We start from the raw sequence: 128627 nt of genomic DNA, 5'->3' as shown, positions 1-128627 counted from the left end.
GAGAGAGAGAGCGAGAGAGAGAGAGAGAGAGAGAGAGAGAGAGAGTGTATTAATTCTATAATGGATTCTGTCCTGCATCGCTTGCCACAAAGCCTGATTAAATACATACCACACCATACATTAGTCACTGACAGGAAATTATGTAATTTTGTGTGTGTGTGTGTGTGTGTGTGTGTGTGTGTGTGTGTGTGTGTGTGTGTGTGTGTGTGTGTGTGTGTGTGTGTGTGTGTGTGTGTGATGTATAGACTCACCGGTGCATCGTTTCTGCAAGGACAGGATCTCCAGGTGTAGGCCATGCAGTAGGGTGAGATGTTCCTGTCTGAGAAACACTGTACTCCTCTCAACACTCTTCATCTGCATGTCCAAGGTGGAGCCTGTAGGTTCCATGATGACACACCTGTCCTGCACCCTGCACAGAGAGCGGGGTCAGAGGGTGTTAAGTAAGCAATAAGGCACTAGGAGGTGTGGTATATGGCCAATATACCACAGCTAAGGTCTGTTCTTACGCACGTTGCGAGCCCTGAATGCTGATTGGCTGACATCCGTGGTATATCAGACTGTATACCACGGGTATGACAAACCATTTATTTTTACTGTTCTAATTACGTTGGTAACCTGTTTATAATAGCAGTAAGGCACCTCGGGGGTTTGTGGTATATGGCCAATATACCATGACTAAGGGCTGTATCCAGGCACTCTGCGTTGCGCATAAGAACAGCACTTAGCCGTGGTATATTGGCCATATATATATACCACTTAGAGCCTTATTATACCTGCATGTGTATAAGTGTCACTTTTCTGCTACTAATGATGAACAATAATAAAAGGATTACAAGTGTGTGTGTGTGTGTGTGTGTGTGTGTGTGTGTGTGTGTGTGTGTGTGTGTGTGTGTGTGTGTGTGTGTGTGTGTGTGTGTGTGTGTGTGTGTGTGTGTAATGATGCATTTGCAGTATCTTTCCCCCTTCTTTTTTGAACTTGACTGTAGGTTAATTATTTAATGTTACTTTACAATGCAGTTTAGAATACCACCTGGCATACATTTTCATGAAGCATTACAAGAGAAACACCGAAGTCTTCATATATTCTAAGATAAATAAAAACCCACATTGATTGATGATGGTGATGTCAGGCAAGATAACGTGTGTATGAGTTCACCATTGAGGTCATGCAGTAAAAGGTTCATTGATCACCCAATAGAGAGATGGGAGAAACCAACGCAATATGCTTGGTAGGTTACAGTATGTTGACAATCCTAATACCAGTATAATTCCATTTTACAGTAGATTACATGCCTACAATACACTCAATAGATGTGGAAATGTTATGAAAATGATCCATGCTTACCGTGCTATTTTAGATAATTTTGAACGGAGTCCCACAGAATTACTATTTGAAATTCATAAGATCTATAAACAAGTCCTTCGATCCATACATGATTGTTTTCCAGGAATGTTCCAAAACCATTTATGCTATTCGTCCAATAATTGAGCTCAATTCAACATTATCTGCGGGCGACAACGTTGTATCAAGAACGAAAGACGACGAATCTATCAATGATAGCCTGTATGCAGAAAAAAATGCAGATCAGCGACGCATCGCACAACGGTCCTGGGAGGCTACAACAGGATAAATATCCATTCCTTACTGCCGCACCATCTCGCTACGTCAGTCAAAGTTATTGCAAAAAAATACTCATAACAAGGTCACCATAAGCAAGTAGATTGTAGCCTACATCTGTGTAACGTATTGAAACGGAGCGCGATACATTTCGACAGGCGCAGCATCCCTCTCCTCCCTCGTCCGTTGGGTTGCGCTGGTTGAGCTGGTACTGTAGGCTACTGTCGTATGAGGAAAACAAGACATCGTGACCGGAACACGCGAGATGATCGTACGACTAGAGTGCAGCTTATTGTAAGAAGTGGCCGTACCCAATATCGACGTTTTGCCAGGATCGATATAGCAGTAGTCCGAAGGCAGAAACAGGACAGGAGAGCCTTTATTATGCATATTAAAATGACTGTACTTTTGGTCAGACAAATGTTGGGGTGGCACCAAAGCCTGTTTATTCCAGCCAGGCCTCTTATGATATCAAATGGGCTACTTTGAGAAAATGCACGGCAAATAACTGACTCAATTTCAGGACAATGGATAGGGTCATTGCTCTTGACACGTGTCCCCTGAGACAACCTGACATAGGCTAATGCCAGTCATTTCAGACCTACCTGATGGGGGTGGCAATGTCTTGCTAGGCTTGAAGGATAGGCCTAGCTGTTAAGACTATAGGGAAATGATCTACGATTCTAAATTGTTTCACAACATTTGGCATAATAATGAGGCTTAATTGGCCATGAATTAAGTCTGCCAATCATTGAGAGTCAACCTGGTCTCAGAGCATTTAGTATTATTCTTTACGTTAATCCGAGACCCTACATTTAGTATGACATGTTACATTTGGTATGGTATGTATTAATTTGTGAATGTCCATCACCCATTTCGTATGATGTGTTACAAATTACAATTCGTATTATATGTTACGAATTTGCAAAACATACAATATGTTAGGAATTTGCTAAATGTATGATATCTTTACGAATTCTAGCTAGGTGGCTAAGGTTAGCTAGCTGGCAAACGTTAGCTATGCTAGGGTTAAGGTTAGGGTTAAGTTTAGGGTTAGCTAAAAGGGTTAAGGTTAGGGTTAGGGGAGGGTTAGCTAAGATGCTAAGTAGTTGCAAAGTAGCTAAAAAGTAATAAGTAGTTAAAAAGTTGCTAAAGTTGTCCGAGATGAGATTCAAACCTTTGGGTTGCTTGATGTTCGTGTTAAATGCCCATCCCGACCAACCACCATACTTTTGTTTTTGCCTTAAGTAACCATCTGTCTTATGTAACCATATCTAACATATCATACTAATTTGGGTGTCCCGGATTTACCTTTACTATGTTACGTCTAGTCTATGAGACCAGGCTGTGATATTGAGTTACTGGTGCCTCAAAGATGTTGGCAAACAACTGCACCCTGTAACGTCTGCTTCCAACTCACACCCTCAAACATGTAGATCCCCTGAACGCAGCTCACTTTCCAGCCTGCTTTCCAGCTCACATTCTCAAACACATAGATCCCCTGAACGCAGCTCACTCTCCAGATCCCAATCACCTGAATTCTGATCACCTGTTCACACACCTGTATGTCATTATCCCATACTATTTAGTTCAGTTCTTTGCACCCCATCACTGTGAGGTGTTGTTTGTTTTGTGACACACAGCTTTCTGAGCGCTGGGTTTCCCATGAATGATAGTTTGTGCATGCCTAGCTAACGACGCCTGTACTTTAGCCTATCGGATTTCCTGTTATCTACCTATTGCCTGATCTCCCTGACTACGTTACTAGCCTTTTCCCTGCCTGTACTGTTGCCCTTTTGGACCCCCTGTGTATGACCTTCTGCCTGCCCCTGGACCCAGCTACCTGCCTCCTCCTGTGGTCCTTTACAATAAACACCTACTGCGCCCTGTGCTTGAAACCAGCTCTCTGTCTCCACTTGTGTTCATTACTCACCCACTGATGGAATGAATACACAAAATAATTTCCAATGTTAGGTTTTTTATTTTCACATTAAAATACTAAATATCTGTTACTGTAAAGAAATATACATTGGAATCTTATTAATTACAGAACCCCAATTCATTTAAAAAAACAGAATAAAAAAATCTAAATGATCATCCTATACACAGTTTAGACATGATTGTATGACACATGATCTACTCAGGGGGAAAGGCAGATAGGCTTAAACATACACAGGTAACTGCGAAAATAAGGGAAACACTTAAGTAAATGAAAGGGAAAGGTCAGTTGTACAACTGAATGCATTCAACTGAAATGTGTCTTCCGCATCTAACCCAACCCCACTGAATCAGAGAGGGATCAAATGTACACTGCTCAAAAAAATAAAGTGAACACTTAAACAACACATCCTAGATCTGAATGAAAGAAATAATCTTATTAAGTACTTTTTTCTTTACATAGTTGAATGTGATGACAACAAAAATCACACAAAAATAATCAATGGAAATCCAATTTATCAACCCATGGAAGTCTGGATTTGGAGTCACACTCAAAATTAAAGTGGAAAACCACACTACAGGCTGATCCAACTTTAATGTAATGTCCTTAAAACAAGTCAAAATGAGGCTCAGTAGTGTGTGTGGCCTCCACGTGCCTGTATGACCTCCCTACAACGCCTGGGCATGCTCCTGATGAGGTGACGGATGGTCTCCTGAGGGATCTCCTCCCAGACCTGGACTAAAGCATCCGCCAACTCCTGGACAGTCTGTGGTGCAACGTGGCGTTGGTGGATGGAGCGAGACATGATGTCCCAGATGTGCTCAATTGGATTCAGGTCTGGGTATGAGCGAGCCAGTCCATAGCATCAATGCCTTCCTCTTGCAGGAACTGCTGACACACTCCAGCCACATGAGGTCTAGCATTGTCTTGCATTAGGAGGAACCCAGGGCCAACCGCACCAGCATATGGTCTCACAAGGGGTCTGAGGATCTCATCTCGGTACCTAATGGCAGTCAGGCTACCTCTGGCGAGCACATGGAGGGCTGTGCGGCCCCCCAAAGAAATGCCACCCCACACCATGACTGACCCACGCCAAACCGGTCATGCTGGAGGATGTTGCAGGCAGCAGAACGTTCTCCACGGCGTCTCCAGACTCTGTCACGTCTGTCACGTGCTCAGTGTGAACCTGCTTTCATCTGTGAAGAGCACAGGGCGCCAGTGGCGAATTTGCCAATCTTGGTGTTCTCTGGCAAATGCCAAACGTCCTGCACGGTGTTGGGCTATAAGCACAACCCCCACTTGTGGACGTCGGGCCCTCATACCACCCTCATGGAGTCTGTTTCAAGATTATTGGGACATCTGTGGACTGTGGTGCTGGGTAGAAGTTGCCCCTAACGACTGGCCCAAGGTCAGATATTTTACCATCCTCATAATGGTTAAGGCTAGGGTTTGGTGTTGGGTAATCAAGGCCTGTATTCATAAAGCGTTTCAAAGTAGGAGCGCTGATCGGCAATCAGGTCCCCCCAGTCTATTCATTATTATGTAAAGGCAAAACTGATCCTAGATCAGCACTCCTACTCTGAGTTGCTTTGTACAGGCCTCCCAGGAGGTTGGTGGCACTTTAATTGTGGAGGACGGCTTGTGGTAACGGCTGGAGTGGAATAGGTGGAATGGTATCAAATACATCAAACACACGATCTCCGTGTGTTTGGTGCCATTCCATTTGCTCTGTTCCAGCCATTGTTATGAGCCATCCTCTCCTGTGCGGGGTCACCCCTGTGCGGGGTCACTTGGGGTCACTTAGAAATGTCCTTGTCTTTGAAAGAAAATACATTTTTTTGTCCATTAAATTAATCAGAATTACAGTGTAGACATTTTTAATGTTGTAAATTACTATTGTAGCTGGAAACGGCAGATTTTTTATGGAATATCTACATAGGCGTACAGAGGCACATTATCAGCAACCATCACTCCTGTGTTCCAATGGCACGTTGTGTTAGCCAATCCAAGTTTTTCATTTAAAAGGCTAATTGATCATTAGAAAACCCTTTTGCAATTATGTTAGCACAGCTGAAAACTGTTGTTCTGATTAAAGAAGCAATAAAACTGTCCTTCTTTCGACTAGTTGAGTAACTGGAGCATCAGCATTTGTAGGTTCGATTACAGGCTCAAAATGGCTAGAAACAAATAACTTTCTTCCGAAACTCGTCAATCTATTCTTGTTCTGAGAAATGAAGGCTATTCCATGTGAGAAATTGCCAAGAAACTGAAGATCTGGTACAACGCTGTGTACTGCTCTCTTCACAGAACAGCACAAACTGGCTCTAACCAGAATAGAAAGAGGAGTGGGGGGCCCCGGTGCACAACTGAGGAAGAGGACAAGTACATTAGAGTGTCTACTTTGAGAAACAGACGCCTCACAAGTCCTCAACTGGCAGCTTCATTAAATAGTACAAGCAAAACACCAGTCTCAACGTCAACAGTGAAGAGGTGACTCTGGGATGCTGGCCTTCCAGGCAGAGTTGCAAAGAAAAAGCCATATCTCAGACTGGCCAATAAAAAGAAAATATTAAGATGGGCAAAAGAACAGAGACACTGGACAGAGGAACTCTGCCTAGAAGGCCAGCATCCCGGAGTCGCCTCTTCACTGTTGACGTTGAGACTGGTGTTTTGCGGGTACTATTTAATGAAGCTGCCAGACCAGAGGTGGCAGAACGGAGTGCTTGGGTTGGGGTGTAGGGTTTGAGCGTAGCCTGAAGGTGGGGAGGGGCAGTTTCTCTTGCTGCTCCGTAGGCAAGTACCATGGTCTTGTAGTTGAGGGATATGGGAGTTCTGATTGGTTCCAAGTTTGGCAAATTTGCCTGAGCAGAGTGTTGAAATATACTTATGAGAAAATGTGCAAGAACTGAAGGTGCCAACAAATTCTTTGGTCATCATAAGAATGTTTTACTCTCATATATATATAAAAAAAAATCAGCTCCTCTCTCGACGGGGATCGACCAACTTCACGTTTTTTGGCTTCACCCCACCACTTATGCAACACTGTAAGGATTGTCGCATCCTTTATTACCAAAGTTACAAAAGGCTACAACAATATACAGACACTTACCAACCATCTAGACCACAATGGTACTTTACAATTATAATGGCAAATAGCAATAACAGTATGTCATTTCTGGTATCATATCATTACAAAACAGCACACAATATAAAGCTCACAAGTTAATGCAAGTACTTCAGATATCACCATCACAACTGAAGGTTAAGCTGCTAGAAAATAAACAGATACAGTACATACATACACGTGTCGAGCTAGTGAAGTTTATTCAAGAGTCTTTTCGCAATGAAGGCAACTTTTGAATGGAAACAAATGACTGTTTTTATAGACAAATCTTCAGCCCTTCATTGACTCTCTGTTGTTAGGGAGGTCTATTCAAGCAGCTGAAGCAAGCTTGTTAATTATTCTTTGTTAATTAGCTTCATATCAAACATCATTAGTGTCTTTTCATTGTTGATAGTGGTACAGTATAGCAGTGTGTTGCCATTGGTAGGGTCATCTAATTTTGCTATTCTCATCATAGTATTCCATCAAGAATTGGTCAAATAGAATTACTGCATGGCTGAAACCAAAACTTGCACCCACATCAGCCCTTGCAGGGTAAGACTGCCCACCCCTGCAATAGTGGATGTATTTAGTCAGAGAGCAAAATAAGCAAAAGGCAAAAAATAATAAACCCTCATGGGTTTCAAAAGACCCTCATGGATGTTCAAGACTCAGGGAAATAGGAAGAACCCCTCACTAGTTATAGAAACACCACAATGCCCAACAGCTTATACACCATATACTGTAGATACCACTAGCAATCCATATATCTCCAATATAACCAACAATTGTTCTGAAGGTAGATACAATATTATTCAAAGGGATAACTGTGTTCATTAACCATCTTTATAATTTTATTCATCCTTGACAATTAATTCACAACTTTTTTAGAGTACAAATAAATTACAAATATAGAAAAATTTAATAAAATAAAAACTGGAACAAAACATAGAAATACATCTTGTTATAAAATCTTCAGCGCAATAATACCAAAGTGCTGGAGTGGTGCCACACTTTTTCGCCATCCCTAACAAACACAGCTGATTAAACTCATTTCATTCTAAACTGAAGATCCTGATTAGGTGATTATTTTTTTGTATATATATATTTTGCCTTTTTCTCCCCAATTTCATGGTATCCAATTGGTAGAGTCTTGTCCCATCACTGCAACTCCCGTATGGACTCGGGAGAGGCGTGCATCCTCCGAAACAGAACCCAACCAAGCCACACTGCTTCTTGACACAATTCCCGCTTAACCCAGAAGCCAGCCACATGAATGTGTCGGAGGAAACACCGTACACCTGGCGACTGTGTCAGCATGCATGCGCCCGGCGCAGGAGTCGCTAGAGCGCAACGGGATAAGGACATCCCTGCCAGCCAAACCCTCCCCTAACCCAGACGACGCTGGGTCAATTGTGCGCCGCCCCATGGGTCTCCCGGTAGCAGCCGGCTGCAACAGAGCCTGGACTCAAACCAGGATCGCTAGTGGCACAGCTAGCACTGTGATGCAGTGCCTTAGACCACTGCGCCACTCGGGAGGCCCATGATTAGGTGATTACTGGAGTCAGGTGTGTTAGCTGGGGCAAAAGTGTGACATCAATCAGGACTGGAGCTCTAGGTAGAAGTTACCCTTTAAGGCACAAATCCAGGATTAGTTCACCTGTCCCATATCCTTCCTTAGAGACTGTAAGGAACCCAACCCCTGACCTAGATTATGAATCTAAGGAGTGTGCTGCCTCCTTCAGGCCAAATCTGTAATGACACTTCAATGATCACCACCCCATGTGAGTCATCAGAAGCCAGCCTAATGGCCCGTGGGGCTGGATGTCATTAGTGATGTCATTAGCTGGTGGGCGTGGGAAGAGCTTTCTCTCTTGGTTGTCAAGGTGACTGTGTGGACCTAGAATTGACAGGTACACTCTTGACTTAAAGAGCAATCTCCAAATGGACTAACATAGCAGCTGTTGCCTCTCTGTGTGTGAGAGAGAGAGAGAGAGAGAGAGAGAGAGAGAGAGAGAGAGAGAGAGAGAGAGAGAGAGAGAGAGAGAGAGAGAGAGAGAGAGAAACAAACCCAACCTGGCCTCAATCTGAAGTCAACCTTGTTGTTTGGTTAGCAACCAAACAGTTTTGATCAATACCAACATGCCACTTCTATTCTTAATTTGGATGATTTATTTTTCTTCTGGTTGAAACATTGAAGACTTCAACAACCGAACAACTAGTCAAGTACATCAACCTTCAAATAAAAAGGCCAATTTCATTTTTACCGGTTTGCAATTGGCAACAAGACAGCTGAACCCTTACAACAGAGATGTCAAAGCTCATGTTAGGAACAGATGCAGCTGCTACAGACTTTCGAGGTAGCAAGTGTTTAGTTTATATAAGAATTGGCCAATAAACGTTCTTAGTGCTAGTGTTACTCAGCATGTTTACAACATGTTCAAGAAGACACAGGTTTTGGATTCAATGATTCCCTGTAGTATGTATATTTTTATATATTCTTTTCTTTGTCAGTGCTATGGGATTTGCACCTCAACCTGTAAGACATTTCATATGTATAATTTCAAATGTCTTGACTTTTTCCGCATTTTGTTAGGTTACAGCCTTATTCTAAAATTGATGAAATAATTTTTTCCCCTCATTAATCTACACACAATACCTCATAATGATAAAGCAAAAACAGGTTTTTAGAAATGTATTCAAAAAAAAAAACTGAAATAGACACTTTGCTATCTCGAAATTGAGCTCAGGTGCATCCTGTTTCCATTGATCATCCTTGAGATGTTTCTACAACTTTGATGAATTAAATTGATTGGACATGATTTGTAAAGGCACACACCTGTCTATATAAAGGCCCACAGTTGACAGTGCATGTCAGAGCAAAAACCAAGCCATGAGGTCCAAGGAATTGTTCGTAGAGCTCCGAGACAGGATTGTGTCGAGGCACAGATCTAGAGGAGAGTACCAAAAATGTCTTCAGCATTGCAGGTCCCCAAAAACACAGTGGCCTCCATTATTCTTAAATGGAAGAAGTTTGGAACCACCAAGACTCTTCCTAGAGCTGGCCGCCCAGCCAAACTGAGCAATAGGGGGAGAAGGGTCTTGGTCAGGGAGGTGACCAAGAATCCGAAGGTCACTCTGACAGGCTCCATAGTTCCTCAGAGGAGATGGGAGAGCCTTCTAGAAGGTCAACCATCTCTGCAGCACTCCACCAATCAGGCCTTTATGGTAGAGTGGCCAGATGGAAGCCACTCCTCAGTAAAAGACACATGACAGCCCGCTTGGAGTTTGCCAAAAGGCACCTAAAGGACTCTCAGACCATGGAAAACAAGATTCTCTGGTCTGATGAAACAAAGATTTAACACTTTGGCCTGAACGCCAAGCATCACGTCTGGAGGAAACCTGGCACCATCCCTACGGTGAAGCATGGTGGTGGCAGCATCATGCTGTGGGGATGTTTTTCAGCGGCAGGTACTGGGAGACTAGTCAGGATCGAGGGAAAGATGAATGGAGCAAAGTACAGAGAGATCCTTGATGAAAACCTGACAAAGATGAAAACAGGACAAAGACCCTAAGCCCACAGCCAAGAGTGGCTTCGGGACAAGTCACTGAATGTCCTTGAGTGGCCCAGCTAAAGCCCGGACTAGAACCCAATCGAACATCTCTGGAGGTACCTGAAAATAGCTGTGCACCAACGCTCTCCATCCAACCTGACAGAGCTTGAAAGGATCTGCAGAGAAGAATGGGAGAAACTCCCCAAATATAGGTGTGCCAAGCTTGCAGCGTCATACCCAAGAAGACTCGAGGCTGTAATTGCTGCCAAAGGTGTTTCAACAAAGTACTGAGTAAAGGGTCTGAATACTTATGTGAATGTGATATTTAAATTAATTTGCAAAAATGACTAAACCTGTTTTGCCTTTGTCATATGGGGTATTGTGTGTAGATTGATGAGGAGAAATGTAATCCATTTTAGAATATGGTTGTAACGTATCAAAATGTGGCGAAAGTCAAGGGGTCTGTATACTTTCCAAATGCACTGTAAAACGTCAAATGTAATGAATAGTAGAATTGTATATTTTATACATGTATTTTTGGCTTTCATTCAATGGACTTTGTGTGTGTGAATTGTAAATGCCTGTACCCTAAAACAGGAGAGAGATTATCCCACACTACGTCTCCTTCTTTCCCTCTCCTTGCCCTCTACTCTCTTTAACCTCTGTGGGCATGGGTCCACTACTCTTGAGGAAGTCAGACCTCAGCAGGCGGTAGAACAGAACTATATTCATGGCGGTCATGATGGCAAGCCCTACACTCCCCGCTGTGTAGCTGAACAGGGGGATGTTGTCCCGGTTCAGGACCAGCCAGCGGGTCATCCAGGCCAGGGTGTTGATCCGGAACACCACGTAGGTACCTGGAATGATATGCGGGTTGTTACTTTCAGCACAACGTCTTAGCGCCAAGAACATATATCCTATTAAATGATATGTATTTCTATACTGAACAAAAATATAAACGCAACATTCAACAATTTCAAAGATTTTACTGAGTTACAGTTAATTTGTGGTATTCAGTCAATTTAAATAAATGCATTAGGGCCTAATCTATGGATTCCCCATGACTGTTGGTCACAGATAAAAAAAAAAAAAGGGCCTCACAATGGGCCTCGATCTCGTCATGGTATCTCTGTGCATTGAAATTGCCATCAATAAAATGCAATTGTGTTTGTTGTCCGTAGCTTATGCCTGCCCATACCATAACCCCATCGCCACCATGGGGCACGCTGCCCCACCATGGGGCACGACCACATGACGCCATACACGTGCTCTGCGGTTGTGAGGCCGGTTGGTCGTACTGCCAAATGATCTAAAACAACGTTGGAGGCGGCTTATGGTAGAGAAACAAACATTCAATTCTCTGGCAACAGCTCTGGTGAACATTCCTGTAGTCAGCATGCCAATTGCATGCTCCCTCAAAACTTGAGATATCTGTGGCATTGTGTTGTGTGACAAAACTGTACATATTAGATTGGTCTTTTAATGTCCTCAGCACAAAGGGCACCTGTGTAATGATCATTATGTTAAATCAGCTTCGTTATATGCCACATTAGTCAGGTAGATTATCTTGGCAAAGGAGAAATGCTAACTAATAGGGATGTAAACAAATTTGTACACAAAATTTCATACATTTCATATACATGTTGCGTTTATATTTTTGTTCAGTGTATATGTAATTCTGTATGTAATTATGTGGTGCTAACATTTGTATAATCTACTCACAACAGTGCTTACGACCGTTGAAATGTCATGTAAACAAACCCCTTCATGGCAACTCATGATGTGAAGTTATAGATAATGACTAGCTGTTCATTAACAATATGCTTCATCATTGAAACCTTATGAACATGACAGTACCTAGGTTGACCATGCTGTTGATGCGGTAGAGGTCGCCCGCTGCTAGGCAGGCCATGCGTAAGATCTGGCGCAGGTGGAGGAACACAGAGTTGATCTCAACCAGGAGGGCCACCACAGCAAAGCCAACGTAGCGACCGGTCAGGACGGCGATGCCGAAACAGCTGATCACCTTGGAGGAAGAAGAGGGAGAGAGAGAACGAGAGAAAGTTAGTCACTTAGTGGCAGTGATGTATTCAGGTTCTTAAATCGAGAGTTTGACTCAAGTCCTAAGTCCCAGCTTTCGAGTCCAAGTCAACTCACGAGTCCTAACATAACAAAAAAACAACTAACTCCTCTACCCAGAAATCACATGGTTTACCATCATCCCATGAGGTAGTGGTGGGATGACTGGGATCTCATGACTTAGGTCATGTCTACCATATTAACAACGGTGCAAAACGCACCACATCCCACGAGGTAGTGGTGGGATGACTGGGATCTCATGACTTAGGTCATGTCTACCATATTAACAACGGTGCAAAACGCACCCCATCCTGTGACCATCTCTGTCTGACTCACAACACTACAGTCTTTGTTTTTATGATAAATATTGTATTATTTCCAGGAAAATGTCATAGTTAGATTCTCATAACAAGCCCTTGTTTGTTTTTCCTTTATTTGATACATGCCTCTGAACGTCAAACACTATATAATTACATTGAGGAAGGTCATCATGCTTATCAAACATCTGCAAGGTCATGGTTGTGAAATTAAAGTCAGTGAGGTTACAGCATATCAGATAGTCAAAGATTTTTTATAACTAAACCAAGATAGACTGTCGTTTTCAACGTGAACAATTGAGTCATAGTGGGCAGAACAAGCAAGGAGGTGGGCAGAGCCAAGCACGAGCTAGCGAGATCTTATTAGCCCATTCTAGTATACATTTCCATATTTCCGTTAGGGAACGCCTACTCTGTGAAGTGCGTGTGTGAAATAACTCAATTCGCCTTTGCACTCCTTCTAAACAACTACATTTTTTACAACTTTGGCAAAGATTAAAGTCTATAAAATGTAGTCCGCTCTGTTCTTAACAGATTATAGTTTTAGGAACAGAAAACTGAATTGAGATTAAATGTTTCATCGATGAGAACATTTGCAGAAGGTCGGCCAAAATCCATCTTGTTCCATCTTCTCCCACTGCCGGCCACTGGGCTTCCTCTCACACCATATTTGGTAGTGAGTAGAAACGCCAAGCAGATGCTTCACATATACATCCTGTGAAATATCTGTCTCGTTGTTCTATCTGTGAGAGAATCTTTGGTAACAGGGGGTGATGTTGTAGTAGCGTACCAGAACCAATAGGTGGCACCCAGTGCCAGTCTACAATAGAGACACTATGAATGTATACATACATACTGCTCTGTTATACAACAACTTCAGGGAAATATTTTGAAAAATATTTTATTAGACTGCAGCTGTATTTTATTGTGTGTCAGAGTTTGATCAGTAAATCTCACTTCCAACTTAGTTACTGTAGCAGACTGGAGGGCAGATTTATGTTTTCCTAAAATATCCCATTCCGAAAGAACAACACCCTAGTAGTACAATGACCTCACCCTGTCCACACTGTTACTAACCCTAACCTTCTCCACACTGTTACTAACCCTAACCTTCTCCACACTGTTACTAACCCTAAACTTCTCCACACTGTTACTAACCCTAACCTTCTCCACACTGTTACTAACCCTAACCTTCTCCACACTGTTACTAACCCTAACCTTCTCCACACTGTTACTAACCCTAACCTTCTCCACACTGTTACTGACCCTAAACTTCTCCACACTGTTACTAACCCTAACCTTCTCCACACTGTCACTACTCTCCATTCAAACCACTGGATTACTCAGTCTGTCTCCCAAATGGCACCCTATTCCCAATATAGTGCACTACATGCGTGTGCACAAAAGTAGCAAACTACATAGGGAATAGGGTACCAATTGAAACGCAGACTTAGCCCCCCAGAACTAACTGTAGACCATGTTACATAGCAGTTACTGGCACACCAATGCAGCAATTTAAAGCACAAAGGTTCAAACATCCTCAATGGCTTGGTTGTGAGACTGAGCTTAACAATTAGGCAGGACCCAATGGGAGGCTTTAAGTGTGTGTGTGGCCCCAAGGGTAAGGCTGAAGTCAACGGAGGAGGTGCAGTCCCTAAACTGACATTTACATTTTAGTCCTTTAGCAGACGCTCTTATCCAGAGCGACTTACAGTAAGTAGTAAGACAAATGGTAATGTGATATACAGCACCACACACACACTGGGGTCTAGTCTAAAGGTCAGCACACGGCTAGTGGCTACCCCCTCAACAGGAATAAAAAGACAGAATGAGACGCTTACATGTAGCAACTCAAATCCAAGCATGTCTGAATAATAACACCTATTAAGCCAGACTACCAGTAGGCCAGCACTGACATGAGATACAGTATTATGTCCTCTTCCCCTTGTTTTCTAATATAGAGGCCCTAATCACATGTTGCTCTTAGTCAATAAGGTGTGTGTGACTCTCTCCCCAGAGAGAAGCCCCAGGTAAACACCCCAGTCTCTTATATATACACACTCACACTAAACCTCAAGCTGTCTTATCGTTCCTCCTGGTCACACACACACAGACATCTCCTCAGGGACACTCAAAACAGGAACCGTGGAGGTCAGATAATAGCCTTATGCAATGCCCTGATAAGAGACCTCATGGCCAGGATTCTGTTTACCTACTGTAGTTATCTATCACCTAGCAGCTCTCTCTGTAACGTCTCGTATGGTCTCTCAACGTTGATCCTTGGCATTCATTGTGTAGGCTGGTTCTCACTTCAGCTGAACATCAAGACAGACACTTGCTGTATGTATTAAGAACAACTGCTTGGTTAATTAGAACACACATTTTTGAATAACCTATTTCATAAATACTGTTAGATATTCAGTCACTATTTTGGTTACCTATCTGTGATACTTCAAATAGTAGAATTTGACCATGGATTACTGGATTACTGGTTGAAATAAAAAGCCTGCATACGGTTAGAGCATTGCGCAAGTAATTGAAAGGTTGCTAGATTGAATCCCTGAGCTGACAAGGTAAATATCTGTTGTTCTGCCCTGAAAAAGGCAGTTAACCCCACTGTTCCTAGGCCGTCATTGTAAATAAAAATGTGTTCTTAACTGACTTGCCTAGTTAAAAATAATTATTCCTGGGACAATAGACTTATCAGACTCATTGGAGATCCTAGTATGTGTGTTTATGCCTGCTTGTATGACCATGGCTTCCTTTATGATGTTTGAGGAGTGTTGTTAGTGAGCGGGATCTTCAGTAGAGCCACTGATTGTAGTTTCCTCCCTGTTCTTGGGAAGGTAGGGGGTAATCAGAGCCATGTATATAATAACTGACTATAATCATTGATATAAGTGGGTGAGAAGGCACTCACTCAATAACCCCTTACACAATCTCCACACTATACCACCTTACACAAGCTACACACTATCACCTTACACAAGCTACACACACCCTACTACTATAAAACACGTGAGATGAACTGTACATCTCTTATACAGCAGTCAGCCATTTAATACAGCAGCTGGTGGTTACAAAACCTTTATGCCTTACTATGACCCAGCGAATCAGTCAGGCCATCATCTGGAGATGGTAGTCCCAAAGCACAGAGTATATCCCAACTGACCCATCTGAACTCATCCTGAGAGAGACAGGGGGTCATCACTAGGCCCGAGCTCAGGCATGTGGCTCTTTGTGGGGTATAATTAGGACCAGAGATCATAGCCTGGGTCCTGGCTGGGTCTTGTCAGTCAACCAAATTAAATCAAATCAAACCATGAGAGGGGATGAATCCCCAAACCGTGCCCGACCGTGAGCCCCACTGGCTGGGGTTGAAGCTACTGTAATCCCCTTTCCCTTGGTCAACACAGATAAGACAGCCCCTTGGACCATTAGAATGATTCAGCATTAGCAGGCTATCCCCTGCTAAGCCAAGGTAAGGCTGGACGTCTAGCTGCTGGTAGCTTATTAACAGTGCCACAGACAGACACATAGTGGATACACACAGGGCCAGGGTGATGAGACTGCTGGCAGGGGACCCAGTCTGTGGGCACGGTGAGGTTAACCTTGTCCCTACTGTATGTGCTGCTGTGTCGTGTTCAGTAGGGTACAACGTAGCAATACGTTTTGAAACGGAAAGCAAAAATCAGCAGTAGAACCCTTGTTTCAAAAGAGTTTTCTCGTTTTGTGTATATTGAACAGGTTGGGGATAAAGGAGAAAGGGTGAAAACAGTATGTGTGAGTGTGTGTGTATTGTCTCAACCACAGTAAAGAATGGCAGATAAGGGACAGAAAGAGCCAAGATGGCCGATGTTGTTCAGGAAGAGCCAAGGTGACACACAGCAGTGGCAGACCTACGAAGGTGGAGGATAAAAACAAAAGTGGCATAGATACTCAATTTGTGGAATAACATAGAATGGACTTTGGTGTAGAAAAGCCTTTAGATGCAACTTCCTCCTACTAAGATTTGTAGGGTCATGGCCAAGATGGCAGACAAAGATAAGGCAGCAGAGAAACCAAAATGTCAGCCAGGTGTGAATGGAACAACAGAGTAGGTCCATCTTCAGAGCACCTACCTCTCTCTGAGCGGTAGAGACACACCTGGAACCAAACCTGTTCCCCTGGTTACAGATGACATGAAACCTCAGGACAAAAAAAGGCTTCCGGAGTGAATGTTGGCAGCCTGAGCAGCCTGTTCTGCAGGATAATCAGAATAATGAAATGAAGACACGCCCCACACACACACACACACACACACACACACACACACACACACACACACACACACACACACACACACACACACACACACACACACACACACACACACACACACACACACACCGCTACCATCTAGAAGGTGGAGTACAGGAGCATCAAAGCATGGACTGAGAGACTGATAAACAGCTTCCATCTCCAGGCCATCAGACTGTTAAACAGTCATCACTAGCCAGCATCTGCCCAGTACCATGCCCTACACCTTTGACATGGTCACTAGCCGGCTACCACCAGGTAATCTACACTGCACCGTAGAGACTGCTGCCCTTCATAAAAACATAACAAAAAATGGAATCACGATGGGCACTTTAATAATGTTTACATAACTTTTTACCCACTTTATATGTATATACTGTACTCTAGTCATGGCCAATCCTATATAACTACTGCTGTACATACCCTTTCTATTCATACACTGTCCATACGGTCTATATAAGGGGTCGGCAACAGGGGGACCAAAACCGGCTGCGAGTGACTGTAGTTGTATTTAGTAAATCTGTTTCCAATTATTCCCACAAATAAAAATGTAAGGTATGAGAATGTAAGGTATGAAAAGATTGTTTGAAAAATAATACATCTCTTTTTGGGGCTTAGTTGTGTTAAATTTTTTTGGGCTAAATTTACTGACTAATAATGCCACGCTCCATAGCGACCATCACACTCAAACATTTACACTGATAGCAACGGGTCAATACTGGACTCGAGTAGACAGATGGAGCCATTTCCCCTTCCCTTAGTGTAAGGGAAGTAAAAATGGGCTTGGCAAGTCTATGGTAAGGAACTAATGGGAAAGCCTATGGAAAACGTCCTGTCTTGTATAAAGCAGGGCCAGGGTGTGGTTCAGGAGAGGAAGTTTTATGTACAGTATGGGAGTGTAGCGAGGGGTCAAAGTCTACACGTAAAAGATATGTGTATGAACCATCATGTTCACACATACACACAAGCTTGCATAAACATAAACACACACATCCACGTTACATAAAATAACACGCATCCGCAGTAGAAGATACTATGATGACGCTTCTAGGGCTGATCAGGGTCAATGTCACAAGACTAAAGTTTAACAGACGACCATAGAGTTAGGAAAACCCAAAACATTATGTGTATGGTGTGTATCCATGGTTAGTAATGGTAAAAGAAAAACAAAGTTTGTCATGGAATATGTTTAGAGGTTGCTGTGACATTATTCATAATCAAGTCACTAGTCCTCACTAGTGGTTGCCAGGCAATAGGTGTGGAAGTGTGAATTGGTTTTGGTGTGTTTTTGCAGTGACTCACCTCACTATTTCTCACCTAACTGTTTCTTCTAGATGTTGATTAGTACAGAAGCTACTTCAAAAACAATGTACCTACACTATTCAGTTACCCCTTGACTGTATATGTACACTACCAGCTGTGAAACAATACACTTATCCTATGGATACTTGTGCATTACGTTTTGAGCAAATGAAAATGTTTCCATAACTACCCAGCATACGAACAAGTGTAAGTGAGCTAAATATAGGAATTCCCTTTAACACATGTTGGAATCTGGGATTATCTTTTGAGTACATCCTCTCCTCCCAAGACTACACACATTCCATAGTTGCTGGAAAACCACAGACGTACATGCTTTGGAATTCCCAGGTATCCTTCTAGCTGGCAGCTAAGTCAGGGAGGGATCTCTCTCTCTGTGGGACACACACACAAAACAAATAGAGACCGTTCCTCCTCAAGTCAGTAAAGACCAACTCCCTCATTCTCCTCCCCCTGAGCCTGTCTCTACGGTTTCTTTACGCGGCAGCTTCCTTGAAGAGCCGCATTCCTGGTTGCCATGTCAACGTCTAACAACAGTCGCTCTGTTTAAGCACATCTGGATTTTCTGCCCAACCTCTTTGGAACTGAAGGTGTTGTCATGACAATGAGGGGACCGTGGGGACAATGTGGGGTCTTTCTGACAATGTGGACACTTCATAACAATGTAGGGATGTCATGACTTCGCAGGGACTTTTTCTCTAGGGGACGTTGTTGGCATTCTTATTGTCAGGCCCTAGGCACAAAGAATATGTTTCTGTCCAATACCAGCGTACAACAAAATGTTTACAGTTCACTGTTGAGTTATTAGAATTCCTAGAAAATGTATTTACTTGCATTTTTTTGAACTTTACTCATCTGCCCTGTATGTTTTATGGTTGACTGGTTTATAGTTTAATGACTGGTTCAATCTATGTATGAATATTGGATGAGAGGGGTCTTAGATAGGCTGGTATCATTGGGTGAGTGGTTTACTGTATAGAACGACACTGAGGAATGGAAAGCTAAATGATGAAAGGGGCGGAAGCTGTCTTGAGTGGGTGGATTCGTGGGGGATGGGGTGGTGTTTTGACTGTGTGGGTGTAGGGGATATGGGGGCGGACAGCTGGGCTGAGTGTGTGTGAGAGGGGGTTCATGTGGAGACCAGATGTCTCCTGTCTGGAAACACACCAGGTGCTCTTTGGAGTGTTTCCCTGCTCCAAAGAGATGTGGCCGCAAAACACACCACGACTCTCCTGCCAAGAATCTACAGACACGTTCTCTCCCTCACCCCGCTTTCCTATCCTTCACACTCAATCTCACTCTGAATCACATTATCCTTCTCTATTGTACTACACAGTAGGTGGGTGTGGGCTTGGGAGAATGGCAGCCCAACTCAAAACTGGTGTTCTCACTATGGCTATTATAAGTTCTAATAACATTCATGCCATGACAGGGCTAAAACACCACATGAGGTAATAGCTCATAGCTCTAGGTTTAGGCGACATGTTGAAAGAGATGAATATTGCGCAAAAATAAACAGCAAGCAGTACTCCTTCTGGCTCCTCAACCCACAGAATATAACCCTGGCCAAAATGGAGTGTCTGTGTGGAGCACATGAAGTTCTTTGGAATATTTATTTTGCAAATACATTCAGCAGCCTACTATACAAATGAAATTGCTCCTGCTGGCATTGCTTCAAGTCCAGGGACATTTTTAGTGGTTTGTGAAAAGCAAACCACAATTTAACAAACAAAACAAACCACATATTACGGAAATGTATGTTAAGGAATTTACTTCCGAAGCAAATTCGATATTAAAACTCAACATGCTGTTTTGCTTTTAGAGTACACATAAGAGAGAGCAGAGGGTTGAGAATGACGAAGCAGAACGCAGGGCATGTACCACAGCTTTGGCGGCTGTTGTACTGCGGCCATATTAGACTGCGAGTCAGTGGAATCTGACAGAACGAGGGGACATGGAGAAAGACTGGTCTGCAGGAGCAGGACTATCAGGATCTGTAGAGAAGAAGCTTGGGGGAGAGAAAACAAGAGGACAGGAGAGGAAAGGAGGAGAAGAGAAGCTGGCAGGCATGACATTCCATAAGCGTCACACCACACCATAGTGACACAGCCACAGCCACCAGTGACGTCCATTATACGGCCATGCAGAAGTTCTTGTAGAACACTGAGTCTCCAAGTTAGGCCTAAGTCATGGATCCAATCGCATGACATTCTCACAGGGAGCAAGTGGAAGCATCAAGCTTCTCCAATACTGCCTGCTTATAGCAATCATCACCGTAGTAAACTGAACAGAGTTACATTCATATATTTAGGCTGGTGTTTTATGACCCTTCAAGTGAGAATGCAGAAGGGGCTTCTCCTAGACTAAGCATGGAGATGGGGTGAGAGAACCTGAGGGAGGATCAAGGAGGGTAGACTGGGTTCCCAATATGGCAGCAGTAGTAGACAGGGCAGATACAGGATGTAGGGGAACGGATAAGATAGTAGATCTCAATGATGGAACACAGCAGTCCAAGTATCAGTTAGAGGGTAGCGCATGACACTCGTTTCCCTACCAGCACTAAGCACTACTAATAAGCAAACTCAATTATGCGTAACGAGACAGGGATGAGGGAAATGGCAAACACACTGTGGAAACCTTCAAAAACATCTGACAGTCAGAGAACGTTTGAACTGAGAGCGTAGCTATAGAGAGTTCATTTATAAAAGCAACTAGAGTCAAATGACATCTTCCCTGCTGATCTACATATCTTAAATGAACTGTATTAGATGCAATGCCATTTTCAAAATGTTTTTTTCATTAACTTCTGCAGCAGTTCTCTAGCATCTACTCACCCGTGTTCATAGCGACCTTAATATTTCCAAATATCATTGCCAACTGGGGCAGCACACGGGGAGGAGAAGGGAGTGTTTTATGGTAAATTATTCCTTGTTTTTCCATGAACCAAGTCGAAGGCAGTGGCAGCTCCAAAAATGTTGCTGAAACTACAGCAGAAAAACCCCTTGAAACAAAAAGCATCCCTGACAACTTCTACAGTTTTGTAAACGCAAATCTGGTGTTTGTCAGAATGTCTGTCCATTTCGTTTTGATTCCAGACACTTATAAAGCCCTTATATCTTCTGTTATGAATCTTCATTATGCTCATACATATTTTACAGTATCTTCTCAGTCAGATCTGAGTGGGGCGGTGCTGTGTTGATACAGGTGCCCTATTTCTGGCACAGACAGTTTCCCAAAGGAAGGAAGGGGTCAGTGGTTGTTTGGCTATACTAGGGGACTCTGTGTTGCTCTGTGTCAAACTGCCAGTGGTGTACCCATATGTCATTGTAAGAGAACTCCCGCCTTTCTTACCCAGCAAGCTCCACTTAAGTGGAAAAAATCCCCAAGTTTCCATGGAATGTTTGACAGCTTATCCACCCCCAGTTATTAAGACTGGGTCATGTTCACTAGACATGAAATGGTGGAAAACGGGCTGAAACTGGGAGGTAGCCTTCTATCTGAACTTGTCCAATAAGAAACCCTAGTTTATGTTTTCCATTGCACATCGTTTTGACCCATTTTGCTACGATATGCCCTGATGAATACGAACCCTGGTCGACGACTACTGGAACTACTACTACAGCTTTGCCTTATTAACTCTTTAGCGTTGGTCCTTAGCTTGAGTCTTTACTGTTGTTAAGTCTGCAGTTCAGAGAAACCCCTCTACAGGATTACAAAGTGAGTGACTGTAACCAACATTACTTTCAGAGGATGAGGATGGGGTACGCCAAACTAAGGCGGTGTTTGCCGCAAACCGTAGAAATTGTCAACAAGACATTAGCAAAGACCAACAAAATGATCCATTGAGGTCTCAGATTCAGAAAGAGAGTTTCTCTCCCTTTACTTCGACCCAAAATCACAAAACAATGTTCTTATTTATCAATACTGCCAGGCCCAGAATCCAGCAGTAAACACCAGGGGAAGGAGGAAAAGAGAGAGTGAGAGCGAGGAGAGAAGGAGAGAGAGAATAAAGAAAGACTGATAGGGAGATAAATAAAAAGAGAGGATGGGAGCGGGAAAAAGAAAGGGATCACAACACAGAGAAAAAGGGGGATGTGAGAGAAGGAGAGGAAAAGTGGAAGTCATAGTTCCTCCCAGGCCACAGCCATGGACGGTCTGTCAACACTCATCCAGACTTCCTCCTTCTCCTGTCCTGAATGGAGCTTCCAGCAAATAAAAGGAGCAAAGAGCAACAACAACAAAACCTCAGAATGGGGGACTGACTGGCTGTCTGGCTGGCTGCTGGCCCTGGGAGAGGAGAGGATGAGAACCATAGGGTGACATCAGGGGAGCTGGGAGTCCAGGAAGGGATTGAGCCAAAATACACTGGTTCACTAACCTTCCAGGGCCAGAAGCAGGTGGAGCTGCCTGACAAGCTGAGCTGAATCCAGTCAGTCAGCCAGTCAGTCAGTTTAGATATGGAGCTGCCTGGCAGGGTGAGTCCAGTCAGTCAGTCAGTTTAGATATGCAGGACTTGCCCTGGACAGTGTTGATACATTGACGACGAACAGCCAGCTGTGAGTCATACATACACATGAGAGGCTGAGTGTGAATACTGTACTGCTCACCAGCATGTGTGCGAGGGATACTGAGACACACACTTATAGAGGCTCACACATGTAAACAGGCATGTGCCCACATACATGAAGTATATAAGTAAGAAATCTATGAGACAGGCAGACAGAGACCAACACCACAAAATCCTTGAAAGGCAGGTGCAAACCTACACAAATCATCTTCTATCCACTCATCTAAAAATGTACATCAACATCCCAAACAGGTCCTCAAACAAAAAGGTCTTCAAAAGCTCAGCATTGCCATGGAAATGGGTCAGGCAGAAGACCATTGGCGCATGTCATGGTCAGTTTAGCATTTTACACCTCAATGGTTAAGGTTAGGATGGGGGGAGGGAATAACTGATCCTAGATCTGTTGCCAATAGGCAACTTTATTCCCTGAGGTAAAGCCTCGAGCAGCATTCTACAAAGATGAGACATCAATTCTCAAGGGAATGAGAACAAGACCATCAGGTCTTTCTCAAGTACACTGGTAAACAATGAACACTTTTCTCAAAGGACAATGATGAACAATGAGCATTTCTCTTCACCAGGTGCTCTCATTTGAGGCCTATTACGTAGTACTGGAGCTGTCTAGCTTTGATGGGAAAGAGAACGATAATGAGGGGTAGTTCCTAGCTACTGTGACCGATGGGGTTAGAACAGATTTTCTGAGGGACAGAAGAGCACATTAGCCTGCTAAGCTAAAGTCTAGGCATTGACTTAGGGAGCCAATGCAACTCATCAGGTCTCTGGCAAATTTACTCATCATGCGAGCGTGGTTGCCCAAAGACCTCTGCTCCACTGGCGTGCCTGGGGGTTGACATCCTCAAGGGGATGTCTGACAGGTTAGGAGCCTGATGAGGAATGCTAGCTGGACAAGGTTAACAGTCAGGTTCTGATACGTCTTCATTTCTTGTTCTTCTTTCAATTTTTGATTATGTGATTATTGTTATTGTATTGCTATATATTGCTGCATTGTCGGAGCTAGAGAGATAACCATTTTTCTGCACCTGTGATGCCATCTGCAAAACTGTGCAAGCAACCAATAAAATGTGATTTGATCTATGCTGTATGCTAACAGGGGCCAATGACTGTGGTGGTTTTATGTGTAAAATGTGTGTGCACTGTTTCAGTATTCTCTGGTGGGTGTGTTAGCTAGATAATAAGGTTGAGACAGGAGATTCTAGGCTGGGTTTCACCTAACTGCTGATACAGGGTCAGATATTTACCATCCCCCTAATGATCAAGGTTATGGTGAGTGAGGTAAGGTAACCTGATCCTAGATCTGTGGTTGTACACAACGGGTACCTCAAACCTCCTAGATGCTACCAGGAGGACCACTTACCACTGTGTGATGGAATAGGAGCTCCCATGACAGGATCATCTTCTGGTTGACCACCATATCAAGGAAGTCATAGATGAAGTAACCTGTTGAACAAAACATAGAAAACGCATATTCTAGCTTAGAACCAAAACAAAGGAATGGAGATCGATAGAACAAAGGATTTTTCAGTGGAGGACCATTTGGCATTTCATGTATATTTAGTGGGGACACCTCTTGCCAGTCGCTTCCATGACGAAACCAAGGATGGTAACCAAGATGTCAGTTAGAGAACGCTATTTATATCAGTCCTCTGCTATGGGTGTAACCATGGAGACGGCTTTTCAGAATGGTGTAAAAATAATGAAGAGTTAAAGATAGTCGGGCGCATGTGTGTAGGAGAGGAGGTCCTCCTCTAGGGCAGACTAGAATTAACCCCAGTCTGTGTTCCTACTACATATTCCACTTGACATTCAATACCAAAAAGCTTCTGTAAATATAGTGATGAGATGTGCACCTTGAGAGCATCCTCAGTTGCTGCAGTATATGACAAACACACGCTGAAGAAACAACTGATGTTTACTTAACCAAATCGTCCAAATTGAATCCCAAAAATAATTCTCACTGTGCATTGGGAATCGATTTTGACTGAATAGGAGCCATAATATTAGATTTTTTAAATGTGTAATCCATTCATCTTTTATCATTCCTAGTGTATAAAGAAAAGCCATTTTACAACCAGTGAAGACAAGCAACCTAGGTCAAGCGTTCACATTATCGAACCATGGTAGCATGTGACCAACACTCTGTCGGTTGGCCTTCCAACAGGCTCTCTTATCATTATGACACTGACAGTGTTTCATAAGGATTCATTGGTTCTGTCTCTCTCTGCCCCTCTCTCCCTCTGTGAGTCTCTCTCTTTCCCCCTTTCTCCCTCTCTCTCCCCCTGCCCCTGTCCTTCTGCCCCAGTCTCTCACCTGTCTAACACCACACGTGGCTGAAAAAGTTCTGAGTAGTCTTTAAATACGACAGCAGCATAGCTCTATATGTTGTCACAATGGGGACTGGAGCCAAACTCTTCCGTTCTGTGGGTTTTGGGCAGTGACAGTCCAACGACATGGCGATCAAACACAACTTGTCTTTATACTGGCTGACAGCCAAACCATGGAATGTTTGGTTCTTGAGATGGTAACTAATAATACAGAAGTCTACTGAAATAGTTATTATCAGAAAATCTTTGTGACTGATCACGGATTCTCAAAACAAAAATATTTTTGAATGAAAAGAACGACACACCCAATAGGAGAGGGGCACTTCATGAGTGTCATGTTCGGTGTCTAACACCGCGTTTACCTTTGGTCAGCCTGGGAGGGTACCTAATGTAACTGTTCTGCATTCCAAAACGTCAACACCTTTGCCTTGGCCTGACATCATCAACTTGGCCCACAAACCGAGTCCCAGGCTAGTGTTTGTTTGGTCAATCAGAGCAAAAAAACAAACATTGTCAATATGGCCTCCGAACATATAGTGGATTTCACTATGTGGCCAAACTGCCATGTTGAAATTGCCTATAGTGAAAATACTTTATCTTTCCGGCTTTGCATTGTGGCCTGATAGAGACAAGCATACTATAGGCTCAGTGTCACGGTCACGCCACATTGTTGTAGGCAGGGCCCAGAGGATGCACCATCCTTACCTTCCTCACCCTGACTCCCTTCTCTGTTACAGATGGCATTTGACCCGGGCAGGCTGCTGTGGCATAAATCAACAGCCTTCTTCTCAGGCGCTACGGCCCATTCTAGGGTCACGTGATCTACGGGGGTAGGTCCGGAGCGGTGCCTGGGACGAAGCAACATAATGCCCCACCATTGATTCTAGAACTCTGGCAAAACACTGGCAGGCAGCATTAAGGGGTGGGTGGGATTCTCTAGGAGAATGCTAACAATCCTTGGAATTCTAAGGGAGCCCTTGTTGGAGCCCTTGTTAGCCAGGCACATATCCAATAAATTAGCAGTATATAGCATGGCATGCAGTCATTTAAATGAGCTCATGCCATTGGGGAAACAATACACTAGCCAATTAGAGTCAAAGTCAAAATAGAGGAAGTTGTATTTAAAGGAGCTGTACTGCTGGGGTTTACTCTAAGCTTGGCGTAAAGATTTTGTCCATCTAGCCGAGACTCCTAAAAATGTGAAAGCTATGGTCTGGTTTGACTTGTGCTGCAGGCTTAATTCTCATTCTACAGAGCAATTTTAGCTGTCAGACACGTGAAGCGTGTTGGGGAGATTGGGGGAGAGATCAGTGGAAGGGTATAGGCTGCCTGACACACACACAGTATTGTTCGAAATCACCTGAGAGATAGACATGGTCAGGTGGCAAGTCAGTCCAGTGTGTCCATCCACACAATTTCATAGTTGCCTTATAATGGTCCTCACAGAGCATTGTGACAGTTAACCATACAAATAATAGAAAATGGCCATATGAATGCATCAGTAACCACAAGCAACAGTTACAAAACAATTTAGCCACAATTAAGGGAGTCCAGCTCCTCAGTGAATTGGTGTGGCATAACATGTCAGGATCAATCCATGACCATCTATAGAGGATATACATGTCGTTGAAGGTGGTGTGTGTTCCACATCGCAGTGCCACTGTTGTTGATGGTCTAATCTGTTGATCCAGCCAGCTTCAGTAAGCCTAGTGTGTCATAGTGCTGATATCGGATCAGGTCTCCCCTGTCTATATAATATTATTCATTATGATCTAAATTAAGGCAAAACTGATACGAGACCAGCACCCCTACTTTGAGACTATGAATACAGGGCCTGGTGTTGCAGGTTAGAATATAGGCAAAACCTTTTCTGCTTTTTTCCCCTCATTGTGTCACATTACAAACATGAGTTTGTAGAGTCTGGCTCCCACACTGCTTCAAATCAAATCGTAATAGTCACATGCACTGAATACAACAGGTGAAGGTAGAGCTTACAGTGAAATGCTTACATACAAGCCCCTAACCAACAATGCAGTTTAAAAAATATACGAATAACAATAAGAAATAAAAGTAACAAATTATCAAAGAGCAGCAGCAGAATAACAATAGCAAGAGTATATACGGGGGTACCGGTACAGAGTCAATGTGCAGGGACACCGGTTAGTCAAGGTAATTGAGGTAATATGTACAACTAGGTTGAGTTATTAAAGTGTCACGTTCATGTGTATAGACGGACCAAGGCGCAGCGTGAGTAGCATTCCACATCATTTATTACAAAACAACAAAGAATAAACGAATCGTGACGACAATGCAGTGCTAACAGGCAACTAAACATAAACAATATCCCATAACCCACAGGTGGAAAAAAACGCTACTTAAGTATGATCCCCAATTAGAGACAACGATAGCCTCTAATTGGGAATCACACCAAAACACCAACATAGAAAAAACAAACTAGAAGCCCACATAGAAAATATAAACTTGACTAAACCCCTAGTCACGCCCTGACCTACTTTACCATAGAAAATAAATGTAAATGTAAATGTAAAATAAAGGCTTTCTATGGTCAGGACGTGACATAAAGTGACTATGCATAGATAATAACAGATAGTAGCAGAGGTGTAAAAGAGGGGGTGGGGGTGCAAATAGTCCTGGTAGCCACTTGACTAGATGTTCAGGAGTCTTATGGCTTGGGGGTAGAAGCTGTTTAGAAGCCTCTTGGATCTAGACTTGGCGCTCCGGTACCGCTTCACCAGCCCTTCCAAAAGTATCAGTATAATTTGTTTTATCATTATTATTGTATATCATTGTTATTATTGTAGACCTATTTATCAATCTAAACCAGTTCTTCAAAGCTGCAATATGTAACTTTTTGGGCGACCCAACCAAATTCGCATATAAATGTGAGAGTTATAGATCTCATTGAAAGCAAGCCTAAAACACGGTAGATCTGCTATATGGGCGCTATTTCTATGCTTCCAATTCTTACATTTAGTTTTTGCTTCTTTTACTTTCGGTTTTGTACACCAGCTTCAAAACAGCTTAAAATACAATATTTTTGTTTATGAGAAATATATTTCACAGTGGTTCAGATGGGACATTGATTCTCTACACTATACTTGCTTGTTTTATCACATAAACTGAAATTAGGCAAACTATTAGAATTTTAGCAACCAGGAAATGCCGGATTTTTGCATAGTGCATCTTTAAATATGCAAAGTGTGTTTTGTTTTATTCTGTTGAGACATTTGTTGGCTAAATTAAGTTCAATCTGTCTTTAATTGTGTGCTCCGTATTTAGTTTAATAAGATATGTTATAAGTAGGCCTGTTGTAAAATAAATATAATTAGACTATTGCTGTTATTTCTTGGGTAGGGTAGGCACTAGCCTTTCTTGGTAATTGCTGCAATATAGCATGTTCATAACTTTTCTGAAGGTTTAAACCAGTTCACAAGTGTTCTGTTTGATTCTGTTGAGCCATTTTCTTTGGACACATTCATTTCCAACTGCAATGTTGTTTGCCAAGATCTGACAGGCAACAGGTAGCCTAGTGGTTAAGAGCATTGGGCCAGTAACTGAAAGGTCAATGGTTCAAATCCCCTAAATGACTTGATGAAAAATCTGCCAGTGTGCCCTTGAGCAAGACACTTAATCCTAATTGCTCTGGATAAGAGCGTCTACTAAAATGTATTAATATCCTGATTATATTTTCCCTATAAACAACGGCTTTACTTTTTATATTACCTTGATAAAGTTCAGAAACTTGTGAAGGTTTTGTGTGGCTATTAGCCTATTATACTGCAGTCCTATGATATGAAGGCAGTGCGCACTGGCGCTCCAACTGACTCTGACATTTGAATTTGAGGTGAGGAAGAATGTTTTATACCTACAAGAGTTACTCCTGTAATCTAACAATATAATGCTTATCTTTATAGAACATATTCTGATCGAAAAATAATGAATTATCCTCCTTCTGTACACCTATATATGTATAGCAGACGCAGTAGCGTATCTGACAAGGATAAAGACCTGCATGTTGGTCATAGCATGCCGCCGGCATAACTCTCTCTCTTTAGGGCGAAGTTTCTCTTCATTTTTATTTATTTTTTAAATATTAATACCACAGTAGACACCTAAGCCTATAGGCCTATGCATCCCTTACGCTGATGCATTTAGTGCTCAATTCTCTGACAGCTGAACCGTGAGGGGGACAATTGATGCTTTAGGAAAGTAAAAACCCACAACGAAACACAAGGAATAGTGTTTTTGTAAGTTGTTATAGGCGGTTTTTAAAGACATGTAAATGTGGCTTATTTGGCTAATGTCCCTCATTGAGAACTCCTGAGTGGCGCAGCGGTCAAAGGCACTGCATCTCAGTGCAAGAGGCGTCACTGCAGTACCTGGTTTGAATTCAGGCAGCATCACATCCGGCCGTGATTGGGAGTCCCATAGAGCGGCGCACAATTGGCCCAGCGTCGTCTGGGTTTGGCCCGGGGTAGGCCATCATTGTAATTAAGAATTTATTCTTAACTGACTTGCTTAGTTAAATAAAAAAAATAAAACATTGATTGTGCTGGCTGCGTGGGTGGGCATCCGAATAGGTTATGAACCCAGTGCATATGGATGACCGGTACATTTCTCAAATGTTCGATACATTAAAATCTTCCTAGTCACTTGTCCGGCGCCGAATCTTCATAACAGAAACCCTGATATATAGTATAGGGTACAGTAGGGTACAAAATAAACTTTCCAGTAACTGACTCAATTATGAAGATGAAGGATAGGCTACTCACCGGTGATGGCTGATGTGCTTGTGCCAATATCTCAAGATAAGCTACTTTGAAAAGCAGTGCTGTTCGCTCAGAATCGCTCAAAAGTTGAGAAATAAACTTCTACAGACAGATTAGTATTCTCTTTTCACCAGTAGGCATTTGCTTTCCAAACGGTAGGGCTACGTTTTTCTCGTGATTGTATTTTGAAATTTGTGAAATGCTTACTGACAGCCGTAACCAACCACAGAAATATAATTAATAGATGGATGGCAGCTCTCATTCAAGTCAGGACTGACAGCAATTGCTAGTGTAGCCATGAGTTTAACAGTCAAAGTCCCAAAATCCTTCTATGGATTATATCTATTTGTATTTATTATGGTTCCCCATTAGCTGCTATAAAAATAAATAGAGTTGCACACTCTATAAATAAACTCCCCATTAGCTGCTGCCAGCTACTCTTCCTGGGGTCCAGACACATTAAGGCACATCACACAATTAACAAAAACTTTTCTTAATAAAAGTACATCATATAACATCATTAACGCACTACATATTTACAACAAAATGTATAATACCACCATATAACAATATAAAAATATACATGTGTGTATAGTGTGAGTGCCTGCGTGTGTTTGTCTCAATCAGTCGGCGTTGGCCACACCCGAACAAGCTGTTATATATTTGGCGGGTGTATTGGTGAAATTGCAGCCTTCCCAACTGTACGTGCCTGTCATAAAACTTAATCTACTGCTATTTTTTTTGAAGTTATTGACCCCCTGTAGCTAAATTAAGCTCTCTGGTGTAGTATTTTGAATAATTTGATTCATGTCTGTTTAGACAAGAGTAATATCATTTTGGAGGAAATTATTTGTTATAACCTAATTTTGGCAAAATTATTTTAAATTATCAGGGGGAGCTGCAGCACCTCCAGCACCCCTACTTCCTGTGGCTACGTGTGGACAGTTCACACAGCCCTTCCCTTTACCTCTGCCCATCCACACACACTCACCGATTGATACAGAAACCAACGCATGCGAGAACACAGAATGGGTTCCTATCAAATCTTCGGCCATCTGTGGGTGTACGAAAAAGCTGTAGGGGAAGAATAGACAAATTCATTTGAGATAATAAGCAGGATATTTTATTCAAAACAATTACTTTTTTATTATTATTGGGAGAGAAATTGACAGAATTAGAACAGTGAAAATATGTGTAGGCTAGATAAAAGTAGAATCTGAAGCATTTTATATGACCATAGATTCATTGATTTAACATTTCACAATTCAGTCCAGAACAAAACATTGTCCACATTATTCCGTTACCTTATCCGACAAAAATCAACATATAAAAATGTATTATAAAACCTATTATATCAGTTACTAGTCTGTAACGTATAAGCTTTTAGTAGGCTAATTGAAAACAATGTATCTTTACATTTTATGCATCATGGCAGTGGAAAACGACTCACCACAGTACAGCCCATATCCCAGTTATCAGACTGTGTGTGAAAGATGTGCATACATTTCTCCATTTCCAGGCGTTTCTGCAAGCAGACTCAGGTATAGGGAGTTTACTGACACCACAGTTGACAAGTTTAAAAAATCCAATAGAGCCACCCGCCGTCAAAAGCACTGAATTCAACTCCATGGCCACGACCAACTCCTGTCTGTGTCTTTCTCCACTTGAAGAATTCAACGTCTGAAAATTCGCGCGCTGTAGTTGTTCAAGACCTGACGCGCTCGCTCTCTCTGCTCGCGACTGATATTTAGCTGTCAAAGCGGGCGCAGCTACACTCATTGAAGTATGCGTCATGAATTTATCACCCCGCCTCTGTTCATTCATAAAGCGTTATGGGAATAGTTTTTTCATGAAATGTACCAGACAAAATAGACGCACGTTGATTTTTGTGTTGAAAAGGGCGACTTCTTGTGGTCATGGTAGATATTAGGCCACACAATTGATTTTGTAACTCCTGTATACTGTATGTGATTAGTGGTCATTGCATACATGACCGCTAATTAGGCTACTACTCAGAATATGACATATGTATTTTGTGTAGTAGTTATAATTGCTCCCTCATCCATATTGACTCCTTATTTTCCTAATCTATTAGGCATATCCTCCATAAATTACATTTATTTGGAATTTACATGTATGGTTGTGCATGGACTGATAGGCATAAAATCCAGTAGACTACAATATTCAGTGGGCTATGACAGGGTTTCCCAAACTCAGTCCTTGGGCCCATACTGGTTGCAACCAACTCAGTTGGTTATTTGAATCAGCTGTGTAGTGCTAGGGCAAAAACCAAAACGTGCACCCACGTGTTTGGGAAACCCTGCCCTAGTAGGCTATGTTCTTGTAACATCATGCTGACCGACAAGCCCGTCACAGGCATCAGTTACCATGTGTTGTACTTAAGCAATAAGCCCCGAGGAGGTGTGGGGTATGACTGTATGGATTATATAGCTATGTTATTTTATTGCAACCCGCCTACACCCTTGGATAAGATGAGTTCAGCTTGGTTTGGTTCTTGGTGCTGCTGTGGGTAGAAAAGGTCTCCGACGTCTCTGGACCATCTGCTTGGTGACAGACTGGGATGCACGCGCTACCGACTCTTTGGTTAAAGCTTCTACAGGTCAGGATCAGGTCACTGGGATGGTGTGTCTGGAGTCTGACCTGCAAGATGGACATTAAGATCTTATCACACACCCATCACACAATCAGATAGATTATTAATATTATAGCACTTTTGCTGCAACTGTAAGATACAAAATATATTATTCCATTGTAGGCCTGTGACTCATGTACACTAGCACACGGTAAATTGCTGCGTGCTGCTTAGGCGCTCAGAGTGGCTCGCTTTTGGGCGTGCTGGCAGCATATGGCAGCATATAGCAGCATCTTCGACTGTGCGTCAAAAATTCAGGATATCAAGTTTGTATGTAGGTCTGGTTATAAATGGATAATTAGTTTAATCCATTCTCCATTTCATGAATTTATTCACAGGTATACAGTAATATGCTCTATAACGCTCTGGTGACAAAGAAACTTTGCTACCTTGTTTCCATTCATCCACATGGCTGGGAGAACCTATTCAAGTAAGTAAATACGTTTAGAAAATGTAAAAATAAGTAAAAAGGATGTACACTCTCAAAAGATATAAAACACATACTCATTCAAGGGTTTTTCTTTATTTTTACAAATTTCTACATTGTAGAATAATAGGGAATACATCAAAACTATGAAATAACACATATGAAATCATGTAGTAACCAAAAAGTGTTAAACAAATCCAAATATATTTTATATTTGAGATTCTTCAAATAGCCACCCATTTGCCTTGATGTTAGCTTTGCACACTCGTGGCATTCTCTCAACCAGCTTCATGAGGTAGTCACCTGGAATGCATTTCAATTAACAGGTGTGCCTTCTTAAAAGTTCATTTGTTGAATTTCTTTCCTTAATGCATTTGAGCCAATCATTTGTGATGTGACAAGGTAGGGGGGTATACAGAAGATAGCCCTATTTGGTAAAAGACCAAGTCCATATTATGGCAGAAAAAGCTCAAATAAGCAAAGAGAAACAACAGTCCATCATTACTTTAAGACATTAAGGTCAGTCAATACGGAACATTTCAAAAACGTTGAAAGTTTCTTCAAGTGCAGTCGCAAAAACCATCAAGCGCTATGATGAAACTGGCTCTCATGAGGACCTCCACACGAATGGAACACCCAGAGTTACCTCTGCTGCAGAGGATAAGTTCATTAGAGTTACCAGCCTCAGAAATTGCAGCCCAAATAAATGCTTCACAGAGTTCAAGTAACAGAAACATCTCAACATCAACTGTTCAGAGGAGACTGTGTGAATCAGGCCTTCATGGTCAAATTGCTGCAAAGAAACCACTTCTAAAGGACACCAATAGCTATAGGCCTACAGCGTTTGTCACCATATTTTCCATGACAATCACATTCTAATTTGAATTGGTGACCATTTGAATTCTAAATGTCAAACTACTGAATCTGTATGCCTATCTATTGCTCTGTCCCATGCTAGCATATTAGCATGATAGCTGTTGTTTTACCCACGTCTCCCTCTATTCCTGCCTCCCTAAAGGCGTGGCCTCTGAGCTGTCCTGGCTCTGAGCTGGAGGGAGTGCAGAGCTACAAGGACGAGAAGGAGATCCACCAATTCTGGGTGGGAAAGAAAGCTGTGGTCATTGGTTAACCATAAAGACCATACCGTACACTGAGAAGTCCTATTTAAAAAAAATGAAATGTGTAAATAGTTTATAGTTTATATACTATAGGTTTGTGACTTGGTTGGTTACAGTAAGGTAAGGTTTTTGAATTTGATAAGTAAGACTTTCATTTGATTTGTGTGCCCCAAAACCAAGTTTTCCCTCCATTTTTAAGTCATAAATATGGAAGTGGCATCCTACTTGGCAGACAAAGCTGCCAGTGTGGCGATGGTTGGTAACTGCTCATATCCCTTTGAGAGGTGCCTGGGCCCAGAGATTGGGAAGATGACAATGCAGGCCTGAGACATTGGTTATCATATGTAATGTACTCTACCTGATACAACACCCACTACTAGGCTACAAACGTTTATGAATATGTAAATCCCAAGTTTTGATAGTACAAATATCAACATGAGTGTGTGTTTCTCTTCTGTCGAAGATGTTGGAGGAGAGCAAAATCAAGTTCTACACGAACGACAGAGTGGTGGAGATCAGAGGGGAGAATGGTAAGGTAAAGTAAACCAATATTCACCCAGCAGCAAACATCATCACAACCTCCTCACTTAGGGAGTGCTATATCACTGTAATATACGTAATCAACATTCTCCCAAGACCCATAGTGATGATTACGATGGAAAATAGTTGTTTGTGTAGGTGAAAGAGGTTGTTCTGAACAGCGGTGCAGTCGTGGAAATGGATTTGGTGATAGCAGGGATTGGTAGGTAATCTGATACTTCTACATATCCTCAAATATACATAAATGATCTATTAGTTTCCATCAGCTCACACTTTCCCTGTTAAATCTCTCTACATGGTCTCTGTGGAACTTTCCTATCCTATTTCCATTATTTGATTGAATTAACCAGACCTAGGTTCAAATAGTATTCAGTGTCAGGCAAGCTCAATCAACCAGAGCTTAAATATTTTAAAGAAAATAAACACTATTTGAACCCAGGTCTGATAAATGGGGTTTCACAACGTCTCAAATGTACACCACACTGTTGTAGTTATTGAGGTAACTGTCATGATCTCTCCTTAGATGTCATCCCTAACTCTGACTTCCTGAAGGAAAGCCAGGTGGAGGTGGATTCTAGAAAGGCTGTCATCATTGATAGGTAACTATGGAGATGGTTATCATTAACAAACTATAGTTATGTTAATCTGATAACTGTGGTACTATTGGTTTACACTCCCCAACACATTGCTGCTTCCATACAGTTCATGAGGACCAACATTCCATATGTTTTTGGAGACATGGAGACAGGACGTCCTTCCCTCTCACCATACGGAAAGACCAGAGGATGAACATCGGACATTGGCAGCTGGCATCAGCTCACAGTAAAATCTAATTTTATTTGTCACATGCTTCATAGACAAAAGGTGTAGACTAACAGTGAAATGCTTACTTACAGGTCCTTTTCCAACAGTGCAGAGTTAAAGATAAGATAAAATAAAAAAATTAAATAGTGACATGAGGAATAAATGCCCAGTGAATAATGAATAGAAATAAAGAGTCAAAATGACATGGATATATATAGGGAGGACAAAATAACATGGCTATATACAGGCAGTACCAGTACCTAGTCGATGTGCAGGGGTACGTAATTGAGTTAGCTATGTACTGTACATACAGTGCTTTCAGAAAGTATTCAGACCCCTTGACTTTTTCCACATTTTGTTACATTACAGCCTTATTCTAAAATTGAATAAATATTTTTTTCCCCTCATCAATCTACACACAATACCCCATGATGACAAAGCAAAAACTGTTTATTTTTATTTTTTTGCTCATAAAAAAACAACAACACTGAAATATGTATTCAGACCCTTTACTCAGTACTTTGTTGAAGCACCTTTGGCAGCGATTACAGCATTGATTCTCCTTGGGTATGATGCTACAAGCTTGGCACACCTGTATTTGGGGAGTTTCTCCCATTCTTCTCTGCAGATCCTCTCAAGCTCTGTCAGGCTGTCTGCACAGCCATTTTCAGGTCTCTCCAGAGATGTTCAATCAGGTTTATGTCCGGGCTCTGGCTGTGCCACTCAAGGACATTCAGAGACTTGTCCCGAAGCCATTCCTGCGTTGTCTTGGTTGTGTGCTGAGGGTCGTTGTCATGTTGGAAGGTGAACCTTCGACACATTCTGAGGTCCTGAGCGCTCTGGAGCAGGTTTTCATCAAGGATCTCTCTGTACTTTGCTCCGTTCATATTTCTCTCAATCCTGACTATTCTCCCAGTCCCTGCCGCTGAAAAACATCCCCACAGCATGATGCTGCCACCATCATGCTTCCCCATAGGGATGGTGCCAGGTGTCCTCCAGATGTGACGCTTGGCATCCAGGCCAAAGAGTTCAATCTTGGTTTCATCAGACCAGAGACTCTTGTTTCTCATGTTGTCACAGTATCCACAGAAGGTGGCGCCCCTCCTCGGTCGGGCGGCGCTCGGCGGTCGTCGTCGCCGGCATACTAGCTGCCACCGATCTATGTTTCTGTGTCTTTTGGTTTTGTCTGTCTGATCCGCACCTGTTTCTTGTCTGTCATTAGTTAGGTTATTTAGTGTGTCTTTTCAGTTCAGGATTTCGTGCGGGATTGTTTTATGTCAACTCTGGACAGTTGTTAGTGAGTGCTGCTCTCTTTGTTATATATATTTACCGGGCTGCGCCCCGTGCGTCTTTTGTTTGGGAACGTGTTTTCCCTAGTTGAGTTTATGTGCGCCCTGTGCCTTTCGGCTTCTTGTGTTCCCGGATTTCCTATTAAAAACCACTATCACTCCGCACCTCTGTCTCCTGCACCTGACTCTGCCTCTCTACTGATCCTGGTAATCGTGACACATGTTCTGAGAGTCTTTAGATGCCTTTTGGCAATCTCCAAGCTGGCTGTCGTGCCTTTTACTGAGGAGTAGCTTCCGTCTGGCCACTCTACCATAAAAGCCTGATTGGTGGAGTGCTGCAGAGATGGTTGTCCTTCTGGAAGGTTCTCCCATCTTCACAGAGGAACTCTGGAGCTCTCTCAGAGTAACCATCCTCCCTGACCAAAGCCCTTCTCCCCCCATTTGCTCAGTTTGGCAGGGTGGCCAGCCCTAGGAAGAGTCCTGGTGGTTCCAAACTTCATCCATTTAAGAATGATGGAGGCCGCTGTGTTCTTGGGGACCTTCCCACCTTGGTTGCTCCCTCAGCCAGTGATAGGTCTAGAGTTGCTTGAGAAGGTAAGAGCTGTTGAGGAAGGAGTAGATTCAGTTGTAAGTTAACATTTAAGAACAGAATACTATGCTTTCTTGAATATATCCACAGATGGATCTAAGGACCCTAAAACAGGGAGGACAGGTGCAGCTTTTCGTGTTCCCGAGTTTAAGGTGGCAGTGACAAAAAGAGCAACGGATAATTTATCTGTTTACACAATGGAGTTGATGGTGTTAAGTTCTAAAAAAAATAGAGTAAAAACTAACAGACAACTATGAAAAGCTCAAAACAATTTTATTCACCCACAGAAGCACTGTCGTTTAAACCTTCCTCCTATGCTGAGTCTCCTGCTTACACATCTAGACAGCCAATACATCTCTGTTGCTAGACAAGACTTTAGTATTGTCTGTTCTTTCTCACTTCATCTGACCTGACCTCGGCCCAAATTCCTCACACCTCCCTAACTCATGGCCGTCCTGTTGACTTGTACCAGACCGTGGCCCTTCTCCCTTCCACATAATACATGATGTATAACAACAACATGCATTCCCCTCTCTCCCTCAGTACCATGAACAAGGATATTTCATGTTTCAGGTTTAGAAGTCAGAACCCATCAATGGCCATGCTCTTGGCTGCAGGGTGGCTGGAAGACGTGAGGCCAGACAGAGTAGTCATCTGCTCTGACTCCCGTGCAGCGCTGATGAGCTTAAATTAATTTGTGTTTCGGAGCAGACTGGATGTATTGTTTGAGGTTTTGCAGAGCATGTATAGGGTGGGACAGCTGCGGATATTTGTGATGTTCCTCTGCATACCAGCTCATGTGGGAGTAGAGGTGAATGAGGAGGTGGATGTTATCGCCAAGCAGACTCTTAAACATCCTAATGTTGAGATGGAATTGTCAATCAGTAAAACAGAAGCTAAGGGGTTGATAAAAACAGTGGTTAAAGACAAATCGCAAGAGTTGTGGAAAAGGATGTGAAAGTGAAGACAAAAAAAAGGGAAAGGGAAAGGGGGATACCTAGTCAGTTGAACAACTGAATGTATTCAACTGAAATGTTACTTCCACATTTAACCCAACCCCTCTGAATCAGAGAGGTGCGGGGGGGCTGCCTTAATCGACATCCTCGTCATCTGCGCCCGGTATAAGATTCAGGAAAAGGTGGGGGCAGGGAGGGTCCTCAGGCAGAGGGAGAAGGGAGGAAAGTGTAATTACAATTCTGAGATTGGGACACACAAGGCTCAATAGTACATTGAAATTGGTGGGGAAACATCTGACTGTGAGGTGCGATCAGTGTCAGGAGGAGATAGAGACAGTGAAACACGTTCTATTTCAGTGCCAGAAATATGGGAGGGAGAGAGAGCGATTGTTATTAGATTTGAGGTGTAATGGGGTTGGGGAAATCTTCAGGGGATGTAGCATTTAATTATGTATTTCGTTTCCTTAGGAAGACGATAATATTGGGTAGGATGTAGACCTTCCCTGTCTCTGGTCCACGCTCCAATCCAGTTAGTGACGGTAATACACCTTAATGTCGGTTGCCAAACGCCACTTAAAATCCACAGAAGAAGAAGAAGGAGAAGGAAGTGACCTGCCTCGGCTTTTTGCGGTAGTTTGCTAGCTGTGCATGATGATGGAGGAGGAAGAATTGGAATTTGCGGAGGATTTAGAGGCTATTTTGCACCTTACTCCAGAGGTGCAGTTGGCCATCGAGCAGGTAATCGTGCTAAGAAGGATACGTTTCTTATCTACAATGAAAATGGTAGTCTGTATTCAGGCATGAGCTAGATAGCTTACCTAACGTTAGCTGTGTTGTTATCTTAGTTAGCTACTAACGTTAGCTATTTTTAATACATGTCAACAGTCATCATATTCTCAGTGTGAAGTTTTGTATTTCTAGCTAACTTAGTTAGCAGACTAGCTAGCTTTGTACAACAACACCACCCTACCCTTAGTAAAAGCCAGACAGGTTGCCACCACCTTGCCTGTCATCGAAACTCTGACACTTACTGTACCTAGCTAACGTTAGCTAGTTACAGTGTAACGTTAGATAATTCTCTGAAAATGTCATTAGTGAAATGCATGAAATCAGTCTTCTTTACGAAATGCATGGTTGTTGATTCTAATTAATTAGGAAAACTGTTTGTTAGGCTAGCTACATAGATAGTAACGTTAGCTAGCTATTAACCACTATATAGGCTAGCTGTTAAGCAATGAAGAACCAACAACGTATTCATTGAGTCATATTTTTATGCCTTAGGTTTTCCCCAGTCAAGACCCATTGGACAGAGCAGATTTTAATGCAGTGGAATACATCAATACATTGTTTCCCACTGAGCAGGTAAGACTAGAGTACATCACTTCACAGAAACTAAAGTTATTTTATGTTACACCAAGGCTCTAGTCTTGGATACTTCTTCTGTGTTCCTAAGCTATATGATTTCATACTTATGTTGTTACAAGATGATAAAAAGTTATAGTCTAGCACCTGGCTGACACCAAACTTGAAGTCTTCCTGACTTCAGTTTGGAAGGGACTCCCTAAAAACACTGCACTTAAATACAGTTACGACTAGAGGTCGACCGATTAATCGGAATGGCCGATTAATTAGGGCCGATTTCAAGTTTTCATAACAATCGGTAATCGGTATTTTTGGCCGCCGATTTGCCAAATTCTTTTTTTTAAATATTTGATTGATTTATTTATTTAAATATTTGTTTTATATTTTATTTTATTCTTTTTTTAATGTTTATTTTTATTTATTTTTTAAACCTTTATTTAACTAGGCAAGTCAGTTAAAGAACACATTCTTATTTTCAATGACGGCCTAGGAACGGTGGGTTAACTGCCTTGTTTCAGGGGCAGAATGACAGATTTTTATCTTATCAGCTTGGGGATGCAACCTTACGTTAACTAGCCCAATGCTCTAACCACCTGCTTTACGTTGCCAAGGTAAGTTGCTAGCTAGCATTAAACTTATCTTATAGAAAACAATCAATCAATCATAAACACTAGTTAACTACACATGGTTGATGATATTACTAGTTTATCTAGCCTGTCCTGCTTTGCATATAATCGATGTGGTGCGCATTCGTGAAAAAGGACTGTCTTTGCTCCGACGTGTACCTAACCATAAACGTCTTTCTTAAAATCAATACACAAGTATATATTTTGAAACCTGCATATTTAGTTAATATTGCCTGCTAACATGAATTTCTTTTAACTAGGGAAAATGTGTCACTTCTCTGGCAAACAGAGTCAGGGTATATGCAGCAGTTTGGGCCGCCTGGCTTGTTGCGAACTGTGAAGACTATTTCTTCCTAACAAAGACAGCAGACTTCGCCAAACAGGGATGATTTAACAAAAGCGCATTTGCGAAAAAAGGACAATCGTTGCAACGACTGTACCTAACCATAAACATCAATGCCTTTCTTAAAATCAATACACAGAAGTATATATTTTTAAACCTGCATATTTAGCTAAAATAAATCCAGGTTAGCAGGCAATATTAACCAGGTGAAATTGTGTCAGTTCTCTTGCGTTCGTTGCACGCAGAATCAGGGTATACAGAATCTGGCTCGTTGCGAACTAATTTGCCAGAATTTTACGGAACTATGAAATAACATTGTAGGTTGTGCAATGTAACAGGAATATTTAGACTTATGGATGCCACCCGTTAGATCAAATACGGAACGGTTCCGTATGTCACTGAAAGAATAATGTTTTCGAGATGATAGTTTCTGGATTTGACCATATTAATGACCTAAGGTTTATTATATTATAGTTAAGTCTATGATTTGATATTTGATAGAGCAGTCTGACTGAGTGGTGGTAGGCAGCAGCAGGCTCGTAATAGTCAAAGGTATATGGTTTAGAGAGAAATAGTCGACGCGTCATAATTCCTGTAATAACTTGCGGCTGAACTTGAAAGGGGTTCCTTCGTTATTTTACCGTTCATGTCTTCCATAGAGAATGTCTTGATCTACTTCAAATAAGGTCTGTGTTTTGTGCTTAAACCGCCTCGGCGTTTTGATACCCGTGTAAATCTCACTAGGTAACGTTTGTCAACATATTTTCATAAATCCACTCTACAAAAAAAATGATCTTCGCTTATATTGATCAGAGTTATATCCTATGGATATCTACACAGTTATAAAATTGGCAAGGTGGTGTAAGCCTAAACCAAACACAAACCTTATTTTAAGTTAATCTAAAAATATCCTATGGAATAAATGAAGGAACCGCTTTTCAGATTTTGCTAGAAGGTGTCATGGGAATTATGACTCGCACTTTGGTAGTCAATTCTTACTATGCCCATTATTAAAATAGGATTTCCTGCATATAGAAATTACAGTTTTTGTTTTCAGCATTCATCACAGGTAACTTAAACTCTATTTTTATTATTCAAACAGTTGAGAGTATTTGTCTCCTAAGCAGACTCTTCAGTATCGTTGTCACTTCAGAGCTATGTGTGTGTATATATATATATATATATATAAAAATCACAATAATCGGCCGATTAATCGGTATCGGCTTTTTTTTTGGGGCCCTCCAATAATCGGTATCGGCGTTGAAAAATCATCAGTCGACCTCTAGTTACGACCGGAAGTTACTTTTCTTAGCAGGTTAGGCAAGCATTTTCCCTAACCCATTTCCTAACCTTTTTTTTTTTTTTTTTTTTTTTATAAATGTATTTTTTATTTAAATGTTTACCCCTTTTTCATGGTTTCCAATTGGTAGTTACACTCATCGCTGCAACTCCCGTACGGACTCGAAAGAGGTGAAGGTCGAGAGCTGTGTGTCCTTCGAAACACAACCCAAGCCGCACTGCTTCTTGACACAATGCCCACTTAACCCAGAAGCCAGCCGCACCAATGTGTCGGAGGAAACACCGTACACCTGGCGCCGCCACAGGAGTTGCTGGTACGCGATGGGTCAAGGACATCCCTGCCAGCCAAACCCTCCCCTAACCCAGACGACGCTGGGCCAATTGTGCGCCGCTCCATGGGTCTCCCGGTCGCGGCCAGCTGTGACAGAGCCTGGACTCGAACCCAGAATCTCTAGTGGCACAGCTAGCACTGCGATGCAGTGCCTTAGACCACTGCGCCACTAGGGAGGCCCCTTTTCCTAACCTTAACCTGCTGCGTAAGTTCTCCTAACCTGCTATGAAAAAGTCACTTATGGTCATAGTTGTATCGAAGTGGCGTGTTTATAGGGAATCTCGCCTGGAAAGGCTCCTTGATGTTGTAGGCACGCTCTGTCGATATATTGATTAAGGGGATTCGATTAAGCTGCCCTGTGTTGAACCAGGCTATGGCCTACCACGTGACCGTGCAAAGCGGCTGAGCGAGGCGCGCCCTGCTCGTATCAAACAGACCTTTGTTTTGCTAGGCCATACACATTTTATTAAATGTTTACAGATTACATTTTTTGAAAAGTGAGGCAAACAAGTGAACATTTGTCATGTTGTCAACAAGGCAGCATGATGCATTGTTTCCATACTACATACGTTCACATTTTCAAACTATTTTTCATTGTTTAGGCAGATAAAGTATTTTTAGCAGAACCAATCAAAGCTCAAGTCAATTTTTGTGTGAATATAGCACCAACCAACTGACTTCTGTGAACAGACCAGAGTCACAGCTCTCCCTCGCTGTGTACTACGTGAGTCTCGTCAGCCAGGGAAAAAAAGTAAGGCCATACAAATATAAAAATCTGAAATATTGCACAATCATAGCAAAAATATTGTCCTCAAGCTGCCAGTAAAGAGATGCACAACTCCCTCTCGGATTATGGCTGAACTTTCTCTTTTAGCCTCCCCACGATGATAAAATCTCTTGATTAGGTGTCGAAATAAAGATCCTATAGTATTTTAAAAAGTGTCTACTTATTTTTCTTTTGTCGCATGCTCACCATCATCTTTCAAAAAATGAAATTCATTAAACATTTTGAAATGTATATGGCCTAGCAAAACAAAATTCTGATTGACTTAGTCAAAAGTAATAATCATTTAGACTTACCCAGTAGGTGGCGCTGCCTGCATACCTTTGTAACATTAGAAAAGGATCCTTCATCATCCAAATCAGTCCATGCAACTTGGTTTTATGTGGGGGAGTAGATTTTGGTCAATTCATAATCATGATACCCCTGTTTCCTCACAGTCACTGGCAAATATAGATGATGTGGTCAACAAGATCCGTCTGAAGATTCGGTGAGTGACCTCATTGTGTTGTTGAAGTTTTTTTAAAGATGAGTTTGACATAATATTATTGATTTTGTGTGTGTGTTTCAGGCGTCTGGATGACAACATCAGGACGGTGGTGAGAGGCCAGACCAACGTGGGCCAGGATGGCAGACAGGTGAGTGAGAGGACCGTCTGGGATTACTCTTCAGTGTGTTGTTATTGGTTAATTTTCCTAGAAACTGCCCCTGACTGTGAGTAAATACCTTCGTTGTTATTAATGAGCTAATTAAGGACTAAGCTGTGTGCATGTGTAAGCTCATTTTTGGAAGGGGGGGGTAATGTGTGTGTGTGTAGCAGGCAGTGTTTTGTTATGCTTGGCTTTAAGCACTGGGCTCAGTGACAGCATGCTTTGACACAACCTGTCTCTCTCAGGTCAGGGCGTGACACTATAAGAACATCCAATAGTCAAAGGTATATGAAATACAAATCATATAGAGAGAAATAGTCCTAGAATTCCTATAATAACTACAACCTTAAACTTCTTACCTGGGAATATTGAAGACTCATGTTAAAAGGAACCACCAGCTTTCATATGTTCTCATGTTCTGAGCAAGGAACTTAAACGTTAGCTTTTTTACATGGCACATATTGCACTTTTACTTTCTTCTCTTGCTTTGTTTTTGCATTATTTAAACCAAATTGAACATGTTTCATTATTTATTTGAGGCTAAATTGATAGTATTTATGTATTATATTAAGTTAAAATAAGTGTTCATTCAGTATTGTTGTAATTGTCATTGTTACAAATAAATACATGTAAAAAAATCATCGCCTTTTGGCCCGCCAATAATCAGTATCGGTATCGGCGTTGAAAAATCATAATCGGTCGACCTCTACTATACAAACACATCACCCCTCCAACAGACTGGTTGAGATTATGTTTTGCAACCTTTTCCCCAGGATTAGTCCTCCTAACCCAGACAAATATGTTGGTGCTCCTTTTTCTGTTTCTCTGTCCTCACTAATACCATGGAAAAGGACAGGATGAGTCAGAACCATCTCATTCCCTACTGTTAGAACTACTGCTGTCTTAAAGGAAAAGATTACCATTCATTATTCAGGGTTACATTTGGACCTGTGGTTTGGTGTCCTGCCATTTCTCCTCTGAGAAGGTCAGGAAAAACCCTTGATTTAACGCAGACCCTCGCTCTGTCAGGGAACTGTGGTTTTGAGTCGTGACACCTGATGGGAGAGCTGTTTCTGTGTGTGTGTTGCATGTGTTGCGTGTTTCTGGGATGGTGGTCCCGTCCTTCTCTGTTTCCACTGGATTATCAGAAGTGTTCTGGACAGAATCCACTAACCCATGAGGTTGGTAGGCACGGCAAGCATGACACTGTACTGTACCGTTGGGTTTCTGGTCTTGTGGGCTCGTAGCTGAGGCCCACTGAACCATCCACATCTCCCAAAGAGCTGAGGGGAAATTCTGCAGACAGAAATGTGGAGAGTTGTTCATTGCAGCCAGAGATGGAGACTGAGAGAAGAGGAGAGCTGGATTTGATTTAGCTTGCGAGTGTGTCCGACGGTGCCAAATCCACCTACTTAATTGAGCGCTCCTAATGACAAAGAAAGGGAACAGAAAAAGAACTGAAGTGGAGAAGGACTGTTAAGATTTCCCTTGTATTTAGTCTGTAGGGGTGGCAGACTGGTAGTGATCAGCACGGTGGGGATGGAGGTGTCTGCTTCAGACGTCCAATCCCCAGGCAAGGGGTTGATGGAATCAGAATGCCAGGGATATTGGGTGTATGTATGTTGGTGTAGGTGCATATCAGTCTTAGAACTAGGAGGGGACTCTTTGATGTTGTTGATTGATGGAATGAATTACATGCACACACACACATTCCATTCAGTCTCCTTTTCCTTCTCTAAGCAGTTCTGACTGGTTTGTTGTTGTTCGCCAGCTCTTCTACGAAGCAGCTGTCAAAAGCAGCTACAAGTGGTTTGTCTGTCCAGCCTATCGTCATGGTAACATGGACCAGAAGGCCAAACATGTCTCACTCTGGTTCACTGCAGTTTAAACTGCCTGAATCCCAAGTCAACTCTAGTTGTTTTATTCCTCGCCATTCTCTTTAGTCTTCACAATCTCAGAGTGAACAATTTACAAGTGATTTATAACTTGCTCTCAGACATATTGTTGTTCTCCTGATTATGATACTTTGCAGCCATAACTAAAAGCGGAAGTTATTTCTGCCCTGAGGAAATTGATGAATTGTTCTCAACAAGCGTATTGTGGGTGCATGGAGTCAGTATGGGAGAGTGAGTGGCGGAGGCTCGGTTTTGGGGGAGGGTGGGGCGTTATGGGAGTGGGGAAAGGGAGATGCCTAGTCAGTTGTCCAACTGAATGTATTCAACTGAAATATGTCTTCCGCATTTAACCCAACCCCTCTGAAATCAGAGAGGTGCGGGGGGCTGCCTTAATCGACTTTTTTTAAATCTTCTATTTAACTAGGAAAGTCAGTTAAGAACAAATTCTTATTTACAATGACGGCCTATCCCAGCCAAAACCTGACGACGCTGGGCCAATTGTGCGCCACCCAATCATGGCCGGATGTGATGCAGCCTCGATTCTAACCAGGGACAGCAGTGACGCCTCTTGCACTTAGATGCAGTGCCTTAGACCACTGCGCCACTCGGGAGCCCCATCCTGAGTGGTGCTCAGGGACATCCACGTCTTCGCCGCCCAGGGAACAGCGAGTTAAACTGCCTTGCTCAGGCAGGGGCAGAACAACAGATTTTTACCTTGTCAGCTCTGGGATTCAATCCAGCAACCTTCTGGTTACTGGCCCAACGCTCTAGTCACTAGGCTAGAGAGGCTCATTCACAAACCAAACATTTGTTATCAATTACACGTAGCCTAGCCATTCATGCCAGAAAACGTTAACAGCATTGAGCTTGCATAGCTCAGTCACCATAGCCATTATTCAGCTATGCACCAAACTTTTCCCATGTGCAGCTTGATGTCCCCACATGGTCAGGTCAGCTGTGGGGCTTTATGGTCGTCAACGAGGCAGCGGGTGGGGATCCGGCCGGCCGGCATGTGGATAGGTTATGGCTATTGTGTGTGTGTGTGTCCATGCAGATTTCTTACGTGTGTGTGTGTGTGCGTGCGTGTGTGTTGCAGATGTGTTACTGTAGCCCCTAGCATCTGGATGTACTTATTAGGAACACTGAGACGGAATGGGAACCTCCTTGAGAAGCAAACATAACATAAATATTTAATCTAAACTCAGGAAGGGAAGTTTACTGCTTCAAGTTGGGTTCTCTGCTCTTTCATCTGCTGTGTATCCCTTCCTGTCTTTTCTTTGTGTCTCGGTTTTTCATACAATATACTTTATTGTCCACTTACATGGAGATTCATTTTTGTGACCTCAGTATACAAAAAACACAATATATTACATGCAGTACGGGAAACTCTGTTACTCTCTTCCTCTCTCTCTTGCTTTCTCATTCTCTTTGATGTTGATGTGTTGCTATAGCCTTTAACCCAGTTAAAGGATATGTTCATATTGTTTTGGGGGAAATGTGATGGTTACCATGTAATTTGGACACACAAGTGACCCACCCAACCACAGAAATAGATTGACTAGAATGGACATACCCATACAAACCAATGCTCATTCTATTTCTATGGACCAAGCATCCAGCTGTTTATACGGGATTCTCTATAGCTTTGCCCTCTCCTGTAATAAACCAGAACATATTTATGTCCTTGTTATCATGGAGTACTTAGTTCAGACAATTGGCCTCGCCTGTTTGCTTTCTAAACACGTGTGTGATTGTTCAGCTTGGTACATATGAAGAATGCCTTGTATGCTGTTTATTGCATGGTCAATATGTCTTCATTCACTATTTCAGGGGGACTGAGTGGCACTGCGGTCTAAGGCACTGCATTGCAGTGCAAGAGGCATCACTACAGACCCGGGTTCGATCCTGGGCTGTATCACAACCGGCTGTTATCGGGAGTCCCATAGGGCGGTACACAATTAGCCCAGCGTCGTCCGAGTTTGGGGAGGGTTTGGCCAGGGCACGCCGTCATTGTAAATAAGAATTTGTTCTTAACTCACTAAGCTCAATAAATAAATAATAAATGTACAACCTAGGCTTACCCCATAAACTACAGGGTCTGTGGATAGGAGGGATGCATGACTTGTCATCCACATCTCTTCATATCTGTCAGTGGAAGAAACCCCCCTCTAACCGCCCCCTGCCTTCCCCTCCTCCAAAAATCCCCAAATAGAGTCCATATGTGTGGCAGACAGTGCTCTATTTCTCCCGTCTGGGTTGGAACGGGATGGATGTGGGCGTAGTAAAGATAGCGATCTCAGCCAGGCAGAAGTGTGCTGGGCTGTGGTCTCCCCACTCCTTTCCCAATGCTCAGACGCTTTGGCGATTAGGCTAAATGTAGGAAATGAACGTTCGGAGGAGAGATGCCAGACAGGCTGGCTCACTGAGCAGCTTCTCCAGTCTAATTCTTTATCAAGGTCTTCAGACTATGGGCTCTACTTGGTGTGTGTGTGTGTGTGTGTGTGTGTGTGTGTGTGTGTGTGTGTGTGTGTGTGTGTGTGTGTGTGTGTGTGTGTGTGTGTGTGTGTGTGTGTGTGTGTGTGTGTGTGTGTGTGTGTGTGTGTGTGTGTGTGTGTGGGTATTGGTTGTTTGATTGTGCCTCAGGTTGTTATGAATGAGGGGCTTTGGAATTAGTATTCTGATGGGTTCTTAAGGTGGTTAGAGGTAGTTTGTGTCTAGGGGCCTGTTTGAATCAAAATAACATCCTTCCTCCCTCCCTGAGGTAATCACAGATCTGAGAGGGTTGGATTGGTGGAAGCGGTTACGGTTGAGACCTTCCTTTCACTTATTTAATCAGGTATAGATCAGTCAATGGTAAGCTCAAGGAAGTAAGGCGGAAAGGAGGCATTTTGTAAAGTATTCATAGTATGTTGATGGTCCTGGCCAGTGGCAACCCTCAACAGGTCATGACCGACCCAAGGTTCTCAGCTTCCTGCCCCTGACTTTCCTCGCTTATTCCTGGTAACAGATGGACTACATGGTTACTATTAGAGCCTGCCCTCCATGCCTGCTGGTTTAACTGAAAGGTCTACCTGTGTGTGTGTGTCCACACCCAGGGAGTCTGCCTGTGACTTTGTGTCTGGCTCTGTGACCCTGTCATCATGATAGGCCTCTAAACAGAATAGATGCTGCTTCCTGCAGAGCCAAAAAGGAATCCACCGCTGTCAACAACGCAGATTGTGTGTTTGCATTTGCCCCGTCCGTCCACTTGCGTTTTTGAAGAGCCTTGTAAAAGTGGTACATTCCTTGGGCAGCTGGTGCTGGCTGTTAGGATTCCATCTGTGGGAGGAGAGGAGAGTCGTCGTCCGTCCCCCCCCCCCCCCCCACACACAGACACCCCACGCTGGACCAGTGTTGGGACCAGCTACCCCCAATTACCCTGGCATTGGATGGCAGTGCCAAAGCCCACCTCAGACCATCAAAGCCCAGCTGTGTGGCCTAAAAGGGAAACATAGCAATTAGTTTACTTCTCTGTGAAAGAAGCACCACTCTGTTCTCCTCCACTCTGATTGTTTCAAGAATTTGTGGCCAAACACTAGTCACTAGGCCTACATTTTGAGAGGGTTGGAGATTCATCTTTTGATCAGAGTTGCACTTTATTTTACATTTTGCTTGACACCTCTCTCTATAAGCGATGTTATAATGCATGTCATGAGCAGGTCCACTAGCTATTCCATTAGTCAGTCAGTCTATAACATGGGTTGTTGGGGTTCAAATACATGGATATTGGGTTGGGAATGAGTAGTTGGACATCTCTCTCTGTGCATTGGTTGGCAGTAGAGAGAGACCGCTCTTCTTACCGACTGGGATGTGAGAGCAAACTGTGGGAGAGGTTTCTCATCCCCACGCCGTTCCTTCTGGTTTCTTATCACGCCATTTTGTTTGGTTTTCCATCCCCCTGACGAGGCGCCTATAAATACGACCTGAAGAGGAGAATAGCATGACTCCAGAATGTCCCTGGGTTTTCCTACTAAACAAGATATAGTGATTGGTTTGATTAGCCTGTAATCTCCAAACCCAGAGCCAAATTCTTGTGTGAACAATTGCTTCTGGCCTGCTGTAAGGAGAGACTAAATAGCCTGGTCCCAGGTCTATTTTGCTGTCTTGCTAACTCCTATGGCCATTGTCACGCCAAACAAACAGATCTGGTACCAGGCTAGAAGATGATAAAGAAGTTGAAAAGAATCCCTCTTTGCCTTAATGCTAGATGTCAGCTTCATCCCACTGTGTCTGAAGAGATGTCTGCCAGAAAGTAAACTTCTTTAGAGAGTGCTGGTACCTAAATGACATCTTTCAAACCTGTCTCTCTCTTTTTCTTTCTTTCTCTCTCTCCCAGGCACTGGCAGAGGCCCAGGTAGCCATCGGCCAGCTCTTTGGCAAAATCATCGACATTAAGGACAAGGCTGAGAAATCTGAGCAAATGGTGAGCAAACAAACACACAGCCAGACTCCCTCACAGGAGCCATCTTGTCTACCCTGTCTAAAGCTTCAGGGTGCCCGTTTGTTTGTTTGTGTGTGTGTGTGTGTGTGTGTGTGTGTGTGTGTGTGTGTGTGACTGAGGGTGCCCCCTGGGGACTCTGACATCCTCTAGGGACATACACTGTAGTGTTGTTATGAGTGGAGGTAATTCTCCTGCTGTGTGTGGGTTGGACCTAAAATTCCCCACAAGGACAGTAAAACAAGGAAAATTCTCCCTCGTGGGGACATTTCCCACATCCCCAGGAGGACAAAGGCTATTTTAAGTTTAGTGGTTAGGTTTAGGGCTAGGGTTTACAATTAGGATTAGGCTTTACAGGTTAGGATTTTTAATTGAAATGTATTTTAGGTCCCCAGAAGGATAGAAGAACATTATGTGGGGGGTCGCAGGAAGGACGCTGGATTGGGTGGGTAAACAGGGAGAGGGGAACCCCTCCCTCAATGGGTATGTTGTAGCAATTATGTCTCAACTCAAACAGGTATGTCTTACTCTTCCATCTCCCTTCCACACTCTCTCTTGCTCTCACCCTCACCTACCCCCTCTTTCTCACCCCTCGTCTCTCTCTCTCATTCGTCTCCTCTCTCACCCCTTCAATCTCCTTTCTCTTTTTCCTCTCTCCACCCCTCCACCTCCCTCTCTCAGGTCAAAGAGATAACGCGGGACATCAAACAGCTGGACCATGCTAAGCGTCACCTGACCACCTCCATCACCACCCTCAACCACCTGCACATGCTGGCCGGGGGCGTGGACTCTCTAGAGTGGGTACTCACAGTGCCACCTATGGGCATGGAGGAGAGGGCCAACTGTTTGAAAAGCACCCATCTAGAAGTTACACAGGGATGAATCCTAAGTTAAATATTTGTGGGCAACTCAGACTTTCTTGTAATACATGCCTTGTTGTCAATGGAAGATTTGTGTGAAAATGTGCATCTCGAGTTAGGAGTTTGCACATAGAAAGGAATACTAAAGATCATTGGAAACCATTGTGCACGGTTACTGCCTCAAGCCAAGGTGCTGGGTCTGTCTTAGTTTGGCACAAGTACCATTGACTACATGTTGAAGTGGCTGCTTGAGAAATTGTTCTCAGTTAGCCTACCTGGTTAAATAAAGGTGAAATAAATCAAATAAAAATGTGTAGCCACTAGACAGGATTCTAAGCTAGATCTGCAGGTGATATGTTGTGTGTCCCAGGGCCATGACGAGGAAGAGGCAGTATGGCGAGGTGGCTAACCTGCTACAGGGGGTGGTCAACGTGCTGGAACACTTCCACAAATACATGGGCATCCCTCAGATCAGACAGCTCTCAGAGAGGTAACCACACACGCCATGCTCAAACACATTCCCTTTCTGAACTGACCATAACACTGTACCAGTAATACTGTAGGGAAACACTCAGTATTTCAAACAAACACAGCTCAATCTTGCAAACCAACCACTGCATGCATGCATCATACTGTATTTCCCAGTCACCTCAATTTTCCTGTCATTATTGTTCATTCCTAACGCCACTGTTTTTTTATTATTGGTGCTATCCCTAACTGTAGTGTTATTTTATTTAAACAGGGACTCACATTGAGATTAAAAATATATTTTACAAGAGAGCCCTGTACACATTACAATAAAAATCGAATATTTAAACTACATACACATATACAGTCGTGGCCAAAAGTTTTGAGAATTACACAAATATTAATTTTCACAAAGTCTGCTGCCTCAGTGTCTTTAGATATTTTTGTCAGATGTAACTTTGGAATACTGAAGTATAATTACAAGCATTTCATAAGTGTCAAAGGCTTTTATTGACAATTACATGAAGTTGATGCAAAGAGTCAATATTTGCAGTGTTGACCCTTCTTTTTCAAGACCTCTGCAATCTGTCCTGGCATGCTGTCAATTAACTTCTGGGCCACATCCTGACTGATGGCAGCCAATTCTTGCATAACCAATGCTTGGAGTTTGTCAGAAGTTGTGGGTTTTTGTTTGTCCACCCGCATCTTGAGGATTGACCACAAGTTCTCAATGGGATTAAGGTCTGGGGAGTTTCCTGGCCATGGACCCAAAATATCGACGTTTTGTTCCCCGAGCCACTTAGTTATCACTTTTGCCTTATGGCAAGTTGCTCCATCATGCTGGAAAAGGCATTGTTCGTCACCAAACTGTTCCTGGATGGTTGGGAGAAGTTGCTCTCGGAGGATGTGTTGGTACCATTCTTTATTCATGGCTGTGTTCTTAGGCAAAATTATGAGTGAGCCCACTCCCTTGGCTGAGAAGCAACCCCACACATGAATGGTCTCGGGATGCTTTACTGTTGGCATGACACAGGACTGATGGTAGCGCTCACCTTGTCTTCTCCGGACAAGCTTTTCTCCGGATGCCCCAAACAATCGGAAAAGGGATTCATCAGAGAAAATGACTTTACCCCAGTCCTCAGCGGTCCCAATCCCTGTACCTTTTGCAGAATATCAGTCTGTCCCTGATGTTTTTCCTGCAGAGAAGTGGCTTCTTTGCTGCCCTTCTTAACACTAGGCCATCCTCCAAAAGTCTTCGCCTCACTGTGCGTGCAGATGCACTCACACCTGCCTGCTGCCATTTCTGAGCAAGCTCTGTACTGGTGGTGCCTCGATCCCGCAGCTGAATCAACTTTAGGAGACGGTCCTGGCGCTTGCTGGACTTTCTTGGGCGCCCTGAAGCCTTCTTCACAACAATTGAACCTCTCTCCTTGAAATTCTTGATGATCTGATAAATGGTTGATTTAGGTGCAATCTTACTGGCAGCAATATCCTTGGCTGTGAAGCCCTTTTTGTGCAAAGCAATGATTACGGCATGTGTTTCCTTGCAGGTAACCATGGTTGACAGAGGAAGAACAATGATTCCAAGCTCCACCCTCCTTTTGAAGCTTCCAGTCTGTTATTCAAACTCAATCAGCATGACAGAGTGATCTCCAGCCTTGTCCTCGTTAACACTCACACCTGTGTTAACGAGAGAATCACTGACATGATGTCAGCTGGTCCTTTTGTGGCAGGGCTGAAATGGAGTGGAAATGTTTTTGGGGGATTCAGTTCATTTGCATGGGAAAGAGGGACTTTGCAATTAATTGCAATTCATCTGATCACTCTTCATAACATTCTGGAGTATATACAAATTTCCATCATACAAACTGAGGCAGCAGACTTTGACACAAATATTAATTTTCACATTCTTAAATTTTGGCCACAACTGTATGTGTATAAAACAATATAATTCAGCACAATAAACAAAAATAAACATTTAATAAAAGCAATCACATTCAACTACATAGAGGTCCTCAATCAATAATTTAGACTGCAGCCAGGCCAAGCCTGTAGATCCCAGAGGTATTCTGTTGTGCTCATCTGAATCAGATCCTGTTTAATATTTACTGAGGAGAGGAGGCTGCAGGCTGCTGAAATACACAGGAAGGAATGTACTGAATAGGAACTCCTTTATGCAGACATTGTTTCCGCTGAGGGCTCGGGCTTTCCTCCTGCTTAGTGTGTTTGAGAGAGTGTGTGTGCGTGCCAGATAGGAAAATTGTGTTTGAGAGAGCAAGAGTGTTTCTTTGTGTGTGTGATTGAAAAGTAGGTCTTTTGTTCTCCCTCTTCTTTCCCCTTTACAGGAACCGTTGTGGGGTGTGTTAAGCACTAGTCCAGACCCCATACCAGAGTACGGTCTGTGTTCAGCCCTCAACCCAGCTAGTCCCTGTGTCTCTCTGGCCGGGGGAGCTAGCTAGGCGAGCTGCTCTGTTTGCCTTGGAGTGGATGATAAAAACATGAATTTAGGAGAGCAAGGAAGTGTGTGTGTGTGTGTGGGAGGGAGGGGTCATTTTAATGTTTTTTTTTCTTCCATAAACTTTTATGTTTATCCAGACTTGTGTCTGTGTGTCCAATATCATTCAAAGCCACCCACACACTCTCTGACCACCACTGCTTTGTTATCTGGAAAAGGGTAAATGGGAGAAAAAAATTAAGTCTTCAGAAGAAATTGATAAACATATGGAGGGATGACCAGACAGAAGGACAGCTGTAGCGTGGGTCTGACTGATTGTCAGGGGCATCTGCAGGGCAATGCCTGCCCTGTGGCATGGCATCCATCTTGTTTATTCTGGAAGGTTCTTCTTGTTGCTCTAGGATTGGACTCAAAATGCCCTACCAAATTCACTCATCACATTAGGCCAGTGGTTCTAGTTCTCACCATGGGTATGTGCCGCCTGTGTATCCTCTCCTCTTAAGCCAGTGGTTCTGGTTCCCACCATGGAACTATGTTCTGTACTGTGTGACCCAATAAACACTTCTGGAATTTCTCTGACCCAATGAGTCTACAAAACCATTGGCCCAAGTCATGCCAGTTTTGCCACGGCCTAAAACAAGTTAGTCACGACTTACAGTGGGGGGGAAAAGTATTTGATCCCCTGCTAATTTTGTACGTTTGCCCACTTACAAAGAAATGATCAGTCTATCATTTTAATGGTAGGTTTATATGAACAGTGAGAGACAGAATAACAACAAAAAAATCCAGAAAAACGCATATCAGAAATGTTATAAAATGATTTGCATTTTAATGAGGGAAATAAGTATTTGACCCCCTCTCAATCAGAAATTTTTTTGGGCTCCCAGGTGTCTTTTATACAGGTAATGAGCTGAGATCAGGAGCACACTCTTAAAGGGAGTGCTCCTAACCGCAGTTTATTACCTGTATAAAAGTGGGGGGGAAAATCAGCAGGGGATCAAATACTTTTTTCCCTCACTGTACCAGTGGGTCCCTCTCAACCTAGCTACCATTTGGGAAACTGTTGCATTATGAAAATATCTACAGTTATGCTACACCAGCTCTATACCCAGTTCCAGCTTTCACGATGGCAATGTTTTCTCAATGTTTCTCCACTGTTTGTGTCATCCACAGGGTGAAAGCGGCCCAAAGCGAGCTGGGGACTCAGATCCTGGCAGACTTCGAAGAGGCCTTCCCCGCTCAGGGGTCAAAGGTGAATATTTTTGTGCTATGAATGCCTTGTGTGTTATCATATGTGCTTCATTAAACAATTGTTTGTGTGTATATGTATGACTATACATTATATAATGTATTTAATGTATATTATAATTGTGTGTGTACTCTATATCCCCAGAGAGCAGGGGGACCCAGTAACGTTCTGAGGGATGCCTGTCTGGTGGCCAACGTCTTGGACCCTCGCATCAAACAGGAGATCATCAAGAAGTTCATCAGACAGCACCTCTCTGAGTACATGGTGCTCTTCCAGGAGAACCAGGATGTGAGTTTCAGTTTATTGTACTGCTAAGCATTAAAGTGGAACTGACAGCGTTTTAGCAACATAATATTATTCAAATCTGTTCATAAACACCCCCAGGAAGAATACAATTGTCTGACAAGCAAGCATTTAGATATGGCCATTTTCCCGTTTTTCATAAATTCATAGAATGTTTGGGAATGACATCTAGTAAGGCATTTCTGAAAATGTCACCATGCGTTTGGACAATTAATAGACACTGCAGTAAATAATACCTAATAAAAACATCTGTCTTGTCCATGACCGGAGTCTATGCATAGCCAATCAGAGCTACAGTAGGCCTATGTGTTAACAAGCCATTTGCCACACGGGCCTGCCATCATTCACTTTGAACTGGACTGTGTTTACAGGGTGTAGTAACAGCACAGCTTTAGATCATTCACCAAAAGCCACAAAATACACCTGAATGGATTTCTGCAAATATGTAACCACCACGGGAGTCCTCTTACATTAGGGAACTACAGTCCTATTGATAAAACAACCATGAAAAGGTAGGCTCTGTCAATTGCCTATGCACATCAACAAGATCAATAACTAACGCTAGCCAGAGGGAGATGAGCTAAAATCTAATGAGGGAACATTAACCCTTTCAAACATTTTAGCTAATTGGCCGTCAAAATTGCACTGATAAGCGATGGGTAATACATCGTTCTGCAGCTTGCCTGCCAATGCATGCTTTTTCCAACTCACGTTTTGACAACTGATTGGGAACTGTATTGGTCTGAAAACTTTCCGAATGCACTGTCGATGACTCAACTGTTGACTTATTTATAGGACCACGGGCCTTGTTTGACACGTGCCCTAGCCTATCATTACAGTCATTCGTTTTTGTTCAAAATATTGTCATTGAAACGGTGTGTCCCGAATGGGTGGTGGCAGCAAACCATATACCAGCTCAGCTGTGATGCACAACCTGATAGCAATATGTTTTTGGACTACCAAGAAATGTATTGTTGAATTATATTAATCATGCATTGAACTGCATCCATCTATTCTGCCAACACTGCCTCACTGTACATCAGATTATATTTTACTCAAAATTCCATATCTTTAAAACCTCTTATAAAGTTGGTTTTGAAGCATGAATTTGATATTTTTCCAGTCCATTTTGGGCCCACTACACGAGGCATTTTGGGTAGGTACAAATGGGGTTAAGCGACTACTATGTATTTTTTTTTTTTTTTACATCCCAGGATTTCTTCCTTTGTAGATCATGTGAATCATAATTGAGATGTACATTGACTGATCTTTAATAATGCTAGTGTTGTGACAGTGTGTCTGTGGACCCTCCACCTGAAAGTGTGTTTGTCCACTGACCTGACTCAGGTAGCTTGGCTGGATAAGATCGACCGGCGCTACGCCTGGATTAAGCGTCAGCTGGTGGACTATGAGGAGAAGTACGGACGCATGTTTCCTGAAGAGTGGTGTATGACCGAACGCATCGCTGTGGAGTTCTGCCACATCACCAGGTGCACACACACACACACACACACCCTGTGCTGGAAACTGTTGAGACAGCCAGTGCCTCACTGTCAACCTATTCTATCAACTGTTGTAATAGTTGTGCTCTATCATCCCCTAATAAAATGTATGAGCTGGAGCACAGAGAATTATTCTGTGTGGAGGTGCTGACTAACGGCAAATAAACTGTAAGCTACTGTATACAAATAAATAGAGTTGAACACTCTCTATACCTAGAGAGTTTTACCCAATAAATGACTGGGAGATTCAGTAGACAGTTGATTTAGTCTTTGTTAGCCTACATGAGCACTGACCTGCTATCACAATCATTCATGCTGCAATGTGACGTGTTGATGACCCTATGTGTCTGTGTTTTTTTTCTGTGTCATCCAGGACAGAGCTGGCCAAAGTAATGCGGACGCGGGCCAAAGAGATTGAGGTCAAGCTGCTTCTGTTTGCCATTCAGAGGACCACCAACTTTGAGGGGCTGCTCGCCAAGCGCTTCTCTGGATGCACCCTCACCGACGGGCCCGGGGTTAGACAGACACACACATACACAGTGCATTCGGAAAGTTTTCATACCCTTTGACTTTTTCAAAATGTTGTTACGTTACAACCTTATTCCATAATGGATTAAATCGTTTTTTCCTTCATCAAACTACACACAATACCCAAAATGACAAAGTAAATACAGTTTTCTTTCAAAAAAATTGCACATTTAGAAAAAATATCACATTTTACATAAGTATTCAGACCCTTTACTCAGTACTTTGTTGAAGCACATTTGGCAGCGATTACAGCCTTGAGTCTTCTTTGGTATGACGCTACAAGTTTGACACACCTGTATTTGGGGAGTTTCTCCAATTATTCTCTGCAGATCCTCTCAAGCTCTGTCAGGTTGGATGGGGAGCGTCGCTGCACAGCTATTTTCAGGTCTCTCCAGAGATGTTTGATCGGGTTCAAGTCCGGGCTCTAGCTGGGCCACTCGAGGACATTCAGAGACTTGTCCTGAAGCCAATCCTGCGTTGCCTTGGCTGTGTGCTTAGAGTCGTTGTCCTGTTGGAAGGTGAACCTTCTCCCCAGTTTTCATCAAGGATCTCTCTGTACTTTACTCTGTTCATCTTTCCCTCGATCCTGACTAGACTCCCAGTCCCTGCCGCTGAAAAACATCCCCACAGCATGATGCTGCCACCACCATGCTTTAACGTAGGGATGGTGCCAGGTTTCCTCCAGACGTGAAGCTTGCCATTCAGGCCAAAGAGTTCAATCTTGGTTTCATCAGACCAGAGAATCTTGTTTCTCATGGTTTGAGAGTCCTTTAAGGTGCCTTCTGGCAAACTCCAAGCGGGCTGTCGTGCTTTTTACTGAGGAGTGGCTTCCATCTGGCCACTCTACCATAAAGGCCTGATTGGTGGAGTGCTGCAGAGATGGTTGTCCTTCTTGAAGGTCCTCCCATTTCCACAGAGGAACTCTGGAGCTCTGTCAGAGTGACCATCGGGTTCTTGGTCACTTCCCTGACCAAGGCCCTTCTCCCCCGATTGCTCAGTTTGGCCAGGCGGCCAGCTCTAGGAAGAGTCTTGGTGGTTCCAAACTTGACACAATCCTGTCTCGGTGCTCTACGGACATTTCATTCGACCTCATGGCTTGGTTTTTGCTCTGACATGCACTGTCAACTGTGGGACCTTATATAGACAGGTGTATGCCTTTCCAAATCATGTCCAATCAATTGAATTTACCACAGGTAGACTCCAATCAAGTTGTAGAAACATCTCAAGGATGATCATTTGAAACAGGATACACCTGAGCTGAATTTCAAGTGTCATAGCAAATGGTCTGAATACTTATGTAAATAAGGTATTTCTGTTTTTTTATTTGCAAAAATTTCTAAACCTGTTTTCACTTTGTTATTATGTGGTATTGTGTTTAGATTGATGAGGAAAATGTTTTATTTAATCAATTTTAGAATAAGGCTGTAGCATAACAAAATGCAAAGTAAAGGGGTCTGAATACTTTCCGAATGCACTGTATACACACACACACACACACACACACACACACCATTGGGCCATCATTGTTGACTGTAGTGTTGTTTTCAGGTGAAGAAGCCTGAGCCACCACTGGAGTCCACCAACCCTTTCCTGGAGGACGAGGTTGGAGATGATGGTTCAGAGATGGAGGAGGATCTGGATAGGGTAAGACATGTTTGAGATGACCCTTTGACCCGGTCTGAACTTCGACCTTGATAGGCATTGGCTGATCACCTGAGGTTATTTCCTGTGTCATGGTGACTCATGATGGGAATATCTCTTGGAGGATCTCGATAGGACCTTTTTAAGGGATGACTTTGGAAGAATATACTCATCCTCAAAGAGAGAAATCATGAGTATTAACTACATCCTATATTGTTGACCATTTTCCGCTCCCCAGCCCAAGAAGCACAAGGCTCCTGACAACCCCTTCCATGGCATCATTTCCAAGTGCTTTGAGCCTCACCTCTATGTCTACATCGAGTCTCAGGACAAGTGAGTTGTGTGCGCGCACTTGGAGATATGGCACAGGTTTCCTTTCTACCTCATCAGCCCCCCCCCCTTTCACTCTCTTTCATTCCCTGTTTCTTTCTGTCTCTCTGTTGAGGCAGAAATGGTTCCTATTAGCTGCATGACCACAGACGTTGAGAAAGATGGATTGAAAAGTGCTGCTGCAGCAGTTCGTTCTTCTCTCTTTATTCCTTCTCCGCTTTTTCTCTCCCACTCTTTCTCCTCTTTGTTTCTCACTATTTCCTCTCCCTCCCTCCCTCCCGCCCTCCCTCCACCACAGACGTGGGGTCTCTCCAGAAACATGGCACTGTTTTGGGGCTTGTCTGTCTCGTGGCGGCCCCTAGTATTGGATATCTGGGATGTTTAGTGCTGACTGGGCCTTACATGATCTGGCTATGGTTTCCTGTCACAACAGACAGGGCCAGACAATTCTACAACAGAGATTTCCAAAGCAGCTTGTTTCAATGGATACAACAGGAGAGTGAATAGTGACCTGATTGTTCATACAAAGTAGATTTTGTTTTCTGTCCTTGGCTTCATTTTACATGAACAGTGGATGGGCAGGGGGTAAAGTACTAGACATTAACAGCCATGTAGGCATTGAAATCAAAGGACAGTGAAGACAGCTGCAATAGAGGGAGAATCTCCTACCCTGTCTGTCTCTTCCATTTTATCATCACTGATGTGTGGGAGGTTGGCATTTGTCATGAATCTTGCTCTGGAAGCAGCTCTGCACAGTGGTTGCTAGCTGGCACAGCCACAAAGCCATAAATATCTGATTTTAAACCTAACCACAGTGCTAACCCTCATGCCAAACCTTCAGTTAAGACCAAAAAGCTCATTTTTGTTTTCAGAAATGTTTACGATAAAGCCAATTTTGACTTTGCAGCTGGGCCATCTAGTGTAAATCGCTATCGCTCAGTTCTGCCTCCATAGCAAGATTCATGGCAATAAACGTCAACCTGCGTGTGTGTGCTGGTATCTGGGGGTCATCACTGAGCTGTGTGTGTTATTATTCTCAGGAACCTGGGGGAGATGATTGACCGTTTTGTGTCAGACTTCCGGGCGCAGGGCCCCCCCAGGGTGGGCACGGAGGACGGTGGAGCGGTGCTGCCCAGCTGTGCTGACCTGTTTGTCTACTATAAGAAGTGCATGGTGCAGTGCTCCCAGCTCAGCACAGGGGAACCTATGATTGCCCTCACCACCATCTTCCAGAAGTACCTCAGAGAGTATGCCTGGAAGATACTGTCTGGAAACCTGCCCAAGTAACTTACTACAGCCTATATAATGATATGATGATCAGATGTATTTGTGATGATGTAGGTCTAGTGATTATTTAGTAAGTGCTTTTTATTCATGCTGCTCACATACTGTGTTGGGCCCTAGAACCAGGATGGCACGTTGCAGTACTTCCCAGTACGGGTTCCGGAAGGACACAGTGTACTCTGGTTTTCAACCATTTTCTGGATGGTTTCTGGCTTTGTTAGGAAAATATTCTGACACAGGTGGCACTATGACAACCAGTATAAACTGTGGCCTACTAGGTGCTGGACTGGGACAAATGCTTCTGTCAAAGCAAGATTCAAATTCTTATGGATGATATATGGTGTCATCTGCTTCAATTCCCTTTTTGATGAAGGAATCTGCCAAAGTTTGTTAATTCAGAAGAGTGATCCATCATTCTGATGGGTTTGTTTGATAATTTTATGTGTTTAGTCGTCTGTGTTTGCATGTCATGTGGTGCTGGAGGTGTTGACATCACGGTGAGGCCTAATACTTCATGAGCGTAAACATCTTTGGCTCGATGGCCACATAAGCCCTATTATTTACTGTGGTTGGTACACACACACACACAGATGTCTTGTGTGGCGTAGTGTATGTATTGTCTTGTGGAGTTTTAATGTTGGCCCTTCTGGGGGTTGGAGCTGTGTTTTCCCAGAAGTTTCGGCTGTGGCGTTTATTAATGAGAGGGAGGTGGTTTAGCCATGGTAACACTGTCTGTGTCCTCAGTTATCCAAAACTTGCTTTGAATAATAACCTATAACTAGGTCCCGGAGTTTCTCCTTGTCAGTTCACACTAGGTCCCAGAGTTTTCTCTTTAGAGCTCATGTGTACAGACTTCTGTCTTTTTAATTCATGAGAAAAGGAAGCTAGTTAAAACTATTGAGATGCTTTGCCTCTCTCGGTCTCTCTCTGTCCTCCAGGACTAGCAGTAACAGTGGAGGACTGACCATCAAGAGTCTACTGCAGGAGAAGGAGGGTTCGGAGGCTGCTAAGTTCAATGTAGAGGAGCTGTGTCTCATCTGTAGCATCCTCAGTACTGCAGAGTACTGTCTGGCCACCACACAGCAGGTTAGAACATCACTCACTCACTCACTCACTCACTCACTCACTCACTCACTCACTCACTCACTCACTCACTCACTCACTCACTCACTCACTCACTCACTCGGGTCTAGACTTAATGTTAAACCTATTCTGTGTCAGTTGGAGGAGAAGCTGAAGGAGAAGGTTGATAAGACCCTGGTGGAGAGAATCAACCTGACTGGAGAGATGGACACCTTCAGCAAGTACGCACCAAATCCTAACCTTCACTATAGGGGCAACTTCTGCCAACTCAAAATGAACAACAGTTTAGGAGGTAAAGGGGAGTAATTGGATGTGAAGTCCATGACTGTAATCTCTCTCTCTCTGTCTCTCTCTGTCTCTCTCTGTGTCTCTCTCTCTGTCTCTGTCGATCAGTGTGATTTCCAACAGTATCCAGTTGCTTGTTCAGGACCTGGACGCTGCCTGTGACCCTGCTCTCACTGCCATGAGCAAGGTGGGACACCCACTGCATTCCTCCCTCCCTCCCTCTTCTCCTCATGCTGTCATATTATATTTTCACTTTCAACCATTCTCTCTTGGTCTCCCTCCCTCTAGATGCCATGGCAGAGTGTGGAGCATGTAGGTGACCAAAGTCCCTACGTGACATCAGTCATCATGCACATCAAACAGAACGTCCCCATCATCAGAGAGAACCTGGCCTCCACACGAAAATACTTCACCCAGTTCTGCATCAAGTTCACCAAGTGAGTTACTACCCTCTTCACTGTTCGTCAATGTGTGTGACGGAGACTTGGTACTCCTATTGACAAGACAATTGATTTCGAGATTTTAGAAGAAATTCTCAGTGTTCAGAAATGAAAACTGAATTGATATTCTTTTTTTCCCCCTCAGCTCTTTTATTCCTAAATTCATCAACCACTTGTTCAGGTGTAAGCCTATCAGCATGGTGGGGGCTGAACAGGTAAACATACTTACCCTTTTATTTCATTAGCCTTTATCGTAGTAGAATTACGCTTACGGTCTTTGTCCGTTTGCTCCTGTAGCTGATAATTCAGCTAGTTTTATTGGTAACTTTATTTTTTTATTCTGCTTTGTTCTTCAGCTCCTCCTGGACACCCACTCCCTGAAGACGGTGTTGTTGGATCTGCCCTCTATAGGGTCTCAGGTGGTCCGCAAGGCCCCAGCCAGCTACACCAAGATAGTCGTGAAGGGGATGACCCGCGCTGAGATGATCCTCAAGGTGAGCCCTGTGACGCTAAAGCGTAATTCAGAGTCCACAGACGCCGAGCCGTGATAGTCCGGCATTCCATTGTGACACAGACATGACCACTACCCACAGGGGATGCACAGCCCGACTGCACACCTCCCCAAAATCCCCAACCAACGCAGCTCCGCATACAAATCCTCTATTCATTTGAATGTGTTAAGTTGGAGAAATTGCATAAGCCGCACTGAGAATTCGAGAAGTATGAAAGGCAACAGTCCAATATTCTAGAACACTGCCGTGTGTACACCTACATATTTTGGACTTTGATAGGCACTTCACACAACTATGCAACAATGTTACACTGCAACAATGTTACACTACAACCATGTTACACTACAACCACGCTACAATGTTACACTACAACCATGCTACAATGTTACACTACAACCATGCTACAATGTTTATCTTCGACCATGCTACACCGTTTCTGTACAACCACACAACAAAGTTTCACGACAGCCACTTCTACCTAATCCTACCACTTAATTGACCCTAAAACCTAACCTTAACCCACGCCTCAAGGGTAATCCTAACCATTAACCTCTACCCTTTAAATACACTGGCTTGGCTAAACATGATTATAACCACTGTTCATTCCTGTGTTTTGGCATTAAACAATAGGTAACAATAAGACTAAATACTGGCTTTTGTCTAAGTGTGTGCTGCCGAGCCAAGTATGAACATTGTCTGATTTGACCAGATTATCAACTTATGTTTTATTTTAATTGAATAACTGCTTGTCTACAGGTTAATTATTTCTCTTTAACCCCACTAAGGAAAGGGTTTTATGACCAAGTTCCCATTAAGTAGCTGAGGAATAGGACCTGAGCTGTGCCCCTGGGTTTTAATGAGAGAGACCGGAGAGGAAGGCAGGCTTTAAACACACATGGAAGTACACAAACGCACGCTCATGCACAGTGTGTCAACCTGCTGGAGCCAAGAGAGGTGTGAGTGGTTAGGGAATGCAGGCATCCACGCGTATACTCACGCAAGCAAACACACACACTTTCAGGAATGCGCACATACGTCAGACATATGTATCCTTGGCTTGTCTCTTCTACAGAGTAAACACAGTTTGTGATTGGTTGACCTTGCCCCAGGGTTGGCCAATAGAATGCAGAAAGACAATGGCACGCACCGGTCTTCTCAAACAAAACCCACCCTTCCCTAGAGCCTATCCCCCTCACCCTACCCTAGTCCAGTTACCCTGCCCCCAAGGCTTGTGACCCGATCCCAGAGGAAAGTTCCCTCACCCCCTTGTCTCCCTCACACACACACGAAGGAAGGCAGCCTTGATGTCTGTCTAATGGGCTTAATGGTCTGTTTTACTGGTCAGCCTGGGACCTGCTCTAATGGCCAGGCTGAGAACTGCTCTAATGGTCAGCCTTGGACCTGCTCTAATCATGCTCTCATTATTGCCGCCTGTTATAGACCCCCCTCAGCTCCCAGCTGCGCCCTGGACACCATATGTGAATTGATTGCCCCCCCCATCTATCTTAAGAGCTTGTACTGTTAGGTGACCTAAACTGGGATATGCTTAACACCCCGGCCGTCATACAATCTAAGCTAGATGCCCTCAATCTCACACAAATTATCAAGGAACCCACCAGGTACAACCCTAAATCTGTAAACATGGGCACCCTCATAGATATTTTCCTGACCAACTTGCCCTCCAAATACACCGCTGCTGTTTTCAATCAGGATCTCAGCGATCACTCCCTCATTGCCTGCATCCGTTATTGGTTTGCGGTCCAACGACCACCCCTCATCACTGTCAAACGTTCCCTTAAACACTTCTGCGACCTGGCCTGGGTATCCTGGAATGATATTGACCTCATTCCGTCAGTAGAGGATGCCTGGTTGTTCTTTAAAAGTAATTTCCTCACCATCTTAAATAAGCATGCCCCTTTCAAAAAATGTAGAACTAAGAACAGATATAGCCCTTGGTTCACTCCAGACCTGACTGCCCTCAACCAGCACAAAAACATTCTGTGGCGTACTGCATTAGCATCGAATAGTCCCCGCGATATGCAACTTTTCAGGGAAGTCAGGAACCAATACACACAGTCAGATAGGAAAGCAAAGGCTAGCTTTTTCAACAGAAATTTGTATGCTGCAGCTCTAACTCCAAAAAGTTCTGGGACACTGTAAAGTCCATGGAGAATAAGAGCACCTCCTCCCAGCTGCCCACTGCACTGAGGCTAGGAAACACTGTCACCACCAATTAAATCCACGATAATCGAGAATTTCAATAAATATTTCTCTACGACTGGCCATGCTTTCCTCCTGGCTACCCCAAACCCCGGCCACCAGCTCAGCACCCCCCACAGTTACTTGCCCAAGCCTCCCCAGCTTCTCCTTCACCCAAATCCTGATAGCAGATGTTCTGAAAGAGCTGCAAAACCTGGACCCGTACAAATCAGCTGGGCTAGACCCTAGTACTAGTCTGTTAAACCTCTCTTTCATATCGTCCAAGATTCCTAAAGATTGGAAAGCTGCCGCGGTCAACCCCCACTTCAAAGGGGGTGACACTCTAGACCCAAACTGTTACAGACCTATATCCATCCCTTCTTTGGCCATTGTGTTAACAAACCTCCAAATGAGCTTCAATGCCATACAACTCTCCTTCCGTGGCCTCCAACTGCTCTTAAACGCTAGTAAAACTAAATGCATGCTCTTCAACCAATCGCTGCCCGCACCCGCCCGCCCGACTAGCATCACTACTCTGGACGGTTCTGACTTAGAATATGTGGACAACTACAAATACCTAGGTGTCTGGCTAGACTGTAAACTCTCCTTCCAGACTCATATTAAGCATCTCCAATTCAAAATTAAATCTACAATCGGCTTCCTATTTCGCAACAAAGACTCCTTCACTCATGCTGTCAAACATACCCTCGTAAAGCCGACTATCATACCGATCCTTGACTTCGGCGACGTCATTTACAAAATAGCCTCCAACACTACTCGGCAAACTGGATGCAGTCTATCACAGTGCCATCCGTTTTGGCACCAAAGCCCCATATACCACCCACCACTGCGACCTGTATGCTCTCGTCGGCTGGCCCTCGCTACATATTCGTCGCCAGACCCACTGGCTCCAGGTCATCTATAAGTCTTTGCTAAGTAAAGCGCCGCCTTATCTTATCTTACCACTGCACTGAGGATAGGAAACTCTGTCACCTCCGATAAATCCACTATAATTGAGAATTTCAATAAGCATTTTTCTACAGCTGGCCATGCTTTCCACCTGGCTACCCCTACCGCGGTCAACAGCACTGCACCCCCCACAGCTACTCGCCCAAGCCTTCCCCATTTCTCCTTCTCCCAAATCCAGTCAGCTGATGTTCTGAAAGAGCTGCAAAATCTGGACCCCTACAAATCAGCCGGGCTAGACAATCTGAACCCTTTCTAAAATTACCTGCCGAAATTGTTGCAACCCCTATTACTAGCCTGTTCAACCTCTCTTTCGTGTCGTCTGAGATTCCAAAAGATTGGAAAGCAGCTGCTGTCATCCCCCTCTTCAAAGGAGGGGACACTCTTGACCCAAACTGCTACAGACCTATATCTATCCTACCCTGCCTTTCTAAGGTCTTCGAAAGCCAAGTCAACAAACAGATTACCGACCATTTCGAATCCCACCGCACCTTCTCCGCTATGCAGTCTGGTTTCAGAGCTGGTCATGGGTGCACCTCAGCCACGCTCAAGGTCCTAAACGATATCGTAACCGCCATCGATAAGAAACAATACTGTGCTGCCGTATTCATTGACCTGGCCAAGGCTTTCGACTCTGTCAATCACCACATCCTCATCGGCAGACTCGATAGCCTTGGTTTCTCGAGGCAAATGATTGCCTCGCCTGGTTCACCAACTACTTCTCTGATAGAGTTCAATGTGTCAAATCAGATGGCCTGTTGTCCGGGCCTCTGGTAGTCTCTATGGGGGTGCCACAGGGTTCAATACTTGGGCCAACTCTTTTCTCTGTATACATCAATGATGTCGCTCTTGCTGCTGGTGAGTCTCTGATCCACTTCTACGCAGATGACACCATTCTGTATACTTCTGGCCCTTCTTTGGACACTGTGTTAACAACCCTCCAGACGAGCTTCAATGCCATACAACTCTCCTTCCGTGGCCTCCAACTGCTCTTAAATACTAGTAAAACTAAATGCATGCTCTTCAACCGATCGCTGCCCGTACCTGCCCGCCCGTCCAGCATCACTACTCTGGAAGGTTCTTACTTAGAATATGTGGACAACTACAAATACCTAGGTGTCCGGTTAGACTGTAAGCTCTCCTTCCAGACTCACATCAAACCTCTCCAATCCAAAGTTAAATCTAGAATTGGCTTCCTATTTCGCACCAAAGCATCCTTCACTCATGCTGCCAAACATACCCTCGTAAAACTGACCATCCTACCGATCCTCGACTTCGGCGATGTCATTTACAAAATAGCCTCCAATACCCTACTCAATAAACTGGATGCAGTCTATCACAGTGCCATCCATTTTGTCACCAAAGCCCCATATACTACCCACCACTGCGACCTGTACGCTCTCGTTGGCTGGCCCTCGCTTCATACTCGTCGCCAAACCCACTGGCTCCAGGTCATCTACAAGACCCTGCTAGGTAAAGTCCCCCCTTATCTCAGCTCACTGGTCACCATAGCAGCACCCACCTGTAGCATGCGCTCCAGCAGGTATATCTCTCTGGTCACCCCCAAAGCCAATTCCTCCTTTGGCCGTCTCTCCTTCCAGTTCTCTGCTGCCAATGACTGGAACGAACTACAAAAATCTCTGAAACTGGAAACACTTATCTCCCTCACTAGCTTTAAGTACCATCTGTCAGAGCAGCTCACAGATCACTGCACCTGTACATAGCCCATCTATAATTTAGCCCAAACAACTACCTCTTCCCCTACTGTATTTATTTATTTTGCTCCTTTGCGCCCCATTATTTCTATTTCTACTTTGCGCTTTCTTCCACTACAAATCTACCATTCCAGTGTTTTACTTGCTATATTGTATTTACTATGCCACTATGGCCTTTTTTGCCTTTACCTCCCTTATCTCACCTCATTTGCTCACATTGTATATAGACTTATTTTTCTACTGTATTATTGACTGTATGTTTGTTTTACTCCATGTGTAATTCTGTGTTGTTGTTGTATGTGTCGAACTGCTTTGCTTTATCTTGGCCAGGTCGCAATTGTAAATGAGAACTTGTTCTCAACTTGCCTACCTGGTTAAATAAAGGAAAAATAAATACATCTCAGCTCACTGGTCACCATAACAACACCCACCCGTAGCATGCGCTCCAGCAGGTATATCTCACTGGTCATCCCCAAAGCCAACACCTCCTTTGGCTGCCTTTCTTGACAGTTCTCTGCTGCCAATGACTGGAACGAATTGCAAAAATCGCTGAAGTTGGAGACTTATATCTCCCTCACTAACTTTAAGCATCAGCTATTTGAGCAGCTCACCAATTGCTGCAGCGGTACACAGCCCATCTGTAAATAGACCATCCAAATACCTACCTCATCCCCATATTGTTTTTATTTACTTTTTTGCCGTTTGCACACCAGTATTTCTACTTGCACATCATCATCATCTGCACATCTATCACTCCAGTGTTAATTTGCTGAATTGTAATTACTTTGCTAATATGGCCTATTTATTGCCTTACCTCCTTACTCCATTTGCACACACTGTATATAGATTTTTCTATTGTTATTGACTGTACTTTTGTTTATCCCATGTGTAACTCTGTTGTTTTTTGTCGCACTGCTTTGCTTTATCTTGGCCAGGTTGCAGTTGTAAATGAGAACTTGTTCTCAACTGGCCTACCTGGTTAAATAAAGATGAAATAAATAAAAAATGCTACATCAGCCATCAGGATGTAATCTATTCTGACCACAATCATTAGGACTACTGAAGATACAAGCATAGCCTCGTCTCCCTTTCTGTGTTTCTTGTCAAGATCATGTATCAGATACTTTTATACCAAGGGACTTCTAGTTACCAGATATTCAGGATATGTGGCCCTACATTCAAAACGGTTTACCGGCCTCTCCTCAGTGTCGACACCTGGGACGTGTATGGATGATTCCACATGTGAAGCATACAAGGCCGTTAGTCCATAGAGGAATTCCTTGAATGTGTTTACATACATTACAGTACCAGTCAAAAGTTGGGACACACCTACTCATTCCAGGGTTTTTCTTAATATTTTACTATTTCTACATTGTAGAATAATAGTGAAGACATCAGAACTATGAAATAACACCTATGGAATCATGTAGTAACCAAAAAAGTGTTAAACAAATCCAAATATATTTGAGATTCTTCAAATAGCCACCCTTTGCCTTGATGACAGCTTTGCTCACGCTTGGCATTCTCTCAACCAGCTTCATAAGATAGTCACCTTGAATACTTTTCCAACAGTTTTGAAGGAGTTCCCACATACAGTGCCTACGGAAAGTATTACAGCCTTACTTTACAGCCTTATTCTAAAATTGATTAAATAAATATCCTCAGAAATCTATACACAATACCCCATAATGACAGTGAAAACAGGTTTTTGCCCATTTTAGCACATTTATACAAAATAATAAACATATACCTTATTTACATAAGTATTTAAACCTTTTTCTATGAGACTTGAAATTCAGCTCAGGTACATCCTGTTTCCAATGATCATCCTTGATGTTTCTACAACTTGATTGGAGTCCACCTGTGGTAAATTCAATTGATTGGACATTATTTGGAAAGGCACACACCTGTCTATATTAGTTTTGATGTCTTCACTATTCTACAATGTAGAAAATAGGAAAAATGAAGAAAAACCCTTGAATGGGTAGGTGTATCAACTTTTGACTGGTACTGTACATTCCCCTTTGTCTGCCGCCCATTACTGTGTGTGTGTGTGTGTGTGTGTGTGTGTGTGTGTGTGTGTGTGTGTGTGTGTGTGTGTGTAAGGCCTTGAACCGACATACAAGGTGTATAGAGTTGTTCTCTTCGATCTGGTGAGCAGTTCAGCCCTGGAAGTTGTGGTACCTATGTGTCTCTTAGGTAATTGTTTTATGTTGGGCCAGGCAGGGCCTACAGATGCAGAAAGTCTAGAGAAATGCATAGGCTCTGTCACATGTTACCATATTTCCTATGTAGTGCACTACTTTTGACCAGAGCCCTTGTCCTTATCAATCCAAATACATAGGTCAGTGTGGGGCCTCAGGCCAGTATGGACGGACTATTCCTGATCGAATGTTTCTAGGATGTCCATGGATGATCAAAGTAAAGGTTATGGTGATGATGACTGTGATAAAGTAGTTTAGGCTGTTTTGAGTATAATGGTCTCCAAGTTTAGACCTATTCAGATGAGTCTGTCTGTAGGTTGTGTCTGTCTCTCAGGCTCAGGCAGCCCTCCTTGGCCCATGAGACGTGGCTGTTTTCCACGCTCTCCAGCCCTCTATCCACCCCATCCCTCTCCCCCACCACCAGAGCTCTCTTCTGGGGAGTGGAAATGCTACAACACCCCTCCACCCCACCTACTTCTAGCCTGGGTGGGTTTTTTTCATTCTCGCTCGCTCTCCCTCCCTTTCTTTCGTTTTTACGAGCTAACTACAACAGTCCCTCCAGGCTTTCCCTGGGCCTCCCTCCAGGACAGTTGCTAAGTAAATCACTCAGTCCAGAGGGGAAGGAACCTCAAGAATTCCAGACAATCCATAGTGTTCCATGTTCCGTCTCTCTTTGGTTTCGCTCTTTTATATATTCTGGCCCACACCCCTTAGGCACAGAGAGAGGATGAGAGGGGTTGGTGAGTGAGAAATGTTTTGGGTAGAGAAAAGGAGGGTTGGAGGGGGTGCAATTCCCAATTTTTTTCGATAAATTTTTTTTCTTTTTTATTTATTTATTTATTTATTCTGTGTTATCTGTCAACCATGTTTGTCTGCCCGCTCTGTAGCAAGCCACTACGATCAGTCTCAATGCTATCTGATCCATATTTTCCTCTCTCCCTCATTTCTCTCCTTCTCCCTCCTTCTCCCTATCTCGCTCCTGAAAGCAAAAAATAAATCCAACCTACAGTATTTCACCTTACTTTTTTTACTAATCTCCATTGCGATTTGCCCAAACACTCAATCTCTCATTATAGCCCCAAATAATGACCGGTGAGGCTAATTCCCATCCACCCATGCGTGGAGTAATTGGTGTGTAAAAAGAAAAGGGGTCAGGTCTCCTAAATATAGCCTTTCAGTAATATAGCCCAACAGTGCAGTCAGTGTGTGCTTCTATAATGGCACCCTATTCCCTATAAAGTGCACTACTTTTGACCAAATCCCATAGGGCTCTTGTCAAAAGTAGTGCAGTATATAGGATATAGGGAATAGAATGTAATTTTGGAAGCAGTCAGTGTTCGGGCTTTGTTTGCAGCGTTAACCACTTGCACACTGTCTGGTCTGATAGTTGACTGACTCTGGGGCCTGTTTGTTCTTACGGGCCACACACACACACTTACCGTGCACACACAGTTTATGAATCTTGGTCATCCCATCATGGCTCTTGGGAACGGGGGGGAGGGGGGTCTAAAAACCCCATGCTGTGCTTCAGTATTGAGATGTGAATGTATGAGCAACACTGATGTCTACTACCCCCACCCTCTACAGGTGGTCATGGCCCCCCATGAACCTACCGTGGTGTTTGTGGATAACTACATCAAGCTCCTCGCTGATGGAAACCCAGAGACCTTCCAGAAAACTCTGGATATGAAGGTAAGGGCCACTTTGGTTGGGTCCACTTGTTTTGTCTTTGTCAATAACCTGTTTTCAACAGTTATCTCCTACTTCCTCTGGCTCTGTCTTCTCTCTTGTTTTTTCCTCTTGCAATAACGTGTGTGTGTGTGTGTGTGTGTGTGTGTGTGTGTGTAGGGGTTAAAGCGCAGTGAGCAGAGCAGCATGTTGGAGCTCTTCAGACAGAGGTTACCCGCTCCACCCTCAGGGGCCGACGGAGGCCCCTCTCTCTCCTTCAGCACCCCCACCCCCGAGCAGGAGAACTCGCGCATACGCAAACTGGAGAAGCTCATCAAAAAGAGACTCTGAGCATGCACACACACATCATCATACCACACACAAATTATTCCAGTAATTCATCTCAAATACTTTTTCTTGCTCGGTTCAATCATAACGGAGAATTGCAGGCAGAGTAAAGACATGATTGTCTCATTTTTGTTAGGAGCATTAATGACCCTAATGATTTCAAAGTCAACTGTCGGATTATGAAGACATTTCCTCAGCTGCAGAGCTGTTGGCACGTATTACTCATTTACTTCTGTATTTATTTTCTGCTTCTCTTTTTATGACACTAAATACCCGAGCTTTGTAAATGTTGTTAAATGTAGACTATATCATACACACACTATGCATTTTAACAAAATGTGTTTACACTTAAAGACTGAGCCACTAACTAAAAACGGCTTTAGGAGCAATTTGCTGCCGCTTTGGCACCTATCCTCCCAGTCCCAGACTGAGAACAAGGAATTGCAATGCGTTTGAAGCAAACCTTTTCAGAATGTTCTAACTCTTTCAGAATGTTCTCCACTTCTCCAGTCCTGTGCCTTTCTGTGTGTTTCTCTTGGTTCCCTGATCAAGGGGAGGATGCAGTTAGTTAGGAGTTTGTATGGTTCCAGTGTCCCTTCACAACAGGAACACCCTGCAGGTGGATGGACCGCATCCCACCATGCATTGATGTCTCCAGGTTCAGTGGTTAAGCCCCCAGGTCCAGGACAGAGAGGATCTTGGGATTAACTATCTCCTCAAATAGATACGATTACGCGTGAGACGTTAAGCATGTTCATTTATTTAAGCTCTATTTCCCTATGTAATTCCTTGCTGTAGAGTCCTCTGAGCGTTTTATAAATGTCAATCTGAAGTGTATGTATATTCGTCTGAATCGATTTGATGACAGTGAGGGAGAGTCGCAGTACTTTATAACAGAGGAACTCATGTTCACTGTTGTACAAGGATGCATTGTACAACATTATATTGATTTCTGTTTAAGATTTATTGTCTAAACCTTTTTTTATTTTCTGTTATTCCGGGCCTCTGTTTGACACTGACAGGCCTAGATTACCTGTCAATAATAATGAAAACTTACCGACACTACCGTTATGCTTGTTTACACTGAACTGCACTGGGGTCAGAACGCAATCATGGTTGCATTAAGACACTGTGTAAGATTGAAATACAGCTAGTTTTCCCGGAAAACATCCCTTTTTCTTTCTCATGCTAGCTAGCAGTAGCCACTGCGCCCAGTTTGGAATTACAGTGTCAGCCAATCAGCTCCTTTATTGTTCAATGTGACGTGCCATTCCAAAATGGCTGCGGTGGCTACTGCTAGCGAGCATGAGGATGGAAAGGGACGTTTTCTTGGAAAACTAGCAGTTTTTCGATTGAGCAGTGTGGATAAAGGTCAAATCTGGAGTACAGTGTCATATCTCTGCATTGAGGTATGTTTTCTAACCCATATCTCGCTCTGGCTCCACGGTGTGTGTAACCATGATTGTGATCCAACCCCAGTGCAGCTCAAGCGTAGCGGTAGGGTTGGTATCTTCTGGCAAGTTTTCATTATGATTGACAGGTAATCTAGGCGTGTTAGAGGCATAACAACAGAAAATATAAAGATTTAGACAAATCTACAACAAAAAACATAATTTTGTACAATGAATCATTATACAACAGTAAACATGAGTTTGTCTGTTAGACAGGGAATTACACTGAGAAGTTAGCACAATGATGCTAGTGGAGAACAATAATATATTATTGAACACAGTTGCTTTTCATACTGTCATTGAGCTAATTATTTCTACTGTTACTTGCTTCAGATAAAGTACTTATTGCATGTAACAGCAAATACCCTGGATCAGTGATCCTTTGAAGTGGTTCATACATACAGGAAAATGTATTATTTGGTGGTGTAGCACAAGATAAGGATGGGGTCTGAAGAATCAAGTATAGTCAAGTATATCTTCTAAATCATTGTGGTTGAGGCATGAATGGTTGTTTTTGGATTTCATCCTTGGAAATCCTTATTCTCCCCAAGAGATAAATGTATGTATTAATATATTAATGCTATAATGCTTTTGATGTACACATTCCTGCCTTTAGTTCATAAGAAGAAAAACATGTTACTTTGTATTGTCAGTAGGGGTAGGCCGTCATTGTAAATAAGAATTTGTTCTTAACTGGCTTGCCTAGTTAAATAAAGGTTACATAAAAAAATAGGCTACTGTAGTGGCAACTGGTCAAAAACATGAATACTACAAGTGTGCCATCATGTTTTCCTTGTCGGCATGTTGTATCACACACACCGCTCTCTATCCGAGTCCATAGGTGTAATCATTAGTCCAAACATTATTTTATATATATTGGACAAATTCAGGGAGGTCCCTACCCGTTTCGTTCAGTTCGCTCCCGTTTAAGAAATGTTTTGCAACAGAATCGGCCCAATGAATAGGTCCAGTTCAGTTTGAACTTTTACCAGGGTATTTTTTTCGGGGGGAGAGGACAAAAGGAGAGTTCCCATGTTTCGTTTTGTTGCTTTTCATTTTTCCTCCAATCAGAGGTGAGGGTGCGTTTGAAAGGCGTTTCCTTTTCTCTATTTTATTGCAACAACAAAAAACAATGATACTTTTGAAGGGAGAGAAGTTTGAAGACAGACAGGCGGTGACCATCTTCAGTGCCTTCTCATGTGTTCTTTTATACTTCAGTGCCCGTGACACATAGCTTGATTTCACTATTTTGTCAACTTCAAGGCCAACGATTTATGTTGTATCTCTTTATTTCGAAGGGCAAAAACATATTGGGGGGAAGAAATGTTTTTTGACTTATGGAGGATTTAAATAGCATGCAGTACAATTTGTCTGGACCGTAGCCTATTGCGAAGCAAGAGAAGTTGATGCAATCCAATTGCCAACTTGCTTGATCGTTGGGAAGTTACCCAACGTGGAGGATCAATTGCATTCAAGGAAATACGCTTCTACGAATTGGAAATCAATTTTACCTACAGTTCTGCAAACTAATCGCGCAGTAGGGTCGTTATTTTATTTTTTGACTTTTTTTGTAAAGCAATGGTGGGCAGACTAAACTTGCTGAATGTATGTGACGACGAGCCATTGGACATGAGTTGCAAAACCGAGCGGGGACTTGACAGCCCGGACTCCGGACTACCCCCCAGCCCCAGTCCGAGCCACTGGCTGCTGCCTGATTGCGGGGATAAAGGTGCCATAAGCCCGGTGTCTGAAGACGAGAGGACAGGGTCATCCTTGGTACGTAGGCTGTCGCACGTTTCACTACAATTGTTACAGTAACTGATACAATCCCGCTATGAAATTTTAAGACAAAGTTGTTGCATTGTTAAATTGTTTCTGAAATAGTTAGCCTCTGAATACGTTTCCCTGCATGGCACTTAGTGAATCTGGGTCATGTCAATAGTAAATTGGGTCAGTAGCCTAAGCCGATCACATTTGCCACCTCCACCAAATATTTTCTCTTTATGCGAGTGTTGGCTGACTACTTGCAGGTTCCAATTTTATCGATTGGATCTGTTCCTCAGCTGCACACGTTGTCCTACGGGGAGGGCATAGAACTTGATCCACTACCGTCCAAGGAAATACGGTATGCTGTTTTAAATGACTGCATGTAGGTTATGAATGTTTGTGTGGTTTGAAATTGGCTTAGCACTGTGTGCTGCATATGCCTCGCTATTGGTATAAATACCTGTTTTTTTTAAAGAAATGTGGTGGACCACAGATCAAATGTTGAATTTATTTATTTATTTTTTACTTCTGTCAGCCTGTGTGTAGGCCTCCTGTAGCCAAGGGTCTATTTCTTGTAGGTTTGCAGTGCTTGAAACCTTGCCACATTCCAGTTCTAAAACGATATCTAGCTGAACATGCAGTGAAATGACACTTGCCCAAACGTTGTCATTCCTAGATACACATCATCTGTCCACTATGATTCAGAGCGTCACTTTATCCACGACGTGGCCATGCAGCCCAGAGGCCTGGGTCTGGAGAACTGCAGCCAGACGGTCCTGGCTGTCCCTCACAGCACCTGGAGACACTACAAGACCCAGCTCGACCTCCAGCCTCGCCAGCGGGCCCAGCATTTCCAGAGCACCACCATCGTCTACCCCAAGCACGCTCGCACCATCTACACCACGGAGCTGAGCTACGACAGCCGCCGGCTAGCCAGGAGATTCTTGTCGAGCGTGGAGCTGGAGGCTGCTGACCGGAGTAGGCTACCCCATTGAGGTTAGGGGAAGGCTGGGCACGGCCTGAGGGAGAGATCCCTGGGCCCTGTGGGGCCCAACCATCCACCAGGACGACGCCACACATGGACCCAGGTTACGGTCTATTAGTTTAGATTGGAAAGCATCGTAGCCCACATTTGAGTACCAGTCTTAAGAGGAGGGCAGAAGATGGAAGCCATATCTCTAGATCTGGAGTATCAAACAAATAGCAGGGACATTTGAGTGAGGCTGCCATCTACCAAAGTGTTGATCCATTAGTAGCTAGTAAAGAGTTCTCTGGTATGTCAAAGTTGGATTCCTTTTAACCAAGTGTTGAACTGTGGACTGAGACAGGTGATGGTGTACTGTATACTATCACCATGGAGGAACTTATAAACCAGATTTGTAGTCTAGACCATCACTGTCAACATTCTGTGTTTAGGCCTAACCATTGCAGTGGAGCTCAATGAACAATGATCCAACATTATAAGATTAAAGGCAATAGTGGAGTTTCCATGTGATTTTCTTTATAAGCGTAGACATGGGGAGTTGTCAAATGACTGTCTATGACTGGGCTTCAAAATGTCTTGTCAAATCATGGTATTATGGTCTATTTGTTGCACAATGTTACTTAGCAGAATATATTTTCCTGGATAGTGTAACACCGAGCCATGTATAGAGATGTATGATCCTGGTGTAACACCAAACCCCATCTTAGTCTTGCCTAAACCAACATTGTCTACTGTAAGTATGGTCATGGAGCAGAAAGCCACAACTTTTTTCATATTGTGTAAAAGAGTTGCAAATTACAGCAAGTTCTGTGTTTTAAAGTTGGGACATTTTCTTTTCCACAGATCATTGCGAATTGAAGAATTTTGTATTAGTTGGTAATGAGTAGCAAGAGATTATCCAATGTGTCATTATTGTTTTCAGTTATAAAGTTTTAGAATTTTCCTAATAGTGAAGTCTTGTTCTTACTAACACCTTAGGGACTGTTCATTATCTTTGCTTATCCTCTTCTTGCTTCGAGGTTTCATTTAGTTATGCATTTATTTGATGCTAATAAACTCCTTTTGGTAGCCTAATAGATTACTATTAAGCTACCAAACACAGGTAACTTCCCTCAAGGTCCTACAAGGATACACATCTAGAGGGCCTGAATTGCCTTGAGATATGATATTGCTTTTAAAGCTCTGTTTTTAGTGTTTAAATGAAATAAAGACCAACTCTTTTATATCAGATTTGAGAAGTGCTACAATTATTTGATATGTACTCCAATGCCATAAGCATATTCAAAATAGTCTTATCAGGATGTTATCTTTTGGTTATCAATTAGGGATATGCCTTTTTTAAATTGCCACTAGTTGAGTAAAGATGCAATTACAACGTTCCACCATCTCAGATTGAGACCGCTATGCCATCTGCAGGATAGAGAAGGTGCTGCACATACTGTATAACTGCACATAAAACCTATAGATTTATTCATGTGAAAACAGCCCCACCTAGATATTGTGTGTAATTGCACCACTGCTCTCCAAGTGTCCCTTGAACAAGCCCAAGTAGTCCATCACCCCCTGCTGTGAGGCCAGGTACCGTTTCCTCCGGTTGGCCTTGTACACCTCTATCCTCTCTGCCTCGGCCACCGGATCCTCCAGAACTCCATCCCACCTCAGGCTCTCCTTGGCTGGGTTGTTCTGGCCAGCCTGGTCCCATGACAGTGGGGCTTGGTGGGTACCAGCGTCTGGCCCTGTCAACGTTTCCTCATGTTTCATTGCCTCTCGCTGGGATTTATTGTTGCGGAGGCTGGTCAGACTTCTGGCCTTGGTCTTTTTGCTGTTGGAGCCCTTCAGGGTGGGTTTGGACCGTGTGGAGGAGCCTTTGACGACCTGTTGCTGCTCAGTGTTGGTGAGTTTATCTGCTGTGAGTGCAGGCCGGCAAAGTGCAGGTTAGTCTTAATTTGATACCAGTGTTTTGATTTCACAACACTATCACTCAACACATTCTCCTCTTGCAGGTCACTTTAGACTCTCACGTTTAGTGCCTTTTTAGCGACGAGGCAGGCATGAGTGTTTTTTCTAAAAATATATAAATATGCAGAAATAACTCAGCCATTTCCTTTTTACTTAAATTCTACTAGTTCACCTATTTTCTGTTTTTGACAACACAAGAAATGTAGTGTTAAATCATTGTACCATCTAAACCGCTGTGAAATATCAATAACCAAAAATATTGTTTGAAGCTGGTGTACAAAACCGAAAGTAAAACACACAAACGAAACTTCAGAACAGGAAACAGAAATGGCTCACATAGAACATATCTACCGCTTTCTTTTTTTTAACCTTTTATTTAATCAGGGAGTCAGACTTGCTTTCAATGAGAATGACAGATCTATAACTCACATTTCTATGCGAATTTGGTCGGGTCACCCAAAAAGTTACATATTGCAGCTTTAACAAAATATGACAAAAAACATAAAGGATCCATGTTGGGGTTACTATGATAACGTTATGGTAAAACAGGTAGGACTATAGACCTACGCTAGGCATTTAAAACTAGATTTTGTGAGCGTCACCTAAACAAACCAACCTGCTGCATCATCGGAGTTTGAAGGCGAGCTCGGTCCTCTTCTCGTCGACACACTCTTCTTTTTATCTTTTGTTTTGTCCTTTCTCTTCTTTTTCTTTCGCTTGCTGTCATTTGTAAGGCTCACGTTGGTAGACATCAGAGCATCATGGCTCCATACCGCCGCATCAACGTTTCTGCTGTGGTTCATTCTCTGCGGATGCTTGGGCTAACTCGATACACCATCAAACTATTGATAGTTGATACATTGTCAACTGCTTTATTTCGAAGGATGCATAGGCCTACACTTTCTAAAACGGTTACACCGGCGTGATTAATTGAAAAAACGAGAACTTAATCAGATACTTTTAAGGTGTGCACTCCGATCCACTCTTCTCACATGGAACTTCTCCATGGAAACCGGAGGAGCACCATTCCCGAATTCCTCGCGTTCGTCTGACCTATTCTATAATGATTTCTATGAGTAGTACAGTAAAACAAAGTATACAACAAGACACCATATAACGTCTCTGTGGAGGATCACGTGAGGAACTAGTGTTGCAGCGATTGATTACTGTAGTAACATTTTAACAACACTAGTTACTCACGTGATCTTTCACTGAAACGAACCAATGAGACGAGATCAAAACTATTCTGACGTCATATGGGGAGTGACTTCACTCTGACAAGTCTGGGCAAAAAATCCATCGTATAATTGTTAATTACTGAACATTAGACCAGACCACAGGTTGGTGGCACCTTAATTGGGGAGAACGGGCTCGTGTTAATGGCTGGAGCGGAATTAGTGAAATGGTATGCGTTTTGATGCCATTACATTCGCTAAGTTTTGGCCATTAAGAGTCGTCCTCCCCTCAGCAGCCTCTGTGAACCAGACAATAACGAACCATTATTGGACATTGGACTCCACGTAATTTATGAGTTAAAGAATCAGTCTAGCACACAGGAAAGACAACGCTTCCGGACAAGTCTCTGAATGTACTTGAGTGTCCCAGCCAAAGCCCAGACTTGAACCCGATCGAACATCTCTGGAGAGACCTGAAAATAGCTGTGCAGCGACGCTCCCCATCCAACCTGACAGAGCTTGAGAGGATCTGCAGAGAAGAATGTGAGAAACTCCCCAAAAACAGGTGTGCCAAGCTTGTAGCGTCATACCCAAGAAGACTCAAGGCTGTAATCCCTGGCAAAGGTGCTTCAACAAAGTACTGAGTAAAGGGTCTGAATACTTATGTAAATGTAATATTTCGCTTTTTATTTGTAATACCATTTCAAAAATGTCTACAAACCTGTTTTTGGTGTGTCATTATGGGGTATTGTGTAGATTAATGAGGGAAAAAAACAATTGAATCAATTTTAGAATTAGGCTGTAACATAACAAAAGGTGGAAAAAGTAAAGGTCTGAATACTTTCCGAATGCACTGTATGTGTATTGGATAACGACACAATCATTTGGGATTTTTTGGGCTTGGGACATAAAATGTCTGTAATATAGATCTCATAAAATGTCTTTAATGTAATGGCTCAGGTAGCATCATCCTTGAATTTTCATGCCGATCAAAGCTCTAATCAAATCCAGACGTATTTTTATGTTTTATAGGCTATGCTTTAGAATGACACTTCCGGTTTTGGCGGGAAATACCGGGTTACCCGGGAGAAAAGTGATTTATTCTAGGCATGGAACATTTGTAAAATATTCAACCCTAGTGTACTTATCAACCCTAGTGTCTTATCTTAATTTGATAATTCCGCTGTCACTGTGAATTTTCCTGCTCCACAGGAAATTCAAATGAGCCTTGTGATTTACATAAATTAATTGAGAACCTGAAGTTCTTTCTCTCTCGCTCAAACGCTAAAGCACCAGGCACAATAAATGTCTACTTCAATAGGTCCTACTAATGCGACATTCAAATGTACAAAAATGTATCTGAAATGCAGACATACAAATCAACAACTGTTGATTTCTGTAGCTTAATAACACAAGATCGATATTCGTCTCCACTACGACATACAGTACAAGTGAATATAAAATGCAGCCGTATGCTTCACCTAAACTATAGCCTATCAAAAATCAATTTCCTGTTACATTTTTTACATTTTAGTCATTTAGCAGACGCTCTTATCCAGAGCGACTTACAGTAGTGAATGCATATATTTCACACATTTCTTCTCCGTACTGGTCCCCCGTGGGAATCGAACCCACAACCCTGGTGTTGCAAACACCATGCTCTACCAACTGAGCCACAATTCACTTTTTTTTAAAGATAAACAAATAACCTTCCTCAGGGTTATTTTACTCCTGTGACAAAACTGGTCAAATTAAGATCCAACAACTCTAGTGTGAAGTGTGGTTCAGGAAGCTTCTATTGTAGCCTTAAGCCACTTCTTAGGGAAAGGCGTCCCGTCAACGGGGCAGTTGTAAATCATGCAGCGGCGTATGTCACGATCACAGATTTTTAGAGAAACAACAAATGTCGGTACATATGTGTCTTATATCGGCTGAAAGCTTAAATTCTCGTTAATATAACTGCACTGTCCAATTTACAGTAGCTAATACTGTGAAAAAATGGCATGCTATTGTTTGAGGAGAGCTCCTAACAACAAAACACTTTTTTCACCGTGATAGGTTTGATAAATTCCCCTCTGAAGGTGAAATGTGTACTTACATTCTGAAATCTTGCTCTGAGGGTCCCAGAGATAACATGAAGTGTCGTTTTGTTAAATAAAATCATTTTTCATATCCTAAACAGGTCCATATAGCATGCACAATTGATTTTGTATTTCCACTCGTTCAATTTGCAAAGAAAGGAATCTGTGACAATCTAATCTGTGACAACTTCCAGACTCACATTAAACATGTCCATTCCAAAGTTAAATCTGGAATCGGCTTCCTATTTCGCAACAAAGCATCCTTCACTCATGCTGCCAAACATACCCTCGTGAAACTGACCATCCTACCGATCCTCGACTTTGGCTACGTCATTTACAAAATAGCCTCCAACACTCTACTCAACAAATTGGATGCAGTCTATCACAGTGCCATCCGTTTTGTCACCAAAGCCCCATATACTACCCACAACTGAGACCTGTATGCTCTCGTTCGCTGGCCCTCGCTTCATACTCGTCGCCAAACCCACTGGCTCCAGGTCAGTCTCTGCTAGGTAAAGCCCCGCCATATCTCAGCTCACTGGTCACCATAGCAGCACCCACCCGTAGCACACGCTCCAGCAGGTATATCTCACTGGTCACCCCCAAAGCCAATTCTTCCTTTGGCCGCCTCTCCTTCCAGTTCTCTGCTGCCAATGACTGGAACGAACTGCAAAAATCTCTGAAGCTGGAGACTCTTACCTCCCTCACTAGCTTTAAGCACCAGCTGTCAGAGCAGCTCACAGATCACTGCAGCTGTACATAGCTCATCTGTAAATAGCCCATCCAATCTACCTCATCCCCATACTGTATTTATTTGTTTATCTTGCTCCTTTGCACCTCAGTATCTCTACTTGCACATTCATCTTCTCCACATCCTACCATTCCAGTGTTTAATTGCTATATTGTAATTACTTCGCCACCATGGCCTATTTATTGCCTTACCCCTCTGATCCTACCTCATTTGCACATGCTGTATATAGATTTTTCTACTGTATTATTGATTGTATGTTTGTTTATTCCATGTGTAACTCTGTGTTGTATGTGTCGAACTGCTTTGCTTTATCTTGGCCAGGTCGCAGTTGCAAATGAGAACTTGTTCTCAACCTGCCTACCTGGTTAAATAAAGGTGAAAAAAAATTGCATTGGTTTCTTTGCAGCAATTCGACCATGAAGGCCTGATTCACGCAGTCTCCTCTAAACAGTTAATGTTGAGATGTGTCTGTTACTTGAATTCTGTGAAGAATTTTTTTGGGGGCTGAATCTGAGGTGCAGTTAACCTGTTTGGGATAGGGGGCAGTATTTTCACGGCCGGATAAAAAACGTACCCGATTTAAACTGGTTACTACTCTTGCCCAGAAACGAGTATATGCATATTATTAGTAGATTTGGATATAAATCACTCTAAAGTTTCTAAAACTGTTTGAATGGTGTCTGTGAGTATAACAGAACTCATATGGCAGGCAAAACCCTGAGAAGATTCCAAGCAGGAAGTGCCCTGTCTGACAATTTGTGGTCCTTCTGTTGCCTCTCTATCGAAATTACAGTATCTGTGCTGTTACGTGACACTTTCTAAGGCTTCCATTGGCTCTCTAAAGCCGCCAGAAAGTGGATTGGGGTGTCTGCTGTCTCTGGGCAAAGTATAGGAGCTCTGTTTGTTAGTGGACTGCCTGGGGAAAGTGCGCGTTCACGAGACCTCACCATTTTTTTTCTTTCACTCTTTGAATGAATACAACGTTGCCCGGTTGGAATATTATCGCTATTTTACGAGAAAAATAGCATAAAAATTGATTTTAAACAGCGTTTGACATGCTTCTAAGTACCGTAATGGAATATTTTGAATTTTCTTGTCACGAAATGCGCTCGTACGTTACACTTTGGATAGTGACCTGAACGCACGAACAAAACGGAGGTATTTGGATAACTATGGATTATTTGGAACCAAAACAACATTTGTTGTTGAAGTAGAAGTCCTGGGAGTGCATTCTGACGAAGAACAGCAAAGGTAATCCAATTTTTCTAATAGTAATTCTGAGTTTAGGCTGCCCCTACTTTGGCGGGTCTAAATAGCTAGCCTTGATGGCCAAGCTATGTACTCAGAATATTGCAAAATGTGCTTTCGCCAAAAAGCAATTTTAAAATTGGACATAGCGATTGCATAAAGGAGTTCTGTATCTATAATTCTTAAAATAATTGTTATGTATTTTGTCAACGTTTATCATGAGTAATTTAGTAAATTCACCGGAAGTTTTCGGTGGGTATGCTAGTTCTGAACATCACATGCTAATGTAAAAAGCTGGTTTTTGATAAAAATATGAACTTGATTGAACAAAACATGCATGTATTGTATAACATAATGTCCTAGGAGTGTCATCTGATGAAGATCATCAAAGGTTAGTGCTGCATTTAGCTGTGGTTCGGGTTTTTGTGACATATATGCTTGCTTTGAAAATGGCTGTGTGACTATTTTTGGCTGGGTTCTCTCCTGACATAATGTAATGTTTTGCTTTCGCTGTAAAGCCGTTTTGAAATCGGACAATGTGGTTAGATTAACGAGAGTCTTATCTTTAAAATGGTGTAAAATAGTTGATTGTTTGAGAAAATTGAATTGTGGTATTTTAGTTGGTTTTGTATTTCGCGCCATGCGATGCCATTGGCTGTTGGCTAGCGGAACGTCTAGATGCAAGAGGTTAACTCTAATGAACTTATCCTCTGCAGCAGAGGTAACTCTGGGTCTTCCTTTCCTGTGGCAGTCCTCATGAGAGCCTTTGGTGCTTGAGGGTTTTTGCGACTGCACTTGAAGAAACTTTCAAAGTGATTGAAATTTTTCCATTTTGACTGATCTTCATGTCTTAAAGTGATGGATTGTTGTTTCTCTTTGCTTATTTGAGCTCTTCTTGCCATAATATGGACTTGGTTTTTTACCAAGTAAGGCTATCTTCTGTATACAAAGCCTACCTTGTCACATCAGAACTGATTGTCTCAAACTCATTAAGAAGAAAATAAATTCCACAAATTAACTTTTAACATGGCACACCTGTTAATTGAAAGGCATTCCAGATGACTACCTCATGAAGCTGGTTGAGAGGATGCCAAGAGTGTGTAAAGCTGTCATCAAGGCAAAGGGGGGCTAGTTTGAAGAATCTCAAATATAAAATATATTTTCATTTGTTTAACACTTTTTTGGTTACTACATGATTCCATATGTGTTATTTCATAGTTTTGATGTCTTCATTATTATTCTTTAATGTAGAAAATAGTAAAAAATAAAGAAAAACCCTTGAATGAGTAGGTGTCCAAACTTTTGACTGGTACTGTATATACTTGGAATAATGCCTTGTAATGCTTGTTAATGCTTGTAACTTAAACTTTATGCCTTGTATGTGAATCCATTCATTGTACATTGTAAATTAAATATCTGCCTTTGATATAGATAATGATCAGACCAATTTCTGCTATTCAATGTCAACTCATTGGCTAATGCTTGATTGTATATTTCAATTACACTGAACACAAATATAAATGCAACCTGCAACAATTTCAAAGATGTTACAGTTCATATGAGGAAATCAGTCAATTTAAATAAAATCATTAGGCCCTAATCTATGGATTTCACGACTGGGAATATAGATATGCATCTGTGGGACACAGAGGGGCGTGGATCAGAAAACCAGTCAGTATTTGGTGTGAACACTATTTGCCTCATGCAGCGCAACACATCTCCTTCGCATAGAGTTGATCAGGCTGTTGATTGTGGCCTGTGGAATGTTGTCCAATTCCCCTTCAATGGCTGTGCGAAGTTGATGGATTTTGGCGGGAACTGGAACATGCTGTCGTACACGTAAATCCAGAGCATCCCAAACATGCTCAATGGGTGACATGTCTGGTGAGTATGCAGGTCACGAAAGAACTGGGCCATTTTCAGCTTCCAGGAAATGTGTACAGATGCTTGCAATATGGGGCTGTGCATTATCATGCTGAAACATGAGGTGATGGCAGCGGATGAATGGCATGACAATGGGCCTCAGGATCTCGTCACGGTATCTCTGCGTTCAAATTGCCATCGATAAAATGCAATTCTGTTGGTTGTCCATAGCTTATGTCTGCCCATACCATAACCCCACCACTACCATGGGGCACTCTGTTCACAACGTTGACATCAGCAAACTGCTCGCCCATACTATGCCATACACGTTGTATGCCATCTGCACAACATTTTAGAGAAATAAGATTTTTGTGCGTAAGGAACATTTCTGGGATCTTTTATTTTAGGTCATGAAACATGGGACGAACACTTTACATGTTGCGTTTTTTTCCCAGTTTATATTAGAGGTATTGAAGAAGGCACAGAATCAAGTCTTGCATGTGAAGTAGCAACACAACCCCTGTCATTTCTCCCACCTGGTGGTGCTAGTGTGTAAGACATGTTTTAAACTGATCCTTATTATGAATGAAATGTCCCCAAGCAGTAATTCTGTATGCCAGTTTTCATTATTCATAATCTATGATTTGGTTGCCATATTGCCTGGTTCTGTGCTATACAATTCGCTACTCTTTAAAATCCTGAAAGCAAGTTTCCTAAAATGAATCTTAATATGATTAAATTAATAAACTAATAAGGCCTATTTCTCTCTCTGTTATTGTCAGTCAGAACACAGCATTCTGTGCAGAGTTCAGTCCAGGTTAATTTTAGTTGGTCCCAGATCTGTTTTTGTGCATCACAGTGAACATAGGAGTTGGCTAATTGTACGTCATAAACAGGCGAATCTAGCCTGATCACAGATCTATCAGTTTATTGTTATTGAATCAGGTTTGGGCAGTGGGGTTGGTTGTTTTTTCATTTGGCTGTCAGAGACACGGATTGTGACCCATATGGCAGCCTATACCCTATATAGTGCACTACTTTTTACCAGAGCCTTGGGCTCTGGTCAAAAATAGTACACCATACTGTATAGTGAATAGTGTGCCATTTGGGACAAATTCAAGGGTACCTGGTGTCTGGACTGCATCCTCGCTATCGGCTATGACACATTAGCGGTCTAACGCATCACACGTCTGGCATCATAAACAGCTACAGCAGAGACTCCATGACTCCTTTGAGACACAAAAACAATCTACTCGAGCTCAAACAAAATGCGTAGAAGCTGACGTGTTTAGGAATTGTCCCTGGTATTGAGGACTTTCATCAAATGGTATTAGAGCCTGAGTTTTACTATGACTTGTATAAACTAGTAATATCCCCTCAGGGAATACAGTTATTCTATTCTGTACAAGACCTCTCCTCACTTGCTGTTGGTAAGCTAGTTGTTGCAAGCTATTTTTTGTTCTAGGCTACAGACATGTCTCTGAAATGTGGGCTTGAATCTGTGACCAGATGGTGTGTTTACAAAAATACATTTCTCTGTATGGTTACTTTGCCAAAAGCCTTTCAGGTTTGCTTCATCTCTCAAAAAGGAGAGATTTTTACAGACACGGCTGCCATAGGCCTGAGGGGGTTTAGGTGTCTGTTTTGATGATCTATTAGATGAGAAAGGGCATGTTCTGGTATGAAGACTGTCTGCCATTTGTGACATATTTTTTACCAAAGCAATCACTGCAGGATTTTAGTATAGCATCATAACACTTCCATACAAAATAGAGTACCTCTTTATGTTCATGCTTTTACCTCCAGAGAATGACTTTCCCTGTCAATCAAAATACCCTCTTAAATCAGATCAGAAAGGACAGGCCCTAGTATGAAGCCATCTGTAAGGTATTTTTACCAAACCAATTGCTGCCTGTGGAAAATAAATCATGGCATGAGTAGCCTCTATCTCTGATGGACTCCATCAGAATACATGGCCTCTAGTTTCTCTGATGGACTCCACTTAAGCACTCTGTCTGTAGATCAATGGAGGCATCATTTACATCCATATTGACTGTTTGGAGCTGAAGAGTCAACAGTTTGATGTGTGTCTGTCTGTCTAGCGCCGATCCTTTACTATGCCGACAATAAGACCACATTAAACACACAGTACACACACTATCTGTGTGTGTCTCTCTGTCTGTATCTCACTTACTCATTCACTCCAAATGGAATGGTTAATGCATCCATCCAGCTGTAAGGCAGAAAGCCCAATCAGGCAGTAGTCAAGTGAAGGTCTGCTGTACTCTATGGTCCTATATAACCACCAGAGCAGGTGGAAGGGCAGCGGCTAATGGCCATCTCTGTGAAATGTTTGCTCTGCAGTAAATGGGGTGGTTTTACTTCCCCTCTCCCTCCCCTCTCCTCTCCCCCACCCCCCACTTGCCAGCCCTGCAGTAAATGCGGTGGTTTAATAAAAAATATATATGTTTTATAGTCACGTACAATAGGTGCAGTGACATTTTTTTTATTTGTTTTTTTTATCTCCCCCTCTTTCCCACCAGGGCAGGGGCCATTAATGAAGTTACTCCAGGCCTAACGACACTCCAGGGGCCACTAATGAAGTTACTCAAGGCCCTGACGACAGTCATTGAGGCCTTTAAAGTCCCTGCCGCAGCCTGAGATGATGGTGGTTGTCGCTGCAAAGTGCTCCCTGCCCTTCGCCCTCATTCACCAGAGCAAACATCCCTTCGCCTGGCCACTAATGTGCCAATTCTGTCTGGGGCTTCTGGTCACTCTTTCTATTTTTCTCCCTCATTATCTTTTACTCTCTGTCTCACTATCTTTCCCTGTCTGTCTCGCTATACTGTTTTCTCTCCCTCTCTCCTCTTTCTCTCCCCTTCTCATGCTCTTTGTCCATTGGTCTGATAATAAACCTTGTGAAGAGACATGGTGAGACAGCTGCTTACACTGCAAGTGACAAACAAGCCCATCAATAGAGAGGGAATATGGTTTAAACACATTTACTTTGAAATACGTCTATAAAGAGTTAAAGAGAGAGAGAAAAGGAAAAGGTTTGTGTTCACTATGGAGAGTGGAGTAAAGAGTCAACATTTCAGCTAGCTTCCTTAATGGAAACCAGTGTTTTCATTTTGTGGGTATCCCGAAAATATTTTGACTAAGTGTACATTTTACACTGACTCGACATTTCGGGGCCATAGCGTGCCTGTGTGGTTCCTGCGCACCAGCCACCCCTGTCCCAATGACCCCACCCTACCCTGAAACGGATCCCTGTACTGTAAATACAGTAAGCTTTTACACGCTTCCCTTCTCCTCTGTGTCCCTTTAACAATAACTCCATTTAACAAGGAGAAAGTGCTGGCAACCGAGGAGTAACACAGTATATCTAAATTAACAACATAAGCTCTATGTTGCTATAAGGAAGTGGGGACCAATAGGAGTTTACAATGCCAGCTGGAACTGGTCCTTTATTGGTCCAACTCTGGGGCTACGTCCCAAATACCACCCTATTCCCTTTGTAGTCCATAGGGCTGTGGTCAAAAGTAGTACACTATATGGAATAGGATGACATTTGGGACACGTCCTGGTATGATCTAATGGAAATATACATTTATAATGCAACATAATTTCTAATTTTAAAATCAAATCACATGTTATTTGTCACATGCGCCGAATAGAAGCTGTTAAGGAGCCTTTTGGACATAGACTTGGCGCTCTGGTACCGTTTGCCGTGCAGTAGCAGAGAGAACAGTCTATGACTTGGAGGACTGGAGTCTTTGACCATTTTTTGGGCCTTTCTCTGACACGCCTAGTATAGAGGTTGTGGATGGCAGGAAGCTTGGCCCCAGTGATGTACTGGGCCGTACGCACTACCCTCTGTAGCGCCTTACGGTCGGATGCCGAGCAGTTGCCATACCAGGCGTGGATGCAACCGGTCAGGATGCTCTAGTCTAGATGGTGCAGCTGTAGAACTTTGCAGTAATATAAGTCTCTTCTCTCTCTATGCATGGTATTGTTTTCCTCTAAGGAGGTAAGGCATTGCAGTCCGTCTCCTGGAAAATTAGACTGAAAAGCTGGCAAGTAGAACAGGATACTTTTCAGTAGATGCCCAGACATAAATTCACCACTTGTCAGCTAATTGTCAATTTAAAGGGCTGTAATGTCTGCAATGTGAAGGAGATGAATGATTTTTTTGTTATGTAACATTCCCAGAGGACAATATTTTAAAAACCACAAATGTTTAGCCTCATAACCTTTCATGTTGTTTTACCTCGGTGACTACTGTAAATAATTTATGAAGGTGTCCTTAGCCATACCACTGGATGTAATAATAATCATATAAATGTTTGTGGTCGCTCTCATTATTATAATCCCATAGCCTTAAACTCTGATGACGACAACACCTGCAGCATCTCAAACCGTACAGTACAGAAGCTATTTGCAAGCTGACAAGGCTACTGTAAGTAAATCTTCTATATGTTATTCTATGCCCAACCCATTGAATTGTCAGGGGTACCCAGAGCTAATGAACTCTAGGAGTGAGTGACAAGAGTAAGGAAGGTACACCCTCAGCCCAACCCACTCTCCTCTACTTGTCTTTCTCCTTTTCTTTCCAATTCCCATGGGATACCTAGTGCTGAGCTGAGTGTGAGTGACTAATCTCAAGGCAGGCATTTCTAGCTCGTTCTAGCTCTTTCTATGTGAAGTGGTGAGAGAGGGAGATATAATAGATAGTTCCTCGGTTCAGAATCCAACACTGCCAGCCAGCCATTCCAGAACCCAATAACCACAGTATGGGACTGAGTGTGCCAGTGGAGCCAGCTAGATGGTAAAAACATATTTACCCAGCTGCTTTCCTCTGTCTTCTGTCCCTGTCCGGTCCCTCCCTGGCCTCAGCAATCCCTAAAGGCTGGGAACCAATCTTAGGAACAAATGTGGAGCTGTCTATACCAACTAGGCAACACTTGGGAAATCCCAGGTTGCCCAATTTCATCCTTTCTTGTCTCAAGGGAAAAAATACATTTCATCCCCTTAAGAGTCCTGGCTGAAATAAAAGCTTTTAGGACCAGACAAATTGGGTGAATTAAGGTTTTACTTTGATGTGGCCTATCTCTTTGAGCCTCATGTTTAGCTTGAATTTACAGTCAACATAAGAAGAGAACATCTGTAGACTACCTGTTTATCTTACTAATGAGGATGCCCTTATGGTGTATTTCTCGGAACATAGTCAGGATGTATGGGCAATTGCCTCTGGCTAATAGGTCTTTTACAGTAGTCCATTTGCTAGACTCCACAATCAGCTACAATCCATTTAGTCACTACCGCTACAGGCATCTTTTCAGTGCTCATTCACTCATCCATGTGCTGTGGTTGTAGATCTAACATGAAGAGTTGGAGAGATTATAGGATAATTATGTTTAGGCCAAAGATACACTTTAAGATTCCACTAGTACGGTAAATACCATGGAAAGTCTCCTTCCTCTTCTATGATATCATAGTCGTGTCCAATATCTTGTCCTATGTTTGAGTGAAACAGAGGTCAAATCTGAAATGTCTCCCTATCCTATTCCCTAGCACTACAGGGAATAGGCTGACATTTTGGACCCAGCCAGAACCTTGGATGGGCTTTTAGGCTGGCTGCAGTGAGAGAGACTGTCACGCTACATGGCTGCTTACTGAAGTGGGAAAGGGTAGGGTGTGTGTATGGAAAATTACAGCCAAACAGCAGTTAGCTGTGTAAAAACTACTAGTGCTGTTCCCAGCAGTGAACAGGGAACACAGATCTATGAATATCAAGTCGATTGTTATATACAGTGGGGGGAAAAAGTATTTGATCACCTGTTGATTTTGTACGTTTGCCCACTTACAAAGAAATGAGCAGTCTATAATTTTAATAGTAGGTTTATTTGAACAGTGAGAGACAGAATAACAACCAAAAAATCCAGAAAAACGCATGTCAAAATTGTTATAAAATGACTTGCATTTTAATGAGGGAAATAAGTATTTGACCCCTCTGCAACACATGACTTAGCACTTGGTGGCAAAACCCTTGTTGGCAATCATAGAGGTCAGATGTTTCTTGTAGTTGGCCACCAGGTTTGCACACATCTCAGGAGGGATTTTGTCCCACTCCTCTTTGCAGATCTTCTCCAAGACATTAAGGTTTCGAGGCTGAAGTTTGGCAACTCGAACCTTCAGCTCCCTCCACAGATTTTCTATGGGATTAAGGTCTGGAGACTGGCTAGGCCACTCCAGGACCTTAATGTGCTTCTTCTTGAGCCACTCCTTTGTTGCCTTGGCCGTGTGTTTTGGGTCATTGTCATGTTGGAATACCCATCCACGACCCATTTTCAATGCCCTGGCTGAGGGAAGGAGGTTCTCACCCAAGATTTCACGGTACATGGCCCCGTCCATCGTCCCTTTGATGCGGTGAAGTTGTCCTGTCCCCTTAGCCGAAAAACACCCCCAAAGCATAATGTTTCCACCTCCATGTTTGACGGTGGAAATGGTGTTCTTCGGGTCATAGGCAGCATTCCTCCTCCTCCAAACACGGCGAGTTGAGTTGATGCCAAAGAGCTCCATTTTGGTCTCATCTGACCACAACACTTTCACCAGTTGTCCTCTGAGTCATTCAGATGTTCATTGGCAAACTTCAGACGGGCATGTATATGTATTCTTGAGCAGGGGGACCTTGCGGGCGCTGCAGGATTTCAGTCCTTCACAGCGTAGTGTGTTACCAATTGTTTTCTTGGTGACTATGGTCCCAGCTGCCTTGAGATCATTGACAAGATCCTCCCGTGTAGTTCTGGGCTGATTCCTCACCGTTCTCATGATCATTGCAACTCCACGAGGTGAGATCTTGCATGGAGCCCCAGTCCGAGGGATATTGACAGTTCTTTTGTGTTTCTTCAATTTGCGAATAATCGCACCAAATGTTGTCACCTTCTCACCAAGCTGCTTGGCGATGGTCTTGTAGCCCATTCCAGCCTTGTGTAGGTCTACAATCTTGTCCCTGACATCCTTGGAGAGCTCTTTGGTATTGGCAATGGTGGAGAGTTTGGAATCTGATTGATTGATTGCTTCTGTGGACAGGTGTCTTTTTTACAGGTAACAAGCTGCGGTTAGGAGCACTCCCTTTAAGAGTGTGCTCCTAATCTCAGCTCTTACCTTTATAAAAGACACCTGGGAGCCAGAAATCTTTCTGATTGAGAGGGGGTCAAATACTTATTTCCCTCATTAAAATGCAAATCAATTTATAACATTTTTGACATGCGTTTTTCTGGATATTTTTGTTGTTATTCTGTCTCTCACTGTTCAAATAAACCTACCATTAAAATTATAGACTGATCCTTTCTTTGTCAGTGGGCAAACATACAAAATCAGCAGGGGATCAAATACTTTTCCCCCACTGTAGATGTTCTACAATCGTCATGTACCAAGTGTGTTCTTTTTAGCTGTGGTGTCAACAGGGTATGTGATATGTTATGGTGGGCCGATTGAGACAGATTCACTGTCAATCAATAGATGACAGGTTTTGTGGCTATCAATGTAAGGATGATCTCAGTCTACTCTGATGGACTTCACTTCAGCTCTCAGCAAATCAATAAAGCCTCATTTATCGAACATTGATTTGTTGAAGAGTCAACGACAATGAGGCATACAATCATTATGATTTCGATCTGTGTCTATTCTGTATCTATGATATCTCCCCCATCTCTGTCTTACACACACACACACACACACACACACACACACACACACACACACACACACACACACACACACACACACACACACACACACACACACAGAGCCTCTTGGTACAGTTTTACTTATTCCCTCAGAGGCTTGAGGGCTGAATTAATTAGCTATTTTTGGAAAGTTGAGCTTGCCAGCCAGGACATTTAGAACTGTTCACGTGTCATTGGGTGATGGATTGAACAGGATACATAGCCTCTGTAATATGGTTGGAACAGAACAGGTCTACCTCTGTGATGACAGTCTCTTCCTCCTGTCTTTTTCCATTTTATTTGTACTAATTCTGGTGTTCATCACCAAAACACGTCATTTAATTAAGGTCATCCTGTTTTTCCTTTTTTTCTGTGTATTTTCCCTGACCATCACCTTTTCCTTGCATATTCACTGACTGGCAGATAGAAATCCAATGAAAAACAGCTCTATTACGTTTGCCATTAAACTGGGATTCATCTTTTGTGAATCAGTGCTTTCCCCCTGTATGCTATGTGTACACAAATTAATTAGAAAATTATTAGTGACACTATTCCCTTTCCCTTTATTTTGGAACATCTTATCCATTTTAAATCAGCGTCCGGTTTTATCTTAATTTCATGCCTATCAAACACAGGTTTGGCTGCTACTAGACTCTAAGAATACAGCTAGGCTTTGACCACAAAAACAACACCCAAAGAGTGTCTGTTTCCTGGACAACTGTGTTTTTAGTATATTAATTAATGGTAGTGTGTGGATCAAGTGACATGCAGGCTTTGTACAGTTCAATAGTGTAAAGTACTTAAATAAAAATACTTTAAAGTACTATTTAAGTAGTTTTTTGGGGTATCTGTACTGTTTATATTTTTGACAACTTTTACTTTTACTTCACTACATTCCGAAAGACAATTATGTACTTTTAAGTCCATACAATTTCCCTGACACCCAAAAGTGCTTGTTACATTTTGAATGCTTAGCAGGAAAGGAAAATGGTTCAATCCCGAATGCCTCTGATATGGCAGACACACTAAACACATGCTTTGTGTGTTAGAGTGTGCCATACTTTCCCTTTTGATACTTAAGTATATTTTAGCAATTACATTTACTTTTGATACTTAAGTATATTTAGAACCAAATACTTTTTTACTTTTACTCTAGAATTTTACTGAGTGACTTTCACTTTTACTTGAGTCATTTTCTATTAAGGTATCTTTACTTTTACTCAAGTATGGCAATACGGTACTTTTTCCACCACTGGTACTATTTCTTAGGACTTCAGTGTCAGGACCAACAGACCTGAGATCAAATACTATTTGAAATCTTTCAAATACTTTTTGTATTTGCTTTAGCCTGCCTGGAGTGGCAGAGGGGTGGAGTTTGCACATTTGTGACCACTTTTATTGGTTCCATTGCATCAGGCAAGCTCAATCAACCCCAGCTAACATATTTGAAATGATTTAAAATAATATTTGAACCCTGGAAGCCAGTATATTTGAATAAAACAGAGTAATAAAATGTGGCCTGGACCTTGTCATTATTCATGACAGTTGTCAAATATCCTGACTGTTCTCACTACTTATAAACGAAAGGATACATGGGACATTTTGGGGTTTGCGATCCTGACCTGAACCGAGGACTCGCTAGTCCAAATAAGGCTGTATATCTTTCCTTTTCTGTCATCCTTTCACTTTCTCTGTGTGCCCCTTCCTCCTATCTCTGTTTCCTTCTATCTCTTAATTTCTCCCTTTTCTGTCTCTATTTCTCTTAATCTCTCTCTCTCCATCCCTCACGCATCCTTCCCTCCACACTGCCTGTTCTTGTCCTTGGGAGAGTCATATGAACATTGAGAGCGGCTCAATTCCCTATCCATTACACTGTGTGTCTGTTAGCGTTCAGGGTGCTCTGTGCTTGATGTCACAATGGCCACTGTTGCTAAGCTTGAATTTTCCAATCGTAAAGATCCTATGAAATTACTTGCCTTTTAATTTAGTATTCAAATTCCTAATTCTATGGTTCTTCACCATTATTCTTGATGATGCCATTGGCTGGCTGATTGGCTGGCTCATGTCATTCTCATTACACCCAATGTTCTTTCCTCCAATGTTGCAATTAAAAAACAAACCATAACATCATCAATTTGGTGCATTCTGAAGAATCACAATTTCTGGTCCTTGCCTTCAATTTCTCAGTATACGTTCAGTAGCTGCGTCTCAGTCTCAGTTGTTTATGTAGCTAGGAACATTGTGAACCAGATAACATGAGGCTCATCAAGATCAGATGTCCATGGCAACCTCACATATACCAGTGAAATGGAATCTGACACAGCAGGGGTGGGTGGCAGGTTGGCATTTACAGGTAGACAAAGGCAGAAGGATCCGTAGAGGTGTTGTGCTGATGGCGTACCATGGTGGGCAGCAGGGTTGTTCACCTGTAGAGGTGTGTGACTGTAAGATTATTAAGGATAACTACTGTCTTATTGTGTGTGTGTGTGTACGCATGTGTGGGTATGAATTTGATGAACCATAATGTATAAGCCATTATGTAAATGGTGTTGTTGTCATGGTTGCTGTGTGGCCACTGCTTTAGGAGGGACAGCAGAACAGACAAACACACACACAAACACCTGGGGTGCTCCTCTACAGACCTTTATTTATAGACCTTCTGAGTAGTCAGTCTTTAGGATGACGAGGGAGCAGGGCGGTGGCAGAAAGGCAGAGAGATGATAGATTGGGAATCCCACTGGAAGCCCTGTGCCCTTTGGAGCAGTTCAGTCACCTCTGTGCAGGAACACAGTTGTTATTGTTGTCCTGTCTGGTCTAGGGACTTTATGGGAACTGTGTGGACTTGAGATCGGCTGAAACTACACCGGATGACGTGTGTGTTGTGTGTGTTTACATCTTTCCATGGAGTCCACCCTTTATTGTTAAGTTAATCAAACCCCCGAATGAGAGCAGCTGTCTGAATGCATATAGTTCTGTACAGTTCTGTATATTTATGTACCAGGTTCAACTGGGTGCCATATGGTACACCCTCATACTGTAACAGTATTTCCTAGAGGGGAGAATCTGTGTGTGAAAGCCCAGGAAGCGGTGTTCACTGAGGCAAGAAGCTGAACCTCCAGTGCGTCACACACACTGTGAATAGCCACCGCCAGAGTTCCCATTCAGACCTCGGATGTTCTGTGAAACCATGTGTGAAAATGCTTAAGACAGGAGACATGATTCCTTTCCCGTTTTCATTAACCTTCATTTATCCAGGTTATACTCACTGACATCAAATCTAATTTGCATGAGAGACCTGTATAGACCATAGATAGAGCCAATGACAAAATATTTTTTACACAGTGGCCAATCTGTGTTATCTTCACAACAGTTATCTCCTTCAGAAAAATACTTCAGGTTGGACAGGATGTCATTCCATTAAACTTAGGGGCAGTATGGAAAAAGGAATAACTTTTTGACCTTATATGCTGGGTGGGTCACCCATTAACTGTGTGTGAAGTCCAACAAGATCTCACCGTTTTACCAATTTGTCTTTTGACACCCTGGGTTGACTCCTGCTTAGCATCGTTCTGTTTATTCAAACCTCACATTTCAAAGTTAAGCTTTTGGATAGGGTTGAAACATTAAGGGCTCTATTCAATCAGGTCCGCTTCTCCTAAAGTGACCTCTCCTTGTTCTAAAATGTGAGACTACAGTCACCTCTAACAAGTAGACCTAGATGGTTTAGGAAAATCTCTTCAAGCAGAGAAGGAAATACAGATGTTTAAAACTAGATCCCTTTCTCAGTCATGGAGTCTTTTCTCTCTAGTGAAGCATGGCATAGTGGCAGATAGAATGAGAGTGCTTTGACAGAAAAGTGCATTTAGAAGAAACGACTTAGTCTTGCAGAGAGAGAAGCTATTTCTTTCCTCTTTAGCCTCAAGGTTCAGAGGCTCATTCTCTCCATCCAGTTCCAACCAGGTTTAACAGGTTCAACGAAATTAAGTTCCAGGCAAAACCTCAATTTTTACTGTAAAAATAAGTTCCTAGGGAAATGTAAATGTTCAATTATTTTTGCTGTAAAAACGGTGGCCATGTTCCTTTGTTGTTCTAGTGGGATGGATGTTATCTAATGCATTGTGTGTCTGTAGAATGGGCTTGTGTGGGTCTATTCTTTTCAAGGGAGAGACTGTTAAGGGCATTGAGGATGAATGCCCTTTTTTCTCTAACTTCCTTCCTGTCATTCACTGTTGTGATTCACTTTATTTTGAGAACGCACTAAAGCTCTTGGGGATGGATTTGTCATCACTGTTTAACTGACTGGAGAAAGCAAGACAGGAACAAGGACAGCTCTAGATGCAAGGTTCACATATTGTAGTTTGCACTCAGAAATACACCATATGTGATAGATGGTCTATAGGGTTGTAACAGGCTTTGTACATACCCTCCACAAACAGTGCCTTCGGGAAGTATTCAGACCCTTTCACGTCCTGACCAGTAATATGGGTTATTTGTTATTGTAGTTTGGTCAGGACGTGGCAGGGGGTGTTTGTTTTATGTGGTTCGGGCTATGTATTTAGGTAGAGGGGTGTTTGGTTTATGTGGTCCGGGGTTTGTTAGTCTATGTTCTATGTTAGTGTATTTCTATGTTCTGTCTAGTCTATTGCAGTTCTTTGTTTAGTTAATTGGGGTTGGACCTTCAATTGGAGGCAGCTGGTTATTGTTGCCTCTGATTGAAGGTCCTATAATTAGGAGTTTGTTTGTCATGGGGTTTTGTGGGAGATTGTTGCTGTGTATAGCTTTGTGCCTTACCGGCCTGTTCTTTGTCGTCGTGGTTGTTTTGGTTTTTCCTTCTTTATCCTTTAATAAAAGAAGATGAGTATACATTTTCCCGCTGCGTCTTGGTCTAAACCCTACGACATCCGTGACAGAATCTCCCACCAAACACAGACCAAGCAGCGGAGGAGGGAGCAGCAACAGAGCCCAGTGGAATCATGAACATGGGAGGAAATTCTGGACGGGGCTGGACCATAGCACCAGGCTGGGGAATATCGTCGCCCACCGGAGGAGATAGAGGCAGCCAAGGCGGAGCGGCGCCGGTATGAAGCTTTGTACGCGCCGATGGGGAAGCACGAGAGGCACCCCCAATAAAAAAAATTGGGGGGCACACGGGTAGTTTGGCTGGGCCAAGGGTGAGCCCTAAGCCAGCTCCCCGTGCTTATTATGGGAGGCATGCGCACGCACAGTCCGGTGCGAGCGATCCCAGCCCCTCGCAAGTGCCGTGCTAGAGTAGGCATCCAGCCTGGAAGGAGGATGCCTGCACAGCGCATCTGGCCACCAGTGCGCCTCCTAGGCCCAGGCTACCCTATGCCTGCTCTACGCACGGCAACCATCAGGCCTCTGCACAGCCCAGTTTGCCCTGTACCAGCACTCCGCTTGTGCAGGGCTGCTATTTCCATCCAGCCAGGACGGGTTGTGCAAGAGGTGCGCTCCAGACCTCCAGTGCTTACCCATGTCCCGGTGTATCCAGTTCCTGCTTCTCGTGCTGACCCTGAGGTGCGTAGTCTGGCGTCTCCTAAACCAGCACCACGCACCAGACTTCCAGTGCGTCAGCCCAGTCCAACTCGTCCTGTTCCTGCTCCCCGCACTAGCCCTGAGGTGCGTGTCCCCAGTCTGGTACCTCCTCTACCAGCCCCACGCATCAGGCTTTCAGTGCGTCAGCCCAGTCCCAAGCTTCCGACGACAGTGCCTCGTCCAGAACTTCCGGCAACAGTGCCTCGTCCAGAACTTCCGGCAACAGTGCCTCGTCCAGAGTGTCCGGCAACAGTGCCTCGTCCAGACTGTCCGGAACCAAGAGACGGCCCACTGTCCGAAACCAGGAGAGACGGCCCACTGTCCGGAACCAGGAGAGACGGCCCACTGTCCGGAACCAGGAGAGACGGCCCACTGTCCGGAACCAGGAGAGACGGCCCACTGTCCGGAACCAGGAGAGACGGCCCACTGTCCGGAACCAGGAGAGACGGCCCACAGCACAGCCCGGAACCAGGAGAGACGGCCCACAGCACAGCCCGGAACCAGGAGAGACGGCCCACAGCACAGCCCGGAACCAGGAGAGACGGCCCCCAGCCCGGAGCTCCCAGAGTCGGCCCACAGCCCGGAGCTCCCAGAGTCGGCCCCCAGCCCGGAGCTCCCAGAGTCGGCCCCAGCCCGGAGCTCCCAGAGTCGGCCCCCAGCCCGGAGCTCCCAGAGTCGGCCCCCAGCCCGGAGCTCCCAGAGTCGGCCCCCAGCCCGGAGCTCCCAGAGTCGGCCCCCAGCCCGGAGCTCCCAGGAGTCGGCCCCCAGCCCGGAGCTCCCAGAGTCGGCCCCCAGCCCGGAGCTCCCAGAGTCGGCCCCCAGCCCGGAGCTCCCAGAGTCGGCCCCCAGCCCGGAGCTCCCAGAGTCGGCCCCCAGCCCGGAGCTCCCAGAGTCGGCCCCCAGCCCGGAGCTCCCAGAGTCGGCCCCCAGCCCGGAGCTCCCAGAGTCGGCCCCCAGCCCGGAGCTCCCAGAGTCGGCCCCCAGCCCGGAGCTCCCAGAGTCGGCCCCCAGCCCGGAGCTCCCAGAGTCGGCCCCCAGCCCGGAGCTCCCAGAGTCGGCCCCCAGCCCGGAGCTCCCAGAGTCGGCCCCCAGCCCGGAGCTCCCAGAGTCGGCCCCCAGCCCGGAGCTCCCAGAGTCGGCCCCCAGCCCGAGCCCCCAGCCGGAGCTCCCAGAGTCGGCCCCCAGCCCGGAGCTCCCAGAGTCGGCCCCCAGCCCGGAGCTCCCAGAGTCGGCCCCCAGCCCGGAGCTCCCAGAGTCGGCCCCCAGCCCGGAGCTCCCAGAGTCGGCCCCCAGCCCGGAGCTCCCAGAGTCGGCCCCCAGCCCGGAGCTCCCAGAGTCGGCCCCCAGCCCGGAGCTCCCAGAGTCGGCCCCCAGCCCGGAGCTCCCAGAGTCGGCCCCCAGCCCGGAGCTCCCAGAGTCGGCCCCCAGCCCGGAGCTCCCAGAGTCGCCCTACAGTCCGGGGTCGACGGAGAGGGACATCGCTGTAGAGACGTTATGTGAGTGGAGTGATCCAGGGGTGGAGCAGGGTCTGCGTCCAGCTCCTGAGCCACCTCCTGGGGGGGGTATTGGGGAAAGGGGGGTGTTGCAGGAGCACAGTCGGTGACGGTGGCCACCCTCCCTTCCCTCCCATGGAGTTTTGGGATTTATTTTGTTTTGGGTGTTATTTTTGGTTATTTGTGTGAGGTGCGTCCGGGGTCTGCACCTTTGGGGGGGGTACTGTCACGTCCTGACCAGTAATAGGGGTTATTTGTTATTGTAGTTTGGTCAGGACGTGGCAGGGGGTGTTTATTTTATGTGGTTCGGGCTATGTATTTAGGTAGAGGGGTGTTTGGTTTATGTGGTCCGGGGTTTGTTAGTCTATGTTCTATGTTAGTGTATTTCTATGTTCTGTCTAGTCTATTGTAGTTCTTTGTTTAGTTAATTGGGGTTGGACCTTCAATTGGAGGCAGCTGGTTATCGTTGCCTCTGATTGAAGGTCCGATAATTAGGAGTTTGTTTGTCATGGGGTTTTGTGGGAGATTGTTGCTGTGTATAGCTTTGTGCCTTACCGGCCTGTTCTTTGTCGTCGTGTTTTTTGTATACGTGTTTGTTTTGGTTTTTCCTTCTTCATCCTTTAATAAAAGAAGATGAGTATACATTTTCCCGCTGCTTCTTGGTCTAAAACCCTACGACATCTGTGACAGACCCCTTGACTTTTTCCACGTTTTGTTACGTTACAGCCTTATTCTAAAATGGATTCAATAAAACATTTTCCTCAGCAATCTACACACAATACCCCATAATGAAAAACAAAAACTTTTTTTTTTAAATGTTTGCAAATTTATAAAAATTAAAAACATACCTTACTTACATAAGTATTCAGACCCTTTGCTATGAGACTCGAAATTGAGCTCAGGTGTAGATGTTTCTACAACTTGATTGGACTCCACCTGTGGTAAATTCAATTGATTGGACATGATTTGGAATGGCATACACCTGTCTATATAAGGTCCCACAGTTGACAGTGCATGTCAGAGCAAAAACAAAGCCGGTCGAAGAAATTGTCCGTAGAGCTCCGAGGCAGGATTATGTTGAGGCACAGATCTGGGGAAGAGTACCAAAACCAAAACATTTCTGCAGTGTTGAAGGTCCCCAAGAACACAGTGGCCTCCATCATTCTTAAATGGAAGAAGTTTGGAACCCCCAGGACTCTTCCTAGAGCTGGCCAAATTGAGCAGTTGGGAGAGAAGGGCCTTGGTCAGGGAGGTGACCAAGAACCCGATGGTCACACTGACACAGCTCCAGAGTTCCTCTGTGGAGTTAGGAGAACCTTCCAGAAGGACAACAATGTCTGCAGCACTCCACCAAACAGGCCTTTATGGTATAGTGTCCAGACGGAAGCCACTCCTCAGTAAAAGGCACATGACAGTCCGTTTGGAGTTTGCCAAAAGGCACCTAAAGACTCAGAGCATGAGAAACGAGATTCCCTGGTCTGATGAAACCAAGATCGAACTCTTTGGCCTGAATGCCAAGCATCACATCTGGAGGAAACCTGGCACCATCCCTATGGTGAAGCATGGTGGTGGCAGCATCATGCTGTGGGGATGTTTTTCAGCGGCAGGGACTGGAAGACTAGTCAGGATCGAGGGAAAGATAAACGGAGCAAAGTATAGAGAGATTCTTGATGAAAACCTGCTCCGGAGCGCTCAGACTGGGGCGACGGTTCACCTTCCAACAGGACAATGACCCTTAGCACACAGCCAAGACAACGCAGGAGTGGCTTCGGGACAAGTCTCTGAATGAGATGCCCGGACTTGAACCTGATCAAACATCTCTGGAGAGATCTGAAAATAGCTGTGCAGCAACACCCCCATCCAACCTGACAGAGCTTGAGAGAATCTGCAGAGAAGAATGGGAGAAATACTTGTGTAAATGTGATATTTCAGTTTTTATTTTTTAGAAATTTGCAAAATTGTCTAAAAGCCTGTTTTTTCTTTGTCATTATAGGGTATTGTGTGTAGATTTATGAGGGGAAAAAACAATTTAATCAATTTTAGAATAAGGCTGAAACGCAACAAAATGTGGAAAAAGTCAAGGGGTCTGACTTCTTTCCGAATGTACAGTACATAGCATGACTGCCTGACACTTCTTACAACACATCAGGATCAGCATGTCAGCTGCAACACATCAGGATCATAGGTTCTGTTACTGACCCAGCCTCCATGGAAGAACTAGAGAACCTAGATGATCTCCAAAAGGTCAGAACACAACATATTCTGTAGCGGGACATATAAGAGGCTGTCATCATACCATTCAGTTTAAACTGAAAGATGAGAATCAGGGGTTTTCTAAGATATTACCCTGCCCTGCCCTGCTCTCATTTACTGGAAGTAATTTATTATGAAGCCAAGAGCAATGATATAAAGCATGATGAACAAAAACTTTGGAGCACTTTAAATGTAATTATGGGCAGAAAGACATTCAACTCCATCTTTCATCGAATCAGATGATTTATTCATCACAAAACCATTTGATGTAGCCAATTATTTGAATGATTACCAAATGCAATGCTATTTCTCTGTAACCAAATTAACAACAGACTTTCAGCATGCTTATAGAGAAGGGCACTCAACATGTACTGCACTGACACAAATGACTGGTTGAAAGAAAATGATAATAAGAAGATTGTGGGAGCTGTACTGTTAGATTTCAGTGCAGCCTTTGATATTATTGATCATAATCTGTTGAGAACTTATGTGTAATGGCTTTTCAACCTCTGACATGTAGTGGATTCAGAGCTATCTATCTAATAGAACTCCAAGGGTTTTCTTTAATGGAAGTTACTCTAATGTCAAACATGTAAAGTGTGGTGTACCGCAGGGCAGCTCTCTAGGCCCTCTTTTCTATTTTTACCAATGACCTGCCACTGGCATTAAACAAAGAATGTGTGTCCATGTATGCTGTTGATTCAACCATATAATGAAGCTAATGAAGTCACTGAAACCTTTAACAAAACTCTTTGCAGTCTGTTTTGGACTTGTTGGCCAGTAATAAACTGGTCCTGAACATCTCTAAAACTAAGAGCATTATATTTGGTACAAATCATTCCCTAAGTTCTAGATTCAGCTGAATCTGGTAATGAATGGTGTGGTTGTTGAACAAGTTGAGGAGACAAAATGCTTTGTTTGTTACCTTAGAATGTAAACTCTCATGGTCAAAACATAAAGATTCAATGGTTGTAAAGATGGGGAGAGGTCTGTCCATATTAAAGAGATGCTCTGCTTTTTTGACACCACACTCTGCAAAGCATGTCCTGCAGGCTCTAGTTGTATCTTATCTTGATTCATGTCCCGTCATATGGTGAAGTGCTGCAAAGAAAGACCTACACTGAACAGAAATATAAACGCAACATGTAAAGTGTTGGTCCCATGTTTCATTAAAAGATCCCAGAAATGTTCCTGATGCACAAAAACCTTATTTCTCTAAAATGTGGTGCACAAATTAGCTTACATCCCTTTTAGTGAGCATTCTTCCTTTGCCAAGATAATCCATCCACCTGACAGGTGTGGCATATCTAGAAGCTAATTAAGCAGCATTGTCACGGATATGTAGGGCAGGAGGAAGGAGCAGAGTCAAATGCAGGATACGATTGTTCGGTAGGCCGAAGTTTATTGACACCCAAAACACTAGGTGAATCAAAAGCACGGGGATCGCACAAAACCCCAAAAGGGAAACAGGTAATCCAATAAAGAGGAAAAAATACGCACGGGGCGCAGCCCGGCTAGAATCAATACTCCAATATATAAACGCTGGAGAAAAAACACAACGTACAACCCCACTGCCCGCTGACCTACAAATAATCCCGCACAAAACACAAACCCAAAGGAACAAACTAAATACCCCCCCCCCCACTAATGACAGAAAAGGAAACAGGTGCGGACCTAGACAGACAAAACACAACGAACACAGAGACAGAGATCGGTGGCAGCTAGTAGACCAGCGACGACGACCGCCGAGCGTCGCCCGGCCGCGGAGGGGCACCATTTTCTGTGGACACTGTGACAGTACCCCTCCCCTGACGCGCGGCTCCCGCAGCGCGCCGATGCCGGCCTCGGGGACGGCCCAGAGGGCGAGGCACCAGCCGGTCCGGATGGAGACGATGGAACTCCTGGAACATAGTGGGATCCAAAATGACCCCCACCGGAACCCAGCACCTCTCCTCTGGGCCGTACCCCTCCCAGTCCAAGAGGTACTGCAGGCCCCCTACCCGACGTCGGGAGTCCAGGATGGCCCGGACTGTGTACGCCGGGGCCCCACCGATGTCCACGGGGGGCGGAGGGACCTCCTGCACCTCAGCGTCCTGCAGTGGACCAGCTACCACCGGCCTGAGGAGAGACACATGAAACGAGGGGTTAATACGGTAATATGAAGGGAGTTGTAACCTATAACACACCTCGTTTATTCTCCTCAGGACTTTGAACGGCCCCACAAATCGCGGACCCAGCTTCCGGCAGGGCAGGCGGAGGGGCAGGTTCCGGGTCGAGAGCCAGACTCTGTCCCCCAGATTATACACGGGGGCCTCACTGCGGCGGCGGTCAGCGCTCTCCTTCTGTCGCCTGATAGCCCGCTTCAGGCACTCCTGGACAGCACTCCAGGTCTCCTGAGAGCGCTGTACCCATTCCTCCACCGCAGGAGCCTCCGTCTGGCTCTGCTGCCAGGGCACCAGGACCGGCTGATAACCTAATACAACCTGAAAAGGTGACAAGTTAGTAGAGGAGTGGCGTTGAGAGTTCTGGGCCATCTCGGCCCATGGCACGAACCTCGCCCACTCCCCTGGCTGGTCCTGGCAATACGACCGCAGAAACCTGCCCACATCCTGGTTGATGCGTTCTACTTGCCCATTACTTTCGGGGTAGAAACCCGAGGTCAGGCCGACCGAGGCCCCCAGCCTCTCCATAAACGACCTCCACACTCTGGAAGTGAACTGGGGACCCCGATCAGATACGATGTCCTCGGGCACCCCGTAGTGCCGGATGACATGGGTGAATAGGGCCTGTAGGGCCGTAGGAAGACCGGGCAATGGGAGCAGACGGCAGGACTTCGAGAACCGATCCACAACAACCAGGATCGTCGTGTTCCCCTGAGATGGCGGGAGATCCGTGAGGAAATCCACCGAGAGGTGAGACCAAGGTCGCTGTGGAACGGGGAGGGGCTGTAGTTTCCCTCGAGGCAGGTGCCTAGGAGCCTTGCACTGGGCGCACACCGAACAGGAAGAGACATAGTGTCTTACATCCTCAGCCAAGGTGGGCCACCAGTACTTCCCTTTCAGGCCTCGCACTGTCCGTTCCACCCCAGGATGACCCGAGGAGGGTAAAGTGTGGGCCCATCGGATCAGGCGATCGCGGACACCAAGCGGAACGAACTTCAGACCCGCGGGACATTGAGGCGGAGTGGGTTCTGACTGAACCGCCCGCTCGATGTCCGCATCCACCTCCCATACCACCGGCGCCACTAGACAGGACGCAGGGAGTATGGGAGTGGGATCGATGGTCCTCTCCTCGGTGTCATAGAGACGCGACAGTGCGTCGGCCTTCCGGTTCCGAGAACCCGGAATGTATGAAAGGGTAAACTGGAACCTAGTAAAGAACATAGTCCACCTGGCTTGACGAGGATTCAGTCTCCTCGCTGCCCGGATGTACTCCAGGTTACGGTGGTCGGTCCAGATGAGAAAAGGGTGACGTGCCCCCTCAAGCCAATGTCTCCACACTGTCAAAGCCTTGACCACGGCTAACAACTCCCTGTCCCCCACATCGTAGTTGCGCTCCGCCGGGCTCAGCTTCCTAGAAAAGAAAGCACAGGGGCGGAGCTTCGGAGGAGCGCCCGAACGCTGCGACAGAACTGCTCCTACCCCAGCCTCGGACGCATCCACCTCCACTACGAATGGCAAAGAGGGATCCGGATGCGCCAGCACCGGAGCGTCAGTAAACAGAACCTTCAGATGACGGAAGGCCCTGTCCGCCTCCGCCGACCACCGCAGCCGCACCGGACCCCCTTCAACAGTGAGGTAATGGGAGCTGCCACCTGACCAAAACCCCGGATAAACCTCCGGTAATAATTGGCGAACCCCAAAAACCGCTGCACCTCCTTCACCGTGGTAGGGGTCGGCCAATTACGCACAGCCATAACGCGGTCACATTCCATCACCACCCCTGTGGTGGAAATGCGATATCCTAGGAAAGAGACGGCTCGTTTGGAGAACTCACATTTCTCAGCCTTGATGTATAGGTTATGCTCCAGCAGCCGCCCAAGCACTTTGCGCACCAGAGCCACATGCGCGGCGCGTGTGGCGGAGTAGATCAGGATGTCATCGATATACACCACCACACCCTGTCCGAGCATGTCTCGGAGAACCTCGTCCACAAAGGATTGGAAGACAGCGGGAGCATTTTTTAACCCATACGGCATGACGAGGTACTCATAATGGCCAGATGTGGTACTAAATGTGGTTTTCCACTCGTCTCCCCCTCGGATACGCACCAGGTTATACGCGCTCCTGAGATCTAGTTTGGTGAAGAAGCGCGCCCCGTGGAATGACTCCACTGCCGTAGCAATGAGAGGTAGTGGGTAACTGAACCCCACTGTGATAGAATTTAGACCTCTATAGTCATGCACGGGCGCAGGCCTCCCTCCTTCTTCTTCACAAAAAAGAAGCTCGACGAGACGGGTGATTTAGATGGCCGAATGTATCCCTGTTTCAAGGACTCAGTGACGTATGTCTCCATAGCCACTGTCTCCTCCTGAGACAGAGGATACACATGACTCTTAGGAAGGGCCGCGTTAGCTTGGAGGTTTATCACACAATCCCCTGTCGATGGGGTGGTAATTGAGTCGCCTTCGTTTTACTGAAGGCGATAGCCAAATCGGCATATTCAGAAGGAATGTGCATGGTAGAGACTTGGTCTGGACTCTCCACCGTAGTTGCACCGATGGAAACTCCTACACACCTACCTGAGCACTCCCTCGACCACCCCTTAAGAGCCCTCTGTCTCCACGAAATCTGAGGGTTGTGAGTGGCTAGCCAGGGGATTCCCAGTACCACCGGAAACGCCGGGGAGTCAATGAGGTATAGGCTGATACGTTCCACATGACCCCCCCACGTCGCCATAACCAGTGGTACAGTAACTTCCCACACTTGGGCGGACCCTAGCGGTCGACTATCTAGGGCATGCACAGGGAAGGGGTGGTCCAGCTGAACCAGGGGAATCCCTAACCTATTAGCGACCCCACGCTCCATAATACTTCCAGCTGCACCTGAATCGACTAGTGCCTTACACTGGAAGTGAGGGGAAAAATCGGGAAAACAAACGGAAGTGTACATGTGGTCGACAGGGGGCTCTGGGTGTGTCTGGTGCTGGTGTCTGGTGCTGACTCACCTGGGGGGGTCGATGTAGTGCTCTGCCTGCCCTCCGGACTCCCGGGTGGACCCCTCCAGCACCGGTCCGCAGTGTGTCCTCTGCGTCCACAGCGGGTGCAGGAGAGGCCCCCCCCCCTCCGGTCTTCCTCGAAGCAGCTCCTCCTATCTCCATGGGCAGTGGAGCAGGAGGGCTGGGAGGTGGAATGAACAGACCCCGACTAGAACGTCCCCGGGTAGCCAGCAGGTGGTCAAGCCTGATGGACAAATCCACCAGCTGGTCGAGGGTGATGGCGTGGTCCCTACAAGCCAGCTCCCGGCGGACATCCTCATTGAGACTGCAGCGATAGTGATCCATCAGGGCCCGCTCATTCCACCCCGATCCCGCGGCGAGAGTCCGGAACTCCAGGGCGAAGTCCTGAGCGCTCCTCATCCCGTCTCAAATGAAACAGCCGCTCACCCGCCACCTTGCCCTCCGGGGGATGATCGAATACCGCCCGGAAGCGACGGGTGTACTCCGGGTAGTCGCCCCGAGCCGAGTCTGGGCCCTCCCAGACCGCGTTGGCCCATTCCAGGGCTCTACCCGTAAGACAGGAGACGAAGACGCTCACTTTCTCTTCGTCGGAGGGAGAGGGGCGGACGGTCGCCAGGTACAGTTCAATCTGGAGCAAAAACCCCTTACACCCAGCGGCCGTCCCATCAAATTCCCTCGATGGCGTAATCCGGATCCCGCTCGAGCCCACTTCAGGGGGTGTCGATAGGGGCGCCGGCTGAGAAACTGGAGCTGGTCTGGTGGGGGAGGTATCTCTCTCCCAGCTCTCCAGTCGGGCCAGCACTTGGTCCATCGCCGAGCCCAGGCGGTGGAGGAGGCTGGCGTGCTGCGACACCTGTTCAGCTACTGAAGGCGCTTCGGCTCCTGCTGATTCCATAATATGTTTGGTGCGGGATTCTGTCACGGATATGTAGGTCAGGAGGAAGGAGCAGAGTCAAATGCAGGATACGATTGTTCGGTAGGCCGAAGTTTATTGACACCCAACACACTAGGTGAATCAAAAGCACGGGGATCGCACAAAACCCCAAAAGGGAAACAGGTAATCCAATAAAGAGGAAAAAATACGCACGGGGTGCAGCCCGGCTAGAATCAATACTCCAATATATAAACGCTGGAGAAAAAACACAACGTACTGCTGACAAACAAATAAATAATCCCGCACAAAACACAAACCCAAAGGAACAAACTAAATACCCCCCCCCCACTAATGACAGAAAAGGAAACAGGTGCGGACCTAGACAGACAAAACACAACGAACACAGAAACAGAGATCGGTGGCAGCTAGTAGACCGGTGACGACGACCGCCGAGCGCCGCCCGGCCGAGGAGGGGCACCATTTTCTGTGGATACTGTGACACAGCATGATCATTACACAGGTGCACCTTGCATGGAGACAATAAAAGGCCACTCTAAAATGTGCAGATTTGTCACACAACACAATCCCACAGATGTCTCAAGTTTTAAGAGAGTGCGCAATTGGCATGCTGGCTGCAGGAATGTCCACCAGAGCTGTTGCCAGATCATTGAATGTTAATTTCTCTTCCATAAGCCGCCTCCAACGTCATTTTAGAGAATTTGGCATTACGTCAACTGACCTCACAAGCACAGACCATATGTAACCACACCAGCCCAGGACCTCCACATCTGGCTTCTTCACCTGCAGGATCATCTAAGACCAGCCACCAGGACAGCTGATATAACTGAGGAGTATTTATGTCTGTAATACATTGAATTTGTGGGGCAAAATTAATTCTGATTGGCTGGGCCTGGCTCCCCCATGGCTGTGCCCCTGCCCAGTCATGTGAAATCCATAGATTAGAGCCTAATTTATTTATTTCAATTGACTGATTTCCTTATATGAACTGTAACTCCGTAAATTGTTTGAAATTGTTGCATGTTGCGTTTATGTTTTTGCTCAGTATAGTTAAGCTGCACCTTGCCCAGAACAGAGTGGCACGTCTTGCTCTTCATTGTAATCAGAGGGCTAATATGAATACTAAGCATGCCAGTCTCTCTTGAGGAAAGTTGAGGAAAGACTGACTTCTTGTTTTTATAAGAAACATTAATGTGTTGGAAATTTCAAATTGTTTGCATAGTCAACTGATACACACACTTACCCCACCAGACATACCACCATGGTTTTTCTGACAGGCCCCAGGTCCAGAACAAATTCAAGGAAACGTATAATATTATACAGAGCCGTGAGGGCATGGAACTCCCTTTTTTCACACACTGAGCAAGTGTGATGTACTTAATGTTTGTAAATGTTAAGTTGTCTATTGTTTTTGTCTATGTGTCTTTTGGATTATTGTCAACTAAAATGACATAAAATATTACAAAAAAGAAAGGGAGAGTGGGAGAGAGGGAGGGAGATAGTAAACTGAAAGAGAAGCTATCAGGAAAGGAGGTCAACAAAGCTGTCTGTGTGTGTTGAGAGAGAGGACAGTTTAAACGTGTTGCAGGGCAATGATAGAGTTGGTTACAGCATAACTACATATAGTATAGGCTAATACAATGCTGTGTGTTGGTTGAGGTAAAGAGGAGTAGAAACCATGATGACGGAGTGTAATATCTGTATTTCACATTCCTCAGTTTCACACCAGAGGATTCCTCTAAAATATTGAAGAGGAGAGGGGAGTTTGTTTTTGACGATAGTGTGTAGAATGCAGAATGCTCTTCCTCCGAGCCCAGTGGAGAATAACAGGTCTTTAATAGGGGTATTTCAAATAGCTGTGTTAAATAAGACAGTAATGTTCAAAAGAACATCACATAATACACTTCCAAGGAGGCTGTTATTCTTCAAATAAAGACAGAGAAGGCCAAACAGAAGGAAGCAGAGGGAGGCTTCTTTTTCTTGTTTTCTTTTGAACTAAAATCTATTGATTTTGTGGGTCTCATGTGAACTGTAGACCTTGTTAAAGACTCAAGGTTGTTACGGAACCCACTGCAAAAACTGGTTGAATCAACGTTCAACCATTTCATTTCAACAAAACAATTCAAAGTGATGACGTTAAATCAACGTGGAAAACAAGTTTGCAATAAGCCATCAACGTAAGGGAATTTAGTATTTTTTTCTGGCAACTTTTAAGCTAAATCCAATGACATGGTGACATGTTTTGTTGATTTCATGCTGCATTCACATTAGTAGACAACTCAGTCAAATGTAAATCAAAACTAGACGTCAAAATGAAGTCTGTGCCCAGTGGTTAGCTTCGATCACTTTGTTTTGGGGGGCATTTGAGGTTTTTAGCATACTTGAAGAAATCTATTGGCACTGTGAAATTTAATGGCTTACTCCAGCCCTCTATAAAACAAAGCTGTTATTTTCTAAAACCAAATCTCCATCTTGAAAAGTCTTTATTTTCACTCCAATCTTTTGATGATACTGTCACAGCCGTCGTAATGATTAGACCAAAATGCAGCGGGTACGTGAATGCTCCTTATCTTCTTTATTTAAAATAAATGAACACTGAACAAAAAGAATGACGAAAACAGTCTTGTCAGGCTCACAGCTAAACAAGAAACAACTACCCACAAAAACCCATGAAAAAACACCCCTACTAAATAGGACCTTCAATTAGAGGCACAGCTGCCTCCAATTGAAGGTCAACCCAATAAACTACACATAGAAATATTCTAACATAGAACATTAACCACAAACCCCGAAACACATAAAACAAACACCCCTTGCCACGTCCTGACCAAACTACAATAACAAATAACCCCTTTTACTGGTCAGGACGTGACAGATACTGTAAATGAAGAGAAAGAGAACAGTTGCAGGGTGTTTGATCAGACCGCAGTGTACAGAGCTGTATCCTAATGAGCTCTAACTCTTTTCATCCTCAGATGAACTGAAGAACACTTTGATCTCTAATCAACATATTAGTCCACATCTCCTACTAACAGATTCCAACTGTGAGTTCCTCTATGCTTAATTGGTAGGTAAAATATGATTTTTGTTTAGATTTTGCACACGTACAATAGTGTACCTTTAATTTGTGTCGTAGAGAGAGACTGAGAGTGTGTCAGAGCGTGTGTGTATGGTTCATTCCTGCCAGTCCTTATCTCTGTAACCTGCTTGTTAATACTCTGTTTCACACAGACACTTGGCAATTACTCACTGCATGTGCAGAACACCCCTGCTAGGGTAGCACAAAGACCTGCCCCATCCCATCCCATCCCCAACCACAACCCTATCTACAGCCAGTGAGCCTGGAAAGCAAGCTGTTGGGCCTTTCACGTTCGACGTTTCATTTGCTATCTGTCTCTCTGCAGTGTACATATGTACAGGTAACTGTCAAAATAAAGGAAACACCAACATAAAGTGTCTTAATAGGGCGTTGGGGCACCACGAGCCGCCAGAACAGCTTCACTGCACCTTGCCATAGATTCTACAAGTGTCCGGAACTCTTTTGGAGGGATGCGACACCATTCTTAATTTGATTACACTATTGGTGCTGAAAATTGTCCGGCTCCGCAGGCAATGCAGATGATTTTCGTGATTTACATAAATTCACTGAAAACACATGGTTATATTAGCAGTACTGCACTTTTCAAGTAGCCTACTTTTGGTCAGCTAATAGCCTAACCACCGATCAAGTAACATTATGGATTAAACGTTCAAATCCTGTTGCTGCAGTATTATTTTGCTGTGACTATGTACAGTCTAAAGCGTGTGTGTATGTATGTCTCTCTGTTGGAGAGAGAGTGCTTTAACAGAAGCTGGGTGCATGAGAATCAAAGTGCACCGTGGGAACATGGAGTTTAGAGCATTGTCAGCTCTGGAACCTTCCATCTTCTTGGGTCCTCAGCACTAAGAGACCTGCTTCTCAGAGGTCATCATAGAAAGGAATCATAGAAATAGAATAAGCAGAACCAAAAACAGGTTCTCAACTCAAGTCACTTTGGATAGAGCAAATGTATTTAGCTAAACCGTGATCTGACTGGCTAATCTATCTCCTCTGATTTTAGTTCTAGCTTTCAGCCCCCACTCCCTCTTTCCACCCACTCACCCATCTCTCTCTCTCTCTCTCTCTCTCTCTCTCTCTCTGTCTCTCCAGGGTCACTCCGTCACTGTCACCTCACAGCGTCATAGTTTTATCCCCATGGCCTTGCAGATAGTCAGGCCTCTCTTTGAGGAGTGTAGGGCCACAAGGCCATGTTCTGTTTACCGAACATTCAACACACACACAAAGCACCCAGACAGGGCCAGAACACACACACATTCTCAGAACATTATGCCCTCAATTGTGACCCGCTTAGCTACATTGTCTGTAAGTGAGTGGTCAACCGAGAGGAACGTACACAAAGAGGGTGTGTGTGTGCGTGTGTGCGTGTGTGTGTGTGCGTGTGTGTGTGTGTGCGTGCGTGCGTGTGAAATGAAGCAGATCGGCTAGCTTCATGCACTGATATCGGGAAGGTTTGTCATTTGAGGATATAGTTAAGTCAAAGATTTTTATCTGCGGTTCAGTATTGGGGTAGGGAAATCGAAACCCTAGAGTGGTAGAATAAAGAGCTGTTTGCTATTATATTTATAGTGTTTTCAATTATCTTGACATTTTCTCTGAAGTGAATGTTCACTAATGTGCTCTAAAAGTCTTACAGGTGTGATCCAAAAGGCCTGATGAGTAGAACACTGCTCTACCGCTCCTCAGGCTCATCCATCACTCTGGTGAGGATGATCTCTGCCTTGGGACCAAGAGGGTACATGGAGTACATGGAGGTAGAGTTATAATTAGCTAATGAAGACTCTGACACACACACACACACACACACACACACACACACACACACACACACACACACACACACACACCCACACACACGTAGCGTAGCCTAACAAAGTATAGTCCTAATATTCTTTCAGTTAACTTTAGGCAGACATGGCAGCGCGTTCTGAACAGAAGTTTTGTTTGTTTGTTTGTTTGTTAGTTGCTCTGTCACTGTTATGTAGCTGCCATGGAGGAGAGGGGACTGAATATTCAACTAGCTGGTTCACCTTCTACAGTAGCCTATCTATGTGGCTTCAATGGGATTTATAAATGATCCATTTGACTGATCTCTATGTCTGCAGGTGTTCAGACATGCTGTGGGTTTTGCATTGTGAACAGTTGGCAGGCACACTGTTTGTGATGGAAACGTTAACAAACAAACACATACTTGCATCCTCGCCAACTCATCCCCAGGTTGTCATGGGAACCAGGGCTGCCCCCACACCCTTCAGTCCCTTTGTCTTCATTCTGTCTTCAGTCCACCACTTTGCCTAGCAAGTGAGATGAATTCAAGTGATAAAATAGAACTTAGCAGAAACTGTTACTCTACTTAAGATGTCCGATATTGCCCTATGACAATGTCTTGGTTTGCTTTGTCTTTAACAGTGATGATCAGTTATGTCATTAATTTAATAGTGTTATGACAAGACACTCCAGAGATCCTATAGAATAAACACTGGTAATACAGCCATAGGGGTCTCTCTCTCTCTCTCTCTCGCTAGAGATACTGTTTGAACAGTCAAGATCTACATTCTCTCTGGTTGAAGATCTCTTCATCTCTGTCTAATCTACTTCTAATCTACCTCATTAATCTCTATTCAGATCATCCAGGAGCATGGCGGGAGGTCGAACAACATCCGCATTTCTGTCCCTCATTTTTTCCTGACTCTTTCACTTTATCTCACTCTCTTCTTTCTTTAACTCCCTCCCCCTCTCTATCATTATCCTCCTACCTCTCTCCCCTCACTTCCCTTCTCCCTTCCCCTGACTCACAAACTGAATATTTCTCTCTCCTTCCCACCATTCTATCCCTCTCTCTCTCTCCCTCCCTTTCTCTCCTCCTTTGATGTCATACCCAAACTCTCCCTGAGGAGTCAGGATGTAGAAACGTTGAGCTCTCAGATTAACTTCTGCTCTCCTGGCTGCGTTGAGGATTCAGGACAGACAGGGCTGCAGGCTTTGACATAGTACAGCTACAGTATGAGGTAGCTAGTTTATACCCATTGGTTATACTTGGAATATACTGTGGTACTTAACGTTACAAGACAAACAGACTCATTTTTTATCAACTATTTGTATCAAATAAAATATAATGGCACAGCATCCCTGCTGTTGTTCTTTTGTATGCTTCAAAATGCGTTTTACAAACAGAAAGTTGTGCAGTCCTGGGATACTTGTCTCTTTCGTCTCTTTTATAAACACTCCCTGACTGACTGACTCTATAGCTTATCCTCAACCTGCCAATAATGAATAACCGAATAATGTGTCAATCAATAGTACTGTACTTTAGCATTTCAGCTGAGGTCAGGGCCATCACGGACACTGCTATCGAGCCTGTCAATCAGTGGAGTAAAGAACTCCTGATTATAGTGCTGTGGTACAGTATACAGTCTGGAAGGGCATGAGAGAGATTGTCTGATTTAATTAGCTAAGGTAGTCTACCCTTAATGCTTTTGACTGTTAGTGTTATGTCTCTTGGTTGGGGATTGTTTTCAGCATTACTCCTTAAACAGGAAGTGTAAGAGGGACAGGAAGTGAGCCACAGAGGATGTGGTCGCATGATTTGACGCATCACCCCACATCTCTGAGTCACTGGTGTGGCGTACCACCAGTGTGCACTGAACCAAGCCGGCGTACCACCTCTGTGCATCAAGCAGGTTTCCAGCAAACCAGTGTTTACTGCTTACTCAACAATAATCTACCAAAAAAATGGTGTCTATGACATTTCAGAGTGCTGTTTGTGCAGATCTGGCTAGACATACTACACAGTGTGTGCGTGTGCGTGTGTGTGACCAATGGAGTGTGAATAGAGGACTTGTTGCCGCTAGCATTTGGCTAGATGAATTCTCAGAATTTATTGATGTCATAAAAAACAAACTGCGTCAAAGTAGAAAAGTGTTAAGATGACATTTGAGTTGTTTACGCCTTTTAATTCATTAGAGGATAACATTTGAGGCTGAAGTGGGTTTCGCCTAAATACGCGTCTGTCTGGTCAGTGGTTACAGACGTCAGTCAACTACACCCTGCATTCTACCTACGTCACGATGGGGTTCAGGAGAGGGACAGTTTAGGACGACAACAGAGGGAGGAAGTGCAGCTTTTAAAAAATGTTGAAGCCAAAACTTTCATTGGGCTCTTGAGCTTCTCTGCATCCTGATAGCAATAGACTTCACACATGTACTGCATGTTAGCCATGTTCTGTCAAGGTCTCAGTGGTGGATGTTGCCTAACAGAATTTGGGATCATTGTAGATTAAAAAGTTTAATTGAAATGTAATGTAATCCTGTTGGATGTGGGGTTCAGGGATGTGGTGGACACCAGAGTGGATGAGCTCATACTCTATCTGAAAAAAGCAAACTGAGGTAGTGTTTGCCTTCTAACACAGGTCTTGTATCATTTAACTCCACACTGATCAAGCCTTAGCGATTCAGAGGTAAAGAAGCAGAAGTTATATCAGCATTTAGGTGATCTCATCCCACACCAAAAAGGTTACGTGAGCTTGTGTCATGGTGTGAAATTTTTGTTTTGAAGTCGTGGTAGGCTGGGTATACCCCCAGTGATGTGACTCCTGCCAGTGGTGCCATTGTGACCGTGGTGGGCGAGGAGAGGAAGTGAGGGTAGGGGAAGGATGGGGAGAGGTTGGAAGGAATGAGGAGAGGATGGGGGGGGGGGGTGTACACAGGGGGCAGGCAGTGTTGTGATGATAGTTCCCAGAACACACAAGGGGGACACAACACACAGTCCTGTTGGACAGCCTCTGATACTACTATCATTTCAGTCTTCCATACTACAGCTGGTTTCCATTCCCATCAGGGAGGTAATGACATTTAGAGGGCGGGGCCATTTGTTTATCCAAGCCCCACAAATAGGTTCTCTACACATAAACTATGACTATGAATGAGACATGAGGCCTCCCACAGTTTCCTCTCTCCTCCTCTTTCTCTAGCTCACCATCTCCTGTGTGACATCATACTGTATATGTGGCTGGAGATTGAGCTAATGTACTTCTGTTTTGCGTTTTCCTTCAGAAAACCAATCAAAAGATCAATATCAATTGATCATGTAGAATATAGAGATCATGTCAACGATATCCTTGGTAGCAGGAAAGGGGCAGAGTCAAGCGCAGGAGACGGAGGTCCGTTAACACAGATGTTTTATTAAACACTGTATAAATAAGGTAGCCACAAGGCAGAGTGCGCAAAACACACGATAGGAGAACAACTCCAAAATTCAAAACAACGCACGGGGCGCAGCCCGGCAATCCAAATGTATAATCCGCTGCGTAGTAAAAGGCAGCGCAGAATACCAACTGCCACTCACTCATGACATGAAATAATCCCGCACGAATTCCCCAAACAAAAAGACAAACTAAATACCCCGCCACTAAATGACTAACAAGGAACAGGTGCGGACCTAGACAGACAAAACCAAAAGACACAGAAACATAGATCGGTGGCAGCTAGTAGGCCGGCGACGACGACCGCCGAGCACCGCCCGACCGGGGAGGGGGCCACCTTCTGTGGACACTGTGACAGATCAGCTGTCAAAATCTGTTTAGTGCACCATCATCAAAACGCTAAATACTTCATCATGAATCTATTCTAAATCTATTAATAGAGTTTGATTTCTCATTCCCAGTTCAAACACACCCTGTATTAAACTAGTATGACTTCCGCTGTGAGATATGTCATTCATAATGCATACTGTACAGTGGTTGTTATAATTCAGACATTCTGTTCTGCAGGAGCAGACTGGGGTTTGTGTCCCAAATGGCACCCAATTCCTTATATAGCGCACTACTTTAGACCATAGCCCTACTACTGGTCAAAAGTAGTACACTAAATAGGCAATAGTGTGCCATTTGGGATGCACCCTGGGTGTTATTTCCAGCCAGTGTTTTTAACATTTAGTCAGCACTCCTGGGGAGGGAGTCCAGATTTAGCACCACGTCCCTGGATCAGTGTTCGATAATGGATGAGGGGTGTATGTGTGTGTGTGTGTCTCGGGTGTTTGTGTATGTGAGTGTGTGTGTGTGTGTGTCGGGTGTGTACGTACCCATGTGTGTGTTCGTGTGCATATATGTGTTTCAGTGTAGACCATTGTATGCCTCGTCAACTGCAGGGTCAATGCTTTGGCAAAGCCATGACAGGTGTGTCATGTCTCTAGGGCAGACAGGGAGCAATTATTCATTCATTTATGCATCTGCCAACACATATTCACCCTCATTTGTCTGGAAAGGTTGTTTTAATAGAGAACACCTCTTCTACACTACATTCACTCTTTTACTATAGGATGGAAAACAAGAGACTTCTGCTTAATGCAAGAAGGTCAACAGAACAGTAACACATAAACATCCACGCAATTATTTACATGTTATGGTGTAACTATCATTAGAGGACAATGAAAACAGGACACAACACATGACAAGGAACATACAGAGAAGGGTAATTTAGGGCTATGTTCATGGGGAAGGGTGGAGGTTGTTCACCCCCCATTACAGGACACTAGAGTTGCTAGATTCTGCCCTTCATGGCTCTTCTTATGTCAGTTAGAGTGATTCGTGTCATATTCTCTATGGCACCGTTTCTTTTATCGCTGTCCTCTGGTGTGTGTGTGTGTATTTATGTTCCCAGACCTCTCAAAGACCACAGCCCCTCTCAAGGACCATTCCCCACCAGTTACTGAGTTCACGTGGTACACTGTGTGTGTGTGTGTGTGTGTGTGTGTGTGTGTGTGTGTGTGTGTGTGTGTGTGAGAGAGAGAGTGAGACTGTGTGTGAGAGAGTGAGACTGTGTGTGTGTGAGAGTGAGACTGTGTGTGTGTGTGTGTAGGAGTGAGACTGTGTGTGTGAGACTGTGTGTGTGTGTGAGGAGTGTGTGTGTGTGTGTGTGTGTGTGTGTGTGATGTGACTGTGTCTGTGCGTGTTCCCAAAACCTTGAGTCATGCGGAACAATTTGTCGTCCATAAACAAAACAATAAAGGGTGTGTGCTTGTTTTTAGATATCCTGTGACGTCCTTTGAGGGTGTGTGTGACGTCCCTCGAGGGCCATAACATGCCCTGAGAAGCAGGTGTGTTGAACAATCTATAACAAAAACCTCCAGGCGCCATAACCCCTATCCTTACTGCATGTCAACTCTTTCTCTCTGTCTCTCTCTAGATACACTATCCTCCCTGTCACTCCTCTTGGTCTCTTCCTCCCTTTCACGTTCTTCCCTTTCTTTCTAATCAGCATCCCTCGCTCCACAGACTTAGAATATCATTTATTTTCATGACTAAAAAGATGAGTGAGGCCAAAGTTCTGTTCCATTCATTTCTTAATTTCTCTTCTTTGGTTCAGCCTCATGAATAACATTAGCTGTTGTCTTCTTGTGTCTCGCCAACTGAAATCATCTCATCATAGGCTCCAAGATAAACAGTTGAACCACATGAACCAACAACAGACTGCAGTCTGGTTAATGTCTAAGCACACACACATATACACACACAACACAACACAACACAATACAAAACACACACAACACAATACAACACATACACACTTGGATTCAAGCCATGTATACGCTAAGTGTATTACCTTACAACACTACCATCTATTCAACACATTTTCTAGGAATCCAAAAGGATGGGGGGCGGAAACCTTTTATGAAAGGTGATGACAAACTCCCCTAGAGAAAGTAGCAACCAACACAGATATTTACCAAACACAAAAGTCACAAGCTTCTCTTTATTGGCTTTACAAAGACCTAACTAAGTGTTCAATAAAGAAAAATAAATTGCCTCTTGTATGAAACAAGGGGACAAACACAATGTTCTGTTGTCTTGTCCGTTACTATCTGCCTAGTTAATTACACTGACTCATCCACCACAGGTCCTCATCATCAGTCCTCCCTGACAGGCTACATTTCTCTGTCAGTCTGGTCCTCACCATCAGTCCTCTCTGGCAGGCTACAGCACTATGTCAGACTGCCGCCAGACTGCCATCATTAATAGGTTCAAAACAGCAACAACTGCATCATCATCACTCCATACAAGCAGCGGATCACGAGCACTACCTAACATATATTGCCTCCCTAATGTCCCTCTATTCCCTACATCTAGCCATACTATTTCAAATAGAATGACTACTTTGAAAGAGAAAATGTTGCTGTACATATTTTATAGACGTTTTCGCCTCTGACAGTCTGACACCGAGGGTTTCTCCATGGGAGCTGGGAGGCGCCTGCCTGCCTCGCACTTGGAGCATGAACAGTGCAATGCATTCTGACGTTTCTCTCGCTCACACAGCTGTTGAGTTTGAGGAGCGAAGCTTGCGCAGCTCTGCATGAAATTACTGATAACTCAAAGGCGCGCGCCGAGAACACCATGTATCCCGATTTGGAACGACCTGGAGAGGGGTCGTGTGCTGTTGGAGAAAACACTTTGCGTAATTTACCCAGGAATGCACCTTGAAGAAGGCAGCCATTCTGGAGTGGAGCGCTTTATTTTGAAACAGTGGGTCTATTCCAGTCAATTTCTGCTTCAACAAACTGTTTTCAATAAGGATGAACAGAAAATGTAATCAACCATAAAAGGCTGGAGATATCAAAGTGGAAATGTTACTGTAAGAAATAAAGTGGAGACTGTGGCTGTGCGCATTCTGGTTTCTCCCAACGAAAGCAAATAGTCTATATGGTTACGCGCACGTTGTGCTTTGTGAGAACAAGACATCAACCAATCGAAGATGGTCCGGCCTGTTCTTTGTGCTTTAATATTAGCTTTGGCTGACTTGAATTAAAAAATAACTGTAGGACTATAGAACATCCGTGGAATTGACCGTTTATTCCCCACCGTTCAAATGCTGGAATGGCTAGTGGTTTTGTGTATTGTGATTCTGGTGGCCGTTATTTGGCCAGCTTCGAAATATTTTGGTACCCAGGGCGAGCCATACGCACTCCTCCAGAGGCTCGGAATTTCACGGCGGCAAACGAAGGAGAGGGTCTCGGAAAGGTGCGTCTCAGACCGGGAGGTCCCGGTGGACTGTGCTAATGCCCAGACATCGGACGTGGAAGGTGGGAATAAAGTCCCCGCTGTTGCGCTGATATGCAAACCCTCCGCGCTGGCCAACTATCTCCTCAAACACTGCAGGACTTTCAGCAATTTCACGGCGTGCACCGGATGGACATGGCGGGCGAGTGCGTTTCTTCAGACCGTCTACGGCGCGTGCTGGCCGTACAAGAGCCGGGTGCATTTCGTGCGGGACTACTTGCAGTTGAGTGACGATGGTCTCGTGGCACTGGACTGGGCAGTGTCGGTGGCCGGTGCGTCGTACCAGAAACGGAGGAGAACCTCGAGTAATTCCACGAGCCCTATCCTCCTCATCATACCCAACTCTTTCGGGAAAATCACTAGAAATGTGCTGAAGGTAGCTTAATGATTTAATGAATGATGAAATATCATGCAATACCTTCTCATAACCAGGCTTAATATTGTTCATCATGTGAAAACACCCTCAACCATAGTGTGCCCAGTGCCCACCTACCCCTGTTATTAGGCCTACAGTATGTGCTAAGGCTGTCTTATGGTCTTAATGGGGGCAACATTATACTAATTGTCTTGCTCCTTTTTTTACCTCAGCTCTGACAACATAGCTGTTACCTACAACATAGCTTACAGTGTTACGGTGCTACGGTGTTACGATGCTACGGTGTTACAGTGCTACGGTGTTAGTGTTACAGTGCTACGGTGTTACAGTGCTACGGTGTTACAGTGCTATGGATGTCTATTGGGGGCTGTTGTGGACAGTCTCAGGGGCAGAAATAAGATTTACATAAACTCTAGACATCTCTACACTGTAATGGGGTTACTGTGAATATACAGTAGCTTACAGGCAGCTTGGTGGCAAGTACAATTCTGTATTTCATATAACAGTACATCTACTGTAATAACACAGTCTCAAAGCAAGTACTGTATAATGACATGCAGTACAATACTGTAAAATTGACTGTATTATACTGTAAAAAAGTAAAATGCTAACATAATCAGTATGAATGGATGGATGAATTAATTAAATTAATTAAGGGGAGGGTTTTGTATTTGACAGTATTTTACTGTAATTACAAGGGATTGGTGCAAGCAGGTTGGCTGCTACGGAAAGTGTTGACACATTACAGCATATTAATGAATATGTGGGGTTTTCTATCACTTGCACTTCTAGAGGTCATAACAAAGGCTTCCAAACTGTCAGCGACTACAGATCAAAACAGACCAAAAGGATATGGCAAAATGCTCAACCATTTAAGGTTTAGGACTTACTGCCACTCAAATCTGTCCCCCATACAAATTGATGGATCACTATAACCAGAAAGGAGTTAAATTGTTACATCATTCTCACTCACAGGTGCAACAAATACAGCCTCTTACAAGGCAGCCTCAAAATATGTTAATGAGCCAGAAACAACAATCCCATGCACCACTAGTGGTCAAAATGTTTTTGGTGCTCCAAAGATACATTACAGTATTGTATTCTGTGGGGTGGAAACACATTACCATTTGAAATACAGCAATTATTTCCCTGCCCACAACATTTCACCACAATGCACCATCATTTACCGAATACTGCAGCAAAATGTTTCATAGTATTTTACTGTCGATAATACCCCAAATTACTGTATAATTTACTGTTTTCCGTTACAGTGTAGTTATTATGACTTATTTGGTAATCATATATTATATGCATACACATAACAAAGCCTATCTCATGGTCATACAACTCTCTGCTATACCATTCATTGTTGAAGGTTCAATCTGTGAAGTTATTTGTAATGGTGAAATTACATAAATAGTGAAATTATGTCTAATTCATCATTGCAGTGGTGTAAAAAAGGAGGTTGGACGAGATATGAGAAAGTACCAGTGCCAATGCCTATTTCCATTAAGCATGGGGGGCATCTTCATTCAAGTCAGTCTTGGCAAGGTGAGGAAGAGAGCAAGAACGCAAACAACAAGCACACTGCCATGCAGTAAAACCAGGGTTCAATACAGTGATTGTGGTAATTGAGAAACACTTTTACAAGGCTTTGCTCTGCCTGGGCAGGTTGTGAGTGAAAGGATCACATCACTGCAGCTGTACTCCCAATAGTCTAGTCCCAGATCAGTTTGTGCTGTCTTGCCAAGTCATACCATTATCAGCAAGACAACACAAACAGATCTGGGATCAGGCTACACTCCAATGCCCATTAGCCTTATAATGAGTCAGTGTGCCCTGCGGTCCAGGCAATGTTGCTAGATTCTTCTGACACTTTCTACCCCAACTAGATCAAAAAACCTGCCCAATCCACTATCAAGTATCCCAATTGAGTGTAAAACTGTCCAATCTGGCCAGGCTTGCATTGTTACAAGCCTGATTTATGTACTCTGTTACTGTTGTGAGTAACAAAAAGTCACAACCTTGACCGCCAGCATCCCCTACTAGCCTAGTCTGTCAACAATAGGAGCATTCATAGGCGCTGATTCACTATCAACAGCCTGTCAGCAGTCAGCAGAAGAAAGGGAATTTAGACTAAGGTTTAAGTGAATTATTTTGTTTGTAGCCTAGGGAGATGTGGGAGAAAGAGATGGAGGGAGGAGAGGGGGAAATGGAAAGAATGTGAGAGGGAGATTTGGAGAAAAATGTATTCTATCAAATGTGTCAAATATGACTTTTCTGTTTTCTGGGAGATGGAGAGCTGAAGAAAAGGAATTTGGAGTAAAAGTTAAAGTGAAGGATTTTTTATGTCTGTAGCCTAGGGAGATGGGGGAAGAAAGAGAGAGGGGGATAGGCGGGAGATAGAGAGGAATATGGGAAGAAAGATTGAACTAAAATTGAATTCTGTCAGATTTTACTTTCCTTTTTGCTGGGAGATCGAGGGAGCATCAGAGCAAAAGAGAGGGTGATGGGAAGAATGTAAGAGAGAGGAAGAAGGAGAAAGATAGATTGAGTAAAGGGCAAATTATGTTGGATTCTTTTTTCTTTTGTCTTTCTGGGTCAGCTCCAATTGTGTGTGTGTGTGTGTGTGTGTGTGTGAGAGAGAAAGAGGGAGTCAGAAAGAAAGAGAGAGAGAAGGCGAGGGAAAGATAGAGATGAGATAAGAAGAGACAGGGAGAGGGAAGAGCGAGATAGAGAGTACATTTGTGTATTTTGAGAGAGATAAATCAGTGTGTGTTTGGACATCATCCTTTCTAGATGAGACTTAGTCATCCTTTTTCATAATGAGATTGTCTTTGTTTTACCCCTCCCCCATGTTATGTTACAGTAGTTGGGCATATACTGTAGCGTATGGACCTACATTCCATCACAGCAAACTCACACACCATAAAAGTGTCTAGAAACAGATGGTGAATGGCAGGTGTTGCAGACTGCGTCCCAAGTGTGCCTATTCCATATGTAGTGCACTATATAGGGAATAGTGTGCCATTTGGGACGCATGCATATTCTTGCTCAGGCCTGCTGCCCTGGCTATACAGTATGAAAGTATGCAGAGTGTGCGGTGGATGATTTGTTAGAGGACAGTTATAGGTTTTATGCCCTCTACCCCCCTAACGGCCTGAGTTGTAGCAAGCTAGTCTGCGATCTTTCAGAGTTCATTCTGACTAAGGCTGTATTCCATTCCAAAAATGTTTTCCACTCCCATTTTCCCTCATAACTCCCCAACACAGATCTGAGATGACTGGGTTGGTTTTAGCATTGCGCTCCAAATAGTTTTCACCATATTTCTTTCGCCTGTCCAGTACAGTCAGATCTGTGAAGGTGATTAGGGAGGGACCGAGAGAAGGGAATGAACAACGTTGTGGAGTGAAATGGGTCCCATGACTCCTGTATGCTCTCTTTAAGGTCAGACATAGAGCCAAAGGTGAGATCACGTCTGAGTGTAGATTTTACAGGTTTGTGTCCAGACACAGGACACCATTCTGTCTACACGTTTATTACACAATTGTCAAGCCAGTGAGTAAGACTGAACTATGGTAATTCGGAGCTAGACAAATGCCTGGTTCAAAATAAACCCTCAGTCTTCCAACATGGCAGAAGCCCAGGTTCTGCGTTAATTCACACATTGTTGCACTGATGAGTACGTTTCTATAAGCATTTCATCAAAATAGGAATGCTGATGATGAACTTGACTGTGATACCCCTCCAGTATGATGACTTTGCCTCTGCATTTAACAGCTGTGTTATGAGAGTGATGATGTCATTTCTACTTCCTCCATTTCTACGGTTGGATGAGTCAGAGACAAATCCCTTTGGTCTTGTTCACAGAGCTATGTTCAGGCTGAATGGTGGACCTTCAATATTTGTGGGAGTTTGTGAGAGTTTGGCATCGTTCGTCTGAAGAATGTGGCAGTGTGTAAATGTGTGTGCAGGAGTGTGTGCAGGGGTCTGTGTAGGCATATGTGTGGCAGGATGTACTGCAGGTGCTTTGTGCAGGCGTGTGCATGCTTCTGAGTGACAGTGTGTTGGTGTGTGTCTGCGACTGGACAGGCATGAGTTTAAGTGTGAGTGTTGGCGTGTGCATGCTTCCGTGTTTCTCGAGTCTCAGTGACAAGAATTCCTCATGGGCTCGACACTGGCAGCATAGTCCAGAAGTCCAGAGGGAAAACAAATGGAGGACTGGAGCAAAGATAATCTGCTTTATACCTTATCATCCTTAGGTTGGAAAACTGTACTTCAATGAAATAGTGTAGCCACCTCAATACTACTGTGATCCACTATAGTAGTAGGATGAATTCATTCAGAGAGAGATGTTGAGAAAGAGACAGAGGGAGGAAGAGAAAGAGAAGGAAAGGTTGAGACAGAGGAAAGAGAGAAACGCAGAGAGAAAAGATGATATCCAGGTATAAGTGCTCTTGCGAGTTTCTTAGCTCTGTAAATATTTAATGCAGTGATTTAATTACACCTCCTCTTGGTCTCTCTCTAATCACTGTCTTCTTATAGCTCTGTGAAGCTGTACATTCATACTCTGTGGGTGTGTTTCAAATGGCACCCTATTTCCTTTAAAGTGGACTACTTTTTATAATTAGTGTACTGTATAGGGAATAGGATGCCATGTCAGATTCAGCCTGTGTTGGTGTTGTTACAGTTCATAGTCAGTTGAAACATCATGCATTAATGAATTCATGTATTTAAATAGGGCTTTTACATTGGCATAACACTATGAATTACATTATGCTCTGTTTCTCTGTCCTTCAGCTCTGTGAGGTGGCGTTGTCCCATGGCTACCTACCCGTGGTGTTTAACCGGCGCAGCCACAACGCCACCCCCCTCAGCACCGTCAAGCTGCAGCAGTTTGGCGACCCAGGGGACCTACGCGAGGCCGTGCGCTACGTGCGCTACCGGCAGCCTGTGAGCCGGTTGTACGCGGTGAGCGAGAGCACCGGGTCCGGTCTCCTCCTCTCCTACCTGGGAGAGTGTGGTTCATCCAGCTACGTGACGGCCGCCGCCTGCCTCTCGCCAGTGTTCCGCTGCCAGAGCTGGTTTGAGAACGGACCCATCTGGCCCCTCCACTGGGCTCTGGTGACTTACCAGAGGATATGCCTCAGCAGGTAAAGGATGGAGGAAGGGGGGAGGTGGGGAGGAAGGGAGGGAGAGGGGAGGGAGGGAGAGGGCAGAAGGGGACAAACACACAGGGTAAGGATGGAAAGGGAGGGATGAGGGAGAGGGGATGGTGGAGAGAGAGAGAAACCTGATTGAGAAGAAAGGGAACGATGTCAAATACCCTGATATTATAGGACTTTATTAAAATACCATAACCATGGCAACCGGTGTCCTGCCCACAGTGCTATTGATTGAGCGGGGCATCGGGACCCAACTTGTGGTTTCACAATCAATGCTAACAAGGATGTTACAGAGCCATGCAGCTCTTCTAGATTTGATTGTACTTTATTTACTGATTGTACTTGTGTGTGTGTGTGTGTGGGGGGGTATGTGTGGGCATTGTGGGTCTGTATTTTTGTTTGCGTGTGTGTGTGTTCATGTCTGTGTACTGTATATCTAGGTACAGGACAGTGCTGGGTGAGACAGTGCACACCGACACCCTTTTCTCCAGCTGTTCCCTGCGTGGCCTGGAGGAGGTGCTGTTCTGCCAGCCGCCTGGCCCTAAAGGAGCCCTGGCCCTAGCCGCGGGCACCAGCAGCAGCAGCGGGGGAGCCTGGGAGGCCTACTGGGAACGCAATGAACCCCTCCGGGATGTAGACGAAGTCGCCATCCCCGTTCTGAGTGTCTGTGCTCAGGATGACCCTATCAGAGGAGACCCCCAGTCTACCCTACCCCTGGAACTCTTCGAGAGCAACCCCCACTTCTTCCTGTTGCTGACCACCAGGGGGGGACACTGTGGCTTTAACACCCAGGAAGGGAGTGCTTTCTCTGGGGGAGTGAATGGTGGAGGGACCCCTGGGACTAGCTGGAGTCACCAGGCCCTGCTGGAGTTCTTCAGGGCCACCACGGACTTTATTGCGGCAGAGGAGAGGGCTAAGCAGGCTGCCAGACGGAGGGGCCTGGGGGGTAGCAGCCAGGGCAAGGTCTTCAGACATCGTAGTGTCAGTACTTGTAAGAGGCTGCCCGCATGCTCACATAATATACACACTATCTACAACTGGCAGAGGTCTTATACACGATGAGCTGGGGTGATGATATTATGGATGATAAGGGATTGTATCTGCAGAACAAGAGAGCTTTGCATTTAAAGGCTGAAAATGAATCTGTGTGCACCAGCCACCTGGGTAAATGATGGAACAGGGTTTCATTGACAAACACACACACTCTCTCAGAAATTGAGGATGAACACTTCAAAACACACTAGGGGTAACCAGAAAAGCCTGTGTGTGTGTGCGTGTTTGTGTGCGTGTGCCCCCTCCCGATGACTGTCCAAAAATGCCCGTCTGGACACTGGACTGCCAGTATTTCTCTGACGAGCCCATCAGATTCAAGGGGAAACTATGTGTAGTGATGTTGTGATGTTTTGCTGAACTGGGTGGAACCAGTTGGGTTTGTGGCTTTTCACACATGTTGTAATTCAAACTCTGACTGAGGTTTGTTGAATGTAGCTGGAATCTGCGACTTTGAATAGGCACTGGTAGTGACATGATGATTTTCCTGTAGTTTTCTAAACAATGTTAAACTTGTGTTAAATGTGTTAAATTATGTGAATGATTGGTAAGGAACAATGTAATAAAACTATGAGGGAACAAGCATTTCATTTTGGTCACATACTGTTATTTTTTGTCCAGACATAATTACAGTAACATTGTATGAATTAAATAGTCTTCAGTTACTGTATGTGGAACTTAATGTACTGTACAATGCTGTACGTGCCATACTTTGAACTTTGTGACTATGTAAAGGAGAGTTCTGTTTGTCTGAGGATTCACCAAACGCATGGAGAGTTTTCCATTTCGACCTCTCCTAAAATAGCTGTATGCCCAGAGCGATGCCACTGTGTGTGTGTGTGTGATCTAATTAGACATCTCTCCGCAGTGTGTCCCTACATTTTACATTTACATTTTAGTCATTTAGCAGACGCTCTTATCCAGAGCGACTTACAGTAGTGAATGCATACATTTCATACAATTTCATACATTTTTTTCTGTGCTGGCCCCCCGTGGGAATCGAACCCACAACCCTGGTGTTGCAAACACCTTAGGTTGGAGTCATTAAAACTCCTTTTTCAGCCACTCCACAAATTTCTTGTTAACAAACTATAGTGTTGGCAAGTCGGTTAGGACATCTACTTTGTGCATGACACAAGTAATCTTTCCAACAATTGTTTACAGACAGATTATTTCACTTATAATTCACTGTATTATATTTCCAGTGGGTCAGAAGTTTACATACACTAAGTTGATTGTGCCTTTAAACAGCTTGGAAAATTCCAGAAAATGATGTCATGGCTTTAGAAGCTTCTGATAGGCTAATTGACATAATTTGAGTCAATTGGAGGTGTACCTGTGGATGTACTTCAAGGCCTACCCTCAAACTCAGTGCCTCTTTGCTTGACATCATGGGAAAATCC

At 44.0% G+C, this 128627-nt stretch overlaps 6 protein-coding genes across 10 annotated transcripts in view; 3 read left to right on the top strand and 3 right to left on the bottom strand.

Moving 5' to 3' along the window:
- Window positions 1–1940, bottom strand: part of LOC106612838 (uncharacterized) — an 8775-nt gene extending 6835 nt beyond the window's left edge. Inside the window, exons 1-2 of the mRNA XM_014214411.2 lie at window positions 1346–1940; window positions 252–409 (exon numbers count right to left, since the gene is read on the bottom strand). Coding sequence (XP_014069886.1) covers window positions 252–387 — 136 coding nt within the window. The 5' untranslated portion in view covers window positions 388–409; window positions 1346–1940. The remainder of the gene's footprint in view (window positions 1–251; window positions 410–1345) is intronic.
- Window positions 1941–10325: 8385 nt separating this feature from the next.
- On the bottom strand, window positions 10326–31688 carry LOC106612839 (TLC domain-containing protein 2). The gene is made up of 5 exons (XM_014214412.2): window positions 31379–31688; window positions 30920–31002; window positions 24172–24254; window positions 12072–12240; window positions 10326–11071 (listed from the first exon to the last, which is right to left on the bottom strand). The coding sequence occupies exons 1-5, from the start codon at window positions 31555–31557 to the stop codon at window positions 10830–10832; spliced, it is 756 nt and encodes a 251-aa protein (XP_014069887.1). The 5' UTR covers window positions 31558–31688; the 3' UTR covers window positions 10326–10829.
- A 6899-nt stretch (window positions 31689–38587) lies between these two features.
- Window positions 38588–72945, top strand: LOC106612840 (VPS53 subunit of GARP complex). Of its 2 annotated transcripts, XM_014214413.2 has the most exons (22): window positions 38591–39042; window positions 39586–39666; window positions 43487–43536; window positions 43618–43684; window positions 49967–50053; window positions 50750–50865; window positions 51299–51418; window positions 55025–55103; window positions 55245–55388; window positions 56751–56893; window positions 57279–57420; window positions 58982–59077; window positions 59313–59407; window positions 60445–60687; window positions 61627–61774; window positions 61910–61992; window positions 62165–62243; window positions 62345–62493; window positions 62642–62711; window positions 62853–62990; window positions 71680–71784; window positions 71941–72945. In XM_014214413.2, exons 1-22 carry the CDS (start codon window positions 38953–38955, stop codon window positions 72109–72111), a joined length of 2496 nt encoding a protein of 831 aa, XP_014069888.1. In that variant the 5' UTR covers window positions 38591–38952; the 3' UTR covers window positions 72112–72945. The 2 variants fall into 2 exon arrangements, with proteins under 2 accessions (XP_014069889.1, XP_014069888.1); XM_014214414.2 differs by lacking the exon at window positions 43487–43536 and having other exon boundaries at window positions 38588–39042.
- A 1619-nt stretch (window positions 72946–74564) lies between these two features.
- rflnb (refilin B) lies at window positions 74565–77539 on the top strand. 4 transcript variants are annotated; one of them, XM_045723317.1, is made up of 3 exons: window positions 74565–75335; window positions 75623–75684; window positions 76032–76323. In XM_045723317.1, the coding sequence occupies exons 1-3, from the start codon at window positions 75138–75140 to the stop codon at window positions 76297–76299; spliced, it is 528 nt and encodes a 175-aa protein (XP_045579273.1). In that variant the 5' UTR covers window positions 74565–75137; the 3' UTR covers window positions 76300–76323. The 4 variants fall into 4 exon arrangements, with proteins under 4 accessions (XP_045579273.1, XP_045579272.1, XP_014069701.1 ...); XM_045723316.1 differs by having other exon boundaries at window positions 75590–75684; XM_014214226.2 differs by having other exon boundaries at window positions 74570–75335; window positions 76003–77539.
- Window positions 75823–79458, bottom strand: liat1 (ligand of ATE1). Its single transcript, XM_014214415.2, has 2 exons — window positions 78887–79458; window positions 75823–78218 (listed from the first exon to the last, which is right to left on the bottom strand). Exons 1-2 carry the CDS (start codon window positions 79071–79073, stop codon window positions 77803–77805), a joined length of 603 nt encoding a protein of 200 aa, XP_014069890.2. The 5' UTR covers window positions 79074–79458; the 3' UTR covers window positions 75823–77802.
- Window positions 79459–119790: 40332 nt separating this feature from the next.
- On the top strand, window positions 119791–127894 carry LOC106612842 (protein ABHD15-like). Its single transcript, XM_014214416.2, has 3 exons — window positions 119791–121009; window positions 125810–126162; window positions 126615–127894. The coding sequence occupies exons 1-3, from the start codon at window positions 120443–120445 to the stop codon at window positions 127234–127236; spliced, it is 1542 nt and encodes a 513-aa protein (XP_014069891.1). The 5' UTR covers window positions 119791–120442; the 3' UTR covers window positions 127237–127894.
- The last annotated feature ends 733 nt before the right edge of the window (window positions 127895–128627 follow it).

Source organism: Salmo salar, chromosome ssa09 (assembly GCF_905237065.1).
Source record: "Salmo salar chromosome ssa09, Ssal_v3.1, whole genome shotgun sequence".
NCBI lineage: Eukaryota > Metazoa > Chordata > Actinopteri > Salmoniformes > Salmonidae > Salmo > Salmo salar.
Note: the sequence above shows the minus strand (reverse complement) of the source record. Positions and strands in the feature narration are given on the sequence as shown.

What these genes read in the sequence shown, in the direction of transcription:
- LOC106612839 (XM_014214412.2), bottom strand. Translation starts at nt 31,557, where the DNA reads ATGGAGTTGAATTCAGTGCTTTTGACGGCGGGTGGCTCTATTGGATTT. An exon ending in GGGATATGGGCTGTACTGTG is followed by an intron (nt 31,003 to 31,378) that starts GTGAGTCGTTTT and finishes CTTCCCCTACAG; the next exon opens with CTTTTTCGTACACCCACAGA. An exon ending in GTTGGTTTCTGTATCAATCG is followed by an intron (nt 24,255 to 30,919) that starts GTGAGTGTGTGT and finishes TTTGTTCAACAG; the next exon opens with GTTACTTCATCTATGACTTC.
- rflnb (NM_001173893.1), top strand. Translation starts at nt 75,138, where the DNA reads ATGGTGGGCAGACTAAACTTGCTGAATGTATGTGACGACGAGCCATTG. An exon ending in AGAGGACAGGGTCATCCTTG is followed by an intron (nt 75,336 to 75,589) that starts GTACGTAGGCTG and finishes GACTACTTGCAG; the next exon opens with GTTCCAATTTTATCGATTGG. An exon ending in CTACCGTCCAAGGAAATACG is followed by an intron (nt 75,685 to 76,002) that starts GTATGCTGTTTT and finishes TGTCATTCCTAG; the next exon opens with ATACACATCATCTGTCCACT.
- LOC106612840 (XM_014214413.2), top strand. Translation starts at nt 38,953, where the DNA reads ATGATGATGGAGGAGGAAGAATTGGAATTTGCGGAGGATTTAGAGGCT. An exon ending in TGCAGTTGGCCATCGAGCAG is followed by an intron (nt 39,043 to 39,585) that starts GTAATCGTGCTA and finishes TTTATGCCTTAG; the next exon opens with GTTTTCCCCAGTCAAGACCC. An exon ending in TGGGCCAGGATGGCAGACAG is followed by an intron (nt 43,685 to 49,966) that starts GTGAGTGAGAGG and finishes TCTCTCTCCCAG; the next exon opens with GCACTGGCAGAGGCCCAGGT.
- liat1 (XM_014214415.2), bottom strand. Translation starts at nt 79,073, where the DNA reads ATGAACCACAGCAGAAACGTTGATGCGGCGGTATGGAGCCATGATGCT. An exon ending in AAACTCCGATGATGCAGCAG is followed by an intron (nt 78,219 to 78,886) that starts GTTGGTTTGTTT and finishes CTGCACTCACAG; the next exon opens with CAGATAAACTCACCAACACT.
- LOC106612842 (XM_014214416.2), top strand. Translation starts at nt 120,443, where the DNA reads ATGCTGGAATGGCTAGTGGTTTTGTGTATTGTGATTCTGGTGGCCGTT. An exon ending in TCACTAGAAATGTGCTGAAG is followed by an intron (nt 121,010 to 125,809) that starts GTAGCTTAATGA and finishes TCTGTCCTTCAG; the next exon opens with CTCTGTGAGGTGGCGTTGTC. An exon ending in CAGAGGATATGCCTCAGCAG is followed by an intron (nt 126,163 to 126,614) that starts GTAAAGGATGGA and finishes CTGTATATCTAG; the next exon opens with GTACAGGACAGTGCTGGGTG.